The 106,185-nt window shown below is 44.7% G+C and overlaps 3 protein-coding genes across 4 annotated transcripts in view; 1 reads left to right on the top strand and 2 right to left on the bottom strand.

Annotated features, from left to right (window-relative positions):
- The window catches only part of DIABLO (diablo IAP-binding mitochondrial protein), a 16,591-nt gene extending 123 nt beyond the window's left edge, over positions 1–16,468 (top strand). The window contains exons 1-6 of the mRNA XM_083151321.1: positions 1–35; positions 469–583; positions 3,376–3,504; positions 11,827–11,937; positions 13,750–13,846; positions 15,598–16,468. The exon at positions 1–35 is cut by the window's left edge and continues 123 nt beyond it. Of these exons, the coding sequence (XP_083007447.1) occupies positions 1–35; positions 469–583; positions 3,376–3,504; positions 11,827–11,937; positions 13,750–13,846; positions 15,598–15,827 (717 nt within the window). The 3' untranslated portion in view covers positions 15,828–16,468. The remainder of the gene's footprint in view (positions 36–468; positions 584–3,375; positions 3,505–11,826; positions 11,938–13,749; positions 13,847–15,597) is intronic.
- An 11,013-nt stretch (positions 16,469–27,481) lies between these two features.
- B3GNT4 (UDP-GlcNAc:betaGal beta-1,3-N-acetylglucosaminyltransferase 4) lies at positions 27,482–45,102 on the bottom strand. The gene is made up of 3 exons (XM_083151320.1): positions 44,468–45,102; positions 31,398–31,469; positions 27,482–29,031 (listed from the first exon to the last, which is right to left on the bottom strand). Exon 3 carries the CDS (start codon positions 29,005–29,007, stop codon positions 27,913–27,915), a length of 1,095 nt encoding a protein of 364 aa, XP_083007446.1. The 5' UTR covers positions 29,008–29,031; positions 31,398–31,469; positions 44,468–45,102; the 3' UTR covers positions 27,482–27,912.
- A 17,270-nt stretch (positions 45,103–62,372) lies between these two features.
- LRRC43 (leucine rich repeat containing 43) lies at positions 62,373–101,028 on the bottom strand. Of its 2 annotated transcripts, XM_083151318.1 has the most exons (12): positions 100,739–101,024; positions 99,506–99,754; positions 97,952–98,062; positions 97,725–97,864; positions 88,930–89,168; positions 87,192–87,361; positions 84,457–84,541; positions 80,528–80,664; positions 74,678–74,773; positions 69,981–70,181; positions 63,787–63,877; positions 62,373–63,054 (listed from the first exon to the last, which is right to left on the bottom strand). In XM_083151318.1, the coding sequence occupies exons 1-12, from the start codon at positions 100,823–100,825 to the stop codon at positions 62,957–62,959; spliced, it is 1,704 nt and encodes a 567-aa protein (XP_083007444.1). In that variant the 5' UTR covers positions 100,826–101,024; the 3' UTR covers positions 62,373–62,956. The 2 variants fall into 2 exon arrangements, with proteins under 2 accessions (XP_083007444.1, XP_083007445.1); XM_083151319.1 differs by lacking the exon at positions 63,787–63,877 and having other exon boundaries at positions 100,739–101,028.
- Positions 101,029–106,185: the final 5,157 nt, after the last annotated feature.

Here is a 106,185-nt window from a genome sequence, read left to right as displayed (position 1 = left end):
AGAAGAGTCTTCAGAAGTGCTTCCTATCTCCTCAGGTACAGGGAGCTGATCATTATCACATTATAGAGGGTATTATAGAATATGTGTAGATATTAACCCCCAAGTCATTATCTTATGTTACTCCTTAGGGAGAGGTGAAGGGTGCTACTTGTAGTCACATCAGGAAGTGTGGGTCTGGGGCACTAGCTCGATAATCATTCAGTAATAGATAACATTGCTAGCCCCTACCTGCTGATTGTAATAACGTACTGTGAGTGACCCTGTCAGAAAAACTAATGCCCCTATATTTGCTCCTGTACTTCTCAGACCTCTGTATTCACACTATTAATGTGAAACGGTTTCATAGTACACCTATAAATAAGTGGCTGGTACATCTACATTTACATCAGCACCTACAAACAGAACATAAGGTGTTATCATTATGTTGTTCTTTTATCTGTATCCTCAATATTTATGTTCCTGATTTAGGCAAACCCTCCCAGTCATTCATAGGAGGCACTTTCCTGGTCTTTCAAATGGTTCCTGGCGACAGGTGCTCTCAGTTGGAATTGGGACAAGTCTATGTGCTGTTCCCGTTGGACAGGTAACGTGGGAATTCCTCTTCTGCGCTCCTGTCTTCTAGGGAAGTTAACTTCATTTGTTTAAATAATTTTTTATTATAGTTTAACATTTTGTGTTGGATTTTCAGTGTATAGAAGGCAGATAACTGGTGTGCGGAGACACATTTATAGTACTAACTAACAAATAATGTCAGACGTTCTGGATACATTTACATCTGTGACTGTTGACCTACTACATTACCTATTTAGCAATCCTAACTGCTTATAAAGTTCTGTGTAGCTGCCTTTACCTGCTTAATAAGAACGCTTAACTGTGCTTAAGTGTCCAGAACAGTATAAGTTCTACCGTACAGATACTCAGAATGTTAGTATATTCCCATGACCGACGCATTGGATAAGCTGCTGTTCTAAAGTTACCAAGTAGCATTTTAGCAAAAATATTCTACAGCCTTTAATTTTTCTCAGCTATGTCAATGTATCACATGCACCTCAGTATGTGTTTTGCTCTTCTGTCCTGACCATGGGAAAATCCAGTCATGTGACTGTACTAGGTGCAATGTGAATGGGCATTTATGATAACGGGTTATATAGAAAATAAAATGGTCTTGTCCATAGCCACCATGGGATCCTGTCACTTTTCTATATATATTTATACTGGTAAGCCCGCTCGAAGGAAAAGCTTTGAAAGCTAGTCTGCTACCTTCTGTGTTTTGTGCATGTGTGAGAACGAGATGTAGTTTCACTCTCTGCCAGCAGATGGCAGTGTTTCGGAGGCTCACGGACACTAGACCGTTTTCCCACTCTTTTTGTATTAAAGATTCTTAACATTATTGTTACATAGTTTTGATCGCATCGAATGCGATGCGATCAAAACGATGATTTCATTGTACAATCACCCTGTATGTTATATGCACCCCCATTGTTAATGCCACCACTAATTAAGGCATGCGATAGTATGTGATTGGTGCCGTGCTAGGAAACAAGTACCCACATTTCTTGTTAATCCAGATCAACAGTAAATATGGAATAAAGCAAAGTAAAATGAGTACAAAATTTCTACTAGGTTACAGCCCCCTCTCCCTCCAAAAAAAAAGGAAAAGTAAAAAAAAAAACGTCTCAAAGGTCCATTGCGTTGCTTTATAAGGGCTTTGCTCTGGCTCTCTTGGTCACTGCCACACCTACCATAGACTAGATTTACTAGTCTATGGTAGAGCAGGGTTGGCAAAAAGGTCAACTGTCTTTAGGTCGACAGGGTGAAAAGGTCGACGTTGGGAAGGTCGACAGTAAAAAGGTCGACATGGGGTTTTCACCTTTTTTTTTTTACCCGAATGAACCGCACAGTATTCTATTCTCCATGCTCTAGTGAATGGTAAGGCATGAAATACCGCCTGTTGGCTCAAAAGAACCCTGATAACCCAATGTCAACCTAATGATTGTGCTGACCTTTTGACCATGTCAACCTTTTTCATGTGTCGACCTTCAGTGGTCGACCTAATGTATGTCTACCTTAATCTTGTCCACCTAACGACGTATTTAGTTTTCCAAATCGCCAAGCTGGTGCACAGCTGTAGTCATTACTAACTGTCACATTCTCAAACATGCTGCATTCATTCCTACTATAGATCCACAGGTTGTCTGAAATACATGAGTTGTTGGTAGGTCTTGAGAAAAGGTTTGTCCACCCCGGTCTAGAGCTGTGGTTCTCTAAATTAGTCCTCAGGCTTCCACACAGTTCATGTGTTCCAGGTCACCTGAGGATTTTTAAAATGTGACAGTTGGTGATACAGAGTGCATCTGCCTGGTGACCTGAAAATCATGAACTGTGTGGGGTCCTGAGGACCGAGTTTGAGAACCATGCTCTAAAACAAACTACCCTCATCAAACACATACCTAGTAACAAAGCCTTACGACTCACCTCTTCATTATATCCTATCAGCCCTCCTGATTACTTTAATCCCCCCAACCTTCCACATATTCTTTCCCAGAGATTAAACAGCTTTCACAATCGCCCCTGTACACACACTCCCAGCAGAGTACACGCTAATCCCATACCACGAACCACGGAAGCCTTGGAAGTAGTGATGGAGCAGTTGGTCACTTGTGCCATTAACGTGGGGGCTCCATCACAAATACCAAAGGGTGGCGTTATAGGAGTCAATTGCTATAATTGCCCCTCCCTTCCTGGATCAGCCACTTTTCCCTTATTGGCAGTACCCTTTTCTGTAGTTTTAGCTCTCTTCCTTACCCCATCTGCACATCTGTGCCCTTCGGGGTAAATGTAATAGAATGGCCAGGTTGGTTTTGCCTGGTTAATGATTGTTGCTTTAAAAAATACAGCCATTCTTGGAAAAACCCTTGCACAGCTGGCTCTCGCACCCTATTACGTTTACCCCCATGACTCCCATCCATTACCAGCAATACAGAACCAGCAAATACCTATTTTATATCCTATCCAGCACCCCAGTGAAAATGATTACCTACTATTACTAGCCAGTTCTTATGCCATACTATCCATGCTGCATTTGGTTGTATTGTTTTGTATATAATTATTTATGTACATTTGTATCGGTAACCCCTCTATAACACTGTGCAAACTTTGTGTTGCCCTTTAAAAAAAATAAGATTTTTTATCTTCCATGCTTGTTATCAAACAATCAAATGGTTTGTTTTCTAACAAATTTTTTTTATGTCTGTAATCTCATCTTTTCTCTATTTTATTTGCTCGCATTGGATGGGTCATGCAGTCTCTGAGTGCCATCTATTCTGTCATTTAATAAACTGAATTTTCTGCTTCCCTTTACATATTCACCTGAAGAGGTCGGAACCATCACTGTCAAATGAGTCTCTGATCAGAAGAGCGGCTTCTTTGGTAACAGATAGTACACATACCTTCCTGTCACAGACTACGTATGCGCTTATTGAATCACTTACAGAATATACTAAGGTACATTGTGTAATATATATGCATATACCATCCCACTGTGTCCCCTGCACTGTTGGAGAAAATCCATCCTACACTTTTGTAGAACGTCTGATTGGTCTCTCTCATTGCTGCTAATTTTGAATCCCATAATGCTGTTCATGCATCTGCTTTATAGTACAGTTAAAATTGGTGCAATGAGGGGAACTGCACACTAATTGTTGAGTATAGGCATCAGTATCTGTTCAACTGCACTCTGTATGAGGGGGTGGCTAGTGACAGATGGCGATCTATGGACACTTGAGATGTTAGGAGGGGGAAGGAGGATTCTATAAATACATATTTATCTTTCGTCCAGTCCGATGACACAGCTTAGGATGGGATGTAGGAGGGGTCCGCAGGAGCCAGGCACCTATGCTTCAAGTCTTTGGGAGCAGGCTCCTCCCATCTGCATCCCACTATGCCTCAGTTCGTTTTAGGTGCCCACAGGAGTGGGTGCTATGCTGAGCAGCTGCGCGTCCTGTCAGCTCTCTGTTTGCAGAGGGAAGTGGCTGCTCCCTCTGCACAGCGCTTACCTCTAACTACAAGAGGTTTCCTGGGCTCCGGGTTCTAACCAGCTCCTTGCCATTTCTCTCCATGCTGCGGAGCTGAAACTGGGCAAATTTCTACACAGAGGTCTCTCCTGGAAAGCGCTTCCCCCGCTGATTGCTGGCAACAGAAGAAATCGCAGATAAGTACACTGATACATTACTCTGTGCTTTGCCTGGCATTTTGCATTGTATTTTTAACATGACTGACGAGTGCACTTCCATTGCTGAGGCAGAGGGAGCGAGGGGCATGTTCTATTATTGCAAAAAGTGTAATGCAAAATTAACATGTGAACAAGGGGACCAGGAGGAATTGTGACCTTCCTGTGATGCTGTTCCCTGTGGGTCGCGGGCCCTGAAGTCTGAGATAGCTGAACCAGCCTGGGCTGTTGCTTTAGGAAGGTTTATGAATGCCTTAACAGAGGCTTTGAGCAGGCAAAAGGATTCCTTGTTAGGGTCTCCTGGCCATGTCCATTCATCTCAGGCTTCTGGGGGGGTCTGTTACCCCAGCGCAGGGGGACCCCATTTTACTGCAGGCTATGCAGGATACTGCTCAGGGTGTGTATAAGATGACATCCCTTATGGAGCAGTTTACCAAATCCTCTGAGGATATTGCAAATAGGCATGCTTTTTTCTATCCCCTCCCCCACCCCCCTCTTTTGAATTTAGATTCTGATGATGATGGGGTGTGTAAGGATGATTTGGGTTGGACCCAGAGCGAAGCAGATACTTCTGTTTTTGGCATTGAGGATTTAATTTTGGCTGTTAAGCAGTCTTTAAATTTAACTGAGGAGGGGGGGTGGAGAGCACATTTCTCCCAACTACTCCTAAGCCTACAGGCGCTAAATTTGGAGTGTTGAAGCCGTCCTTTCGTCCCTCCTTTCGAGGTGGAGCGTCTAACCGTGGACAGGCAGTGGAAGATTTCAGGCCGGTAGAGGAAAGACTCCCAAGTCCAAATTTGGGGTCTTTGCAAAGAAACATGCAACAAAAGGTGAGGATAAGTCCTCTGCATGACGGGGCGGAGGTTCCCCATTCTGGGATCAGAGTGGTTGTTTCTGAAGGTTACCGGATGAATCTCAGGGGTCCTCCCCCACGCAGATTTCTCCCTACTCCCTTACCACGGACCGTGTCCCTGAGGTCCGCGCTCCTGGGAGCAGCCTTGTTTCTCAAGGAGAAAGGGGTAGTGATCCCAGTACCTCAGGAGGAGAGAAAGAAGGGATGTTATTCCATCCTTTTCTTAGTACCCAAACCGGACGGGTCTTTCAGACCCATTCTAAATTTTGAAATCTTTAAATGGGTGGATCATTTTTGCATTGGAGTCTCTGCGCTCAGTGCTCCTAAGCATAGAGCCGGGAGAGTTTCTGGCATCAGTGGATATTCAGGCTGCGTACCTCCATGTACCTATCCACAAGGAACATCAGTCCCTACTCCCGTTTGCAATTGGAGAGAACCATTGGCAGTTTCAGGCTCTGCTGTTTGGTCTGGCAACGACCCCGAGGGTGTTTACAAAAGTTATGGCAGTCATGGCTGCAGCCCTCAGACTGAAGGGTAAAATAATTATTCCTTATCGGGACGACCTTCTATTCAAGGCGGAGTCAGCGGAGAAGCTTCAGGAACATCTGAGCATCGCGACACAATTCTTTAGAGACTAGGGGTGGGTACTAAATCTACCAAACTCTCATTTGACACCCACACAGAGTCTGCGATTTCTGGGGGTGATTTTGATTACGCTCCTGCACAGGGTTTTTCTACCAGAACCCAAGTCAGTGGAAATTCGGCAGATGGTTTTGAATATTTTGCAAGCACCTGCACCTACGGTGTGGCAAGGAGTACGGTTGCTTGGGAAAATGGTGGCAACGTTCGAGACTCTTCAGTTTGCCAGGTTCCATTCAAGGATTTTCCAATGGAACATCCTGTCATGTTGGTCGGGAAACGCAAAGACCATGAAACAGGAAAGGTTGCTTCTGTCTCAGGAGTCGAGAGAATCCCTGATCTGGTGGACAGATGTGGAGATTTTACAGCTGGGACGTACCCTCCGCTCCTGGGATTGACTGGTCATCACGACCGATGCCAGTCTCAGGGGTTGGGGGCGGTAGTTCTTAAGCTACAGGGCCTCTGGTCAAGGGAAGAATCCAGTTTTCCCATCAATTTCCTGGAACTTGGGGCTGTCTGGAATGCGTTACTACAGGTGGAGGAGTTCCTGAAAGGATCACCATTACGGGTACAGTCCAACAATGCCACAAAAGTGGCTTACCTGAACCATCAGGGCAGCGTGATGGAAATTAAGGAAGTCTCACATATTTTCACTTGGGCAGAGATCAACGTTCCTGTGTTGTCAGCGGTCTTCATTCCAGGGATCAGGAATGAGGAAGCGGACTTCCTCAGCAGGGAGACACTGCTGGAGGGGGAATAGTTGCTTCATCAGGAAGTGTTTCAGAAGCTTGTGGATCGCTGGAGTCTACCAGAAATAGACCTGATGGCGACAAGGAGCAACTGTCAGGTACCAAGATTTTGTTCTCTAGTAAGGGATCCAACAGCTTGGGCAGTGGGTTCCATGACAGTTCCTTGGAGTTTTCACATGGTGTACATATTCCCTCTGTTTCCCATGCTCCCAAGGGTATTGAAGAGAGTAAAGGGCCAGGGCGTGCAGACTATTCTAATTGCTCCGGATTGGCCCAGGAGGTTGTGGTACTCCGATGTACTGAGATTGTCGACGGATTCTTGGTGGATCCCTCTTCGACAGGATTTGCTAAAGCAAGGACGGTTTCTTCACCCCGGACCCAGCTTGTCTCAATTTGAGGGCGTGGCTTATAAAATCTCCTTATTGAAGAAGGGGTTTTCTGATGCGGTTATACAGACCATGCTTAAGGCTCGTAAGCATGTGTCTGCAGCCAATTACCATCAGGTCTGGAAGATATATATTAGGTAGTGTGAACTTCAAAAAGTTCACACGTCTAGGTTCAAAATTTCGAGACTTCCGGCAGAGAAACCATCCTGCAGGATGGTTTCTCTGCCGGACTAAGTCTACTGTCTTTGAAAGTTCAAATATCTGTATTGTCGATCTTCTTTCAAAAGAGGGTGGCTTTGTTACTAGAGGTTCAGACCTTCTTACAGGGCGTAACTAGACTTAAACCCCCTTACAGGCAGCCGGTAGCGCCTTGGGATTTGTCTTTGGTTCTGTCAGTTTTGCAAAACCCTCTAAGATCAGCTGAACATAAATATGTTTCTTGGAAACTGACATTTTTGTTGGCCATTGCCTCAGCTAGGCGTGTGTCAGAGTTGGGTGCCTTGTCCTGCAAGTCACCATTTTTGATTTTTCATGATAGGGTGTGCTTCGAACAGTACCAAAATTCCTTCCTAAGGTAGTGTCTTCATTTCATTTAAACCAGGACATTGTTTTTCCAGTGTTTTCTCCCCCTGAAGGGGTAAGCAATAGGGACAAATTAAAGAAATTGGATGTGGTTCGTGCCTTGTGAATTTATGTGGATAGGGTAAAGGACATTCGCAAATCAGATTTGGTTTTGTATGATGTGCATAAAATTGGGTGGCCTGCTTCTAAGCAGACCATTGCTCGTTGGTTGAGTACAAGAATTGCCTTTGCCTACTGTAAAGCAGGTAGGCCTGTTCCTTCACGGATAAATGCACATACCAGCAGGTCAGTTGCTTCCTCGTGGGCGGTGCGCCATGGGGCTACAGCGGAGCAGTTGTGTAGGGCTGCCACCTGGTCCTCTGTTCACATCTTTACCAAATTTTACAAGTTTCATGAGTTTGCGTTGGAGGATGCTTCATTTGAACGGACAGTGATGAGACCTGTCAGTCAGCGTACCCTCCCAAAGGACCGGCTACGTCCCATCGTAAGCTGTGTCACCGGACTGGACAAAAGAGAAAAGGGGATTTTTGTAAGAACTTACAGTTCAAACCCCTTTCTCTGAGTCCAGTCTGGTGACACAGCAATCCCTCACTTACGCTCAGTAAGTTATACCGTTCATGTGTTATCATGTTATGGTGCTGTGTGTTTGCATATAAGATGTTCAGGCATTGTACTGAGTTTTGTATCCTAGTGTGCTCTTGAAGTTGAACTGAGGGATTGTGGGATTCAGAAGTGAGGAGCCTGCTACCAAAGACTTGAAGCATAGGTGCCTGGCTCCTGCGGACCCCTCCTACATCCCATCGTAAGCTGTGTCACCGGACTGGACCCAGAAAGGGGTTCGAACGGTAAGTTCTTACAAAAATCCCCTTTTCTTCTCCAGCTATTGGAAGTAAAGATACTTATGGTTCTCAGACGCTGATTACTGCACCTTCCTGCATTATACAGGGTCAACTCACAAGCCTGGATATCTCCATGGAGTACTATCTGCAGTGTTCATAGAGCAGCAGAAGCAGTGCCATCTGTGTGCAGCAAAGTACACTATATGAATACTGCCTGCTATAGGGTATTACACATGGGATCCTGAAGCACCTGTACGCCATAATAAAGCTCACTATTTTATCTTACTGCTGCTATGGGTATTTCTTTGTGTTTCCACCTGCAATTATGTGTATAATGGGATCTAGTAATTTATGCAAATGTTTTTTTACAAAACGTAACATAGTAATAAAAGCTGAAAAAAGATGTTAGTCCATCGAGTTCAACCTATCTAACTTGTAACTACTGACTTGAGTAAGTCATATATATATATATATATTTTTTTTTTTTCCCGGGTGCCGGACACGGTCCCGACAGTCAGGATCCCAAACGTCATTTACCCGACTGTCAAAACACAGGCAAGTGCCCAACGGCCACCCGCTATTTTCCCTTGTAGGGACAGATGGCAGTGTGGGGAGAGGGAGCCTGTGAGAGGCTTGTTATCAACATTGGCAGCTCATAGCTGAACCATTTGGAACGCCCAGATTTCTATGGGCGTTCCCATGAAAATGCTGGGCGTTTTCCTGGGGACGCAGATGCGCTGATGCCTGCCCAGGGGTGGGTGGCTGACGTCACATGATGTCAGCGCCCGTCACCCCCTGCCATCCAACAGAAAAGTCAGTTTAGACTGATTTATTTCCGAATGGGTGAGAAATCATTTGATAGTCGGCGACAATTGAATGATTTCTCTCCCCCTTCGGCCGCATGCAAAGGGATGTGTTCGCAGACACATTCCCCTGCATGGTACCGAGGTGATTCAGTGGTGGTGGGGGGGTTTGACCGGGTGGCGCTAAGCAGCGAGCAGTACTGAATCAGGACCTTAGTCCCAGGTTGATTCCTTTCCCAGAACAAAAGATGGAAATGGTGGCGCTGGACTGGTTTTTCTGGTGATGTTCATAATGTAACCATAAGTGAAAAGGAAAAAAATTGTGTAAATGACGCAATACATAAAAATATATTAAATGAATAAAGGAGGTTCCAGGAGCTCGTACCAAACTCACAATGTGATTAACGTAAATGTGTGTATAAAAGTTTATTTAAAACTTATTTTAAGGGGATCACTAAGTGAAATAGAAGACAATGGTATACCAAGGAAAATATGTCCAATGCTCTCAGATGCGTACCGTACTCGCTTGGGTAACGGACGCAATAAAGCATATAGCGGTTTCTTTAACAGTCAGAGAACCAGAAGATATGTAGAATAATCCACATGTGAAGATCAATCATTGATCCAGATAGATCCTTCATGCACGTAATGGTTTCTTTAGAGACCTTTTAACATCCCAAAAAAACCTAGTGTTTGGTCTCCCATGGATGTAAATATAGGGAGAAAATAAACTGGTTTCAGTAAAAATATTTAAGAAACATGAAAAAACAATTGCATACACTTTGGCCAAAGAGCCACAATCACAGTGAAGCACAAATTAAAAATAAATAAAAACAGTAATAAAATCTCACTCTTTGCCAACATGTTTTGACAGACCTTCCTGTCTTTTTCAATGCTGGAGAATGAACGAACAGGAAGTGGTATATATCCCATCATGGAGAAAGCACTTCCGGTTCGGATCCTGTCCGAGATTTAATCCTATAAATGGCTCCACATAAAATATACGGGTTATGTCTTTAAATAGTCTATTTAGCAGACCCACTATGTGCCAATGTAAACAGTGAGCCTAGTGCTGTGCGAAGTAAGTGGAATAGAATATAATTTGCCATGGAGCACAGTCATGCTTCCGGGGCTTGGAACGCAAACTCAAAATCTATTGTCATAGATTTAACGGAACTCGATGGTGTGCGGCTGTAAACGATTCCCCTTTCGGCGGAATGGAACGCATAGTATAGGTAGCTGGAAATAATAAGTGTAAAGGGTTCTTAAAGTAAAAATACTAGTGTAATTTAATAGCGTGCATACTTATTAACAGATGATTTCTTCATACTTAAAATATAAATGAAATCTGTGTAAATAAATAATGAAATAACCAAATGTATATAGAAATAGAACATTACAGAAACCATTTTATCTCAAATTCGTAGTTTAGGCCAAAGGTGACAAGGATGATAAATTAAAAATCCACCTCATTTCGGTTTGGGCTAGGCGAATATCCCTATTATTAGAACGCCAATTAGATTTTATAGTCTCTAGTCCCCCAAAACCCATAATAAATTTAGTGAAACTATTATGTTGTTCAAGAAAATGTAATGAAAAGGAATGATCTTTAAAACCTTTTTAACATTCCTAATATGCTCGGAAAGACACACTTTTAAATTCCTTTTGGTCTTGCCGACATCATTTGTCACAAGAACACCGAATGGCGTAAACCACATAATTTGTATTTCAAGTAATAAATTGTTTAGGTTTAATTACATAATTAAGTCTGATTTCTGTGAACTTTCTAATTTACAATGGGTAAGATTTGCACATGGCACAATCGCCACATCGGTGGAAATCATTATTTTGTTTAGAACCTCCTATAGGTTTATCAATAAAGGCACTCTTTACTAATTTATCTCTAAGGTTAGCGGCCCTTCTATACATACATTTAGTGGTTCTAGGTAAGATGCAATTTTTTTCTTTTTCACTTATGTTTACATTATGAACATCACAAGAAAAAATGTCTGAATCAGAAAATGGGATTCGATTACAAACAAGTTCAGTGCCACCATTTCCATCTTTTGTTCTGGTGTACTTTCTAGTGAGGATTGTGTTGTGGTCCTCCATTGGCTTTGTGGCTGCAAGGACTGGTAGCACCGTGGGACTTTTCTCACGGTTTGTTTATTGATTCCTTTCCCACCAGCAGAAATCCTGGGTTGACGCTGATTCACATGCAATAACCAGGGATATACCTTCGTGTGTCAAAGGGGATTTATTTGTTTCCATTAGGCTGTCGGAAAGTCTATTTCTGCTTTTGGAAAATCTATAAAACCTTAAGCTTTTTTTGCTTTATAAAAGAAAATCCATTATCTGTACATGAACATTGTGAGTATTTACTCAAATGTCCTTTAGCAAATGCTGCGAAGTGCCACAGGGAAAGTTTTCCTTATTTACATGACACTTGTTCAGATAAGTATGTTAGCTATTCAGCTATTCTCCACCTTTCCAAGCCTCAAGTGTCTACAACAAGTCATGTTTTTAGGATTTGTCTGTAGAAATGTGATAATTACCTATGCCACGGTAGATGCAATCCAGAATAATGACCCTTTGGGGGTAATGGAGGATTGAAGTTGAAAACCTCTGCATTAGATAAAATACTTTGTTTACATTTTCTTAATACATATATTTATTACTTTTGTAGTAACATACTTGCCAATTACAGCATATTATCTAAACACTAACGCTGATCCTCTTCTGTGCAGACTGTGCACGTGCTTATCTCGCTTCAGCAGAAATACATATCCCTTCTGGAGCAAATGAACTCGAGTGAGGAGAGCGCCATCTGGCAGGTGATCATTGGGGCACGTGTGCAGGTAAGTCTGAACTTTGCCAGAGGTTGCCAGGTTGGGGTTGACATCTAAGAAAATCTATACAAGGTACATATGTAATCAGGAGCTACCAGGAGTAAGTTACACTGAACAGCAGCAATTAGTCTCCAAAGAATATAGATAAATACACTATTAAAAAAAACCAGCACTTCCATAAGCATAATAGGCCCTTCTGACACAATTGTAAGATCATTTGTAGTTGCCACCATAACAAAAAGTAACGTTATCGTGCTACATATTATTTATGTAACATGTCTATTTATTATTAGGGGCCATATGAAATGCCTAGAACTCAGTAAACTTGAAAAACTGAATTTCTCCCACATCCAGCAGGGGACACTGCTGTCTTCTACAATGGGGATAGAGATGTGGTCTGGAGGAGTCATCACTTTAACAAAATCCAGTGTGGCAGGCCCCTCCCAAAGGAGTTGGATCCCTGGGCTCTGGTCAGTGGTCTTGGGCTCCTGCTAGAGGTGTGTGTGTGTGTGTCTCTATCTCTCTCTCTCGCTCTCTTGTCTGTCTTTCTGTCTCTCTATGTCGTGCCGGGCTGCTACCTGGTCAGGCGTTTTACAGGTTTGACACTTTTGCTAGGTCCGCGTCCAAGTTTGGCCAGGCTTGTGTTACAGGACAATCAGCGCTTTCCCTCCCATGGGGGTAGCTTTGGTACGTCCCCATTGTAGAAGACTGCAGTGTTTCCTGCTGGATGTGGGAGAAAAGAGGAATTTGGTACTAACCGTTAATTCAGTTTCCAAATCCACAGGGGACACTGCACGCCCTCCCAGTGCATTTTCTTTGCCAAAAGTGTACGCTGTTTGCAAGTTGTGTGAGGGTGTTTCCTTAGTTTTGTGCTTTTTACTTTGTCTTCTCTTGCTCCTTCACGGAGGTACCCTGGTCTCTTTTCCTCTCGGACACAGTTTTTTTTTCCTAATACTGGGGTCTGGATGGGGGATAGATGGGGATTTTGTTAAAGTGCTGTTTCCTCCAAACCACATCTCTAACCCTATCATAGAGGACTGATGTGTCCCCTGTGGATTTGGAGAAATGGAATTAATGGTGAGTACCAAATTTCTCTTTTGACCAACACCATCTTCAGATGGCTTTGATTCCAGAAAGGAGAAAGGTCATGCATGTGCAAAATGCAGTAGCTGTGCTAGGCATAATGGGGCCAGATGCCTTTAGAAACAGTAGCATTGGAGCAATTTAGAATTTTAGATTTAAAAAAAAAATATAATCTACTGATATTTTTTGACGTATAATTTATGTTCAATAGTAATAATCAAATTGACTAAGAGAGATGCTTCCTAGCATGCAGTCTGCTAATGACATGTGGTATTTATGGTTAAAATTAGAACTATTGTGAAATAATAATGTTCAGCAGTCAAAGGGAGTTAATGTAATTAGTCTGGCGAGCTGAAAAAAAAACCCACTTTCCTTTTTCAGTTGCGGCTGTTTTCCACCGATGTAGTTTCCCGTTTGTAAAAAGTTGATTGGCGAGTTACTCAATGGTCCACATTTTTCTGACAGTTGAAAAATTTGCACTTTTATTTTAATAGTTGTATTGTAAATTCGACTAAAAATTATTAAAAAGTGACACATTTTCAACAGTTGGGTGTAAATGCCCAGTTTTTTTTTTTTTGTGGCCAAAAGATACAAAATTAGTGGATTCCAGCCCGCCCATTGGGTGACTCACAGTAATCGTGTTATTGTATGATACGATTTACTATGACTGGAGTGGTGACACTACAAAGCTCTTGCAATGTTGCACTACAAACAGGTTTTATTTTCCATTGGTTCTAGATAAAAAATCTGCAGGAACAATATCTGAAGTATGAGGCTTGCTGGATGCGCGCTGTGAGCCTCTCCGAGATGGCGGCAGAAGCAGCTTACCAGGCTGGTAAGTATACACTGCAGAATGACATTACCTTTAATTCTAACAGTAGTGGAAACTGTGCACGTATGCCACATGGATTATACAGTTAAATGTTTACAATAATATATTTACAGTAGAAAAAATAATAGTTTCCAATCCTCACTATAGTACGGTACTTTGGTTAAAGGTCAGTCCAGCTGCAATCTCCAGTACTCTCTTCCGCTGGTGTAGTTATCTGGAAGTTGGCTTAGGTACTCAGTAGTGATTCTCAGGAGATGTAATGTGTATGTGGGTGTACCTAATGAGTTTCACTGCTAGCTCTTGCAGCCTTTTCATAAAACTCTGCAACACTGCAGGGCTATAGTAGTAATCATATATAGAAACTAAACAAAGACGTATATGGAAAATATGCAGACATTCAGTAGAAGAATTAAATCATTTACAAGTATTCATTTTAGAAGTTAAAAAAGTGGGTATATTTGTCTTCTGCTTAGTACCAAATGGTTTTCCTATCAATTAGCTACACAGAGTTCCACCATACAAATCTGCCTGCTGAACGACACTGGAGGAAGTTGCACTATTTAGCTGAATCATCTATGCCAGCTTCATGCTGTCCTCCTAAAATATGCCATATCTTTCTCCAAACAAACTCCTCTTAGTCCTCTAATCCCTGCCACCTGTTTGCCAGCATCAGCGCACTCCTGTCCCTTACCTTCCTCCATCAGTGTCCATTGACTCTCACCAATGAGAAGATAAATTGGTAATTTCCACCTGTATTTCCAAGAGATTTTTCAAACGCAACATGTCTACAACGGAGTATACTTCACATAGAGTGTTCTTCATATGGGCAGAATGGCTTTCCTCCATACAGAAGAGATCTGTTCTACGTATGGGCAGAATGGCTTTCCTCCATACAGAAGAGATCTGTTCTATGTATGGACAGGAATGGCTTTCCTCCATACAGAAGAGATCTGTTCTACATATGGGCAGCATGGCTTCCCTCCATACAAACAGAGCAGCATTACTATGTATTGGATGGTCAAGAAAATGCACTCCTGGCTTCTGTTGTACTTAGGGATGCCAATCCCGGGGCATTTTTTCAATCCCGGGATCCGGGATTGAAAAACGCTCAATCCCGGGATTCCCGGGATCCCGGGATTGGCATCCCCATCAAAAAAACCCCCATTTTTAGCATAGTACCCACCCCGGCCGACCCGCACATCTACTTACATTAGGGTGCGGGCGGGCGGCCGGGAGTGGGTTTGGAGGTGCACGGTGCCTCCCGGCAAGTGCACCTCCATAGAAGACGGCAGGCGGGCGGCGGAGACGAGGCTGGCAGGCGGAGGCGGGCGGAGTCAGGCCGGCGTGCTGTCGGGAGGCGGGGAGGCGGGCAGGCGGAGGCAGGCCGGCGGTCACTGGTGACGTGTGGCCTGCGCAGCGTGACCTCTACTGTCACGCTACGCAGGCCGCACGCCGGGTCAGGCTACGGGAACAGCCGGGCAGCGTCTGAGATAGTGCTCAGACGCTGCCCGGCATTAGACTGCGCATGCGCAGTCTAATCCCGAAATCCCGGGATTGGATTCTCCAATCCCGGGATTGAAATCCCGGACTTTTTTAGGCCAAATCCCGGGATCCTGCCGATCCCGATCCCGGGATTGGCCACACTAGTTGTACTCCACAATTTAGTGACCGGCACATGGTTAATGAAGTTATTGAATAATGTAAAAAATATATATATTTTTTAACCATAAAATGTATTAATTTTCAATTTGTAGGTGCAGATCAAGCCTCTGTAACAGTCCGAAATCACATCCAGCTGGTGCAAACACAAGTACAGGAGACGCGGGAGCTTGCACGTAAGGCAGAAGCCCTTCTGGCTGCGTCTCAGAGTGAGGAGATTAGGAGAACAATTACAGAGGACAAGGACCATCCTCCAGATGGGGGGAATCCCATCATCAATCTTTCTGAGGATGAGATTCCTGAAGCGTATCTGCGGGAAGATTGAAGCATTTTGTGCAATTGCCCTTACTCCTGGAACAGGCTCTCATGCTATGAATTTCCCAAGTACTAATGAATGACACGGAGCCAATGTTGAAGATCCTGCGTTAAAAAAAAAAAAAAAAATTCTGGTAACAGAAACCATCAGGCACTATCGTATATATATGAGAAAATAATGATTAACTAATGCGGTGCATTTACTTACCTATTAATCTCTTAAATAACCAGCAGGCATATCGGTGTAACACAAAACAGATGGCTGTCCGTGATGGTTCTCTTATCTATAGTAGGAGAAAAAAAAAAACTTCTCACCTTTTACAGTTTGCTGCAATAAAGGAAAACCAGGATTTGTGGCACAGATTTGTGTTTGCGCAATGGATGTGCTTATTCAGAACAATACAAAACACCATGGCCTATCGCAGCGCTGAAAATATATGAACAAAAATGCACTTAATGAGCCAGGTTTCTAAATAGTGTTTTTTTACCTTTTTCTTCAAAAGTATTTGTTTTGCATTCGTTGTATATTCTAATTACCTTTGACCCTGTTTAATGGTCTCAGTACTTGGTGGTATAAATTACCTGGATGCCAACCACTGGAAATTTATTTGCCAATTTTATTAAACTTGAAACAAGCCGTTAATGCCCTAACTCACCACGCCTTTGTCTTTGTACATTTTATACTATGTGACAATCTTAATGTTCTCCATCGTATCTGATATCTAAGAAACTAAGAGGCATATGATTTACTGTACAGTCATGCCATAGCATCACTTATATACAGAGATTTCTGTTATTCACAGTCTAATCTGTATATTAGGTGCTTTATACTTTTAGTAGAACAAGTAAAGTTTATAAATTTCCTTTTTCCGCTTACCTTGAGTCTTGTTGGAGAAAGTTTAGTTTATATAGCACACTAACTTATTCCTGTAGATTGATAAAAACACAGGTAATGGTGTCCATACTACACTCACTAATAAACCTTTTTTTGTGTGTGTGTATACATATATGCCAATTATATGTATACACAAAAAATGCAATATAGCCAAAAAAGATTGTTTGGATTGGCCTGGTGTTCATGAATATAAAAAAAAAACCACATCCTGAGCAATATGTAACTGTTATAGACTGCCTCAATTCTGTTATTATCTTTGTCTTGTGTCTAGTTGTTTCCAAGGTCGGACTATATCATTATGGAGAATGTATTACATTTCAGTTATGGGGCATACACACAGGGCAATTTTAAGTTCACTTAGAAATGAAGCGTGGATTACTCTGTGTGTACTTCCTATAATGATGGCGTTGTGCCTGCAGAGATAGTTACTACATGCACTGTCTATCCTGCTTATAGCACATAAGGCATAGGCAAAACACTGCTCCGCTCAGGTCGTAGATGTATAGCAATGTGTGCTGAGGCAGCTCACTCAGTACGGGGCTCTGTTGGGTGTATGGAGCTTTAGTTGGCGTCAAGCGCTGGAAGACCGACATGAAAATTACGTTGGTTAAAAACAGAATTTTGTCAAATCATTTTTCTTCCAAAGTAGCTTCAGGGATTGACTACCTCCTGTACCTGCAGATCTTTTGGGCTACTATGTACCAGACATAGGGGTAATTGAGATGCAGGCAAAGGTTGCGTTAATGTTGTTGCTATGGTGTTTACATGCTGGCAGTGGCACCACATCCTGCTGTCCTTACCTGTCCACAACCTGAACTTACAAAACTGATCACAGCCCTACAGTGAGGATCGAAAGTTTGGGCACCCCAGGCAAAAAATGATTTTAATGCGCAAAAAAAAAGCCAAGGAAAGATGGAAAAACCTCCAAAAGGCATCAAATTACAGATTAGACATTCTTATAACATGTCAAGAAAAGTTTGATTTTATTTCCATCATTTACAATTTCAATATAACAGAAACAAAAAATGGTGTCTGCAAAAGTTTGGGCACCCTGCAGAGTTAATACCTTGTACTGCCCCTTTGGCAAGTATCACAGCTTGTAAACGCTTTTGTAGCCAGCCAAGACTCTTTCAATTCATGATTAAGGTATCTTCACCCATTCTACCTTAAAAAAAGTCTTCCAGTTCTTTGAGATTCCTGGGCTGTCTGTGACGCACTGCTCTTTTAAGGTCGATCCATAGATTTTCAATTATGTTGAGGTCAGGAGATTGTGAAGGCCATGGCAAAACCTTCAGTTTACGCCTCTTGATGTAATCCACCATGGATTTTGCGGTGTGTTTAGGATCATTATCCATTTGTAGAAGCCAGCCTCTCTTTAACTTCAGCTTTTTCACAGATGGCATCAAGTTAGATTCCAGCTAATTTTGGACGCTTATTGAATCCATTTTTTCTTCTACCCGTGAAATGTTCCCTGCGCCACTGGCTGCAATACATCCACAAAGTATGATTGATCCACCCCCATGTGTAACAGTTGGCCAGAGGTCCTTTTCATTAAATTCTGTGCCCTTCCTTTTCCAAACGTACCTTTGCTCATTCCGGCCAAAAAGTTATATTTTAACCTCATCGGTCCACAGAACTTGATTCCAAAATGCATCAGGCTTGTCTATATGTTCATGTGCAAACTTCAAACGCTGATTTTTGCGGTGAGGACGTAGAAGAGGTTTTCTTCTGATGACTCTTCCATGAAGACCATATTTGTACAAGAATCTATAAATAGTGGAATAGTGAACCACAACCCCAGTGTCTGCCAGATCTTCCTGGAGGAATCGTGATGTCAAACGTGGATTTTGACTTGCTTTTCTCACAATCCTGAGAGCTGTTCTGTCTGATATTTTTCTTGGTCTTCCAGATCTTGCTTTAACTTCCACTGTTCCTGATGACTGCCATTTCTTAATTACCGTATATACTCGAGTATAAGTCGACCCGAATATAAGCCGAGGCACCTAATTTTACAACAAACAATTGGGAAAACTTATTGACTCAAGTGGGACCCTCACTCGAGTATAAGCCGAGGAGGGCTTTTTCAGCATAAAAAAAGTTCTGAAAAAGTAGGCTTATACTCGAGTATATATGGTACATTCCGAACAGAGGATATGGGCATCTGATCACGCTTTGCTATCTTCTTATAGCCTTCTCCTGCTTTGTGGGCATCAACTATTCTCAGTTTCAGTGTCCTACACAACTGCTTGAGGAACCCATGGTGCTGATTGTTGGGGCAAGGTCAGATGAGTCTGGGCTTTTAAAACCTTTGAGATTGACATCACCTGGTCTTTCCAGACGATGATTGAGAACAATCCATGCCAGGTCTCAGCTGTCCAAAGGGGGCAGTGCATGCTATAAACTCTGCGGGGTGCCCAAACTTTTGCAGATGCCATTTTTTGTTATTAGAATGGCTAATCTGTAATTTGATGCCTTTTGGAGGTTTTTACATCTTTCCTTGGCTTCTTTTTGCACATTAAAATGAATTTTTGCCTGGGGTGCCCAAACTTTCAATCCCCACTGTATGTGCAAGATCAGAATGCTGTTAAATTGTAGCTGTTGCAGCGCTAATCCATCCAGGCAAAACTATCTGTCCATTAATAAACACCCCGTGTTGCTCATATTTGGTCACTCTCAGACATCGGTAATTTTGCGGTTTGCAAATATAATGCCTTTATTTTGTTTTTTCACAGAAGCATATCACAAAAATATAGTACGCACTTTTTCATAATAGATTCTGCACTGGAATATAAATGCACATGTTTACGGTTATATTTTTAAATTATTCTTCTATCCTATTCTTAAATTATTGCAAACAATGTTTAAGATTAATATAGAAAGCCCAGTGTGAAGGCATCCTGTTTTTTTGTGGAAATATGGGGAATTTTAGTTGGCAGTTTTGAAAGTTGGACTTGTTAAGATCAATTTCAGAAAGAAAAAAGAACACAATAAAAACCTGTTCTCTCAGCTTGTGAATACACCTCTTTTTCTACATGCAATGATAAACTTCCCTTTTGCCTATACTTCCTAAGCTCATAACATTATGGGCCTGCATATAAAGCGGAGTACACATCTACAGATAGCGGTATGGTGGGAACAAAAATCTGGTAATGTATGTGAGCATATGACAGTCAGCCATTCACTTCTAAATGCTGGAAAATGGACAGAAACAATTGTTTGGAATTGTTAAATCAAATTAATTGTACCAATTTACCCGAATGAACATTGTCTATTTTCCAATGTTTGTGAACAAATGTTTCATTGTCATATACGCTCATACATGAACAGATTTTTATTGCCACTAGATAAGTAAAGATTTATTTGTCCAATCTATGTATCAAACACTAGATTGTGGGGGGCGTGGCCTGGCAGCCATAGAGAGAGGAAGCAAGTGCCTGGAGCGCAGGCTCCAGGACACCATTCGCTCTGAGTTAGCTGAGATTAGAAAATATATTTCCCAGCTAGGTGATAGGATGTCTAAGTGTGAAGACTCACAAGACAATATGGCCCAGGCATATAATGATCTCCGCGAGGCATCGGCACAACAGGCGGCCATGGTCCACGCACTCTCCCAAAGGTTAGAATATTTGGACAATTTCAGGATTCGGAGTGTGTCGGAAGACATACATGTGAACAGTCTGACATTATCTCACTAGAATCTTCAACGACCTCATGGGGAAAGCCAAGTTCCTCCATCACCTTTGATAGAGCTCACAGAGCTCTTCGCCCATGCAGTTCTTCAGCAGATCAACCTAGAGACATTATTTGTCGCCTCCATTATTTCACGCAAAATTAAGATATCCTGCGCAAGACCCATTCCCAAGATTCAACTGAGATTGATGGGCAGAAGATACAAATCTTTCAAGACCTATCCTGAACTACCCTGCAACAGAGATGTGCACTTTGACCTCTCACTGCTGAACTACGTCGACTAGATGGTAGAACTAAAAACAGCATCAATTCTGAAGTAGGTGTCGAAATTGTCGAGGAGACTGAGAATGAATAAAGGAAGGGAAGAACAGGGCAGGAGCGCTGGTGAGGTAAGTAGGTAGGTTGAGTATGTAAGGAAGGAGGACCCTACTCATAAGAGTTAACAGACTAAAAGGAGGTGGGTGGACGAACAAAAAACAATAGGATAAGTAGGAACGGATGGAGGGGTAGGTTAGGCAGGAGAGGAGGAGCGAAAGAGGTTAGGAGGAGGAGGAGGAGGGATAGGCTAGTCGGAAGAAGTGGGTTTTGTGGGAGCGCTTGAAGGAGGTAAGGGAATCAGAAAGCCTAATGGGTGGCGGGAGGTTGTGCAGGGGGGAAGCACAAGAGAAGTCTCGGACACGGGAGTGGGAGGAGGTGATTAAGTGATATGTCAGGTGGCGGAGCGAAGAGGAAGGGAGCGTGTATAGAGATCAGTGAAGAGAGGTAAGGAGCGGTGGAGGAGGAGAGAGCCTTGTAGGTGGTAGTGAGGAGTTTAAAGAGAACTCGGAAAGAATCGGGAGCAAGTGAAGAGATAGACAGAGGGGGAGGTGGAGGTAGAGCGGCGAGAGAGTAAGATAAGCCTAGCAGCGATGTTAAGAATGGATTGTAGAGGGACAGAGATAGCCCTGAGAGAGGGATGTTGCAGTAGTCAAGGCGGGAGATGACAAGAGAGTGAATGAGAATTTTGGTCTATATACACAATACACTTATTCCCTGTTTTTGTAAAAAAAAATAAAAAAATTGAAAAATTCGAGTTCATAATTGTGTTTACAAACCATGATGTTATTATGACGGTTGTCAAATTGCTCTACCACTATATTCATATCTATATCATCAGATATCCAAATAAAAATGGTTATTAAAAAAATATATACAGGTTGAGTATCCCGTATCCAAAATGCTCGGGACCAGGAGAATTTTGGATAACGGATTATTCCGTATTTCGGAATATTTTAATATTTCAATGATGTATTTTGAAGTATCTTGCATGTATGCTGTATAAACACATAATATACACACAAATATATTTTATTACCACATAAAATACACACAAATATATTTTAATTGTTCAAAAAACAAGGTTTCAAAACGTGAAACAAAATGTGTGTACTATCTCAGCACTGAATTTGAATGCCAAGCAATCATTGTCTAGCACATATATAGTGCCAGTTACATATCATGTCCCCAGTGATGCTGTTACAAATGTCCCCAGTGAGTTTTTAGCAAAAAAAAAAATTTTTTTCACTTTCTGGAATGTCCGTATTTCGGAATAATTCGGATAACGGATACTCTGATACGGGATACTCGACCTGTATATATATATATATATATATATATATATATATATATATATATATATTATATATCCACTAAAAATTCCAGCGTCACTCACAGCGACTGTTCTTTTTTTTTGTATACATAATTACAAATTCAGACAAGTCAATTAATTGAAGTTTAGTTAAATTTTGCACCCCAAAAAAAAAAGAACCATTGCTGTGAGCAATGCTGGCAATTTTTGTGTATATTTTGAAGATTACTCTCAGCAATATTGGCACTCAAAGGGTTAATAAACCTATGATCAGAGGCAGAGCCCATTTAGGTAACCTCTCCCAGTAGACCGCCAAATCTGAAACTGAACGTAATAGGCAGCTCATGGGAAAGTATAAATGACAGCAAGAACAGTAATTATGACACTACTGTGCATTTGCCAATTATGACAAGAGATGTAATTATCAGCCTAGATATAGAATTAGTGTGTGCAGTGTAAAAAACAAGATGCTCAGCAGGAGTGGTGAGTGTTCATATTCTAGGCCAGGGCTTGATAAACAAGCAGATAAGCAGCATTGCTTCTATTGGTGCTTTCATCTATGAAATAAGTGTAGGTAACCCATATCCTACACCATGGGTCTTCAACCTGCGGCCCTCCAGATGTTGTGAAACTACATGTTCCAACATGCATTGCCACATTTTTTCCTATAAGAGCATGCCAAAAAACCCCGGCATGCTGGGACATGTAGTTCCACAACATCTGGAGGGCCACAGGTTGAAGACTTGTGTCCTACACCAACCATGTTCTAATCTAGTGGTTCCCAACCTCATTCCCCAATGCACACTGAGGCGTACGTATACTAATGCTTGATTGTATAGTCAATTTTATTTTGACTACACAAGCATTATTTTTCGCCCTTCAAATCATAAATATACCAAGCTTATCTTTTAAAATAGATTTTTAACTAAATAGAAGTTTGGTGATTTTATTTTCAGTTTAGTATAACCATTTCAGAATGAAGATAATAGAACAAATACTTTCCTATGTATTTCCAATGGACACCTTATGCAAGAAGCAGCCGTCTCCCGTATGACCCACATCTCTCATGGTGAAGAAATTGTGCATACATAGACCTCGTTCGATGCATGTGCGGAGCCATTACGCACAGTGTCCTGTATATGCAGCAGCCTTTTACCGTTTGGGAGCCGGGAATCCAAAGATGCAGAAACTACTGTCACTCTCTGAATGAAAGAACCTTATGTTATTTAATAACAAATACTCAAATTATTTTTTTCCTTTTTTGATTGCTGAAAGCATCCAAAATCAAGTAATCTGGAGTGATCACAGAGCCTTTTAGCATTATTATTGGCTTGATTCATTGACAGACGCTATAGTCATTGCAGCTGCAATTAAGGATGTGCACAATTATAAAAATCAAAACCTAGCAGCCTGACGGAGCAATCGCAAAGGTCCTGCATACCTATCCGTCCGATATATATCTGGTGGGAACAAAAATCTGGCAATATATGGGAGCGTATGAGACTCAACCATTTGCACCCAAATGCTGGAAAACCAACAATAAAGTAAGTGACTTTAACCAATTTAGCAAATTAAAACGAAACCATAATTTTTATCCATTTTCCAGTGTTTGGGAACAATTGATAGTTTGCCATTTTCTCCCATACATTTCCAGATTTATGTTCCCACCAGACAGATTGAACAGATAAATCTTTGTGTGTGTGTCCAGCTCTAGATTTTGGTGCATGTGCAGTACAAATAATATGCAGTTTACCAATTATTACTTAATTGCAAAAACAATGCAATCTAGTTAAAAACGCTCGGAGCTAATCACTCATTTTCATTTACAAGTCAAACAAACACCACACTTTAGCCCTATTTGGGAGTAAGTAATGTTTAACATCTTGCCTACAGCATACAATGTAAGATGTATGGATATATAACCATCACAAATTCATGGAAACTCTAGAAATGAAACACAAACAGAACACCGCAGTTAGCAAAGTATTGGGGGGGGGGGGGGGGGGGGGGGGGGGGGAACTATTATCTATTTATAAAAAAAAAAAAACAGCAAAAAAAAAAAAAACCACCAACCTTGTCACCACATATTTTCAAATATGGAACAGAGACTTCTGCAATTATTTAAAAAACAATAGGCAACTTAGTGTAGTCTGTTCTTTGTTACCAGCAGTGTATGGCAAAATAAAAGTTGCTCTGTGTATATAGGTCATCTCTTCTTCATGACCAGTCTGTTTCATAGGGGAAGTACGTGTAGTCTTCAGCAGTATGGGGGTTATTCCGATTCAATCGGAAAGTTACAAGTGGGGCAGATGTAACATGTGCAGAGAGAGTTAGATTTGTGTGTTTTATGGTTTCTGTGCAGGCCGCAGGGTAAATACTGGCTGCTTTATTTTTACACTGCAATATAGATATCAGTTTGAAGTACACCCCCCCCCCACCCAAATGGAACACTCTGCACGTTACAGCCCCACCTGCAGCACATATGGTTTTGTCCATTAGAGAGTGATTGTGCCTTTCTGAGTGAATCAGAATAACCCCCTATGTGCTATGATGAACGCTTACTAATATTTGTACTTCATAATCTTTACACATCCCTAATGCAAACTCGATAAACCTACTCTGGAATTAGCATATGTTCCCTTCTTGTGTACAAACTCTCGAGTCGTACAGCAACTTCTAAACAAAAGCCTAACCAATATCAGATGACTTAATGTTTGTGTATTCTCACTTGTTGCTTTCAAGTATACAAATATTTACAGACAGTACAGCAGGCATTCCCAACCTCTGTCCTGAAGGTAAACCAACAGTGCAGGTTTAGGGACATCCAGGCTTGAGCACAGGTGACTTAATTAGTAATTGTGAGGTAGATGTATGAAGCAGTGCCTGGTACTTTATCAACACCCAATCAGCTACTAACTGTTCCTTTTTAATGCTGTGTACACACGGGGGAGATATATTGCTCAGCAATATATGGCTCAGTTTCTACTTTACATCAGCGAACAGAGATGGTCGCTGATGAAAAAGAAACTGCCGGGGGGAGCCCGGCAGTGGTAATCAGCTGGTCGCAGGAGCATGTTCCTGCGACCAGCGATCACCACAGGGGCAAAAACGGGAGCGCGCACCCGGCGATATATCGCCGGTGCACACTCCCATTGCGGGCAATATGGTCGCTGAGCGACCATATTTCCAGCGATTTTGGACAAAATCACCCCCGTGTGTACGCACCTTAACTCCAGCCTGTAATTTAACAATCAGGAGCTGATTGGCTGGTGATAAAGTAGCAGGCACTTTATCACTGCTTCATACATTTACCCCTCTTTTGATTTAAACATCTGTGCTGAAGCCTATATATCACTGAAACCTGCACGTGAGGACCATGGTTGGGAATGCCTGCTGTACAATGTACACTGAGAACAGGTGCATTCTAATATGTAATGTATTCTGTGTAGCTTTTCTCACCTACTGATATGAAGTTTGTTCTGGGATATTTCAGACTGTTACCTCCAGGTACAGTTTGTCAATAGAACCCGGGAGTCACAGCTGCCATTGCACTTTGCACACTGTCAATACTTTACAACCTATTAATGCAAAGTTCAATTCTATCAGAAATCTTGGTACTTGTGTATAAGCATGTCACCCACTACACTATTTGCTTAGTGGGCTATTCTGCGTAGTGAATTCGCATCGCATGGCACGTTTTCATGCCGTGCGATGACTGCGATGCGATCTCGCTACTTAATTTATTCACTGCACCCTGACCGCCGATCGCATAGCATCGCATCACACGCATTGCATGGCACGTTTCCGTGCCGTGAATACAATGTGATCCCACTAGTTAAATTATTCACTGCACCCTGACCGCATCCCCGCAAAATCTAATGCGATCGCATGAGATTTTTTGTGCGTTGTGATTTAGCACAACACCCCCCCCCCCCCCAGTGTACATGTGTATGTGATGCAATGGGATTTAGCTCACCCCCGCTATCCACGTCACCCCGAAGCATGGTGAGCGCAGCCACCGACCTTTTCATACCCCCTCCATCCACATCGGCGTGGAGTTGATTTTATAAAGTGTGGGCTAGCGCAGTGTGCCTCTCGAGGGGATGTGACATACATTAACGTAATCCACGTCCGCTCGCCATCCTTTGGGCTCAGCTATATAAAATAAACTCCACGCCAATGTGGATAGTGGGGGGTATGAAAAGGTCGTGAAGTCGTGTAACGCGTCTGCTCGCCACGCTTCGGGCTGGCGTGGATAGTGGGGGTGTTTTAGGAACATATTCACACCTGCCATATCATACATCTGAGACAGTAACAACTGTGTCCATGTCGACATTCGGGTAAAAAAAAAAACCCCATGTTGACCTCGCACCTGTCGACGGAAAGTCATGTACACTGTTTCACCTGTACATTCTATATGTCGGGATTTTGACTGACTACGCTGTATGCTGATTCTAACTGCGTAACGGGCACCATGATAATATACAAGTACCATATTAACAAGTGAGATTGCATCGCACGGCACAAATACAGGCCATGCGATGCGATTTCACTACGCTAGCGTACGTATGCTAATTGGGCGCCGTGCTAATACCAGCAATAGCTTTAATTTTATAATAAATTAGTTTTGACATGAGGCAGGGGTCCTCAACAGCAGTCCAGGTTTTATGGCTCTCCAGGCTCAGGCACAGGTGACTTAATTAGTACCTCAGTCAGCTTAATTATACCATTGGTGCATAAGCAGTGATAGCCATAAAACCTGGATGGTTGGTGTGTCTTGCAGACCGTGGTTGAGGACCACCGACATACAGTACTTTAACCCCTTCCCTAACTGTACTGAGAATTTTCCGGGCTATGCTCCAATGCCCAGACTGGCAAACCCAGAAAATTATCGGGACTGCCGCTGTCTGTGCTGCTGAGCTGAGTGCGGAACTGCCTGGCCCCGCCTCCTGCCCCCACCCCCCCGGCTGTGTGCAACGTGACCTTGTCACACCACACAGCAGGGTTGCCGGGACACTCAGTGGTAATGGTTTTTTTTTAGGGATCGCTCTCAAAAATAACCCTGCCCTGTGGAGAGCGCTCCCAAAAAAACCAAAACACACCAGTGAAGGGGTTAATAGCAGGAAGCGATCCTGGTACCCATTTTATGTTACTATGCACCTTTTCCACAAAATGTTTATATGAAACCAATTACCAGCCCATCAAAATGACTGAACATTATAGTAATGTCCGCTCCAACAGCTGTGTGCATCCGAACATAGCAATACTTGAGATGTTCAGTTAGGAAACATCTAATGGCCGCTGGCATGCAAACCAATGGATTTTCCCCCATAGGGGTATCAAAAAGAATGTGTGCAGATTTATATGGCTGAATTAGCGAGTGCAGTGGATGTGGTGCTATTAAATTTTATTGCAACATTAATTTAAAAAAAAAATAGGTTTCACAAACGCAGAATTTTCGGATGACTTTATTCATTCAAGTAATGGACATATGAGAAGACAGATACTTTGCAGCCAATTGAATGGTCAGTGATTTAAAAAGGCATGGAATGTAACTAGAAGCAGTTAATACTTAACCTTTAAACTTGCCTTTTGCATTTAGATAAATAATCTTGGGCAATATTGAACATCACCAGCTCAAAACAGGAGTAGCCAATAAAACCTGCACGCTACCATTCTGATTGGACCATAGATCTAAAAGTTTATGAAAAGCACTCTAATTAGGGATGGACCATCACGGACACCCTCTCTTCTGAACTACATGTCCTACAATTCTTTTTTAAAAGCTGACCATCGTTGCTCGAGAAATATGCACTTTTGGTAGAACAGACTACAAACTATACAGTTTGTAAACCATGAAGTATTTAGTGTACAAATGGTTCTTTATTTTGCAAAGGTCTCTGACTGTGCACAGTGCATCTCATTATCATTCACTAAAGTCCACATGATCCACATCTCTGTAGGGGTTAATTTGTGCACCACCATCAGCCCTTTATACAAACATGGATCAAATGGGTTAACTGGTTTACGGATACCAAATGTTTTGAAACCCACATGAAGCTGGGGAATCACATTCATCTTTTCAAGGCACATTCCTACAAACACATCATCAATAGGGAACAAGTCGGTGGCTTCAGCTGTGCTATGCAGACGGTGGATAGTCCTTCTGGACATCACATAGCCACCTCCTCCAGCATATAAAGGATAGTGGCTCTCATTGTACATTTCATGTGGAATGAAGTATTTTACTTTTGTGTTCCTGATGGGAATGGCTTTGCTGATTACATCACCAACAAACAGGTCATGTTCGGGATCCATTTCATCTAGAAATTCCATAATATTGTAGGTATTAATGAAGACATCATCATCACCCTTCAGAATAAAGCTGGTGTGTGAACATCCCTTTGTGACCCATCTCAGGAAATGGAGCTCCTTAAGTGTGAGGTTAAAAAAATTGTCAACAAAATCCCATTGGACAATGTCATTAAACTCCTTATGTTCATAAAATAGTAGCTGATCAAGTGACTGAGCTGGTATGCTGGCTTCTGTTCTTCCAAGTAGGAACACCAGCCTGATCTTTTTGCCCTGAAACTTCTGCTTTCTTCCCCAGGTATTCCTTATGGCAATACGCCTGTCTATATGTATAGGGAGAGACTTTATGGCCAACAACAAAAAGGTGTCTTTCTCGCAGTCTTTGGGCTTGAGTAGAGTTGAAAAGTTCCTGCAGTGTTTGTACATCAAGAATAAACGATGAGGTTCAGGAAAGGTTGAGAAAGTGTCCAGTGTGGATGTGTTTGGAGAACATCGGATGGTCCTTTTCAATGGAGCCCAGAAGTGAAATTCTTGTCTTTCTGTTTTTGCTCTGCCCGTGGGAACAGTGTCTATAGTAGACTTACTTGTTTTGTGAAAGTACATAAAAAGCACAAACACGGACAGAGACAATGTGTACAGCACAAGGCTTCGCATTCGCAGAATCATCTCTGTGCAGAGATATACACTTTTCTGCAAAGGATAAAAAGGAAAAAATGAAAACCAAAAAAAAAAAAGTTGCGGAAAACAAGACATACAAACACACACGCTATATCTAATGCACACAGCATGTATGGACCTAAGAAAAATGCATTCACTGCAAAATGGGCTTTATTGGAAGCCCACAAGGTATACGATTAACCCTTTGAGTGCCAACACCTGTGAAATGCTAAAAATGCCAGTGTCACTCACATTTGTTTATATAAATTCAAATAAAAATTGTTGTGTAAAAAAAAGGTAAATATTACCGGTTATTATGATGAATACAAAGGTTTGCTTGGCAATTCACACACCTATTTTGACAAATTCACCTGGCACTCAAAGGGTTAAAAGCTAGCTATTTCATAGAATAAAGCAAATTATTGCTTATTCTCCACAAATATTCTATAATGGCCTGGGAAGATTTGTTGGTACTTCTTAGCCATTACAGGAAAATGTGTAAAGAGACCGGTAAATCTGTTTCTTTGAATCCACAGGGGTCACTGGAGTTCTATGGGTATAGCGTGTTAACTCCACACAGTGAAGGCATCAAACCCATGATGTCAGTGCTGTGAGACAGTAATGCTTACCATTACACCATTCGTGGTGCCCTGTCAACTCAAATCACAGGTTGTGCTCTTCCTATATAAGATGAAGTGTCCCTGTGCTGCAGGCAAACTAGTGTCAGCCTGCTTGTACTGGAGCATTTATCTCCAAGACTCAACTGAAGCTCCACCCCCTCCTCCCAATCATGGCTGCCTGCCCTGCAGACCCAGTGTAGCTGCAGGATGCGCAGGCCATACAGGTGCAGCCATTACAAATAAAGCAGAGCTGGGATTTGCTGGGCTCTGCACCGCCACCATATCTGCGGCTGGATGCTTGTTGACACACCAACGCAGCGGCATGTGAAAAAAAACATGGCCGGAGCACCTGCGGCATGAGTTAGGGCTATTTCACACACTCTGGCTGATGCCAGGTGGCGAAACTCCGTGGCATATACAGAAGTTAACAATGGACAGCATTGTGTCCTTTTACATGGGATGGTCACGGCCTGGCCGCCGGGTTGCAGCTGGATGTCACCACCTTAAATGACGGCTGCCAGGCCGTGGCCTTCCCATCCATTGTAAACCTCGGTGTACAGCATGGCTTTTGGCCGTACAGAGTCTCTCTGCGTTATCCGGAGCGTGTGAAATAGTACTTACTGAGAGCCCTCAACCGCCCCCGCATCCTGCCATAGCTGCCCCCAATGAGTGACAGGAGGCAGGGGAAGGTCAATCCGGTGGTAAACAGTGGATGGCAAACACGGATGGCCTCCCACCCCAGCAGTAGCAGGGGAAGCTGCAGGGAGACAGCAGACGAGAGGGAGAACAGGAGGGAAAACGCCGCAGCACACACAGGGGTCGATCCGAATACACCTGAAGGGTGCAGATGATTCCCGAGTTGCGAATCATCGTGACGCCGGGTGCACTTTACTGCAGGGCAAATTCGCTGAAAAGTGCTCGTACCTCCATAGGGGTGCAAGCAATTTTCAGCGAATTCGGCCCTGCGAAGGGTGCATGTTAGGGTTAATTCGGGTGCCGTTTTCAGCGTTAAAATGGCACCTGAATGGCAACTCGCACCCTTCGTGTGTAATAGGATCTTTCCCATTGTGTGCATACTCACATTTAGTTATCTACGGGGTACTTGTGTATTATCACGGCGCCCATCGCATTGCATACCATAAGGCATAGCAGATGTTATACAAGTTCAAATTGAATACCATCGAATTGTATGGCATATACAATGGTATAAGATTTTAAATTGTATAAGCACCCTAATGGGTTTTTTCAATGTTAAATGTGCCCCCTATAAGATAAATAATTGTATAAGCACCGTAATAGGTGCTTACAATGCTAAAAGCACCCCCACGCCACCCGTGCTATCAACGCCAACCCGAACCGTGGCGAACGCAGCGAGCCCGCGAGGGGCGGCGGTACGTGTCCTCCGACCTTTTCATTCTCCCACTATCCACGTTGGCGTGGTGTTGACTTTATATAGTGTGGCGAGCGCAGCGAGCCACTGAGCCCCAAGCGTGGCGAGCCCCAAGCGTGGCGAGCCCCGCGAGGGGACGTGGAATACATGTGAAGTAATGCGCGGCCCCTCGCTGCGCTCGCCACACTATATAAAATCGACTCCACACCGACGTGGATAGTGGGGGTATGAAAAGGTCGGAGGACGCGTACCGCTGCACTCGCCACGCTTCGGGTTGGTGTTGATAGTGGCAGTGGCGTGGGGGTGCACTTGATTAAGGTTTACAAAATGCAAATGATAGGATAACTATAATCAAAGGTTGCCCATTAGCTACTACTAGTGTACAATACCTCAGGTCCTACTGGCTGTTACTCATTGCTTCGGTCTCCTCTTCTCTTGCTGAGCATCGGGCGTGTCCTTTTCTGCATTACAAAGATAAAAAAATTAATGTTGAATGCAAATATTAGTGAATATTATGCTCCATTCATTGTGGTTTGATTAAACAGGATGCTGGTCTTATCTGCTACATTGTAATACCAAACAAACAAGTACCACCTGGAAAATACATCTATATATTTTTTGCTTTTAAAGGTTTTACTGTTAGAATACAGATTTGTACAATACTGTGTTACAGATCAAAAGAGAATACACAATAATGACAAGCAGAGTGTGTTTCTGATACTGTTTTGAGAAGGATTTATAAATGTTTGTTCCCTTGGCACCAGTCCTACATAATGAGGTTAGACAGGGTGTGAACACAACCCTGAGAAAGTCATCTGTGGACCAGGACATCCTCTTAAGCACAAGCAATAAAGAAATAAAGGTGCAATAACACTCTACAATTTATGCATCAGATTTTGGCAATATGGTCAAAATCCCACAGCGCTTGCCATGACGACGTGCGCCCCTGTGGGATCGGCATCACAAGAAAAATAGACTGTGCAGGCAAGCCAAATTTGACTATATTGTATACAGTCTAGTGTTCTAGAATACTGTAGTAAAAATCTCAAGTAAATATAGTCAAGATAGTATGGTTCTGAGCAAAGCAAAATCACCTAGTCGAAATCTCGCCAACAAACTACCGGTAAGTTTGGCGGTGGGGCACTGAACTTAGGGGACAGTAACCTTTTTTTTTGGACACATGAAAACTCTGCAAAATCATCACGTATAAATATTAGAGTACTGCATCATGGGTAACAATTGTCCTTAGAAATGACAGAGTACATCCAGCAGTAGTTACCCGTACAGGAAAGTTACATATTAAAAGGCAGGGTATAATAGGCCCCATTGTCCGAAATGGTACGCCATGGGTCTTCAAACTGTGGCCCTCCAGATGTTGTGAAACTACAAATCCCAGCATGCCTTGCCACAGTTTTAACACTCCCTTATAGCAAAACGGTGGCAAGGCATGCTGGGATTTGTAGTTTCACAACATTTGGAGGGCTACAGTTTGAAGACCCATGTGGTACGCCAATACACACTTAGCGAGTTTGAGCTCAAAGTAGCTCACTTTTGGTGTTTTGAGCTTCAAAAATCCCCTAGTTTGTATGGGCGGGCAATAAGCATTGATGCAAGCTCTAGTACATCGCAGGCCCTGCCGTCCCTCACCCAGTTTAACAGGAGGAGTGCACCACTTTCCACAGTCTCCTACCATGGAAAGTGGTTCACCCTCCTCCACCAGAAAAAGAAATGGCTGGGCCGGGTTAAAATCACACAGCGATTTATTGGTCAGCAATTTTCATAACCAAATACAGAGCAGATACATATATATTAGCCTACGTATTACATTTAAAAATTCAGTCAGTTTATTTATCACTAGTAAGCAAATGCTTCGGAAGCTAGTCTGCTACCTTTTGACTGCCTCTGTATATGTGTGAGAGAAAGAGATGTAGTGTCACTCGCTGCCAACAGTTGGCAGTGTTTTGGAGATACACAAACGGACACTAATTATATTATAATATATATATATATATCTATTGTTAAAGTTTGCACAATATTCATATTAATTTAGTACAGTGTGAGATGTAAGGGCATAAGTTATCTATATGGGGAAGCACTGCAGTATTTATAGAATATTTTAAATGATAGATTATTTTTGGTATTATCAGTTTTATATTTATCTAATCTATGTATTGTGTGGACAGACACACACCAATTTACATCAAATGTTAAATAAATTTTCTTAATTTAATATAGGTTTATTTTTGTAGTGACCCCTTTTTACCTATACACGGTCTTCTTATCTCCCCATTTGTATATAATGATTTCATTATCCTATTTTACTTACATTTTCCTTTTGGTTCATTCTTGTATTTTCATATTCGGTACTTATGTATTATCTGGGCTGCCGATTTTTTGATTGTTTGCCTTAACTTAAGGCATACAATCAGATGCGATGCGATGAGATGACCCGATTTTTCCATAGGATTCAATGTTAAAATGGACTGAGTCCATTTTAACATGGAATTCAATGGTAAAAAGGGTCCTTTTCATACCCCTACTATCCAAGTGGGCATGGAGTAGGATATAAACCTGTGGCGAGCGTAGCGAGCCACCGAGCCCGAAGCGTGGCGAGCGAAGCAAGCCCCGCGAGGGGACGGTATTCTGTGTCCGCTCACCACAGGTTTATATCCAACTCTATGCCCATTTGGATAGTAGGGGTATGAAAAGGACCCCTTTTCCCATTGAATTCCATGTTAAAATGGACTCAGTCCATTTTAACATTGAATCCTATGGAAAAATCGGGTCCATCGCATCGCGTCGGATGCGATGCGATGGACCCGATTTCAAAATCGGCAGCCCAGTTAGTACATAAGTACCGAAATATTCTATTTACACTCCCTTCAAATTATTTTTTTCACATAGATCATTGCACAGTGCAACATTGCCAATAACAGAAGTCCAACTCTTGCACATGTCATTTCATCCTCCCATCTGTCTTCTCCATTTTCTCACTTCTGCCTAAGTCAACTGTTTTTTTTTTTCTTCAATTCATTCCTATGCACCCTTCTGAAAGAGGGCTGCAAGTGAAAGTAATCAATTCCATTTCTCTTTCAGTACATTTAGAGGGTTTCATTGTGCCGCCTAGTAACCATCACCCAGTCTGCATCCATGACAACCCTGCAGACCTTTAGCAGAGGACATCACCCTAAAGTATTTAGCGTAGGTGGGGTGCAGGGAACCCCCAAACCACCCCAGGGCACAACACAAATAAAAAGATAAATGAAGTGTCAGAGTGTTGAGGCTCATACACACTAGAAGATTATCTTTCCAATCTGGCTGGTTGGAATGAAAATCTGGCATTTCTGGGATCAAATTACAATCAACTTTTTTCTCCCAAAAACTGGAAAATTTTCAAAAGCAGTCATCTGCATAAACTGATTTAAGCACTTGGTCTGTTGTTCGTGTAAATGGTCAATTGTCATTTTCTTCCCAAAAAATTCAAGATTTTCATTTCAACCAGCTAGTTTGGAAAGATAATCTTCTAGTGTGTATGGACCTTTAGTGTTAAAAGATAAGAGAAGTCAGTGGTATGTCTTCAATGCTGTTTGCGAGTGGTGACAGCGAGCAGGGCTTCCTGCTCGCTGTCACCACTCACCCTGACAGCATTCAACACAGCCTCAGCATCCGCCAATTCCCCCTCGCTCCGTTTTTTGAGCGAGGGGGAATAGGCGGATGCGGCTCCAGAAGCAGCGAGACCCGCGGCTAAAAACTGCAAGTTTTCTGCACTAGCCGCGGGTCTCGCTATTTTGGGGAATTCTCGCCGTCCTGTGACGGCGAGGATTTCCCCAGAGCGTTGCATAGTGCGAGCGGCTGGCGCGGGGGTTAAACAGCGAGGATCGCTGGTTTTCAGCAATCCTCGCTGTTTAACCCCCTCGCCGGCCGCTCGCTGCGGCATTGAATACATGCCATTGAGTTATCAGTGTGTTAGTATAAAAATAAAAGTTTAAAATAAAGTAATCATAGGAGTAAAGGTGCGTACACACAGGGGAGATATATTGCTCAGTGTCTCCTTTTCATCAGCGACCTGAGATGGTCGCTGATGAAAGAGAACCTCTGCCGGGGGAGCCCCAGAGGGAACCAGCTGGTTACAGGAGCAAGCTCCTGCGACCAGCGATTATAACGGGGTGGAAAATGGGAGAGCGCACCCAAATGTTGAATCCAGGAGTTCACATCCGGTTCTACACATATGTAATTGATCTTTTTTTGATGCTGAGGTTTGGGGCTATTAAATCTTCCCCCTAAATATTGGCCAATTACCCCTGGAGAATATTGGACTACTACCATACTAACTTCAATTGTCCCTACTGATCTCCAGTGATTATCTGCATAAGTTATTTCCAGTACATATATTTCTTGTAAGAAAACATCTGCTGTCTTTCAAAACAATTGTTTAAGAAGGAATATTTCTAGTGTGAAATTGCTCTGCTTCCAATGCCCCTGATGAAGTCAAGTTGTTGACGAAACGCGTTGGGCCTTTATCATCATTTGGAAGATTCCTGAATAAATACTTTTATATTATTATGAATACTTTCTGTACCATTGCATTGTTTGTATAACAGACTTGTCATATGTGTAAACGTATAGGCGCACTCTGAAACTCCCTCCTTTCTATCTCTAAACCTTTGGGGTCCTGTCTAACAGGGGGCCCCTCAGAGGTGCTGCCTCACTCTTGTAGAGCGCAGTTGGGTTACTGTGGATAGATATATATATATATATATACACAAAAAGATGAAGGATATATGCGCTCTAGGTCTCAGTCCAGCAAAAGGACCCTTACTGGGGTCACCAAAGTTCACTAAGTCCCAACAATCCGGACTGCTGCACCCTCAACAAATTGACTCCTGGGATTCTCAGAAGTAGTGGACATCTGTATCAAATAGAAGAGGAGAGGGGCGCTCCATAGTGCATAAAATACCGTTTTAATGAAAACAGTTTAAAAACAATACAAGCAAAAGTGTACTGCTCGTACCAATAGTTACATCTGCAGTGGGCTGGATACCACAAGATTTTATAAACAGAGTTACCAGGCTTGGACAGCTGACACCGATCCGGGGCACCTTCAGGGACCAAACAGCCCACGCTGCTTCCCTCAGGAGGTAACAGCGCGCCGGGTCCTTCCGGGAACAGACGGTTCAGAAGCAGCCTGGATGATAACAGCAGCGAGCGTCACTGTAGCCACGCCCCTACGCGTTTCGGGGTAACACTTCGTCAGAGGGCGTGGTCTAGGTGCGCTCGCTGTCAGCCTAAAAGACCGGAGACACCCAATCAGCCGGCTTATTTCTATGACTGGCATATATTCCAGCCAATGGTAAGGTGCGTATACGCCCCCCTCGACTCCTTGTACTAACGGAGCCAGTTCAAAAGCTAGTGTGTATGATAGACTGGCTTTTCAGCCAATGGGGGCAGAGGATTTTCGTGCATACAGCACGCTCCATAATCCCCTCAATTCTCTAGCCTTCATTAATAGGCTTGAAATAAGGCTTAGCCTGCTGTTAACTATAATAGGCTAGAGAATCAATTCTCTAGCCTTCATTAATAAGGTAATCCCAGGTGCCATATCCTTGCGTGGTGTGACATCCGTCCGAACCACCCAATCCCTAATATTTTTACCCCGTGTATAACAGGGCATGAGATCGACAGTAGACAGGTTGAGATCCTCATCAGAGGCGACAATAGGCCAATGTTTTTTAGCACCTGGGATTACCTTTTTGGGGAGACGTAATGGATGTTTTAGATGTTTAAACTGCATTACATGTAGGAGTTTAACTGTGAGTGATAGCTTTTGTCATCCTTTTTCTGGGAAACGATATCAAATCAGATCTAAAGTGACATGCACTACAAGGTTTATTGTCTATTTAATTTCTTGTCCGTGTGGCCTCCACTATGTGGGGAAGACGGACAGAACCTTGCGGGAGAGGATGGCCGGACATCGTATGGCAATCCGGACCGCCCTCAGTAGCGGTACTAGTGACCAGCCTGTGGCAAGACACTTTGCCCAGGCTGGTCACAGTATGGCTAATTTAAAATATATTATTATAGACCATGTTCCCCCTAAGTTAAGAGGTGGTAATCGATCTCTTGCGCTGCTCCGTTGTGAGTCCCACTGGATCCATCGACTTCGGACGATGGTACCATTTGGACTCAATGACCATTTAGGTCTACATGCTTTTCTATAAATAGTGCTGCTACTCCTTTAGTGTTTATCCGTATTCTGCATATGTATTTACGCTACGTCTGTTTACGTTATATCTACTCTATGCGCATATGCTTTTCTATATTTCATGTATTATATTGTATTGATGTATTGTGTATGGTGTATACAGTGCCTTGCCTCCCTCCACCAGTACATTGTGTTTTTAATTTACGCAGGAGTGTATGTGACTGGTGCTCTTGTTCCCGTCTTTTCATGACGTTGTTGACCGGCTGCGGGTGTCCATGGAGACCGTTGGTGCGTGTGTACACCGGTTACCATGGCGCCAGGGGGCTGGTGCGACGCCGTCTGATGACGTGGCAGCATGAGCGCGGGAAACGCAATCCTGACGTCCACGCTGGTGCTGGGATATAAGGTGAGTGATGTCTATTGTATTTTATGCCTGATGACGATTTGACTGAATAAAATCGAAACGTTGCTAGACCTGCCTAAGTGATTCTTTTGGAGCCGGGTGCTGCTGCTACTGTAACCATACAGTTGAAGGTGATATATTCATCCCCCTGCATGGGGATTCAGCGGGCACCGGTCGCAGTAACCGTTGATTATTGGGGAGTGCTTGGCCATCTGGACTGTGTATTGGTCTTTCCCGTAGCAGGAGAGGGATTGTACCTGGCCTATGGCACCCTGAATTTGATGTGAAGTATCCTGTGTTGCCGCTACATCAGTGTTCCTGTTTGGACGTTCTGTCCTACTGCATGTACTATGGCTGAGGGGGGTCTTGGTGTGGATACACCGTTGGAATGCATCAACCTGGCTAAACTCACTCAGGGAGTAGCCGTGACATTCTCAGAATCGGAGGCAGACGATATACTGTTTAAAGAGATCTTCGATAATGCCATCACTAAGTCACCTGATCTGATCTACCGTGACTGGTTGAAACTAAAACAAAAAGAATTGGACTTCTTTTACCATGGGGTTACGCTTACAGATTATTACAAAGAAAAGCGCATACCCCGTGGTTTTAGGGTCAAAAATTGCCCTACGATTGGCCGTCATAACCTGACTTTTTGTAAGCGCTGGATTTGGGTGCTGAACAAATGCAGCTATGATTTAATGCTCCTCGTGATTGAGGAGGCGGGTCGTGAGCTAAAAAATGCACGTGAAAAATTGGCTGCATTTGAGCTAATTAACAAGCAGACCCTTGAGGCGGATTCCAGCACTGACTGGTGTGAGAGACTTAAGACGCAATTAGCAACATATAAAAGAGACCTGCTATTGTACAAACGCCAGAAGCTGGATAAAGTAGTGGCTGATTATGAACGGAATACTGTATATTTATGGACCAATTCTGATGTACGGGGGCGGGGCCAGAGAAGGAGACGCGATAATCGCCAGAGTAATAGACGTTATGCTGGACCTGGCGATCAATATACCACCAGCGACTCTGATTATGGCTATGATCAACAAAGCGGACCCTCCTCCTCCTCCCAACCCTTTAGGGGTGCGAACCCGCACCCAGTTATTAAGAGGAAACGACACAGAACAAGGAGGGGTGGTAGGAAGTGGCGAGCGAAGAAGGCGCGGAAGGCCGCCCTTGAACAGGAGGCCCCGATAGTGTTCAACCTGTCATCATATTCTCTCACCCCCGATGAAACTAAGGTACTCAGTCGTGGCCTATCCTTTGTACCTACCAACAGTTTTCGTGACTTTGATTGGCAGGTTGAGAAATTTCGTCTTAATAGACAATTACGTTTACGTGAACATTTTGCTAAAAAGCAACCTATTACTTGCAATGATGATATTGTGGACAATGAGATTCCTGTGCAATTACGTAAATTGCTGCCGAAGTCTAAGTTCGATCCTTTGTCTAACAATACATCGATTAAAACCTTTACCAGAATGTTGGAGCGTGATGTTGATGTGATGTTGAAATCCAATGTATTTTCCCCTAGGGTTGGTAATCTCCCGCATGCTGAGTATTGTGCATTAAAATCGTTGGCAGATAATCCGGGTATCATCATTCGCCCCGCTGACAAAGGTGGGGCAGTGGTGATACAGGATTTGGGTCCATATAAATCTGAGATTGAACGCCAATTGGCGGATGGGGCTGTATACCAACTATTGCCCAAAGATCCCTCTGGGCCTTACAGTACTTTGCTTAAAAATCTGGTTAAAAAAGCAGTCTCCGATGGTGACATCAGTGCTAGTTTGGGAGAGGCCTTAGTTCCTGCATGGCCTGTGACACCTATCATGTATACCCTCCCCAAAATACATAAGCACGCGACTGTACCCCCTGGCCGGCCTATCATAGCGGCCAATGATTCTCTTTTTCAGAATTCCGCTGTATACCTGGATGCGGTTATGCAACCGTGCATTATGGATCACCCTAGATATGTACTGGACACTACCACCTTCATTAATGGTCTGCTTCAATTAGGTGAGATTCCTGTGGGCAGTCTATTGTGTAGTGTGGACGTGTCCAGTCTATATACGGTGATACCCAACACTGAGGGGATTCTTGCGGTGAGAAGGCTTCTTACTAGTAACCCTAAATATGTTGGCCCGCCCATTGATTTTGTATGTGACCTGTTACTTCTGCTTCTGACCCATAACTACTTCATACATGATGGGAGGTTCTACCTCCAAAAATCAGGGTGTGCGATGGGGTCGAATGTGGCCCCATCGTATGCGAATGCGTACATGTTTGGGGCAGAGGAGCAGATCTTCTTTGATGATCCCTATGTGTCTGGCATGGTTTTCTACTATGCCAGATACATAGATGTCTTCTTAATTTGGACGGGGACTGAAAAACAATTTACGGATTTCATGTGTCGACACAACCAGTCAACATCCCCTTTGAAATTTACTTTTTGTACTAGTGAAACTAGGGTCAATTTTCTTGATGTGTCAGTTAGTATCACACAGGGTCGGATTGCGACCAATCTTTTTAGAAAAGAAACTGACCGGAACACCATTCTTCATTGTGCTAGTTTCCATCCACAGCCTTTGAAGTTTGGTCTTCCTTTTTCACAGTTTGTTCGTGCCTGTCGCATCTGTAGCGATGCGAAACAGGCAGAAGAACAGATTGAAATCATGATTGGAAATTTCCTGGTTAGGGGCTATGATCTACAGCTCCTCCTGAAGGCTAAGTCTAGGGCATTGTCCATCCCTAGGGGCGAACTTCTGAAACCCAAGGATAGATCTGGGGGATCTACCAGATCTAAACTACCCTGGGTGAACCACTATAGCACGGGTAGTGAGCAAGTACGTAGGATTGCTAAAAAACATTGGCCTATTGTCGCCTCTGATGAGGATCTCAACCTGTCTACTGTCGATCTCATGCCCTGTTATACGCGGGGTAAAAATATTAGGGATTGGGTGGTTCGGACGGATGTCACACCACGCAAGGATATGGCACCTGGGATTACCTTTTTGGGGAGACGTAATGGATGTTTTAGATGTTTAAACTGCATTACATGTAGGAGTTTAACTGTGAGTGATAGCTTTTGTCATCCTTTTTCTGGGAAACGATATCAAATCAGATCTAAAGTGACATGCACTACAAGGTTTATTGTCTATTTAATCTCTTGTCCGTGTGGCCTCCACTATGTGGGGAAGACGGACAGAACCTTGCGGGAGAGGATGGCCGGACATCGTATGGCAATCCGGACCGCCCTCAGTAGCGGTACTAGTGACCAGCCTGTGGCAAGACACTTTGCCCAGGCTGGTCACAGTATGGCTAATTTAAAATATATTATTATAGACCATGTTCCCCCTAAGTTAAGAGGTGGTAATCGATCTCTTGCGCTGCTCCGTTGTGAGTCCCACTGGATCCATCGACTTCGGACGATGGTACCATTTGGACTCAATGACCATTTAGGTCTACATGCTTTTCTATAAATAGTGCTGCTACTCCTTTAGTGTTTATCCGTATTCTGCATATGTATTTACGCTACGTCTGTTTACGTTATATCTACTCTATGCGCATATGCTTTTCTATATTTCATGTATTATATTGTATTGATGTATTGTGTATGGTGTATACAGTGCCTTGCCTCCCTCCACCAGTACATTGTGTTTTTAATTTACGCAGGAGTGTATGTGACTGGTGCTCTTGTTCCCGTCTTTTCATGACGTTGTTGTCCGGCTGCGGGTGTCCATGGAGACCGTTGGTGCGTGTGTACACCGGTTACCATGGCGCCAGGGGGCTGGTGCGACGCCGTCTGATGACGTGGCAGCATGAGCGCGGGAAACGCAATCCTGACGTCCACGCTGGTGCTGGGATATAAGGTGAGTGATGTCTATTGTATTTTATGCCTGATGACGATTTGACTGAATAAAATCGAAACGTTGCTAAACCTGCCTAAGTGATTCTTTTGGAGCCGGGTGCTGCTGCTACTGTAACCATACAGTTGAAGGTGAGATATATATATATATATGAAGTTTGTATGAAAATGCTAAATTGGACATTATGATTGAACATTCCACCACCTAATCACAGATATACAGAAGTTTTGGTAGTGGGGTAATTTACTCTTCCCAGTCAAGGATTCCCTATCGATGTACTCATTGCCTTCTACCTTCTCCCTGGCAAACTCAAGAACTTAAGGTCAGGAGATTTTGCTGAATGATGATAGCACAGCAATGTGCCAGCGCTGTGCTTGTGCTGAGCGAGTCTGTGCTCTCTGGTGAGAAAACTGGCCCAGACCAGAGATTTATCCAACATGCTGGATAATAATCCTCGGGCAATAGCGACACGAGAGGCTGCAAATAAATGACCTATACTGACCAAAGATGGACACATAACTAATTGAATAATTTATCTGTAATAACCATATTAATTTGGTAAATATGAAATAAAATGCTATATTATTGGCTCTTATTATGGTTTTTTGGGCCTTTCAATGCAGAGTGGTGCAGGTGTCTTAACAGCTCCAGTTCATATTACAGGAACTGTATTACAATATATTTTTCCATTATCACTGGATGTTTATTCTTTGCACTTGGTATCTAATCTAAACATGCCACATAGTATCATTTATCTCATTACACTTATCTCATTACACATCAGTTGTCCAAAAATAGAATCGTAATCAAATAGTTGCGTGAAGCAAAACGCAAATATTATAGCACACTATAAAGCAAACATAGGCAACCTAATTAACTTTCCAAACAACAATAAAACAAATCTGTTAATAAAGTAGGAATGAGATGGAGGTTGTGTGGGTACATTTATCTCAGTACCACAGAGCTTAACAGTCTACATACAGCACATGTTACTTTCAATGACAGAAGTTTGAAAGTCCCATCTGACACATTATAAAGTAGCTTATGGGCAAACTGCAGGACATCCTGTAGAAAGAGTTGGCCTCCTCTTCTGAAACAACATATAACCTAATAGGTTACATAGAAGGGCATTTAAACAAAGCTCTGAGAGCAAGATAAAAGTAACAACCAATCAGTTTATGCCTTATTTATTCAGGCTGTGATTGGTAGGTCCTTTATCTCGCACAATTTTATCTCTCTCCAAGCTGATGAATACCCCTCTAACAAATAGAACAGAGTACAATAGTAGGCAATATATCAGCTAGCACGAAATCATTAATACAGCAAGACTAAAACACTGTGCACACAGTATTGTTCCATTATGAATAGGTGTCACAAATTCACACATATGTCAATGTCAGAAGGAATATGGTGAATTCCCATGCAAAGAATTCAACTTGTGTGTGCTCACCCCAATCATTGGATCCTCCCTACTTAAGCCAAATAAAACCAGTCGGCAGGCTCACAGCGCTTCAATGGATAGAGCCCTATTCATTCATCAGAGGAGACTAAATAAAAAAGGGGCATTTCAGGGGTCCTGGCTTAGGTGTTCCCTGCAGCAGATGCATCTATTGTGCTCTAGTTCTTGGGAGGCCTCAATGGTGCAGAAGAATTAAAGGACACAAACAAGGATTGTATGGATATTACTTATTTACTTGTACAGTAGGTTTTAACAGCAGAAAGTAAACTCCCAACTAGAGCTGAAAGAACGCACATTACGGTACTTGTGAGTTATCCGGGCTCCCGATTTTTTGATTGTATGCCTTAAGTTAAGGCATACAATCCGATGCGATGCGATACGATATCGCATCGCATCGCATCGCATCCGACCATCGGATGCGATGACCCGATTTTTCCATAGGAATCAATGTTAAAATGATTCCTATGGAAAAAGGGGTCCTTTTCATACCCCTACTATCCAAGTGGGCATGGAGTTGGATATAAACCTGTGGCGAGCGTAGCGAGCCACCGAGCCCGAAGCGTGGCGAGCGAAGCGAGCCCCGCGAGGGGACGGTATTCCGTGTACGCTCGCCACGCTTCGGGCTCGGTGGCTCGCTACGCTCGCCACAGGTTTATATCCAACTCCATGCCCACTTGGATAGTAGGGGTATGAAAAGGACCCCTTTTTCCCATTGAATTCCATGTTAAAATGGACTCAGTCCATTTTAACATTGATTCCTATGGAAAAATCGGGTCATCGCATCGCATCGCATCCGATGGTCGCATGCGATGCGATGCGATGTCCCGATCCGACCCGATTTTAAAATCGGACGCCCGGATAACTCACAAGTACCCACATTACATTATATATACATACAAACATTTACTTTAGGCACAAACAAATTAAGTCAGAAAAAAAAATGTCCCTTATACACAACCACATTTCCACGGGTATGGGTAAAAACCAGAACAAGACCCCGGAATGCCGGAACGCACATAAAATTCTGCATTCCGGAGCTTGTCCTGTCTGGGGGGGCTTCACGTGACAGCTGTCTCCAGGGAGAGGAGGAGGGCGAGAATAAAGCCTCCCTGTATGGTCCACATGTAGCAAAAACCGGAACGTTCCGGACCACACGGGAAGGCTGTAATCTCCCCTTCCCCATATCACAGGGAAATCCCCACCCCCCGGACAAGACACCTCCCGGACCGGACGCTCCGGAATGCGAGTTTGATGTCCGGTCCGGCGTTCCGGGGTCTTCTCCGGGTCCATTTTACTTAGCCCCACTTTCCACTAGAATAATGTGACCCCCTTGCTGTCCGCACGCCTATATGTCCTGTGTCCATAGTAATAGGTGTGCTGCAGCTTGCACACGAGTTGGCACCTGCATGTTGCCTACGGGTGATGCGGGGCATGGATGCCAGAACGTTCCCTGTAGCCTATGCCTGTGTGCCCGGGGCTGGCAGGGTGGTGAATGGTAATGGAGCTGCAGTAGGGGTTACCTTATCCGGGTGGCAGCTGCAGCTAGCGGGAGGACACCGTTACCGGCAGCGGGCACATCCCGAGGCCGCCTGGCTGCTGCTGCTGCTGATCCCTCTCTCACAATGAGCAGCCAATGCCGCCGCCAGCTGCTCCTCCGCGCACATTGGCCAGCCAGAGACCCAGGCGGCGCCCGTTGTCCGAGTAACAGCACTCGCCAGGCTACGAGGGAAGCCCCGGTGCGCTCCGTGCTGCCATCATTCCCCGTGACGCCCGCCCGGGTGAGGGACTGTGCGCCCGCACGTGGATGGGGGAGAGTGCAGAAGTTCCCTATATAGCGGGCGGCACGGAGCGCACACCCTCAGGGGGGAGAGGACGCTCATGGCGAGCTGTAGCCGCCCCTGTACGTCCTCTGCTGCTGGCAGCGGCTCGTGTGGCCCTGGGCAGCCGCAGGCTTAGTGCTCGCACCGGGTCTGTGCTGTGCTCATGTTCATACACTGGGGCGTTTTCTGTAAAGGATTTAACAGGGGGTATCGGGAAAAGCTGACACCGGAGCAAATTCCGGAACGCCGGACCGGAAAAACTGGGGTATGGGTGCTGTGCCGCTGAGGAGCTGTGTCCGGAGGGGGTGTGACAGGCAGTCACCCGGGAGACTTATGAGGGAGAGACCGCAACCGGCTCCACGCACCCAGCTGCTGCTGCTCCCGCACTGCCAAGAGGCTCTCAGACAGTGACCACAAGGTGGCGACACTGTGCAGCCTCCAAGTTGATACCCCGCCGCCCTGGACAGAGGGAGAGGGCATACCTCCCAACATAACCCTCTCCAGCAGGGACACATTGCTCTGTTTCTGGACTTCCCTCATAATGCATGATTGCCATCACCTGTTTCACACAGGTTAATTGATTAGAAAGGAGCTTCAACACAGGTAATGGCAATCATTAATTAACGGAGAAGTCCAGAAACAGAGCAATGTGTCCCTCCTGGCAGGGGCGGATTCAGGGCCGGTGGCACCGGAGCGCCCCAGGCGAGTCGGGGTGGGGGCGCCCCGGTGCCGGGGGGGGGGGGTACCTGTCCTGCGGCGCTGTGTATTTAAATCTGGCGGCGGAGGCAGCGGGGGTCCCTGCAGTCCATTAGTAATCGCGAGCGCTATCCGCCGGGCTATGCGGAAGCGCTTCTAGTGTGAAAACACTGGCAGCACGCTGATTGGCTGAGATCAGCGTGCGCTGTGCTGCCAGAGTTTTCACACTAGAAGCGCTTCCGCATAGCCCGGCGGATATCGCTCGTGATTTTTAATGGACTGCAGGGACCCCCGCTGCCTCCGCCGCCAGATTTAAATACACAGCGCCGTAGGACAGGTAACCGGGCGGCACAAAATGCCGCCCTCCAGTGGCCGGCGCCCTAGGCAAATGCCTAGATTTGCCTAGTGGTGGCGCCGGCCCTGGGCGGATTTAGGGAGGAGTGCGCCCCTAGGCACAACAATAATGTTTACTAAGTAGGACAGTTTATAGGGGCAGTATCTGCATGTCCTATCCATTTACACTCTATTTAAGATGGAATATAGTACAGTACAGTGGATATTTTGCAGTTATTGGTACATTTTGGGCTGACAGTACTATCACAGGCATCCAAGTGCCGCCCCCAAACATGTGCCGCCCCTAGGCACGTGCCTCACGTGCCTAATGGGAAATTCGGCTCTGCCTCCTGGAGAGGGTCATGTTGGGAGGTATGCGAGGGGGAGCACGGAGATGACTGCTATGACTCTTGTTGCACAGGGAGGGAGGCGCAAATGTTTTAATGCAATATTAGAAATATAATAATTAATTGTAAATGACCCCTTGCCATACTTGCCTACCTGACCCTCTCCATGCGGGAGAAAATGCTCTGTTCCTGGCAGGGCCGCCACTAGTAATGTAGGGGCCCGAGTCTGACCTTCAGCCCAGGCCCCAAGCGGGACCCCCCCTCACACGCGGCGCAGGCACCCCGCTATACTTACCAGCGGTGGCGGCGGCAGCGCAGCATCTTCTCCCTCCAGGCGTCAGGACTCGGAGCACTCACTGCACATTGCAGCCTAAGAGAGCCGAGCCCCTCTGTATCCTAGGCTCGGCGCTCTGCAGGCTGCACTGTGCATTGTGCGTGCCTGGCCGCCAGTGCCGGGTGGCATTGTGCGGGCGGGGGGGTGCAGTGCCACTGTGGGCATCTGCCCGGGTCCCTCCAGAGGCCGGGCCCAGGACAGCTGTACCCCTGGCACTCCCCTGTCGGCGGCCCTGGTTCCTGGCTTTCCTGGTAATGTATGATTGCCATCACCTGTGGGGAGCTAGGTAAAGGTGTTTCACCACAGGTGATGGCAATCCTACATTACCAGGGAAGTCCAGGAGCAGAGCATTTTCTCCCGCATGGAGAGGGTCAGGTAGGCAAGTATGCCCCTTGCCCATTGATAATGCTGTGAGGGGAGGGGGTGTAACCCTAGGCTGTGAATGCCACTACCTATCAATTGTTGATTGAAAAAATAATTTCTATGTATGGGGATTAATGTTTAAACTTTTGACTATTTTAATCATCGATTCTGCCAGCCAGAACAGGGCAGGTATACAGTTGGCTTATAGCCAATGTCTAGGTCGACACCATATGATTGACATGGTCAAAAGGTTTACATAGCTATGCTCATCACATGAGAATGTCAACATGAGGTTTTTTACTTTTTCATACTATCCATGAGGACCTTCGCATGCGATCCCAGCAAGTGCTGTTGGAGGTTGTCCGATGCAACAGATCATACGTGCAGCACTTGCGATCTAGTGGCGCCGATATGACGTGCACAAGACCGTGCATCTGATCGTAGCAGGTCTAAAACACATCGATTTCACCCAATTTCTTAGCCTGATCCATCAGAATCGGGCAAATAGCACTGGTGTATGGCCACCTTTATTCATGTTTATCTGCTGTAATATATCTGCACCACCTACTAGCACCCTCAACTCATGTCCAGCACTCCCTAGCCGCATAATCTCTCCCCAGTGTGTGGGGGTACAGTGGTGGTACAGGCTGCCATTTTGGCAGGACATTGCTGACGGGGGTGGCAGGCTTTGGGGCTCTAGGGCAACTGCCCTTCAAGCCCATATGTTAAATCAGCCCTGCCCCCACCCCTCCCTCCCAACTCCGCAACACTCCAGTAATGGGCACAGGGCGGTTCCAGTTTATGTTCCAGCATAGGGGTGGGGGCCCACAGAGATATAAGTGTATGGGGCCCCAAGATTTCTGTTGCCAGCCCTGGATGAGAGCCTTCTGGCAGTGCGTGAGCAGCAACAGCTTAGTGTGGGGAGTCGGCAGTGGTCTCTCCCTCACAGTCTTTCAGGTGACAGTCTGTCATAGACACAAACTCCCCAGATTGGAGACACCAGTGGCATAACTAGAGAGAGTGCAGGGGTTGCGCTTGCTATGGGGCCCGTGGGATTCAGGGGTCTGTGGATCTAGAAAGCCACCCCACTTCAGAATGCTGTTATTTTATGGATTTCATAACGGGCGATGGTTTCTGAGTTGTTGCAGACTCCTGAGATGGGTGCCGGAGGACTCACTGGCAGTCTGTATTCTGACAGTCATTACCCCAACGTTGGAATCACGACTGCTAAAAGCCCAATACAAGGGCAGCAGGTATTCTCCCTCATGGGGGTCCACGACCCCCATAGAGGGAGAATAAAATAGGTGGTGAGCACAGTGAGCCACTGTGCCCGCAGCGTGGTGAGCGCAGCGAACCCTCAAGGGGCTTCGTTGCACTCCCCCCTGCTGTCTGAGTCCAGGCAGTCGGGATTCCGATGTTGGGCTAATGACTGTCGGAATCCCAACTGTTGGTGTGTTATACCACACCCCCTGAGATGAAGGGGGAAAGCAGTGGCGGCAGACGCTCCCAGCCAGCAGCAATGGAAAGCTGCACTCACCTTCTCCTCCTCGGCTGCAGCATATAAAAGGAGACAGCGGCAGCACAGTGGGGACCAGTGCACACCCCTCTATTCCCACCACAACCCAGCAGCAAAGCTAAGATGGTCAGTATCACCATAAGCAGAGAGTCATGCAGTAAGAGGTCTTTTGTAGTTCAATATAAGCTGGTGCAGGAGTAGTGGCTGCCTGGAGTCATTTCCCTGCAAGGTGGTGGTGCTAGTGGGTTCCATGTGCCATGATGCAGGGGTGGGATGTATAGGTGTATGGAGGCAGTGTATGGATGGATGTGAAAGTCGGTGTGTGTATGTATGTATGTATGTATGTATGTAAAAGTCAGTGTACTGTGTATATAGGTGTATGTATGTGAAAGGCAGTGTATGCATGGGTGTATGTACGTGCTGTATAAATGTAAGAGGCAGTTTGCATGTATGTACTATATATATACAAGAGGCAGTGTATGTACTATATATCCCCAGGCAAGTCTATTACCTGCAATCAGCGATCACGGGTAATAGGATACCGCTGTAAATGTGGAAAAGAGACCAAAAAAAAGGACAGATTTGAAGGAATATGAGAATGTATGAGTGACAGAGGAAGGGGAGTGGTAGTGTAGGAGTTGGGGATTCCAAATTTCTCTTGGGTTTCTTCAAATGAGTGTTGGGAGGTGAAGTCCAAGGGGAGGCCATCATAGATGAGAGACCAGGTGAGATGAGAGTGGTGGGTACTTGGCCCAGTAGAGGGAACAGTATGACTTTGTAATATGGACTCCAAGATATTTCAGGGAATCTTTTTTGCACAGGAAGTTAAAGTTAATTTGAAGTAGTCTTTTTGTATGGACTGGCAAGTGAAGTGGGAGGGCTTCAAATTTTTTGTTGTTTATTTTATACCCTGAAAGATTCCCAAAATAAGTTCTTGGAATAAGTTTTGTAATGAAATTAAAAGTTTGGTCATTGTGAGGATGACATTGTCTGCAAATATAGAAATTGTATGCTGGGTGTGTTTAATGGTGATCCCTGTAATAAGAATATCTTGGGCTAAGGGCTTGATTACAAGTGCAAAAATAAGGTGTGGCAGGTGGTTAGTAATCTGAAGGAGACTATCTGCTTGAACCAATGCTGAAGGGTTATAGTTTAGTGACTGTATGGCCTGAAGGAATTTCCCCTGAAAGCCAAAGTGTTGAAGTGTCAGATGCATGAATGTTCAGGAAACCCTATGAAAGGCTTTTTCCGCATCCAGAGAAAGCACTAGAGATGAAATCTTGTAAGTATTAATATGGTGAATAGCAGGGCCGGCGCCACCACTAGGCAGCTCTAGGCATTTGCCTAGGGCGCCGGCCACTGGAGGGCGGTAGTCCGGAGTTGGGAACCCCCCTGGATGTAGGTGAGCGGCTAAGCAGCTTCACCGCCACCCCCAGCAACCTCGTCGGCTGCCGATGCATCACACCCTCCCCCTGTCACTTCACTTCCGACAAGTTCAACCCACCCGTCCAACGCTGCTGTGGATAGACGCGGCACCCGGGAGGTGAGCGGCTTCCCCCCACCCCCAGCAAACTCAGCGGCTGCTGCCGCATCACTACCCGACCCCTACCCAACGCCGCTGTGGATTGACGTGGCAGGCACCTGGCAGGTGAGCGGGTTCCCTCCTACCCCCAGAAAACTCGGCGGCTGCCGCTGCACCACTCCCGCCCCCCCGGAGCGATCGCATCCTCCACCCCCCCTTCCACAGCTGGCACATCATCCACCCCCTCCGTAACAGCGCGACGGTGGGCGCCGGGGCGACCCCCCCCGCCTGGGGCGCTCCGGTGCCTAGCACCGGCCCTGGTGAATAGCATCAATAGTGTGTCGCGTATTATCCAGTGCTTGTCTGGATGGGACAAAGCTGACTTGGTCAAAATGTATAAACTGAGGGAGAATCGATTCAATTTATTGGCAAGCACTTTGGCAAACATTTTCATATCAATGCTAAGGAGTGAAATAGGGCAGTAATTAGTCACAAGTTGAGAATCTGTGTTGGGTTTGGAATGACAGTGATTTTAGCTGTGGTGGTTTCAGCTTTTGTACCGCCGCTAGAAGAGCAATTCTTTTTTGCTGATCTCCCGGCAGAGGGGTTGTTAGGAACCTTCGTGGAGGCCTCTCCGTAAATTCGAGTCTGTATCCTTCTCTTATCAGCTGTCGAATCCAGGAATCCGAGGTGGTGTCGTTCCACTGATTCTGAAAGTCTGTTAGACGCGCACCCACCTGAGACCTTCCCAAGAAGGCCGGAAGACCGTCATGCCACCGGTTTTGCTGGTGGCTTGGGTTCCTGGCGACGAGCTGCGGACTGTGCTCTAGCACGGCCTCTTCCGCCTCGAAATGTCTGAGAAAACCCTCGGCCTCTGCCACGAAAGGAATTCTGCTGTGGACGAAAGGAATTAAAGGAATTGAATGATGGGCCAGTGTACTGCCGGCGAGCCGGAGGCGCTGCAGACGGTAGAAATGCCGACTTCCCACCAGTGGCCTGTGAAATCCACTTGTCCAACTCTGGACCGAAGAGTATGTCCCCAGTAAAAGGCAACCCTTCAACTGCCCTCTTGGATTCTGCATCTGCAGTCCAAGAGCGGAGCCATAGAGCCCTGCGGGCCGCAATAGCATTAGCTGAGATTTTGGCCGAAATTTGGGTGACATCCCTTGAGGTTTCACCCAAAAAGGAAGCAGCCTCCTGGATATGTTCGGCCAAAATCATTAGTTCCTGTCTGGGAGTGCCTGCCACTAACTCTCTAAGCTGTTCCGCCCATTTGAGAACTGCTTTATTTACCCATGCAGAGACAATAGCCGGTCTTAATTGAGTACCTGCTGGAGTGTAAACTGCCTTCAGTGTCGCCTCCAGCTTTCTGTCTGACGGGTCCTTTAATGAAACAGCTCCAGGGACTGGAAGCGTGGTCTTCTTTGACAGTCGGGATACCGAGGCATCTACTGGAGGTGGGGTCTCCCATCTAGTGAATGCAGAAGCCTGGAAAGGATATATCGTTGCAAAACGTTTAGGGGTAATAAAACGTTTGTCTGGGGTTTTCCAGGGCGCTGCCAACTGATCTTGACCTGGAAAAGGAAAAACTGCCCTAGGGGAAGGTTCCTTACCAAACAAGTCAAACTCCTGAGGTTCCTGTATGGGATCCTGTGGGATATTTAGGACCTGGCGTACTGCCAGGATAAGGGAATCTACCCCAGAGTGTGTTGGCTCTGGCTTTTTTGGGATGTCCTCAGGTAGCTCCTCCCACTCCTCATCCTCCTCTTCCTCAGGCTCCTCCTGAGGACAATCTTCATCGTCGGAGGTGATAAGTGGGAGGGGCCGTTTGGCCCTAACTACCGGTGTCTTAGGGGCCGTAGTAAGGGTTGTCATTAAATGATCAACCGAACTTGTAAGAGAGGCCGCCCATGCCAGCTCAGCCCTACGGCTTTCTGCCAACTCAGATGACAGATTAGTCATAGCGCCCGTCAAAAGAGAGGCCCATGATGGGGTAGTGGTACAATTTGCACATACGGTGCTTCTAGCCTCTGATGAGGACTGAGTGAACTTGTCCCCACATGAGGAGCAAGCAAATGCCTTCTGGGCTGCCTTTGTAGAGGACCTGCCCATCATTGCTCCAGCAACGGAAGTACCAGTTACTGACACACAGACACACACCACAGTATAGTGAGGCAAAGCAGGGAGACCAGGGGCTGCTGGGCACCAGAGAGAATCTGCCTGAACCCACAATAATGAAAAACCCTTAAAACTCCCCACAGTCAGCAAGGAAGGGGTTAATCTTGCAGCAAAGTCCTGACCTGCAGCTGTAAGATCCTCTGTGTAGGAAACAACAGCATAATTTAAGCACAGTGCACTGTGTTCACAGGTATCTTTGTACCTTACAATACTTTAAAAGAGCGGCTGCGCCTAGCCTGCCACCTCCAAGATGGCGCCCGCCGCGTGCACAACGCCGCTTTGCACACATGCCAGCCTGCCTAAGCGTCTTCCTCCCCCCCACCGCCGACTCCAGCAGGCGGCCATCCAAGCGCTTAGTAGCGCAGATCTTTCCCACCCACCGGGGAGCGCGGGCGGCATCAGAGAGGGGAGACGCCATAGCAGTGACAGGCGCCGTAGCTTTAGCGGGCAGACACGGGGCGCAGTGCGGTACTTACCGCTGAGGTGGCTTGATGTGTATGACGGTCCCTTTGTCCAGGGGCCGCAGGCACACTGTGAACGTCCCGGCAGGCACCTTTAGAGAGGTCCTGACCGACGTTTGGCTACTGCCAGGGTGCTGCAGACCCGGACCCAAGCTTTTAAAGAAGCTGGGAAGGGCTGCTTTGAAACAAGTTTAAAAGAGAAAAAATAATAGAAAAAAATAAAAATCAAAAATTATATATATATATATGTGCAAGTTATGTGGAGCAGTGCTCCACTGTGACTAGCTCCCTATGGCACAAAAATCTAACTGGGGGTTGCTGGGTAATAGAGGGTAGGAGCCAGTCTTTTCTAAAGTTTTTTTAGTGTGCTAGCTCCCAGCAAGCCAAGCTCTATTACCCATTGTGAACGCCAGTGGCCCCTGCTGGATGAAAGAGTAATAATTATCACATCCCAGTCCCAGCAAGAGGTGGTAACAGAAGTAAAATGCTCCTGCAAGTGGAATCTAGGTGGATTTTCTTGCTGGACACCTTGTCACCAAAGGGGTTAAATGAACAACATGGCTTACATCACTTTTTATGATAATTACTATGAAGATTCAGTATATTCTTGTTCATTGTTTATAATGATGTAATAGTACTAATAGATGCAGAGAGCCATTACCCCTTACGTGTGTACTGTCAGGACACATCATTGCGGATTCAGCAGTGGGTCTGACAGATGCGCACGCAATGTGTACGACACGGTTGTTTATTAGCGTCTGTAACATGAAATTTTTCATTTTTCATTTTTAATAACTTGTATGTATTTTTAGATGTGCACACGTATAGCCCGATATATATACATATATACATATATAGGGAGGCGATGCCCAGCACTCAGTTTATCCAATATACGTTGGCTTGCTGTGTGTGCCTTCACGTGGCCACTGCGGGTCCAGGATATGTAGAGGTAAAGCGCGGCACTGCACAGACTGTTAGATGTATAAAAATCCTTTATTGAGCCTAACGACGTTTCGGGGTATATCCCCCCGTCTTCAGGGACTTGCAGATCAAATAACAAACATTGTGCATACATATATATAGACATGGACATAATTAAAAAAAGTAGCGTCTCACCTGTCCGGCGTCACCGCATGCTCCGGGTACTCACTCATTACTTCCGCCCGGCGTGTGTAATCCACAAGGGACGGTGGCGCCGTAAAGTGACGTCACCACATTAACCCAGCTGCGTTGCCAGGAGACATGTATACAATCTGTGAATCAAAACAAACATGCCGCCATTAGTAATCACGTAGCTTAGGGTCACATTAAAAAACATATAAAGTGAACATAGAATAAAAAACTGGCTGTAACTCTGTGCTATAACATCCACTCCTTTACTGAGGAGATGTTACGGGGTAGCAAGAAATAATCCTTGCTAATGATAATCAAACTACTATTATAATCAATGAGAAAACAGTTATATAAAGGCTCACTGTGTGGATAATTTTTAACCCTATTGTGGCCTGCTTGATTAGGAATAAAACAGGAATCAGTCACATTACGCTTTTCTAGAGGAAACACTGTAGTCCCATTGCCTCATTAAGTCCCCTGGGAGATATAGTGTCCAGGGAAAAAATCCATTTACTCTCCCTACGCAGGAGGGTTTTTGCTCTGTCACCTCCCCTCAATGTGGGGGGGACATGATCTATGATTATGGCCCTCATGCTCGGGATGGAATGTTTCTTAATGGCAAAATGCCTGGCTACAGGCTGTTCACTGGTTCCACTACTTAAGGCTTGTTTGATGGCGCTGCGGTGCTGACAATCCGCAGGGACAGGTTAACATGTAAACAATGTACGTACAAGTACAGGTGACTGCTTGGGTGATGGGTATACGTTTTCCTGTGTGGGGGTGATTAAATGACTTTCCTGGGGTTAGTGTGTTGCAATTGGTACACCCCAGACATCTGTAACACCCTGTTTTTTGTGTCAGGAAATTAGAATGTTGTTTTTTAAGAAGGGGGGTAATATGTTAGCACCCCTAGTGTAGCTGGGCAGGAGTCGATTATCTTTGAGGGTAGGCAAGTCTTGATCCGATGTGATCATTGGCCACCACCACTTGGCATTTTTGATCACTGGATCCGTGGCCACTGTGTATTTGTTGACCCACGGAATCACTTTACCCATATCTTTTTTGGGCCTAGAAATTAAAGTGTCATTTCTAGGGATAGTGAGAACCTTAGCTTTTAACTTTTGTAGTTCAACCCGGTCATATCCCCTTTCTATAAATTTATCTACCATACGGTCCAATGCCTGTATGGTCTGTTCTGGGTCGGATGTAATCCTACGAACCCTAAGAAATTGTGAATAGAGGAGTCCCTTTTTTAATGACACTGGGTGAAAGCTATTAGATTTTAATATAGTGTTCCTATCAGTGGGTTTAACATAGATAGACGTAGCAATGTGGTTATCCCTGATGTCTATGTTAATGTCCAAAAAATGTATGTTGTTATTGCTGACATCATATGTCAGTTTTACCACACTGTCTGTTTGGTTGTGCCCATCTAGTAAAGAACATAAGGTTTCCTTTGTACCCAACCAAAAAATTATGAGGTCGTCGATAAAACGTAAATATAGACGCACCTCTGGGATCAAGTGCCCATTCCTATAGAATAGGTCCTGCTCAATAGAATACATGAATGCGTTGGCGTACGATGGGGCCACTGAGGACCCCATCGCACACCCCGCTACCTGTAAGAAAAACTTGCCGTTGTATAAGAAGTAGTTGTGGGTTAAGACCATGTTAAGTAACTGTAAAAACAATAATATTGGTGGACCCACATAGTGAACATTATCAACAATGAGACGTCGGACTGCCTCCACACCTGCACCATGTGGGATGCAGGTGTAGAGGCTGGTGACATCCGCACTGCACATCAAAGTATCAGGGGGTACAGGACTAATATTGTCCAAGGCCTGCAATACGGCCGTGGAGTCCTTGATGTACGAAGGTATCTGCTGTATACATGGATTTAATACTGAGTCCAAATACACAGATACTGGCTGATATAGTGACTCCACTGCCGACACTATCGGCCGCCCAGGTGGTTTGTCCAAAGTTTTATGGACTTTAGGTACCGTATAAAATAACGGCACCCTTGGATTGTCCACTTTTAAAGCTGTGCAGAGTTCTTTGGTAATATGCCCCTGCTCACAAGCTGAATTTAGGACTGTGTCAAGATCTCTTTTGTAGATGTTGGTGGGGTCTGCTGTTATGGGCTGGTATGTGGTACGGTCAGATAATTGTCTTATGCATTCTTGATGATAATCTGCAATGTCCTGCACCACCACTGAGCCGCCCTTATCTGCCCCTCTTATTACTATATCAGTCCTGTCAGCTAGTGATTTGAGAGCCACCCGTTCTTCCTTACTTAAGTTGGTGTGGTTCATCTTGGGGCTGTAGGGTTGTCTAGCAGATGTCGGTTCCTCTAAAATACGTATAAATGACTTGATGGTCGGATTATTGCTCAGCGGATCAAATTTAGATTTAGGCAAAATCCTTTTCAGCTGTGGTGGAATTTCCTCCCCTAAATTCTTTGGTGGTTGGGTTTTTTTTCCAAAGTATTCCTTGAGTTTCAAGGTTCTATGTAGTTTGTAGGTTTCCACCTTATGCTGAAATGGATCCGCTGGGGTAGTTGGCACAAAGGAAAGACCATGGGAGAGTACTTGTATTTCCATTGTTGTCAGTTGCTTTGTAGACAAATTGAAGACCAGATCAGCCTTATTCATTGTTATTTATTTTATTTATATTTTCTGCCTCTCCTGCCTCCGCCATTGTTGCGCCCGCCGCGTCCTCTTGTGGACATGTTTCTCTGGGTATTGCGGGCTTGTACCCCTAAAGGGGGGATACCTTGGCGAGAGGTGGTGGCTTGGCTGTCTGACTCGCTGTACGATGTACTTGAGTCATCTCTACTTGCCGCATAATGTTTCTGGCGGTAGTTTCTGGTCTGGTAGCGTCTCTCTTGACGGGGGTTGCTGCTGGAGAGCCAAGCATATACTTTTCTTTGCTCATAATCTTGTTGCACTTTTTTGAGCTTTTCTTTCTTAAATGCTATGAGCTCATGTTTGTATTTGGCCATTTGTGCATCCAGCTTCGAAACCCACTGGTCACTCGTGTCCTCCTCAAGTGTTACCTTATGTGCCACCTCAAACGTGGTTAATTGCTCCTTGATGTTATTCAGTTCCCTTGTGGACTCCTCTATCACCAATAGTAGGAGATCCATCGAACATTTATTTAATACGGGCGGTGACGCCGGACAGGTGAGACGCTACTTTTTTAATTATGTCCATGTCTATATATATGTATGCACAATGTTTGTTATTTGATCTGCAAGTCCCTGAAGACGGGGGGATATACCCCGAAACGCCATTGGGCTCAATAAAGGATTTTTATACATCTAACAGTCTGTGCAGTGCCGCGCTTTACCTCTACATATACATATATACATATATATATGTTGCTATGACAACACCACGCAGCGGTGAAGGAGACAACTCCGGGTCCCAGAGCTGACAGCATGGACGTGCGTGATGACGTCAGGGGGATGAGCCGGACAGAGACTCCCGGAAGGCACCCTATGATGAAGTCAGCAACATGGTGACCCGTTCTGCGGCGATGAGAGACGGGAGACGTTGGACCCCCGCAGGTGCGGTGTGTTTTATTGTAATTGTGGGGCGGTATTCTCTGTAAGAGTATTTTAACACGTGTGATGCACTTTGTAGTGTACTTGATCCCTGGGGACGGGCCAGGTGGCTCGAAACATGTCGGATCTCTGAACATGCAATAAAGTTTGCATTTTTTTCACTGAAAAATCCGTGAGTGCCGCCTATTCCTGATATCTACATTTGGGCTGCAAAGTCTAGTAAGGAAGGCACCGGGTAAGAAAATTATTTGGAAGCTACTTGGGGATTGCCGGATCACTGGACTGTGTATATATATATATATATATATATATATATATATATATATATATACACCATACATACAAGCATTGTGAGAAACCATTGCACAGAAGATTGATGATGCATCCTTTGTACACGGGGTCATCGCTGTACAGGTACCTGCGGTTGTGGCATCATCATGTATTCGCAATACTGCTGTGTACAAAGACACAGTTACTATGGGGGAAATTTACCAAAATGGATTTGTAAAAAATAGGTGTATTTGTAGGCAGAAATACACCTATTTTTTACACATTTGTATTTTTGGGATTTACAATCCCGAAAATACAACAATTCGTATTCCTAAAGATGGAACATTCGTATTTGTATTTACAAATACGAATGTCTACACCATCGATAGAATACGACAGAAATCACCATTCAAAAGAATGGTGGTTCCTGATGTACTAAGCAGCCGTACTGATAATACGGCTGCTAAGTGGTGTAAAACACCCACGCAAATACGACAGGAAAATACACCTTGCTTTCCCTGTCGTATTTGCTTTAAGCCTGCACGGATCAGTCAGATCCGTGCAGGCTTTAGTGTAAAAAAATATTTAAAAAAAAACGGCGTGGGGTCCCCCCCACAGCTGTAACCAGCACCAGGCTGAAAGAGCCGGGGCCGGTAATTAAAAATCAGGAAACCCGACAAATAGGGGTTCCCCGATTTTTAACAACCAGCCCCAGGCTCCTGCTCTGGGGCTGGTTCCCAAAATACGGGGGACAAAATGACTAGGGGTCCCCCGTATTTTAAGAACCAGCCCCAGGCAAAACCAGCCAGCAAGGTAATGCCACAGCCGGGGGGAGACTTTTTATACAAGTCCCCCCGGCCAAAGCATTCATCCCTACCGACCAGTCAGCCTGGCCAGGGGCCCTGGGGGAGTGGGGACCCCCCCAATGAAGGGGTCCCCCCCCTCCAGGACTTACCTGACCAGGCTGAAGCCTGGTACTGTCCCCAATGCCCCTGGGCGGTGGGCATCGGGCTGATTCAAGTGTAAAAAAAAGATTAAACTATTGTGTTTTACTGTGGCACTACAAGTGCCAGCAAGCTGGGACTTGGAGAACCACAAGTCCCAGCCTGCTGGGCATTAAAGGGCCCGCTGGCACTTGTAGTTCCACAGTTAAAATTTTTTACAATAAACACACACTGACACAATGAAAATAAAAGTTTAATACATACATTACACACATACTGATACTTACCTTTCTTGATCCCGTAGGTAGCCCTCTGTCCTGGTGTCCGGTGTCCTGTGTCGTCCTCCAGGTCCATGTCGGCGGTCCGTGTCGTCCTCCAGGTCCATGGCGGTGTCCGGGTCCGAAGAAATCCATGTTGGAGCTGTGGAAGGAAATCCTACTCACCTGGTCCTGTGCTGAAGAAGTCTTGTCTTGGTCCGCCGTAATCCAGGTAATCTTCATGCTGTCGCCGGTCCCCGCACTGTCCGCATCGCACTGAGGAGAGATGCTGAGATATTTCATACTCGGCGCCTCTCCTCAGAATGATTTCTATTGGCCGTCTAGTGGCCAATCAGGAGCCAATAGTAGTTGTAGTTCTCCTGTATTAAGCAATGTTAGGAATGTAAATTTAACCCTATCAGGCCGGCGTTCAATGGCCAGGGACGCCGGTGACAGCCCCGGGCTTCAGCCCTGGACAGGTGAAGCCTGGGGGGGACCCCTTTATTGGGGTGGTCCCCACTCCTCCAGGTACCCCGTCCAAGGCTGACCAGCCATGGTGCTCACGGTACGGCCGGGGGACCTTGTGTAAAAAGTGTCCCCCGGCTGTGGCATGACACTGCAAGCTGTTGGAGCCCGGTGCTGGTTTCAAAATATGGGGGACCCCCAGATTTTTTGTCCCCCGTATTTTTGGAACCAGGACCGGTCCAAGAGTCCGGGGCTGGTTTCAGAAATACGGGGGACCCCTACGCTTTTTGTCCCCCGTATTTTTGGAACCAGGTCCGGCACAATGAGCCCGGGGCTGGTTATGTACAGGAGGGGGGACCTCACGCCATTTAAAAAAAAAAATTTAATGACAAAATCGCACCTTTTCATGACTAAAAATCGCAATTTTTCATTCCGAAAATCGCCCTATATCGCACTTTCTTGCACTTTTCATGCCGGAATACACACCTCATTAAATATGCGAATTCATGGCAAAAATGCGATTTAAAAAAACGGCGATATAGGGCGATTTGAGAAAAAAACGCATTTTCTCAAAAACGGTCAACCCACTAAATCTCGCCCAATGTATCCACAGTTGAGGGAACAGGTGCAATCACTGCTCACTTGTTATGTGGTCTTATTAATGACTGACTGTAAAGCTGTGTACACACAAGGGCGATAGGGGTTGAAATCGCTGGAAATATGGTCGCTGGCGACCACATTGCCAGTGATTGGGAGTGTGCCCCGACAATAAATTGCCGGGTGCACGCTCCCGTTTTCAGCCCCTTTCTAATCGCAAGCTCCTGCGACCAGCTAATTACCTCTGCGGCACCGCCAGCAGAGGTTCCTTTTCATCAGCGACCATCTCCGGTCGCTGTTGAAAAGGAGACACTGGGCAATATATTGCTAGCAATAGTCCTCCAATCTTATTCTTACTGTGGTACAGTGTGTCTGTTAGTAGACTGCAGGCTCAGCAGGAATTGGTTTTAGGTTACGCAGTGGTAATTAGATAGATTCCAGCGTGTCTGTGCACGATTAATGGTTATCTATGTGTGACTGATTTTGTAGATAAATGGCTAGAATCATCAGATTTGTTAGGAAGAATAGATGATACACACTGTTGCATTTCTGTAGATCTCGTCTCTAGATCCACTTATATATTTAGGTAGGGCAGAAGTATGCCCGGCTTATACTGATGTAAGCAGTTCTAATCTGATACCACTGAAACCACTGATCGTTTCCTTAGTTCGAGAGCTGGTGCCTATTCTTGTCAGCTAACCTAAAACCAATTCCTGCTGAGCCTGCAGTCTATTAGCAGAAACACTCTACCACATTAAGAATAAGATTGGAGGACTTAAGCTGGGTACACATCTATAAATCCCTGTTTTCTTCCGACCGTAGACCCGTCGGACCGCCCACAAACAACAGCCGATACGTGCGTACACATCTGTACAATTTTACTTGCGATGTCCGATGTACTCCCGTCCAAACAGTCGCAAGAAAAAGATTGTAACACCGTACACACTGTCTCGATTTGGGCTATTGACACGTCATATGTGAACAAAACTATCATAATGGGCTGGGTCAGGGCATAATTATATCAAACCGCTATATACGCGAAATTAGCCGGCAGGGTGACTAAATTTTAGACGCAAACCCGTCTATACAGAACTTTAGTCAGCCGGTAGGGTGACTAAACTTCTTTATAGACGGGTTATGCGTCAACATTTTAGTCACCCTTTTACCCATTTAAACCCTCCCCACACACACACACAGCTGTAACCAGCACCAGGCTGAAGAGTATTAAAAAATCAGGAAACCCGGAAAATAGGGCTTCGCTGATTTTTTAAAACCAGCCCCAGGCTGGTCCGGGGCTGGTTCCCAAAATACGGGTGACAAAATGATTAGTGGTCCCCCGTATTTTAAGAACCAGCACCAGGCCAAACCAAATGTAGACGCATAACCCGTCTATATAGAAGTTTAGTCACCCTGCCAAGTGACTAAAGTTCTATATAGACGGGTTTGCGTCTAAATTTTAAATTTTAGTCTTATATGTGCCGTAGGAGAGCTCATGCAGCTATGGAACGCCCACATGGGCGTTCCAGCTTTGGTAGTATAGTCGCAATGACGGCCAGCATCCTGATCCGATTCCGATGCGCGTTCACGTATCGCAAACTGTGGATACATTATATTACAGTGTCTTCATGAAATCGGTACTTGTGAGTTATCCGGGCGCCCGATTTCAAAATCGGGTCGGATCGGGACATCGCATCGCATCGCATGCGACCATCGGATGCGATGCGATGCGATGCGATGACCCGATTTTTCCATAGGAATCAATGTTAAAATGGACTGAGTCCATTTTAACATGGAATTCAATGGGAAAAAGGGGTCCTTTTCATATATCCAAGTGGGCATGGAGTTGGATATAAACCTGTGGCGAGCGTAGCGAGCCACCGAGCCCGAAGCGTGGCGAGCGTAGCGAGCCCCGCGAGGGGACACGGAATACCGTCATTTTAACATTGATTCCTATGGAAAAATCGGGTCATCGCATCCGATGGTCGCATGCGATGCGATATCGCATCGCATCGCATCTGATTGTATGCCTTAACTTAAGGCATACAATAAAAAAATCGGGCGCCCGGATAACTCACAAGTACCATGAAATCTCCCAGTAACATTGTTCCAATTATTTAGCAATTTATTTGCAAACATACAACAATACTGGGAAATACACTTTCAGTGGCTATCTATACCGATATTTACAGAAGAACAGAATAATCAACACCAACACAGTGCAATATTTTAATCACTTTATTCTTTTTGATCTTGCACATAAAATTTGTTTGTCTACACTTCGCTGGCTTGCAGCAATTTTAAACAATTCAAATAAAAGGTATATTTTAATCTTTAATTTGTCGGTGGATACTCTCAACAGAAACAATACACTAGGGGGGTTATTCAGGTTGATTCGCAAGGCTGCGAATTCGCAGCCTTGCGAGTCCACCAAACCCCGCCTGCCAAACGACCGCCCCCCCCCCCCCCCCCCCCGCAGCCCCCTCAAAGTGCGGCTTTGCATAAACATCCGTGATGTCAGCTACCCACCCCCCCACACCCGCGTCACTGCCTCATTACCATGAGAACGCCCAGCATTCTAATGGAAACGCCCATGGAACGCTGGGCGCTCCCATATGGTAATGGGGCAGCACGGCGCCCCCGCCCATCTACGCCCCACCCCCCACGCCGCCATGGGTGCGTGCATCTGGCGAACAGAAAGGTCGCAGTGGGTGCACGCACCATACGCCTGCACATGCGCAGATACCCGCCTGCGCATGTGCAGACGGCCAACATCGGAACTGCGTGCGAATGCATGCAGATCTGAATAAGGCCCTAGATATCAGTTGAATGAGTGCCCCGAATTGGGAATCATTTTCTCCTTTTCTTTAGATCTACCAGAGCAGGTTATATAACAACAGGTCCATACATTGGTTTCAAGTGCTTTTAATTGCATTTTAAATTGCATTTTTATTGTATATCTTGTGTTATAGAATACATTTTTCTTTTTACTATATAAATTGGTTGACTCATTAAAATTTATGAGCACTGCAATACCCCCTCTTTTTTCCATATGAATTCTGCATATTGTTCAACAAGAAATGAGTCAAAACACAAACTAAAAGTATTTTGCAATATATATTTTTACTGTGACATTAGTGTATTCCCGTCAGAGTAAAGGAAGTAATTGTGTTACAGTAAATGTTAATCTGCTGGAAATACAGTATAGAGTAGCTGTAGCAAATCTCAGACCGTGAGACGGACTTCAATCTCTACACTCAGAGGAACTGGCTGGGGAGCCTCTGCTGTTGGTGGAACTTCAGCTTCTTTACATTTTCCTTTTGCTGCAAAATTCAAATACAATGGGATGTAATAAATAACAGTATGATCAACTGTAAAGGATGCTCAGCTTCATTGGTTGGATTCTTTACATTCATGTTAGTCATAGTTGCCTACCCTCCTGCATTCTGCAGGAGACTCCCTGAAATAACAGCAATCTCCCTCTCTCCCTCATTAGTCTAGCAATCTCCCTCATTTTACCTAGCCTACATTACACTTTTGGGGAAAAAAGGAACGAGAGAGAGAGATACATTTATATTGAATCATTAGCACCATTTCTCAGCACTTTACCAAGTATAGTAGCTCTTACTAACTGCTTTGGGGCTCATCTACATTTGGATATAAGTCATTTTAAAAGATTCCATTTAGATATAGCAGTACACACCCACACTTCTAGGTGCCATGTTCACAATCTCTTTTCACAATCTCTCCATATATGGAACTAGCCACACCCTTTGGGTGGAGCATGACACGCCCCCTCAATGGGGACGCTTTGCAAAAAATTCTACTACCAACTATAATCTCCCTGAAACCCGTTTTCAAAAGTAGGCAAGTATGATGTTAGTGGAAAAAGCAGACATTTCAGATCCCATAAAATATTCTGACTACAATAAGTAGAATTGTTTAATTTCAGAACCTCTTTCCTGTATAGATATTGATAGCAGGCAACACAAAAAACAGAGATGTGTTAGATTATATAGAAATCTAATAACAAAAACCATATAGAGTTAGGGTACCTGAAGATGACCCAGAAGTCTTAGGGGTTTCTGCCCTTTCACTGCCACTTTTTAGCTTCCGTTCCTTGGTTTTATTTCTGTTCTGATTGCCCTGAAATATTATTACATTAAAACATCTTTCAAAACTGCATATGTATGCAATGGTTCGTACCCGGTAATTAGTACCCCCTGCCCTCTTGTGGCCCTCACGCACAGGCAGATGGATTTTTCTTGATAAAATGGTGCGGTAACCAGACTTTGTGATAAGCAGTGGTAGAATGCTGTTTACCTGCTGATGGGGGGTTGCACCCTGAAACGGTGCATATTAAAGTCACTTTTCTTTGAAAATTTCCTGGAGTGCCGTGCCATTGTCTGTCCCTGGGTTTACATAACAGCTAGTTTTATATATATATATATATATATATATATATATATATATATAGGGAGGAAGAATCTGAGTCACTCCAAGGGCTTGGTGAAAAAGAATAAACTGTTTTAATTCAGTAAAACAAACGCATATGCATGCAGGGTCGACGTTTCAATTCTCACATGGGAATTTTTCTCAAGACTGCATACACTGAGGTAAACTGCCCCGCTCGGCGGCGGGGATACATATGACACGCTCGGCGGCGTGCAAGTACATTTAAGCATAACTTACCAGCTCCTGAACGTATCCACGGCCGGGTGCTGCAAGCGGGTTCTCCAGACTGGAGCGGCGCTTACTGCTGACGTCATTCCCTGCTGTGTTGCCAGGCAACTGTGCGGGATGTCGTCCCCGGCCGTGTCAACGAACAGAGCGAGCCGGGTCCACAACATTAGGAACCAAAATACATAGTATAATACTTTATCAAAAGTAAAGTGCTGAAAACATGAAACTCTGTGACACAACGGGCTCCTGATGTTAAAGTGTCAGCGAGACCATAGAACGGGTCTCCCTTCAGCTGTGTATGTCTGCCCCGTTGCTAGGCAACTAGGCTAGACGCCACCACACTCATGGGTAACATCAAACAGAACCAAACCAAATAGGAAGCAGCGTATGGCATACAGTTGCAGGGATGGATGAAAAACAGATATAGTCAACTTGCAGGAACGTTTATAGAAAGGTGTGCCACGAAAACCTCTCATTTAAGCCCCCAGGTCGCACAGTCTGGAGCTTGAAGATCCACCTGGACTCCAATTTTAATAAAGTGCCGTCTCTGTCACCCCCTCGTGTCGACAATGGCACGTGATCAATGATGATGAACTTCAGTTCTGTTAAAAAATGTTTATTTTCAAGCCAGTGGCGAGCCACTGGTTGGTCCGATCTGCGGGTCAATAATGCGCTGTTTATTGCAGATCGGTGTAAGGCCATTCGTTCGCGTACCGTACGGACAGTCTTCCCGACATAATACAGTCGACACGGGCAGTACAGAATGTATACGACATGTGTCGATAGGCACGTGAGGACATGTTTAATATTGAATAATTGGTTGGAGTGAGGATGTTGAAAGGTCCGGGTGGTGATGATATTCTTGCAAGTAGTGCAATTTAAGCACCTATAACATCCAGGCGGTCTTTGTAGAAAGGTGCCTGTTGGAGTGGTATTCAGAGGGGAACAACCCGTCACATCCGTGCGCATTACTAAGTCCTTAATATTTCTTCCTCTTGTGTAACATGGCATAGGGCGGACTGACTTGAAGCAAGGTAAAGTGGGATCAGTTTTCACGATTGGCCACAATGCTGTGGTGGCCCTCTGGACCACTTGGCTGCTAGTGGTAAACTGTTGCTTCCACGGTATAATTTGTTTTTTAATTTTCGGTTTGGGTTTGAGTAGATCGGTTCGGGGTATAGACAGCACCTCTTGTTGTGTCTGTTTTAACTGTTGCAAGTTGTATCCTCTTAAATGGAATTTAGATACAATATTGTTGGTACTTTCCAGTGCTGCTTCAGCAGTGCTGGAGATTCTTGCTGCGCGCATCAATTGGGACTTCGGTAATCCCCGTTTTAGGGGTTTGGGGTGATGACTTGATGCTAAGAGGAGTGTATTTCTATCGGTTGTCTTATTGAAGACCTCTGTCTCTATACACCCATTTTGGATTTTTACCAGTACATCAAGAAAGTTTATTTTATCACTCTGGACGTTCATAGTGTACTTAATGGGCGAGTTGCTGATGTTAATACTGGCCACATGTTCTTCCAGTACTTTTATCTGGCCTGTCCACAACATAAAAATGTCGTCGATAAAGCGGACGAAGAGTAAAATGTGTTGTTTAATACTAGTCTGGTCAAGGAATTTGTCTTTTTCCTCATAAAACATAAAAATGTTTGCCAGGCTCGGCGCTACTGGGCTGCCCATGGCACAGCCAGTAAGCTGTTGAAAAAACTTGCCGTCATATAAAAAATAATTACGTTCCAGAGTGAGGGTGAGGAGCTGGATAAACAGAGCTTGGTCCATGTCAAGGATGTTGTTGTGGCGAAGAAAGTGTGCCACGGCTGCCACTCCTGCCTTTTGTGGGATAGACGTGTACAAACTGCACACGTCTAATGTCACCAGTGTCGTCATGGGAGGAATATCATTGAGTAGTTGTAGCCTGGTGAGAAAGGCCGTGGTGTCCTTTATATATGTTTCTTGTGCTTGGATGTGCGGTTGCAGAATGATGTCGAGTAATTTAGAAACGGGTTGGTAAATGGATGAATTAGCCGAGATAATGGGGCGGCCGGGGGGTTTGCTGATGTTTTTGTGGATCTTGGGAACTGTATAAATGAGGGGTACCTTGGGATGATTTTGGGTTAATGCAGCGGCTAAAGTGGAATCCAAAGTACCATTGGTGACTGCTTGCTGTAATATGCAATCCAATTCATGCTTGTACGTTTTAGTGGGATCACTGGGTAGTTGACAGTAGGTATTAATGTCGGATAGTTGATCTCCTAATTCATTTTTGTACGCTGTGAGATCCTGAATCACTGTCGCACCCCCTTTGTCTGCAGGGCGGATAATAATATGCTGATAGGTGGACAATTTGATTAATGCATCTCTTTCCTCCCGTGACATGTTATGATTGATGGACGGCTTCGCTGCATTAAATTTGACCACGGCGGAATCAATAAGTCGTGAAAAGGTGGGTATGGACTTATTGCTGGAGGCAGGATCAAAAGTGGATACAGATCTGGAACGGATGAACTGCTGTATGTCGGTGGTAGTTTCAGGCTGTGGTTGGTTTTGAAAATGCTCTTTTAAGCGTAAATTACATTCAAACCGGTATTTATCCACCTGCCATTGGAATTCGTGGTGTACATTGGTGGGTATAAACGATAAACCACGGTTCAACACCTTTAATTCAGCCGATGATAGGTTATGCTGCGACAAATTATATATTAATTCAGGGCTAGGGCCCTTAGCTCTCTGGACCCTCGAGTTTTGGCCCCCCCTGCGGGTGGACGTCCTCGGTTTCGGCCTTGTTTGGGGGCCTCTTGTGTCCCATCTAAAGGGGCAGCAGATCTTTGTGATGGATCGTCTGAGTCTCTTAGCCTAAAATCGCTGTCTGAATTAGACATAGGGTTGTCTCTGGTTCGATTCTCCCTTCTGCGTCGGTACCCATAATTGCCTCCGCGTTGTTGGGATCGAGGTTGAGAATCACCACCCATTAGCCACCGATATACGCGGTTCTCCTCATAATCTCTTGTAACTGTACTCAGTTTGTTCGCTTTGAATTTAAGGAGATCCTGTTTATACTTATGGATTTTTAGGTCTAAGGCTTGGATCCAGTCAGGGTTGTTTGTACGTATAGTCGGGATGTCAAATTTGGTTTCTAGTGTGGATATTTTATCCTTGATAAGTGTTAGTTCCCGTGTGGATTCTTCAATCACGAGAAGCATGAGATCGTTGCTGCACTTATTGAGTATTCCGACCCATTTAAGACAAAAGTCTGGGTTGAACCGGCCGATTGTTGGTGCATTACGAATCCGGAATCCCCTCGGTATCATTTGCTGACGGAATATATATATAAAAACACACAATATGGTCTAGGGAATTGCGCTAAGATCGGTCTTTCGACCAGCTGCACCTCTGGAGCGACTCTCCTGTTAGTGAGAGACAAAGGATAGAATACACAAAAGAGGGGGTGTCCAGAGTGCGCTCTTGTGGTACCACCTAGCCACAGACTAATCGTCACAAGTATGTGTGATCCTGCAGTCACTTTCATTCACTCCGACGAAGTTTCATATGCTTCAAATTAACACTGAAGACCTCGATCGTAAAAGCAGTTCTTTATTAGAAGCCCAATGCGTTTCGTCTACACGACTTCATCAGGGGCATGGCATGGCCGAATATGGCCTGATATCCAGATAAAAGTGGCGATAATAGACAATGTTCCTTTACACGTACAATCAGTTAAAATCAGTATTGGTAGAGGTGGAGATTTAGGCCAATAGTATAAATTCAAATGTGTTTCCTTCAGATGTAGATAGAAAGGCACATATACCCAAGAGGGTGAGATCTAAGGGTATGGATTTTAACCCACAATCATGGGGAAAAAACTTCCTTTCTCGCATTCAGCGAAGGGGAAAAAACGTAAAATCCGCAGTAGGGGAATGTGGATGCTCACTCCACTGCAAACCGAATGACATTCATCTGAAGGAAACACATTTGAATTTATACCATTGGCCTAAATCTCCACCTCTACCAATACTGATTTTAACTGATTGTACGTGTAAAGGAACATTGTCTATTATCACCACTTTTATCTGGATATCAGGCCATATTCGGCCATGCCATGCCCCTGATGAAGTCGTGTAGACGAAACGCGTTGGGCTTCTAATAAAGAACTGCTTTTATGATCGAGGTCTTCGGTGTTAATTTGAAGCATATGAAACTTCGTCGGAGTGAATGAAAGTGACTGCAGGATCACACCTACTTGTGACGATTAGTCTGTGGCTAGGTGGTACCACAAGAGCGCACTCTGGACACCCTCTCTTTTGTATATATATATATATATATATATATATATATCGCTGAAAACAAGTCATCATTGCTGTGTAACCCCCTATTCTATGTTCCGGGTGAATCCTAGCCATCAGAGGTCTTTGAGGATTCCCTTGAACGGCAGGGTTCGCCGCTAATGCAGCGAGCCCGCTGCATATAGCTGCGACCCTCACCATTTTGATGGCCGCACTCGCCATTTCCACCTCGCTGGAAAAACCCAGTGTGGTGGAAACGGCGAGTGCAGGGGGGTCAGTTTAATACTGACCCACAAGCTGTGACGGTGAGCTATCGGCACTGCTCGCCATCACAGCTCACCATAGGCATTGAATACACCCCAATGGGTTAAATAAAGAGCACATCTAATTTATCAATCGGTACTTGTGTATTTTGGCGGCGCCCATCGCATCGCATACCATAACGCATACGATGGTATGCGATGCGACGCGATATCGTACGATAGTGCACGATGGCATACAATTTTAAAATTGTATGCCATTGTACATGGCATACAATGCCATACGATGCGATGCGATTAAACATTGTATAAGCACCCTAATGGGTGCTTATACAATGTTAAGCACCCTAATGGGTGCTTACAATGTTAAATGCACCCCCACGCCACCCCCCCCACTATAAACGTGAACCCGAAGTGTGGCGAGCGGCGGCGGTACGCGTCCTACGACCTTTTCATACCCCCACTATCCACGTCGGCGTGGAGTTGAGAATAGAATAGTGTGGCGAGCGGACGCGGATACCTGTGAAGCCCACGAAGGGACTCGTTTACCTGTGAAGGTATCCGCGTCCCCTCGCGGGGCTCGCCACGCTTCGGGCTCGGTGGCTCGCTGCGCTCGCCACACTATTCTATTCTCAACTCCACGCCGACGTGGATAGTGGGGGTATGAAAAGGTCGTAGGACGCGTACCGCCGCCCCTCGCGGGCTCGCTGCGCTCGCCACGCTTCGGGTTCACGTTTATAGTGGGGGGGTGGCGTGGGGGTGCATTTAACATTGTAAGCACCCATTAGGGTGCTCAAAAGCACCCTTTAGGGTGCTTATACGATTTTTTATTGTATAGGGGGTCAAAATCGCGTTGCATCGCATTGCATGCCATCGGGTACATGGCATGCAATGCGATACATTCATCGTACGATGGGAATCGGGGGCGCCGCTATAATACACAAGTACCTATCAATCTTAGTTGATTTATTACATTTATATCTGCAGAGAACATATTTTTTCTTTTTATTGGTATTTTACCTTGTCATTGGCACACTGAGGTGGCTCTGAGCTGGTATAGAAAACCCCAAAGTTACACACAGTGGATGTTTGCATTTCTCCTGAGACAAGGGTTTTTAAAGGCATAATGACAGAGCCAAGAGTTCTCAAGATTGGCGGATCTTGACGGAGATCAAGTAGATTTTCCTTTTTCTTCTTACCCTTTGAACCACCTTTACTTCCCTGGAATAAGAGAGATGCATTTAGAGCCTAAACTACCTTTATCATTTTCAATAGGTGATTCTAACAGTATCAGAAGCTCTTAGCTAGCTACAACAGTACATAGAGCCTGCAAATGTACACTTGCCCCCAAATCACCCAGGTCTTCTTTATACATATCCTTTATTTACATGTTTATTCATTTTGCTCTGTAGTAAGTCCCTTCAACTATACGATGGGAAAATCCATATATTATATACTCTGAGAAGAACCCATACCTGAACAACCTTTTAAAGAAAATCTGAGGGGGGGGGGGGTCAGATTCTGGAACCTCCTATCTTTAATTGCATCACCACTCTATTGAGGTGTGGTTCCATTATCATCTATATATGTCTAGTGTTCTTGAGTCTCCAAAACACTGCCATCTGCTGGCAGAAAGTAAAACTACATTCTTTTCTCACACATACACACACAAACATAGAAGGTAGCAGACTAGCTTTCGAAGCTTTTGCTTTGAGCAGGTTTACTAGTGGGTCATTATCATACATCGGCAGCATTTATAATGGAAGCTTTGCTGTGCTTTTCCCAGCTGCACTGACTGGCACTTGCATAGATTATGCAAATGTAACAGTCAGAAATCCCCCAGCAGGATCTGTTTAAGTATTGAAAAAGAAAACAAAAACTTTATTGTCAAAAGATCGACATGGGGTTTTTCATTTTTTTTTTTTTTAGCCAACATGTGTCGACAGGCGGTATTTCATGCCCTACCATCCACTAGGGCATAGAGGGAGAATAGAATAGTGTGGAGAGTGGTGCTAGGAGAGAGGTGCACCGATACTGTGTCCATGTCAACCATGTCGACATTCGGGGGGGAAAAGTGAAAACCCCTGTCAATCGTTTGACTGTTGACCTACACACTGTCGACATAATGCTTGTGTCAACTTTCCATCCATGTCAACCATAAGCATGGTGACCTATTTGAGGCCATGTCGACCTTCTGTGGTCAACCTAATGCATGTCAACCTTTTGTGGGTCAACCCAATGACTCAAACCCATGTAATGAAATCTTCACACTGATCTTTCGTTGAACTTTAGTCATTCATTGCACTGTTGGCAGATATTTTAATTAATTTTGTTCTCCTGATCATGAATATAGGCTCTAATTTTCGAGGTATCCATATGTCTTTAATATTTATGAAAATTTTTATTAAACAATGTTAAAAAAAGTTAAAAATATATTTTTTCATTCTGATTTAAATTTGATTCACAAAATGTTCTAAAAAGGCACAGGATAATTACATACAAAAGTGTTAAAAGTCTAAAGGTGCCCACACACTAGAAAGATCTGCGATCATAAGATGTGCGCATAAATTAGCCTTCAAATCTTTTGCCTGTCCTGGACAAAATATTTCAGGCAAGCGCACATCTTTACCAAAGATTTTTCTTAAGATTCCATGTGCGTTCCTATGGATCTTTTGTTAAAATCTTCTGATCTTTCATGCAGCACGTAAGATCAGAAGATTTAGCAAAAGATCCACGGGAGCGCGCATCGGACCGAAATCGGCCGATTTTCGACCGATTATCGGTAAACATCAGACTATATATCGGCCAAAAAAATCGTTCTAGTGTGTGGACACCTTAACTCCCAGAGGCAATAGAGTCGCCTACCTCTGGGCTCCAAGCAATACTTGTTTATGAATACAGTTACATTTTTTCTATCTTTTGCAACACTATATTTGCCACAAATATATAAAAAACCATCAGGGTTGTTAGTCAGCATCTCCGATGAGAAATAATATTTATGCACATTCAGTTCTAACTTACAACAAAAGCCGATCATACACTGAACAAAACAAGCCCAACTGGTGGGATTGGTGGGGTTGTGGTGGGACAGAGAGAGGGAAAAACAAAGGAACAGGAAGTGTACTAACAATTGCTATTCTCTCTGTATGCTGGGAGGAGGCAAGGCTGGGATCTGAAGATGTCCCAGCAGGCTCACCAGTGCCTTCTCCCAGCTTTAGTGAGGAGATATTAATGTGTTATACTGTATGTCTTAAACGTAACTACCAGCTACGTTATCACAAATAAAACAAATGCTTGTTATTGTCGACAGAAGGTTGTTAAAAAAATTTGACAATTCTGTTACGGAAAGCAGCCTAGACTATTAACAACATAATTAGTATGGGCAAAAAACTTTTGGGGATCATTGCACTGCTGGCACTGTGGCCACCCGACCTTCCTATTGGATGGGGTACAGGATAAACTGTGTAATAGTCTATGCTGGTTCCTGTGGCTGGGAATCAGCGCTGGTGATCCTCGGAGGATCAATCCATCACATACATGATGACATGTATGTATATATGTGCCTAGCAAACCCCCTCCCCCCCCCCCCCTGCATGCCACATAATTTAAAAACACACCCTGGGAGGGGTATTTAAAAAAAAAAAAAAAAAAACACCACGATAAGGTACTTTCATATGGAGAAAATAATAGAATTTTATATTTTTTTTATTTATTTGAAAACTGGAGAAAATTCAGCTATAGCAAAGATCAATTGTGAAAATATCAAACAACAGGACTGCAGAGAGCTTGGATGTCCTGGGTACTTCTGGGTGGGGTGGTGGGGTGGTGGTGGTGGTGGTGGTGGTGGTGGTGGTGGTGGTGGTGGTGGGGGGGGGGGGGGGGGGAATTGGCATAACTGTGGGATGTTTGTCCACACCTCCTTTTGCAAAAAGTAAAGAAAAAGTATTATTACTACAGGGAAGTAAGGAAAGTGTAGTTAGTATGTTCACTATTTACTGACAAGGCTAAACTACTGAAGCTAATAAATACCCCATAACAAACTAAAATGTGTGCATGTCCACATATATAGCATCTACAAAATGGCCTTTTCTACTGATAATATACTCTATGCACTGTTGAATAATTCAATGTTTGTAAAAATTGAGAGCTGAACAGATTCTGTTCAGGAGGATGCAAAGTGAATCATCCACATGGGCGAGGCTCCCAGCTTACCTATATGGAGTAGAAGGCACCAACAGTTGCTATTTGGCCCACCAGGTAGGTGGCCAAACTGCCCTGATCGCTATGCTTTCGCTATACTTACCAGGGGCATAACTAAAACATTGTAGGGCCCCATCTTGAAAGGGCCCCCCTTCATTGGCAATATAGGTTAACAAAAAAAAACATAGACACATTAGCCAATCATATAAAAAAGGGACATATGATACATGGCCAAGATAGAGGTGACAGGCACAAAGTCAGGACAAAGGTGAAAGGACCAGGACAGAACAAAGGGCAAGAGAGAGGGGTGACAGGGAAAGGACAAAGGTGACAGGATCATGACAGAGAGGACAGGGGCATGACGCTGGGGACAGGACAGATATTAGATGACAGGAACAAAACAAAGAGGGCAGGAAAGGATGCTGTATTCAGTCTGCCCACCCCCCTCCAATTTTATATACACCCCCCTCACCTTGTATCTTTTATGATAAAGAGATCATTGCTATGCACTATTTTCACTTTTTTGCACAGTTTGTGGCTGGGGGGTGATGCCTTTGGAGGTATATTTACATAGAAGGTAGCAGCGCTGCTCTGCACGCAGGGGCGCCACTAGCACGTCAAGCAGCGATGACTGGGGGAAGTATGAGAGGCCGCAGATCACGGATATGTGGCTGCAGGCTTCGGTGTAAATGGATGAGAAGCCTGGAGATGAGCTAGCTCTAGCTGCCCGGGAAAGAGGAGTCACTCAGTGGATAATGCTGCTGCAATGCTAGCCTGGCAGCCAAAAAGCAGCAGACTGATCTGCCAGTCTACACATTTGTGCCGGCGACCCGGAAAGTCGCCCTCCAGTACCACGTCTGCCTGTCTATGGATCATAGTTGGCTACCCTCCTGCATTCTGCAGGAGACTCCCTGAAATAGCAGCAATCTCCTTCTCTCCCTCATTAGTCTAGCAATCTCCCTCATTTCACCTAGCCCACACTACACGGTTACATTTTTGGGAAAAGGAATGAGAGATAGATACATTTACATTGAATCATCAGCACCATTTCCCAGCACTTTACCAAGTATAGTATCTCTTACTAACTGCTTTGGGGCTCATCTACATTTGGATATAAGTCATTTTAAAAGATTCCTCAGATGTAGCAGTACACACCCACACTTCTAGGGGCCACGTCCACAATCTCTTTTCACAATCTCTCCATATATGGAACTAGACATGCCCTCTGGCCTGGGTTGAGCATGCCACACACCCTCAATGGGGACGCTGTGCAAAATTATATTACCAACTATAATCTCCCTGAAACTAGATTCCAAAGTAGGCAAGTATGCTATAGATGTCCCTCCTATCTGGAAGAAAAGTGTATGGAATCTTCATAATGCTCAATATTAATGAAACAAATGTAATTAATAACAGTGCAGGGGATTGCTTTCTTGACCTAAGGGCCTCTCCTAGCGGCCAGGCTCCATAGCAGCTGCATCTCCTGCACCCTTAATAGTTAAGCCACTGATACTTACCCTAGAGCTACTTCTAGCCTTGACTTTATCGCTTCCCTTTTTGTCCAGCTTTGAGGCAACTTCATTTTGTTCTGGATCCTGAGGCCAGGACAGAATCTAGTGTAAACAGCAGTGTGCATTAGCAAAAATATCATTTAATGTAACAGATCCTAGCATTATTCCTGGTTATCCCGGCAAGTCAAAGCCATCTATGACTAGCGGTTTAGACAAACGGTCCATTAGTAAATATACAACCTTGTGGTGTTAGTTTGTGTAATTGGTAAATTAAAAAGGGTGGCTGTAGTGTCCTGGAGCCTAGAAGATTTAAGCATGTCCAAAAAGCACCAAGGGGTTAAAGAGACAGGTTTTTGTGTTTCTATGGTGCTGGATATTACATAATAACAGAAATTAGACCAACAGTGTGCAAACACTAATAAAAGTTCTTAGGAAGCGCCTGCTACACAGAAAATGGGTAGTAGAGGCACAGGAACTTTCTTTCATGTGTGAAATACAATTTTTTTCTTATTTGTTGTAAACAAAATGAAATTTTATTTGTAGAATACAGAAATATCAAATAACAATAACAATATCAGGCACATATGGAGATCTATGAAAGTACATAAATCAAATCAGGCATGGTCGACCACAAAATCAATCACTAGGGTTACAAGAGGGAAATTGTCATTTATGTATTTGATCGTTCTTTTAATTTTATAATTCATAAAAAAATGTGTAAATATATATATATATATATATATATATATATATATATATATATATATATATATATATATATAATGGGTTAGGGTCAAGTTGGTTTTTATTTCTATTTTTATGTTTGTTTTCTTTGCCATCCGTACATTTACGCAAATTTGTTTTGTGTTTTATCTCCTAATTATGTTATGGGATATGTCTTGTCGATCTGGACTGATTTATGGGTTTTGGGCATTATTTTGTTTCTGGCTGACGGGGTGATGTATTGTATATTTGTGTCTTGCTGGTCTGCTACTTATCTATTTTTTCCCCTCTTCCTCTTTTGTGTCTCATCCTGTAATGTTTCTTTCTTCTTCAGGGTTCCTGGTCACACAGGGTGACATTGGGTTTGTAGGCGGATCCAGAGGACCGGGCACCAATTTCCAAAGCTTGTAGGCTTCCCATCATGCCTGACTCCTCTCCCCTACAACCCTGCCTCCTAGCACAGGACCCTCAGTTTTTTGTTAGGGATGGCCATCGGTGCAGTTGCCATTGATAGTTTTAACTATCTGATGGATAACCATCCATAATGTTTGACTGAATGGCCCGTGGATCAATCAGATCTCAGGGGTGGGAATTTCTGGTCGGGAGCAGAGCTATACTCTGTGTTCTGGCACCTTGAAAAAAAAATCGATGTAGGGAAACCATTTGGTTATCCCACATCGATGGCAAAAGTATTCAACAATGGCCATAAAACATTGAAGATTTCAAATCATCAATGGTCGATGGCCATCCCTATTTTTGTTGGTGCCTGCAGGAAGCAGGCACACCTGTTGTTTTTTCTCCTGGGATTGCCTCAGGCAATCCCAAGCTTTTTATATTTATTGTTCTTATTTTTACACTGAACGAGCAGCACTGGTAGTCATCGTGACTACAGCACTGCCGCTCTGACACTCCTGCTGGACACTGTCCCCTGAGGCAGGGACTCCACTATACTACCAGGGTAAGGAGTGCAGGCGGAAATCAATCCCCATTAGGCAGGAGATTGATCTTAATTTTCATAGGCTCGCATACTGGTGGGGGAAGCCCAGCAATGGGGAGGCGGCACTGGCCAGCAGCCCCTCCCCCCGGCTTTAAGGGACAGTTCACTACGATGCTCCTGCCTAAATGCTGCATCACCTGAGCCCTCTTCCGCGCAGAGACCCTGGCAAACATCTTCCATGCTGTACAGACTCTCCCGAAGACTGGCAAAGTCTCCCCTGTAAATCCGTCACCTGTGACAGGCTTTACTCTATGTCCTACCCTGCCACTGGCATATGGTGTAGTTGATATAGTTCATCTGGGACCATGTGTACTGGGGGGGGGGGGGGCAATATATTATATCATAGTCACTCATTACAAGGGTCCCTGTCAATGCATAGGGCCTCACATTGCGCTGATACTTCTGTTGTGGTTAAAATTACTTGCAAACAGAAACGCTCAAAGGCTGCTTTCATGTACATCATGTGCAGTGGGTCTGTCTGATCAGGACCTTTTTCTCAATGGCCTCTGTGCTAATTGCTGTCTGCAGGTCTTTCACCAGCCCCTCAGGATCAAGAGCCTTCAAGAGAGTTATTGGGTACATTGGTGGGCTGCTTAACTCCTGTTACATTTCCCGCTCCTCCTGTCCCCATGCCTAGTGCACAATCCACCCGTCTGTGGGTGAATTTCTTGGCTAATACCATGCAGGCCTTGACACAGAGACTAGCCATACAAAAAGTGTCTTCGGCTACTACGTGAGGGTTAAAACTACCTAAGTATATGTTGTCTTCTCAGTCGACATCTTTAATGACTGATACTATTGAGTCCTCTGATGGTGAGACTGAAGACGATGAGGAGGAGAGGGATCTGAGGAACCTGAGGCAGAGAATAATAAATCTACCATAGTGGTTAATATCCCAGATACATATATTATGCAAGCTGTGGCCTACATAAGTGAGGCAGTGATGGATAGGTGTATACTTTGGCTGATTTCATGGAAAGTGGATGCCGAATCTAAGTGCACCTTGAAGGTGCTCCCATTTTCAGGGAAGATACTCTTCAGGGAGGAGCTAAATAAAATAGTGACCATGCTGGCAATGGCTAAAACAGCCTGTTTGCCATCAGCGGTGTCTACACATCAACCAAAGGTTACTACTTTTGGTCCCTTTCATCCCTCTGGTAGGGCCAAAGGACAAGTTTTTGGCAAACAAGCTACTTCTGCAAAAGCTACCAAGTCCAAGCCTAGACAAGGCAGCTAGACTGCCTCCCACTAAGCATAACAAGCCCTCCGCTTGACAGGATGGGCCTCCCTCTGGGGGACTCCAGAGTGGGAGGCCGATTTCTTATCTTCACACAGGAATAGATTGGAATAACTTCTGATGCCTGCGTGTGAGAAGAGGTGACCCATGGGTACATTGTGTCCTTCAAAGGACGTTCTTTTCTACGAACCTTCCAATATATCCACATAAGACTGCTTGTCTAAAGCAGGTAGTGGAATATCTTCTCCAGTCAAGGGTGATAGTACCGGTACCTCAGCGTCAGCGAGGACAAGGTTATTACTTGACGCTGCTTTTGGTACCCAAACCAAACGGGTCCTACAGACTCAGGAAGCCGCTGATCGTTTTAGGCGGAGAAACGCGTTGAGGGGACCACCAGGCTGCTATTGAACCCAGCAGATTGCAACCATCTCAGATATGACCACAGCGCAAACGGTCGGAGAAAGCCATCGCTGAAATTGCAAGCCACAACACCCCTGGAATACAATTAAGTATCAAACCACAATATATGTGCACATTCTGTGGGGACTTGAACTCTCTAATATCTACTAACTGGCTCATAGTTAGAGCAAATAGTATATGCAATTGCTGACCTAACAACCACTAACCAGTTCTAACTCTCAAAGGAGACTGTATGTTCAATGTTTGTGTGTCTTGTATGTAATATGAAATGTATTCATGTATTTTATTATGCTTAATTTTTATTAAATATTTCTTATTCATTCAGTGCAGCGCTGTACCTTCTCTCTTTTTTTCCTGTTCTTAGCTTTAATTAGGGGTTTATGGTAATCCCCCTATTGGCACAGCAGCAGTACTGAATAATTAATCAGCGCTCAGTATCATTCTGTGGAGTAATCTCTAAACAAGTTTGTGAAAGTATCCAAGTTCCTCATGAGGGCCCTTATTCAGAATCGTGCGGTACGGCCCGCGTGCGGCCGTACCGCCGATGTTTTTTGTCTGCACATGCGCAGAGGTCATTCTGCGCATGTGCAGCCCCCTTCGCCGCAGACGGATTTCGTCCGCCGCAAAGGGGGCGGATAGGGGCGTGAGGGGCTTCAGCCCCTCATTTCCCTATGTGTACGCCCCGCGTTTCATGGGCGTTCCCATGCAAACGCGGGGCGTATGCATGGTAATGAGGGCATGACGCCCTCATTACCATGACATGGGGGCGGAAAGCTGACGTCGCCGGATGTCAGCTTTCAGCCCCCTTACAAGCTCCCACACGGACGATTGTCCGTGTGGTCTGAGCTTGCGGGAGCTGCCGCGGCGTGCGGGCCTGCCTTCGATGGTCGTCGACCATCGAAGGCAGGGGGCAGCTCCCACCATGGTGGAGGCGTAGCCTCCACCATTTTTGAGCGGATCGCCAGCCGTCCGTGTATGGACGGCCGTGGCGATCCGTCTGGTGGGCGGCCCTTGGTTTGTGCGGTCGGAGCCCCGTGTGCGGCTCTGACCGCACCAACCAGAATAAGGGCCGAGGTGTCTTTGGATGCAATTGAGTTCAAAGGGTGAAGTGTCTTTGGTTTATGTTGCTCTCAATTCTAGATTATTCCCAGATAAACTTGATTTGCTCAAAGTTATATTGGAATTGAATCTGGGATCTATTTCCGACGAGCACTGGCTATAGATCCTTTGCTCTTTTAAATACACCACATCCTGTATTCGTTACAAGCAGGTACATTGTTATATACTGCATAGAATCTATCATTACCCATTGTCTATTCTGCGTGCTGGAGTAGTTACAGCAGATGAGTTATGTCCTAAATATGGCAATGCGGGATCTGTATTTTGGGTTTTGTTATGTTACCTTTCTGGACTCAGATTTGGGAGGATCTACCGCTTAGGTCACGCCATTCTGTCAATCTTGCCTGCAAGAAGCAGGTCTATTTTTCTTGCAAGTTTTGGTCGTGTTTAGGGTGCGATTTGAAAAATCATCATACCCTATTAGGTTTGTGATTTTGTTGTTTTCAAGGAGAAAACATCTGAAATCGATTTTTGAATTGTGATTTTTTTGGGCAAGGAAAAATGTGAGATTTTCACTCAGGGCCGGCGCCACCACTAGGCAAACCTAGGCATTTGCCTAGGGCGCCGGCCACTGGAGGGCGGAAAATGCCGCCCGGGTACCTGTCCTAGCTACGGCGCTGTCTATTTAAAGCTGGCGGCGGAGGCAGCGGGGGTCCCTGCAGTCTATTAAAAATCACGAGCGCTATCCGCCGGGCTATGCGGAAGCGCTTCTAGTGTGAAAACTCTGGCAGCCAATCAGCGTGCTGCCAGTGTTTTCACACTAGAAGCGCTTCCGCATAGCCCGGCGGATAGCGCTCGTGGTTTTTAATAGACTGCAGGGACCCCCGCTGCCTCCGCCGCCAGCTTTAAATAGACAGCGCCGAACGCCAGGTACCACCCCCACCCCCACCCCCCCCACCCCCCGGCACCGGGGCGCCCCCAGCCCGACTCGCCGGCCCTGTTTTCACTGCAATTAGCACACTCCTACATGTGTGATTTTGCCAGTTTTTTAACCCCCCCCCCCAAAAAAAATTGCTAAACAGTTCTAAACATCGCCCCATTACATCTCACTCTTAGGGGGATATTTACTAAGATGTGTATTCTACTTTACATGTGATGCAGTTTAACTGACAGGAAGCTGACATTTTCTGGGTGTGGCATGACATTACATTACCCTTCTAAGAAGGGTCTGTAATGTCAGCTATGACCAATTCCAGCCTGTCTGAGTGACAAGTTAGTGAAAGTCTCAGACCCACTCACATTTGCACAGACAGTAAAATCCTTTTGATTGTTTGGGAATTGAGTAGGAATTTGGAATTTTGTAAGTGGTTACGCTTTCTGTGCAGTGGCCTAATCCAAACAATGCTGCACACTTAATTACCTTTTCCTCTGTAACAGTCACATTCATTCCAGAGAGAAGAAAAGTCTTTAAGGCCAATAAGTCGGTAACTGTGTGTTCCTTTACATACTCAAATTCCATCACTTCAGACCAAGGTAATCCATCAGTTTTGTAGAAACCTATTAAAGTATACAATTCTGAAATCTATGTGCATAATAAACATAACACCAGCTATAGCATTTTTATAAGGACAAAAAAAGAGTTGCACATGCCTAATATGAGTACATAAATCCCAGTACATGTGAATGTGATGCCCTGCAAAGTACATATTCAGAATGTTTTTCACCCTTAAGGCCCATACACACTAGGCGATTTTCAGCTGAAAATCTCTAATTTTGGTTGATTTTCAGATGCAAATCGCCAAGTGTGTATGGGCCCCCGATGGGAGACTAACGATGATGCGCGCTCCTGCATGATCTCTAGCAAAGTCTCCCATCTGCTGGTTTATCAGCCATCATCGCTGTGTGTGTACTGAATGATTATACACTTTTAGCCCGTGGACTGCCCCGATGGACTCCCCCTGCCACCAATGGAAAAATAAATGGAAAAATAAAAAAAACTCACTTTGAGTAGACACTGCCACCATTGTGTACATTATAAAATTTTATCCTATACAGAATATACACAAAACTGCATATTATATGGTGGGAACGCATAAATTACTGCCGCAGGCCAGCAATGTATATGTTACTGCCGCCAATGTATATTATGTTATGGCGGTAACACATACATTGCTGCTGCAGGCCAGCAATGTCTGCGTTACCACCGCCACTGCCCGCCAATGTATATTGTGTTATGGCGGTAGTGCATACATTACTGCCGCAGGCCAGCACTGTATGCGTTACCGCCGCCACTGCCCGCCAATGTATATTGTGTTATAGTTGTAACATATACATTGCTGCCACAGGCCAGCAATGTATGCGTTACAGCCGCCACTGCCCGCCAATGTATATTGTGTCATGGCGGTAACACATACATTACTGCCACAGGACAGGCCAGCAATGTATGTGTTACCGCCGCCACTGCCCACCAATGTATATAATGGCGTTAATGCATACCTTGTTGCCGAAGGCCAGCAATATATGCGTTACCATCACCACTGCCCGCCAATATATATTATGTTATGGCAGTAATGCATACATTGCTGGAGCAGGCCAACAATATATGCATTACCGCCGCCACTGCCTGCCAATGTAAATTATGGCGGTAACACATACTTTGCTGGTGCAGGTGAATGGATTTCTCCCTACGTGCACAGCTGCAAATGACATCATAGCTGTGCAAATGGGTGGGATTTTCGCCTGGGCGGGTCAGCATGGGGTGGTGTTTACCTGATCGCTGGGCTCAGAATATATGCAGCACAGCGATCAGTTCTGAATCAGGACCCAAGATCATAAATGCACTGAATAAAATGGCCCCTGCTCCCACCCTTGGAAGTCAAACCCCGCCCATTATGTAAATAGCCTTTTATAATAAAAGATTTTCGTCAAAGTCTTTCTTCTCCTGAAAACCTCTTACTCTTTGGGAAAATAGCTCAGTGAGTACGCACTACTTTGGTGAAAGATATATCTAGCAGAGATTTAAATTCAATTTAATTCAAAGTCTTTTGAAATGAAAATCTTCTGGTGTGTATGGGCCTAAACTCTTCTTTAAAAGATGCCAGACAACATAAATGGCGAGCTGCACACTGTAATCCAGCATGTGTGTATCATCACAAAGGAAAACACAGGCATGCACTAAAAGGCTACATGAAAACAATTTGTGATAAAATTAATGATCAGAAACATCACAAAACCCCAGACTTCCCAGTGCATGTAAGTTTGCCAGGGGGGATTGGATTTATAAAATTCATTGTAACCCCACAAAATATCCTTTACTTTTCTGTTCACAAATCGCTCCTGGCTGAAACTTGTAAATGCTCCACTACTAACTATCCATTTACCTGCTCCTTCACCATCATTGCAGAACCCAGGGCAGGTTCCTTTGATTATTGTACTATGGACCTTATTCTGGTCCACATGCATACCTCCCAACTGTCACGATTTTAGAGGGACAGTCCCGAATTTGGGTCCTGTCCCGCTGTCCCACCCGCGGCAGGCATTGTCCCGCTGCGGGGGGTGGCAGTTGGGAGACCCCCCAATCTAGTAGAATAGACGCTGTGCGCATGCGCACAGCATCTATTCTCGTATGAAAATGAGGTCGCGGCTAATTAGCATAAGCCGCGCCCTCATTTGCATATGCCCGCCCCCTTTTCGGACACTAAGCCGCGCGAGTGTCCCTATTTCTTCAGATCAAAAGTTGGGAGGTATGCACATGCAATGCTGCAAAATTCACAGTGTTGTGTGTGGATGAAATGCTGCTTGCACGGCCGCCCGCCCCCCTCATTCTGCGAGTTTCCCCGCACGGCTGCAAACTTATTTTTAGCACAAACATCCATTTGCGGGGCCAAATTATTCGATGTTAGGCGACCATCGAATGATTTGGAAGGTGCACGCAGATCTGTCACTCTCTCGTGTCTTAGATATGCGTGCTGCCTGTACGGAAAGACATCAGGTGCCATCCCCACTCATCCGTGTCACACCCACATTAGAATGGGAACGCCCATTGTATTCATGGGAACACCATGGTTCCACACCCCACGCCCACCAGCCTGCACTGCTAGGTGCGACCGGTACGGCGAAGTAGCAGTTCACCATACCCGATCTCACCCTGCGCATGCGCAGATGCTAAACATCCCTCCCCCATACGAACACGTGGGGGAACAATCAAATCACAATAAGGTCTTATATGTATTACTGAAACTGTAGCTGAAAATACAGCATACATATACATATGGGGGGTGATTCAACACCGCTCAGTAAGCATCGGCTGTTTGCTGCTTACCGAGCTAGCCGAACGCCCGGTACCATGCAAGGGGATTTGTTTGCTAACACATACCCTCGCACGCCTCCGCTAGCAGGAGAAATCCTTCCATAGTCGCCGACCATCAAATGATTTCTCCTGCCTAGTCTGAACTGACATTTATTTCCTCCACAAATCGCCCAAGGCGCTGACGTCCCCCGGCAGTCATCAGCCCACCTGCCAGTGGCGTAGCGCCAAATTTTGCGCACTCCCCAAAATGTTGGTGCCCTCTCCCCCCTCTCTTACCTGTCCACGTTCGTGACCGGGAGTATGGACCACAGACCTACATTGCACTCCTAGCCTTCTCTGGGCTCCGAGTCCTTATGACAAAATGTCCCTCAAAAAATGGCCGCCCCCTTACAGCAGACCATTTTGAAGGATGCTAGAGGAGGCCGCTGCTGCCCCCTCTAGCATCCTAAATGCTGTCTGCTATAGGGGACGGCCATTTTTTGAGGAACATTTTGTCATAAGGAGCAAGGAGGAGGCTAGGAGCGCTGGGACGCAGACAAAGTAGGTCCCGGCTCCCGGCCACGAACGCAGCATAGCTCCCGCAGACCCCGGCACCCACATTACTCATCGCCTCCCCGCCACTGTGGGGTTTTCCGCACAGTGGCTACGCCGCTGCCACCTGCGTTCCCATGGGAGCGCCCAGCATTTTCATGGGGATGCCCATAAAACATTGAACATTCCCATGAGCGATAGCCGTTTACGCCCCCGGCCCTCCATCCCACAATGAACGGCCACCAAGTGTGAATCTCGTCTAAGCCGATCATTGCTGGGGTCTACACATGTGCAAATACGCGCTTGCACATCTGTAGCCCTCCCACTATCAGAACGGGGATGAAATTGCCCCATTGCAAATTGTGCTGAATCACCCCCATGGTTCTTTAAAAGATGTATGCAATTACAGTGCCTATATTATAAGCATGCATACATTTGCACAGCAACAAATAGCACTGTACTTGTGATGTTACACACATACTTCTCTTCAAGAATAAAGGGTTTATTACCAGTGTTGTACTGAGACCTCAATGGGTGAGACTGCTGAACGCTCCCCTCTGTAGGCAGCTGCTTGGCCTGAATGGTCACACAAGACTGAAATGAAAACAAAATGTACTTGCAATATTTACATACATGCAGACCAATGCATTATGCCAAACTCCTATTATAAACCCTAAAAGTAAGCCCTAATAACCTGCTCCAATACTGATCAAATGGACTTTATTATAAATAGAATATAAAAGGCTGCTCCACCTCATCAGTGCTTAGTGCTATACTCATAGTGTGATATAGAGATAGATGTGGGGCACTTGGAGCACTGTGGACCAATGAATGAATCAATCAATAATTAAATAACAATATTTATATTAAACAGTAAAATATGCAAATCTATTTAAAAAGACATATTGATATACACCATGAAACATATATAATAGATTCACTTCCCAGGGAGTGATTGTAAGACTCTCTGGTGGAAATTTACTAAGATGTGTATTCTACTTCACATGTGATGTTGCTATGGCCAACCAATCAGAATCTACTTCTTATTTATTTAGCACCCTCTAGAAGATAGTATACAGAATCTGATTGGTTGCCCATAGCAACATCACATGTGAAGTAGAATACACAGTATAGGAGACTGTTATAAAAGTACCAGCAGGTTGGATTTCATATATTCAGCCTAGGCCGATAATTGGAGTTTCCAATAGTCCTCCTTTTTCGGAAATTGGTATGTCCAACTTTCACAGCATGGTGCAGGTAAATTAATTTTACACAAGCCCACAATAACTTAATGGACGTTATTACTTCCTTTGGGAAATGCAAAGTCCTGCATGATGTGCTCCTGCAGGTGTGTCAACAACACTTCTCCTGCCGTGTCTGAGAGGCGCCGTTACCACTAGTCAGCGTCTCCTCCCAGCAGCCGTACTAAGGGGTAGATTTATTAAGCTCGGTAATGTGATAAAGTGGCTGTTTTTTTTTATCACCGGCCAATCAGCTCCTACCTGTCATTTTTCAAACCAAGCCTGTAACTTCACAGGTAGGAGCTGATTGGCCGGTGATAAAAACCAGACACTTTATCACTTCCCCAAGCTTAATAAATCTGGTAGAGCAGTCACGCTGGTTTTGAGGTTAACGCTACATGGCAGACATCCAGCGGCGCACCTCACAGACGGAGCTCACAATCCTGCTACTGCTGCCCCGCCGGGCAGCATGTTATACATGGAGTATAGGAATCTGTTGTACACACCTGCAGCAGAGCACTTCAAACTTCCACACCCCACCGTGGGACATTGCTGGCGCCAGGTGGGATGCGGGACCATCCCAAAAAAACAGGACAGTCTGCAATTCATCCGGCACCCCTGTTGTCAGTAACATTGTCAACATAGCAGTTTGTCATTATTAAAACCCTAAAACTGGCACTAAAATGTACTTTCAATATTGTGATTATCAGCATGCCCAGTGTCGACATATTGTCCATTTCTAAATGTTGACATTCAGGACATATTGACACAAATAAGTTATGTTTGATATCTGTTTGGGAAAAAAAAGATTGCCATATCTTTATTAGTGTCGTATGATAAATAAAAATAAAAAAAGCCTCAAAACTTTTGCTATCACATTTGATTAGCAACTTACGTTGCTAAACTCAAATTTGGTACTTATTATTATGATTATTATTATGCTCTCCAGCCATTTACTACAATGTGAATGCATTGTCTCATAGGATATTTGTAACATCTTTTGTGCTCAAAGTTAAATGACAACTCCTCCTAGTGTATTCAGTTTATCCTGTTACTTGCATTTGGAGGGAGTCACATTTGCTGCCTCTGCAGAGTTGGTAGCATTTCACGCCTGTGGTTAATTGTGCATTGGTAATAACATACATCTCTTCTCTTCTCTTATCTCAAAATATCCTTTAACCCGACCTCTTCGCTCCTCACAAGATCTACGTCTCTCATCCACACTCATTACTCGCTCACATTCCCGATTGCAGGACCTTCGTTGGGTTGCACCTACTCTGTGGAATGCCCTCCCATGCACAATAAGACTCTCCTCCTGTCTCCTACAATTGTCCCTGAAAACTCACCTCCTCAGGCAAGCTTATCAAATTCCAGAACCAGCCACCTAAACTTCATATACTGTTTCTATCTAATCACATCCCCACAGTACAGGCCACTAACTTTTTCACATTTTCCATCTTCCTGACCCCTGGCCAGACTGCTGGGTCATCGTATCATACAGCACACCAGGAACCTTTGCATTCTGGTGGAACTAATTAGTGTTAGTGAGCTGCCCCTTGGCACTTGCATCTGGCTGACAAGGTGCCTAGAATGGCACCCTTCAGCAAAACCTCCTGAAGCATCCAACTGACCGTCTGGGCAGGCACCCTACAGCTAGAGCCATCTGTCCCTCCACCTAGGAGTGTCATCATAACCTCACAGGTATAGGGAGCAGAGCCGTCGCAGGACGGCAATGGCATAAAGCCCTGTTCTGAAATGGAGTAGATTTGCCAATTATAAAAAAACAAAATTAATTTCCATTAATTAGAGTTTGCAATAGTATCCTGCCACATCACTATTCATCATAGTGCATTCTAGCTTAGTGTAACGTCCCAAGTATATGCTACACTATAATAAGATGTATTGACTTTATATACAGTATATTGACAGTAATAGCTTGCAGCAGCACACGCACAGCAGCTACATTACAATGGTATAAGTGAAGCTCAGTGTAGTCAGCCAACCTGAGACTCTGTGCCGGACTGATCCTCGATAAATTCATAGTCCACATGGTAACTGATTGTAGTGACTGGATATCCCCCCGGGTGCTGCTGTTCTGTGGGAGTAATTGGGTTTGGAACACCATGTACTTTCCCAATACGCACAAATAACTTTGCCTTATTTTCAAGAGAGTCTGCAAACAGAAAAGTAGTCATTTGGAGTATAGATATTTTCCTGTTACAGATAAAAAATAAAAAAACAATTGTGTAAGCTAGTACCTTTCAAATTCATTTACTGCTGTCTTTTTCTGGACCAGAGTAATGGTGCACCCTAGTGTTTCCAAAGTGATTTTTACACACACACACACACACACACACACACACACAAAAATAAATATTAGTAAGCCCGCTCAAAACAAATGCTTCAAAAGCTAGTAGATGTAGTTTTACTCGCTGTCAACAGATAGCAGTGTTCGGAGCCACACGAAAACTAGACACACCTATATATATATAAGGAAGGTCCCAGCACTCTGAAACATGGAAACAACAACTCTGGTGCCTTTCTATCCCAGCAGGGAAATGAATAGCAGAAAACAGCAGAAGGCACTCTGGAGATTTTACAATGCTGAACGGCGGCAGTGAAGAAAGTAAAAGTAGACAAGACACAGGTCTAGTGCATCAATGTTTCGGGCATATGGCCCTTTATCAAGACATGTTTCAGTAGGCAACATTAGCTCAATGACTGGTCATTGTGAACTTTGTCAATTTAATTTTCATAGCCAAATAGCACTCAGATCAACACACGCAATGCCAAATGTTGTCTAGCATAGAGTTATTCAGTAGTTCATTGAGGCATCATATAACGTCTCACCATCTGGCATTCTAATAGACAAATCTGGGTTTGGCAGACACCAGGAGGCTGCTGTCTGTCTGAATGAGTACTGCCAGGGCCGTTACTAGTAATTTTGGTCTCCGGGACTGACCTTCAGTCTGCCCCCCTCGCTCCGCTCCCGCAACACAACATCCCCCCTCCGCTTCGCTCCCGCAACACAACAAACCCCCCCGCGCTCCGATCCACTCCCGCAACACAACACACCCCCCTTCCCGGAAACTCACCTCAGCTGACCTCGCTCTCGGTTAACACACAAGCCACAACACAGGCACAGTGCAGCCTGCAGAGCGCCGAGCCCCGCTGTGTCCTAGGCTCGGCGCTCTGCAGGCTGCACTGTGTATCGTGCATGCCTGGCTGGAGGGCCACCGGGTGGGGGAGGCGGTGTGTGGGGGTGGGGGGTGTCACTGTGGGCAGCTGCCCGGGCCCCTCCAGTAGTCAGGGCCCAAGACAGCTGTACCCACAGCACCCCCCTGTCGGCGGCCCTGAGTACTGCCAACAGTAAAACTTTGTGAAGGAAAAATAAATGTCTCCGGATGTTTAGAAAAATCTAATTATTACAGTATACAAAGATATTGTAGAGATTTTTTTCCATTAAAACACCCATTTTTGTTTTAGCATGACCATGCCCCAAGTGTTTGCCCAATTCGCCAATCCACATGGTTTCCAACCATGACAAATATTTTGTCCAGTCAAAAAAATCAGCATTGAATAAGGCAAATCCAAATATTTTGAACAGTCAAAAAAATCAGCATTGAATAAGGCAAATCCAATCGCCCTAAAAGTGGCCGGAGAATCCGCCAATAATTGAGTAACCTTATTAGTCAGTGCAAGCTAGGATAGTCTTTTTGGCCAGACTGTCAATTATCTCACCTGTCTGTGTGGATACTCCATTGAACTTATGCTTCTCGTCAGGCAATATTGGGACATCATCCAATACGCATAGCTTTTGTAGGCTGTCTATAGTGTATCCTCGATATGCAGGAATGAAAGTCAGAGGATTACCCTGCAGCACAAGGATACGGAGCTTTTGCAAGGTGGCCAATGTGGGAACTAGGCCAAAGAGATCGGCGAGATCATTCCAACTTAGGTCAAGGGAAACCAGATTTGGCCTAGAAAAAAACACATCCAGTAATAGATTGGATAAGCAAAGTCTGAGTTTGCTAGAATGTAGTGACATAACTGTTCAAAAAGCTAAATATTGGTTTAAACAAATACATTCAAATTATAATAGCGCAAATATAATATCATAAATTTACTTACAATATTAAAATATTTCAAACCGGATTTTGTAATAACAGCAGATGACAATGTTTTGTAAATGTTTTTAATATCAATATTATTAATATATAGATTATTCAGTTATCATTTTAATATTATGTAGCTATTGTATGGGGGGAAATTATTTCTTCCCTGTACAACTATCTATATAAATGTATTTCTTTTTTGCTTATAAATATTGGTTTAGCCAATAAAATGGTGTAGACCTTATAAATACTGTGTCATGGAAAACATGCCTCACTGGGCCTGATTCAGATGTGGTTTGATATAGCAGAGTATGGAGCAAAGTACCGATGTCTGATACTTTGCACATGCGCCGGACCCATACTGTCCATCTGTAGTATGGGTCTGCAACATCACAGCATCAGATTGTCAGTAAATGATCGTCTGATTCAATTTAGGTGGGGAACCGATGGTCTCTGGTGGGCCGCCACTCTTACAGGGCAGGGACAAGGCCAGGATTTCTTTCAGAGTATGGATAATTCATTACCTGTAGGTAGGTCACGCAGCGGGAGAATGGTCACGCAGGAAGATCCAATACTTGAATGGATCAGTAATGCAGCAGGAAGCGTGACTTACTCAATAGTATTGAATTTTGTGCTTATGAGATGTAAAACATCTTGGCCCTCATTCTGGTTACCGAACTCCCTGGTATGATCATACGGAGAGTTTGATGGTGAAGATCTGCGCATGCTCATATTCGCAAATGCGCCTGTGCAGGTCTTTACTGTGGATGCTCTCAGAGACTTGCATAGTCTCCAAGGCCCTGGCACGGGGGGTGGAGATTGGGGGCGTACCCACTCAAACGCTGGGTGCACCCAGGAAGAGTCTGGGAACATTGCTGGCCACCTGCCTTCAGGGGGTAGGCAGCTGACGTCACCGGAGGTCAGCTGCCCGTTCCTGTTCTTGGAGCAGGGTGTCCCTAATCTATGTCACCAGAGAGTGACTTAGATTAGCAAGTGCTACAGAAATCATTCAATGGCTGAGATATGCACTATTTTTCTATTCGATTTTGCTTATAGAAGCAAAATCGAATCAAAAGCGAATGAACACCAAATGTTTTTAGCAGCATTTGATGCAGATTCGATCCCAATGCGCGTTCACGTATAGTGGAAATTGAAAAGAAAAATAGTCAGGCAAACTACAAAGTAAAAATTGAACGGCATATTGAATCGAAATTGTTTCGAATGCCAGATCTAACCATGTGTACGCACATTTATAGAGGGTACACATGGTGAGATATGCATTATTTTCCTATTCGATTTGGCTTATAGAAGCCAAATTGAATCAGAATCAAATAGAAAAATCTAATGAACATCAAATGGTTTTTACACATTCGATCCCGATGCATGCTCCTGTGTAGTGTAAATCAAATACAAAATAGTCTTGGCAGGCAAGACTACAGTATATAGTCTAAATCGAATGCGTTTTGCAATCAAATCAGGATCAAATCACAAGCAAATTTGCACAGTGTGTATCCACTATTAGATTCGATCACTATTCGATTCAGATCTCCTTCCTAGAATCTAGAATCAATTCTAAAACAAAATCTCACCATATGTACCCACTATTAGACTTACTCAGGCTGGAGTCGCAGAGGGACTCCACGACCTATGATTGCAATGTTCCTTTATACTGTGTTCATAGGCGAATCTAGAATTATGGTAATGGGTGGTCCCAAATCTAGACATAACAGTAGGGGGACCTTAGCGCGGCGTAGCCGCGCGCCAAAAAAGGGCGTGGTCTCATGGGAAGGAGGCGTGGCATCACAAAAAGGGGTGTGGTGTTACACTTTAGACCATACACAGTAATGCCCATAACACATTTTAGCAAACTCTGTAATACCCATTACACATAAAGCCACACGCCGTAATGCCACTTACACATAAGGCCACACACCATAATGCCCATTAAACATTGTGCCACACATCATGATGCCCATTACATACTATATAACAAACCGTTATGCCCATTACATATTTGCCACATAAGTGCTGCTTACCTACGTGCTCATTGCTAGGGGGTTCTTGCTTGATGGCACCATAGTACCCATTACACATGATGCCACACACCATAGTACCCATTACACATGATGCCGCACACCATAGTACCCATTACACATGATGCCGCGCACCATAGTACCCATTACACATGATGCCGCGCACCATAGTACCCATTACACCTGATGCTGCACACATAATGTCCCTTACACATGATGCAGCACACATAATGCCGCTTACACATGATGCTGCACACCATAATGCCCCTTACACATTAAGCCACACATTATGCATAATGCCCCCACATACCGCTACTTGTAGCATCCCTTAAGCAATGCCCCCAAAAGTGCCACTTACTGTAAATTTTTATATGAGCCTTCGCTGCTGCTGCAGGGTGAGATGGAGAGCGGTGCAGCTGCTTCTATGGGGAGAGGAGCAGAGCGCAGCGCAGAGCACGCTCACACTCCCCTCCTGGTGTCCCCTCTATCCGAGTGGACATTTGAAATATTGTGTGCGCTGTTGTTGATGTGCATGATTTCGGGGGAGCACGCCGGGCGCCGGCACCACATGATTAAAGGGGGGGGGGGAGGCTGAGGTGAAAGCGGGAAGAAGAATTGGAGTGGAAGCTGCAGTGGTGACAGTCATTGACAGCTGGGCAGTGAGCAGGGGGCTGCCCGGCTGTATTCAGAGCACTGCAGGTCATGGCTGTTTGAAATAATACCCCTTTCACAACAGAAAATTCAGGGATTTACCCGGGAATATGGTCCCAGGATCATGCAGGGACATTCCCAGGCTGACACCTTATACACCAGCATTTTCTGGTGTGAGGGGGAGAGACAACCACTTCCCTCTCTCTGCCCCCCTTTAACCAACCAGCTATATCTTCAGAACCAACTGACCCATTTACATGAGACCAGTATCATATTGAAGAACTTTTGAGTTGGCTTCGAATGATTTTGTTCCCATGAAACTGGGCTGTTTGGTTACAGAGAAATCTGCCCTCAAAGAACATAAACAGTCATGAAATTACATTTAAGAAATGAAAAAAACAAAAAAAAAACGGTTTAACCTCAATATCCCTGGAACCAATTAACTCATATGGATCCAGCCTGGTATCAGATTGAAGGCCCAGCGATTTGGATTCGACTGAGATCAACCTCGAGCTTCAGTGATGCCGAAGGGGGAACTGGCAGCCGTTGAACTGGGTGGGGGTCGGAATTAGCGGGTCCCATGTTATCCTATAGGGAAAACGTTCCAGCTTTGCCTGGCCGTATCTCCGGTTCCCAGGGGGCTAGAGACACGGGGCTGGGCTCGTTGGAAAGCTCCATCCCTCAGCTACAAAATGGGCTAATGGGTGGTCCTGTGCACCCCCGGACCACCCCCTAGATTCGCCTATGACTGTGTTTTCATCACAGTTTGATGCGATCGCAAATGCAGGCAGGTATGCACCTCCTCCTAAATTTGCATTTTCTAAGGATCGCAAATGCTAAGCTGCTCCTTATATGCAATGCTTACTAAATGAAGCCCTATGTCAAGAATTGATGCTTAAACCACACTGCTTACCGGCGCGCTGTTGTACACTCCCCTAGACACAACCCTAGTTTCATGTGACCACAACCCATCACCACACATTACCACACCCACTTTTGGGGCGCTATCAGTACCACTAAATCTTTACTTGCACCATTGCTAGTACCTATCATTGTGCTTAATTCAGACCTGATTGCATGGCTGCTAATTTGCAGAGCCCTGTGATCAGGTATATGCCGTCCAGCCAGAGTGAAATCTCGCAAGGAAAATGTTGCAGGTCTGCAATTAGCTGTAAATTCATGCACATTCAGTCTCCATCTAATTATTTTTCTACTGTGTGCATTCTGTGCATAGCCCATGACTTACTTGGTGGGTGCAATAGAAACAGGCTGATGGGGGCTGACGCTGACATCACAAACCCTCAATTCAAACACCTGGGCATGCCTGCATTTTCCCTGAAACTCCCATTAAATGGACAGCTGCCACACCCCTAAATGCCAGCTTTCTGTCAATCATCTTGAAAATGGTCAGCGATGAAAAAAGTAGCCGAATGGCCTCACGCATGCAAACTGCGATACGGTGAGTCGATATTAGAACAAAGGACATAGGACTAGGACATAGGACTAGCAGGAGTTCAGAGTAAGGTGAGGAGTGAAGATGGAAGACAAAGGCTAGTGTCCAGGACAGAGAAGCCAGTGGCATTATGGAGAGAGATTGCAGTGTCAGGGCAACAGTATGTAGAGATCAGTGGAAGGAACACGGGGAATGCCCACCTTCAGGGGTACCCTATCAGGCGAGAGATGCGAGTCTCAGGAGAGAACTATCTTGGTGAGTGGTAGGAAACCATGTAAGGATGAAAGGCCCCTAGCGACAAATCCATCAGAGATCCTGTTTAGATAGACTGCAGAGAGCCCCCAGTGAATATGGGGAGAACACACCAAATAGGATGGTCCTAGTAGGCTGCTGTGACACTACTGGAAACCCTGGTAATATACTGCTGTCCCATCATTGTTTATGCTGCGAGTGAAAGGAAATGCTGAACTGATGCAAATTGATGTAAATGAATATTGTGCTGGAGAGAGAAGAGCAATAAATGACATATGATTGACATGATAACCCTGTCTGAACTTGGAAAATGGAACAACATCATGCCGGTGGCAGCTTTCTGGGTGGGGTTTCAGGGTGTATTAAGGATGATCTGGCCACTCCTGATTTACCAGACCAATTGGAGTAGTTTATCTCCTTATGTGTCAAGATAGACCAACGTACTTGGGAGAGAGCAATTAGGTACTTGTTTCCTAGCATGGCGCCCACGATATTAAGTTGTATGACATCGCATCGCATTGCATCGCATGCCATATGCCCGCATGCAATACGATGCGATTTTAAATTGTATAAGCCCCTATACGTTTTTTAATTGTATAAGCACCCTAATGGGTGCTTACAATGTTAAATGCACACCCACGCCACCCCCACTATCAACGAGCCCGCAAGGGGCGGCGGTACGCGTCCTTCGACCTTTTCATACCCCCACTATCCACGTCGGCGTGGAGTTGATTTTATATAGTGTGGCGAGCCACCGAGCCCGAAGCGTGGCGAGCGGATGCGGATTACTTCACATATATTCCGCGTCCCCTCGACACACTTCGGGCTCGCCACACTATCTAAAATCAACTCCACGCCGATGTGGATAGTGGGGGTATGAAAAGGTCGGACGACGTGTACCACTGCGCTCGCCACGCTTCGGGTTGGCGTTGATAGTGGGGGTGCTTTTAACATTGTAAGCACCCATTACGGTGCTTATACAATTAATTATCTTATAGGGGGCATATTTAACATTGAAAACACCATTAGGGTGCTTATACAATTTTAAATCGTATACCATTGTATATGGCATACAATGGAGTACAATGCGATGGTATACAATTTTAAATTGTATAACATCGGCTGCCATCGCGTAACATCGCATACCATCGTATGCCTTATGGTATGTGATTCGATGGGTGCCGTGCTAGGAAACAAGTACCAGCAAATCTGATAAATTGCCTTCTATCCAGGGCACATTCTTCTTTCCCTTTCTTGGATGAGCCTAAGCAAATTGGCAAATCTCATTTAACTCATGAATAACGAGTGAGGAGATTAAGGAACAGATTCTACCCTTATTGTGCTGTGTCTGTTCACTTCATTGGCTCCTACACTTCACATGTGTCTGGAACCCCTCTGCCTTAATTAGATTGACCAATGAAATAAGATTTTACTCCAGTCTCAAACATGTGATGCGTTCCATGAACCGGAAGTTGGACGCGGTGTGCGTTCCAAACAACTGGAAATGGGGCGAACTTTACTAAAAAATTATTGTTTTTGGTCTTAATGTTTATCGTTTTTGGATAATAAATAATTTTTCAGATCTGCCTCTTATGGATAATTTTCCTAATAACTATATATAGCTTTTTTCTGTTAATTATGTGGGAACAATTGGGTAAATGGTATTAATCAAGTATGACGCATTTCCTGTTACAGGATATTTAAACCCTGACTCCAGGAGTGTCATACCTTTCAAAAAGTTTTCAGCAGATTGCGATACGCAAAAGTATACTCTTTTTTTTTTTTATTGTTGGACTTTGGGACTATCTGCACTTTATCTGTCTTGGACCAGCTCCATCACCTATTTAAAATCCTGGCTCCATCTGGAACTACGCTATCGGGACACCACCACCTGCTCAATCTTGGGACCCCATTGTTTTGGGAGAGCCATCCATCCAAGCTTGTAACAACATCACAGGCTTCAACCCAGTCAGGTTTATGGACACCCACCAAATTTCCAGTTAAACATCCCATGGACACACCAATTGGAGCACATTATCATCAGTAAAGGGGCACTCTAGTAACAAGCTGGACTACCTCTAAGTATACCTTTTATTCCCAGTTTTCAATTGAATCAGTTGAATTAAATTGTAGTTAATTTTATTATTTGATATACTCCTGATATTAGCAATATTTGCATCAGTATTATTAATAATAGTTTTTTTTTATTTTTAATGAAATTATTTTATACTTCTTTTTATTAATTTATTAAACCCTTATGTATTAATAAAATACCCTATTGATCCATTATTATTGTATAGCGCTCCACCAATACCCCACTCTTTTTCTTTGCTTTGTTTGGGACTGACCCTCCCTTTGTGTGTGAGCAGCTGACGCAGCACCCCGATCCATTGGTGCCCCCACTTTACCTAAGGGTAAACACAACAAGTTGCCCTGGTAAACCCAGGTGTAAAACTTACAGAGGTCACCAGCAGGTCTTCTTGCCTATAATAGCCACGTTCCCATAAGGCTTATATGCCTACCGGTACTTGGATGCTACCAGGACTTATGCTACTGGTGCCAGTGTAAGCTTACCCCCTAGTGACCAGGACAATTGTTGGTATTTAAATAGGAGCTCACAGAAAGAGAAATACTACACTGTACTACAATGTGTGCCTTTCGGATGGGATGCTGCTGTCACAATACCGATGCCAGCATCCCAACTAACCCCAGGAGGACACCAGAATGCCGACATCAATGAGAATGCCAGCGCTGTCATCCCGACTGCTGTCATCCCGAACGTAAGCTTGCATCTTTACAGGTTTAGGCACTAGGGTGGACTTAGGGTTAGGCTGTGGGGGAGGGGAGAGTTGGAGTTATGCTGCGGGCCGTGTGTGTATGCTTGTGGGGGGGGGGGGGGTGTAGATTTAGGAGGCAGGGTACGAGGGATAGGATTAATAACTAGCGGGAAGGGTTAGGCTGAGAGGGACACTTACCTGACTCGTCCGGATTCCCTCAATTGAGATGCCGATGTCGGTTTTCTGTCCACCAGCATCTGTATGTATAGCCTCAGGATGGTGCACCAGCATAGAAGAGCAGGTGTAACCCCTTGCACTTCACCTCAAACTCACCAATAAAATTGACAATCCCAGTGCCTGAGAGCCAGTGACACGTCACTACTATGCGGGTGTGGTATGTTTCTTCGACAGTCGGGATCCCGACAGTCATTATCCCGACTGCCCGGACTCAGACAGCGTGGCCAGCGCAACAAAGCCCCTTGCGGGCACGGTGGCTCGCTATGCGAGCCACCTATTCTATTCTCCCTCTATGGGGGTCGTGGACCCCCACGAGGGAAAATAGCCGACGGCCGTCGGGAATCCGGCCATCTGTGTTTTAACATTCGGGATCCTGACGTCAGGTAAATGACTGTCGGGACCCCGTCCGGCACCCTACTATGCCTTCAGTGCACTGACAAGCAGAGTTGCCGCATTTTGTATTGTCTGCAATGCTGCGAGGAACTGTCCAGTACAGTATAATATTCCACCCCCACACCACTTATAATGTGGCCCTTAGGATGGGTCTTTTGCCTGGCATATGTGTGGGTTTTATTCCCCCCCCGCCCCCTTTAGATATAAGCTGTTGAATGGTGCAGTAGTGTAGTACCTAACATTCCATGTGCCTGTGGCCTATATAACATGCTTGAGCATGTTAATATGGTCAGAATACTGGTTCTGGGAAGCTGGCTAACACATATGCATTGCTGACATAATGATTGTGTTTCTGCCATATGTATTCCCTTTCTTGACACTGGTGGCCACGAACGGTATGTCTCTCCAGCACTGCAGTGCACATAAGATGGTATGCAGCATGACGGGTGATGGGGTGGGGGCGTGCAAACATGTATCTTGCCCATCCAGCTCTGACATAAAGCATTCAAAATAACTACTCAAACCACAGCAAGTCTGAGCATGTTACCCAGAAGATTAATTAACCATTAATATATTTCGAATAGCACTTTCATTCTACTAATTGCAGTTAGTGAAGTATTCATACCAGAGGTCTGCAGTCAGGTACGTCCCCTCTGAGGAGCACTGAATTCCATTATAGGACAGTCCCAAATGCTGTAATAGTGGCGGGGGGTCACTACTAAGATCCTTTAAGCTTGATATATTATTTGAACACAGCTCCAACACCTGAAACATAGAACAGGATGTTGGAAGGAGATGACTTCATAGTCCGTGGCACAATAATCATAAAGACACAGGATTCTGGATATTCACCTTCAGTGTTCTTGGAAGATTAACAGAATTTACTGTTCTTAATTTATTTGCACTCAACACTAGTTCTTCTAGGTTCTGAAATCTAAGCAACTGTGCATCTGCTTCGGTGACCTAGGAGAGAATAGTATATCAGAGTCTTCCTGTCCTGTTGGGACAAACATTCACACCAAATACTGAAGCTTAGCATTTTTTTAAGAAAAAAAATTAAAAATCATATATTATAGCAGGCAATCTCAAGGCACACCAACAGTGCAGGTTTTAGTGATATCCAGGCTTCAGCACAGATGGTTTCATCAGAATCTCTCAGATACTAATTAAGTCATCTGTGCTCAAGCCTGGATATCTACAAAACCTGCTCCGTTGGTGTGCCTTGAGGACCATGGTTGGGAATGTCTGTATTATATGTTCGGTAGTATTGTACAGTGTTTATGTATTGTATTGCAAACATGGGGTTATTAAGGAGTGAAACATAAAGGAAAAGAGAACATGGTGACACAACTTATACCACTTTTCCACCAAAAAAACAGGTCCAGACCAAGTTTCTGGACACGGTTTCAACCTACTGTAGGTCAGGCCCTGTTTACACTGCACCCTGGACAGCTCCATTTGAACTGAACATGGGTTTACCCTGCATGTCACTCACAGATGCTCCCTTGAAGTGGACCTCTGCAAACATCAGATAAAACGGGTCGAGCAATCTACACTGAACCATTAAAAAAAGATACATACAGAAATCCCAACGTTTCGGACTTGTCCGCTAATGTGAGACTTGGCATTGGACTGCGAGGAGTAAGGTGCCGCCCAGACAGAAGGAGAAGATGCCCCTTGGTAAATTGTGAGAGAATTGCGAATGGATCGCTAATCATCATCTGCTCGCAAATCCATACGCAATTCCCAAACTATTGAACTTTTTTTTTCATCTGTGCAATTGTGAGTGGGTCTGATGCTTCCACTAATCTGCGACTGAGACAGGCTGAAAGTGCTGATCACTGACGTCATAGACCATCTTCAAAAACACCTGAGCACAACAGCATTTTTTCAGACACACCTTCCTATACCCAATATTTTGGGGTATGGGTAAAAACCGGACCAGACATCAAACTCTGGTTGGGGTATAGGGGGGATACCTGTCACCAGGGAGAGGAAGAGGGGGAGAATAAAGCCTCACTGTATGGTCCGGGCATGCGGGCATGTAGCAAAAACTGGACGGTCCGGACCACACAGGGAGGCTGTAATCTCCTCTTCCCCATGTCCCTGGTGAAAGCTATCACATGGACCCCCCTGGACAAGACACCCCCCGGACTAGACACTACAAGCTCCGGACTGCAGATTTTGATGTCCAGTCCGGCGGTCCAGGGCCTTGTCCGGTTTTTACATAGTCATTTCCGAAGCAGTTTCTGGAGATGCGTATGTCAATGCTTCCTTCTTGGTCACTTCTATGTTTCAATAGCAGTAACCACCTGCCATTCACTTCCACTCATAAGTAGCTGCTAATCCTGTAGGGGTGAATGTAATCATCAATTATCCTCAACCGTTTTACTCCCTTCTACCCACCTTCTGATCTACCACTCGGAGAGAACGGAAGTAGGAATAGACAAACTGCTCCGTGATCATCTCAGGGAGTTTGGCTGCCAGCTCCCTTATGTGCTGGGACTCTGGACTGCAGGTCTCATCCAGTTCCCATGGTGAGCATCGCTGAGTCAGGAGATCTCTCAGGGTGTCTGGCCTCTCCTCATTGGGATCACCGCTATCCCAGTACGTGTCTGGGGGCAGTGCTGATCTGGCTGCTGCATGAGGCTTGTTCTGAAGAAAATCACAGGGCACATCAAAGTTAGCAGTTGTATAACATGAAATATAAGGTTTGCTGATGTGATTCTTATTTACAGTGGGGATAACATTGCAACGGTTTGTGTATTGTAGTGATTTAATGCCGCAGTATGTGCATTATAGTAATCTGATCCCGCAGTATGAGTATTATAGCAATCTGATGTCGCAGTATATGCATTACAGAAATCTGATGTAGAGATGGCCATCGACTATCGATGTTCCCAAAACATTGATGGTCGGGACCTATTGCTCGATGCTTTGGGCATCAATAGACGAGGGTCGAATAGTTTTATGCCATTGATGGACGTATCTGATGTTGATTTTTCATTTCTCCCCACTGGTTGGTATGGCCAGCCGTATGCGCATAGCTGTCTGGAGGCTGCCGCTCCCCTCCCCTCCCTCCCCCCCCCTGAGATTCTAATTTCTTCTCAGTGATACCGGGGGACCGGACTACGGACCGCCTGGGCGACGCAGCCGGAAGATGCACGCATGTGCAGAGGAAAGTTACATTTTAGATTGGTATACTGTAAGCTAGTTTAAGTTTCTCCTGCGCCTGCGCACACCTTCCATTACTCTGCGCGCATGCATGGCTAAGTGATGACGAGAACCATCGATGGCTGGTGATAGAAGGTTTTATAGCCATCAATGATTCCTGCTTTAAAAGCCATCGATGCCACACTATGTGCATTACAGTAATCTGAAGCCGCAGTATGTGCATTACAGGAATCTGAAGCCACAATCAATATGTGCTAGAGTATGTTTATTGCAGTAATCTGATGCTACAGTATGCTGCAGTGATATGATGCTACAGTATGTGCACAGTGCACTACATTACATTAATGGAGACGCATGCTTAGCTATTAGGTTAACGCCGGAACGCTCCCTGCAGCATACATTGCAATTCCGGACTTCGTCCCTCTTGTTCTGCAAGAGGTATACTTTCATAAGGAGTTTAGTTACCCAGGAGCCACTGCCACAGGGAAAGGAATTCAGACACAAGCCGCCCAGCTGTCGTGTCAGTACTTCAGAGAGAGCGATGTCTGCCATGCTGCCACCAGAAGACCCAAGCCTGGAGCCCAGCAGCGGAGCTCCTCATACTGCCGGACTGGACTGAGACTACCTCGGTCTGTTTTCCTGGACGCCGCCTCGTGTTGCTTAGCAACCACACAATGCCCGGCGTCCCGTCACTCTCGTTCTGGTCGCTGTAGTCGTGTACAAAGGAGGCCTCTCCGAACAGACTGGACCCGTTCAGCTGCTAGTTATTAATATCATTAGTGTCCAATAGCTTCTGCACATAACATGGCACAAGACTGAGACTCGCCACGCACACATGCATTAATTCTGTATAATCACTTTGGATGATTGCTAATTAGTAGACATGGGAGGACTGGGGATAGCAAAGCCATTTGTTTAAAATAAATATTATAAATTAATAACAATAATAGATTTATTACAAGACAAAATAGCCAAAAATGTTTTCCAAGGACAGTGGAACAACAATTTCTTTATGCACACACCACCATCTATTCCTTCTAGTAATACACTTTGGGCGGTATTCAATGGTAAGCTTTACTAAAGTGAGATATTTTAGGACCATGGTCCTCAAGTATCCCCAACAGTGCACGTCTTCCAGGCTGTGGTGTAACTATGGAGGTGCAGGAGATGCAATTGCTATAGGTGGCAATCCCCTGCGTCCTGCACCCTTCTGAATGCAAATTTTTACAACAAATGCATAAAAAACCCAGAAAAATCGCATCACATGCCACTACATATGGCATGCGATGGGAGCTGTGAAGGTATACAAGTACCAATAATTGTATATGTTGCAGCATGTGCGATTATTAACAATGCGAATGCCAGCGATGTGCACCGGGGTTTATTAGAGAATCCTGCCCTATGTCACAACTTGCAAGCTATTCCGGCCAGCGGTGTCGCTGGTGTCCTATGCTTCCCTTCAGCGAGACAATATGTTACATGGTTTCCTGACATCCTATGTCCCATGATCTCCTTGCCAGTGGCGTTACCACAGTCCCATGCCACTGCACCCTCTGCCAGTGCTTCCGAGCGGAAGACACAGCAGCTCTGTGCTGAGACCTGTCACCACTGATTCAGCGCCAGTGAGCTGAACAGTACTAATTACCCATACACGGCTTAGTTTGATTTACTCATCAATTAACTAACTCACCACAGGTAATGGCAATCATAAATTACCAGGGAAATCCAGGATAATAAATTATGTTTTATACAACCAGTAGTATATAGGTGGGCATTGGTCCTATGTATAGTCACCCTTAGCCCACAGTTAATAGTATGGCAAGTGTCTGTTCCAATGGTGTCCCTTTTTATGGATGGATCCATAAAAATGGACACCATTGGAACAGACACTTGCCATACTATTAACTCATGGTTGCCAACTGCAGTTGGCAGGCTCTTGAGAAATAATTGCTAGTGTAGGACTTGCAGTGAAACGGGGTCCCTTGGCGATGGGCTGCAAGCTTAAATGCATTGATCTATTCATGAACTAAAACCCCATTATTTATTTGATTAATTGTATACTAAGGTGAGTTAGTTAATTATGGAGAGTGTTGAGTCCCTGTATTTGTATTTATTAGAGCATGTAGTCACAGGCCACTTTCACCCCACCTGGGAATGGCGAGTGCTGTTTGCACCCCATTCGCAGGGATGGCGAGTGTTGTGGTACTCTGTATGTGTGTATATATATATATATATATATATCAATTCATTGCACACCATTTAAATAGTGCAGCATACCTCTTCTATCATCTTTGCTTATTTATATGTGGGATTGACTCCCCACCAAGTCCTGCTGCTGCTGCTTGGCAAAACAGCTTATATTTAAGCACCCCCATGATAACTTGTTATCTTCCCCTGCTCTAAGCATGGGAAAGAAACTAAAGCCCCGTACACACATATATTGCTCAATTTCTCCTTTTCATCAGTGACCAGAGATGGTCGCTGATGAAAAAGAACCTCTGCCGGCGGTGCCGCAGAGGTAATCAGCTGACCAGCGATTAGAACGGGGCTGAAAACGGGAGCATGCACCCGGCGATTTATCGCCGGGGCACACTTCCATCACTGGCAATATGGTCGCCTGCAACCAAATTTCCAGCAATTTCAGCCCCTATCGCCCCCGTGTGTATACGGCTTCAGACAGGCCCAGTTGAAGTGTACATGCTGGACTGGGCATAAAGTGGAAGGAGATAATGCACCAGCCAATCGACTACCAACTGTCATATTTCAAACACAGCTGATTGGTTGGTGCGTTATCTCCTTCCACTTTATCTCTTAGTCAGGCTTAATACATCTGGCCCAATGTGTCAAGGTGGTTTAAAATCAACAATTTCCTGTAAATTTGTTATAGAGTTATGAAGGGCGGGGGAGAAATAATTAATTTGTTTAGGAAGTCAAATGCAAACCGTATTGTTACATAAAACTATATACTTTGAATCTCTGTGATAAATACATCAAAGGAAAAATGTAAATGAAGCGTTCCTGTGTAATGAGAGCTATAGTAGAGACTGAGAGAAGGTCTGTGACATGAAGTAGTGACCTGTTGTAATATATATGCTATATACCGCTTGCAAAACAGCAAGGGTCTTTAATAGGACTATAGGAGTAAAAAAATATCTTGCCTTTAACACTGTTTTTCATCTTGCGAGCAACAGGATTTTGTCCCGTTCTCCAACCACTTCTGGGTTGAGCCAGTCTCCATCTACTATGCAGGACCTGGTCCTTTTTATTGATCAGTAGGGTCAACCAACATCAGTCAGGAGATGTGGCAGGAGTGTGTCTACACTTACACAGTGGTAAGCGATTTGGTTCCAGGGCCACTGGTAGGACATGGTGGCAGTGAATGGAGTCAGTAACAGGCTGTTTCTGACCGTAAGAAGGAACCCCTGTTTTGCCAAAAACCTTGGGACCCAGTTTATTTATTATTTATTTATTAACAGTTTCTTATATAGCGCACACAGATTCCGCAGCGCTTTACAGAGCATAGTTATAATCAAAAACACATAACAAATTACAGTACAAGACAGTTTCGGACAAGTACATGGTTAATATGGATAGGTGCACCAGGGGACAGGACACTGAAGCAATTATCAGGGTGGCAGAGGTTTATATATTCTAAGAAAGGCACATGAGGAGAGAGGGCCCTGCTCGTGAGAGCTTACATTCTAAAGGGGAGGGTTAGACAGACTGGGGTGACACAGAAGGCGAAGAAGTGAGCTTAGACAGGTTAGGTTGAGAGATTGTCAGGTTTTATGCAGGAGGGTGGGAATAGGTCAGCTTAGTCTTTAATATTTTAAGTCTAAAAAAGTGCTGGGTCATCCAAGAGTAGACAGCAGAGAAACAGTTGGAGATATGAGTGAGGATAGAGGGAGAGAGATCAGGAAAGGATCGGTAGATTTTAGTATTATCAGCATAGAGGTGGTAGTGGAAGTTAAGTGAGCAAATAAGCTCACCCAGGGAGGACATGTAGAGACAGAGAAGAAGAGGGCCAAGAATAAAATGTTGGGGGACACCTATTATCAATGGAAGAGCAGGAGAGCTAAAGTCATTAGAGGTACAGCTGGGCATTTTTAAAACAGACAGTGCAAATGCAATCAGAAAGAGTAATATTCAAAGTTTTAGCAGTTAAGAGTTGCACTTGTGTTGATTGTAGTTTCCTTCAGTTTCTGTCCAGTTTAAGTCCAGGCTAAGTCAAGGCGACAGTGTGCGGTTGTATATTCCTACTTAGAATCTTCCTACTTTGAATTCTGACAAAATTCTAAAGCCAGATTTCTATAGCCAGCCAAGGCTTAGTCAGCCTCCAATACTCTAATAAGTAGATCTGTAAAAGCTGTTTCTAACTTCAGTAATTAAGACCGCACCCAATGCCCCTCTCCCACTAGAGAAAGTGAGCAATAAAACTGAGATAAGCAAATGGTGAGATGTTACAGACCATGTCCAAGTCACTAGTCAATTTTAAGTCACTATCTAATTTTAAAAATAAATTTGTACATTTACCTAAGACAAAGCAAGATACTAATCACAGTGATGCTAGTTCAAATATGACTGTTGCATGAATGGAATTTTACCTAAGACAAAGCAAGATACTAATCACAGTGATGCTAGTTCAAATATGACTGTTGCATGAATGGAATTTTACCTAGGACAAAGCAGTATACTAATCACAGTGATGCTAGTTCAAATATGACTGTTGCATGAATGGAATTTTACCTAGGACAAAGCAGTATACTAATCACAGTGATGCTAGTTCAAATATGACTGTTGCATGAATGGAATTTTACCAGTTCAAATTGGTGTTCGCTGGACGCAGTTAGCATAGCTCTCCTATAACAGCAGATCACTGTGATCCGCAATTTAAGCAGACCTGTACAAATTATTTTCAGTCTGCACCTCCTCCTGAGCTGATAAACACTAGGGCATGTAGGGGTAAATGTAAGGGAGAAATGATAAAGTGCCTGGTACTATATTACCGGCCAATCAGCTCCTGACTGTAAAGCTACAGGCTGGGTTTAAAAATAGACAGTTAGTAGCTGATTGGCCGGTAATAAAGTACCAGGGACTTTATCACTTCTCCTCCCTTATCACTGCTTCATACACCTACCACATAATGCCCAAGGCAATGAACATGCATTGTGGGCAGGGCTTAATGTGGTCATGCAGAGCTGGGGGGGGGGGGCTCATTTCACTATGCTACCTAATTATTCCTCCTCCACTCCCCCTATTAGGCAGAGACAGGAACAGTTGTAGGGTTTTTGGCATCCCCCTGCATCACCTGCTTTCTGTGAGAATTACTGTGCAGGGCTAATGTGGATGTTAAAATGTTCCACCTCACCATTAGAGGTGGTGAAACTCAGTTCCAACCCGTTCCTCCTCACTTTCAACCCTGATTGTGGGCATAATACATCCAGGGATGTGGTATCTGCAGCTAATAATGGGCCAGATGTATCAAGCTTCAAAAGTGATAAAATGTAGTGATAAACCCCCAGCCAATCAGCTCCTACCTGTTATTTTTCAAACCCAGCCTGTGACATGGCAGGTAGGAGCTGATTGGTTGGCTGTTTATCACTCTCCATTGTATCACTTTTGAAGCTTGATACATCTGGCCCAATGTGTGTAATACCACCATACCCAGTCATGACTCACAATACATCTACCCCAAACTTGTCTTGGCAACAGTATATTACAGACATGTACAAATTCTTACAGGTGAGGTTTATTTTCCAACAAGCTGTATAACAAGCACAAGTGCCCTATATTTTAAGACTTCCTCACAATGACTAAACAGATTTAATGCAGGGTTCCTCAAAAAAAGTTTGCTTCACTTTATTAAAGGCATTTTTATAAAAGATGGAGGGAATTGGAGTTCCCTGGTTAGT

This window comes from Crinia signifera, chromosome 1 (genome assembly GCF_055691185.1).
Source record: "Crinia signifera chromosome 1, ASM5569118v1, whole genome shotgun sequence".
Taxonomy (NCBI): domain Eukaryota; kingdom Metazoa; phylum Chordata; class Amphibia; order Anura; family Myobatrachidae; genus Crinia; species Crinia signifera.
The sequence above is the reverse complement of the archived record's forward strand: the minus strand, read 5'-3'. Positions and strand labels throughout refer to the sequence as shown.

Coding starts and splice junctions, on each gene's coding strand:
- B3GNT4 (XM_083151320.1), bottom strand. CDS start 29,007: ATGATTCTGCGAATGCGAAGCCTTGTGCTGTACACATTGTCTCTGTCC.
- LRRC43 (XM_083151318.1), bottom strand. CDS start 100,825: ATGGCAGACATCGCTCTCTCTGAAGTACTGACACGACAGCTGGGCGGC. Junction 89,169..97,724: donor TACCTGACTGCAGACCTCTG/GTATGAATACTT, acceptor GTTTTTTTCTAG/GCCAAATCTGGTTTCCCTTG. Junction 87,362..88,929: donor TGGAGTATCCACACAGACAG/GTGAGATAATTG, acceptor TTCTGTTTGCAG/ACTCTCTTGAAAATAAGGCA.